We start from the raw sequence: 144,179 nt of genomic DNA on the forward strand, positions 1-144,179 counted from the left end.
GTAAGATTATTAGTCAACAAGAAGAGAGAGGCGTTTGGATGATTTTTGCAGGGAAATAGTGCAAATGACTGGTATCTGTATGAAAGAAAGAGAAAGGTGCAAGAGGTGAAAAAGAGGACAAATGAGAGTTGGGGTGAGAGAGTATCATTAAGTTTTAGGGGGAATAAAAAGATGTTCTGGAAGGAGGTAAATAAATTGCATAAGAGAAGAGGACAAATGGGAACATCGGTGAAGGGGGCTAATGGAAAGATAATAACAAGAAGTGGTGATTTGAGAAGGAGATGGAGTGAATATTTTGAAGGTTTGTTGAATGTGTTTGAGGATAGAGTGGCAGATATAGGGTGTTTTGGTCGAGGTGGTGTGCGAAGTGAGAGGGTCAGGGAGAATGGGTTGGTGAACAGAGAAGAGGTAGTGAAAGCTTTGCGGAAGATGAAAGCCGGCAAAGTGGTTTAGATGGTATGGTAGTGGAATTTATTAAAAAAGGGGGTGACTGGTTGACTAGTTGGTGAGGATATTCAGTGTATGTATGGCTCATGGTGAAGTACCTGAGGATTGGCGGAATGCATGTGTAGTGCCATTGTACAAAGGCAAAGGGGATAAAGGTGAGTTTTCAAATTACAGAAGCGTAAGTTTGTTGAGTATTCCTGGGAAATTACATGTGAGGGTATTGATTGAGAGGGTGAAGGCATTGTACAGAGCATTCGATTGGGGAAGAGCAGTGTGGTTTAAGAAGTGGTAGAGGATGTGTGGGTCAGGTGTTTGCTTTGAAGAATGTATGAGAAATACGTGGAAAAACAAATGGACTTATGTGTAGCATTTATGGAGAAGGCATATGATAGAGTTGATAGAGATGCTCTGTGGAAGGTATTAAGAGTATATGGTGTGGGAGGCAAGTTGCTAGAAGAAGTGAAAAGTTTTTATTGAGGATGTAAGGCATGTGTACAAATATGAAGAGAGGGAAATGATTGGTTCTCTGTGAATATCGGTTTGCGGCAGGGGTGCGTGATGTCTCTATGGTTATTTAATTTGTTTATGGATGGAGTTGTTGGGGAGGTGAATGCAAGAGTTTTTGAGAGAGTTGCAAGTATGCAGTCTGTTGTGGATGAGAGGGCTTTGGAAGTGAATTGCCTGTTGTTCGCTGATGATACAGAGCTGGTGGCTGATTCGGATGAGAAACTGCAGAAGCTGGTGAATGAGTTTGGTAAAGTGTGTGAAAGAAGAAAGTTAAGAGTAAATGTGACTAAGAGCAAGGTTATTAGGTACAGTAGGGTTGAGGGACAAGTCAGTTGGGAGGTAAGTTTGAATGGAGAAAAACTGGAGCAAGTGAAGTGTTTTAGATATCTGTGAGTGGATTTAGCAGCAGATGGAACCATGGAAGCAGAAGTGAGAAATGAGATGTTTGAGGATAACATGTGGTGTGTGGTTTGATCGAGTAAGTAATGAAAGGGTAAGAGAGATGTGTGGTAATATAGATAGTGTGATTGAGAGAGGAGAAGTGGGTGTATTGGAATGGTTTGGTGACATGGAGAGAATAAATGAGGAAAGGTTGACAGAGAAGATATATTTGTCAGAGAGGGAGGGAACAAGAAGTGCGAGACGAAATTGGAGGTGGAACGATGGAGTGAAAAAGGTTTTGAGCGATTGGAGCCTTAAGATACTGGAGGGTGAAAGGCATGCAAGGAAGGGTTAGAGTGAATTGGAACGATGTGGTATACCAGGGCCGACGTGCTGTCAGTGGATTGAACCAGGACATGTGAAATGTCTGTGGTAAACCATGGAAAGTTTTTGGGGCCTGGATATGGAAAGGAAGCTTTGGTTTCAGTTCATTACACATTATAGCTAGAGACTGAGTGTGAATGTGTGAATAAATATGGCCTTTGTTGTCTTTTCCTAGCAGTACTTCGTGAGCACGTGGGGGGAGGGGGATGCCATTTCATGTCTGGCGGGATGGCAGCGGGGATGGATAAAGGCAGCATGTATTTATTTATTCATTTTTTATACTTTGTCACTGTCTCCCACATTAGCGAGGTAGCAGCTGGAAACAGACGAAAGAATGGCCCAACCCACCCACATACACATGTATATACCTACACATCCACACATGCACATATGCATACCTATACATTTCAATGTATACATGTATATACATACACAGACATATACATATATACACATGAACAAAGTTAATACTTGCTGCCTTCATTCATTCCCATTGCCACCTCACCAGGCATGAAATGACAACCCCTTCCCCCCGCACATGCGAGGTACCGTTAGGAAAAGACAACAAAGGCCACATTTGTTTTTGCTCAGTCTCTAGCTGTCATGTACAATGCACTGAAACCACAGCTCCGTTTTCACATCCAGGCCCCACAAAACTTTCCATGGTTTAACCCAGACCTTTCACATTCCCTGGATCAATCCATTTGCAGGCCGTTGACCCCGATATACCACATCATTCCAATTCACTCTATTCCTTGCACGCCTTTCACCCTCCTGCATGTTCAGGTCCCAATCGCTCAAAATCTTTTTCACTCCATCCTTCCACCTCCAATTTGGTCTCCCACTTCTCCTCGTTCCCTCCACCTCCGACACATATATTTTCTATGTTAGTCTTTCCTCACTCATTCTCTGTACGTGACCAAACCATTTCAATACACCCTCTTTTGCTCTCTCAACCACACTCTTTTTATTACCATACATCTATCGTACACTTTCATTACTTACTCGATCAAACCACCTCACACCACATATTGTCCTCAAACATCTCATTTCCAACACATCAACCCTCCTCCGAAAAGCCCTATCTATAGCCGACGCCTCGCATCCAATATCATTGTTGGAACCACTATTCCTTTAAACATGCCCATTTTCGTTTTCTGAGATAATTTTTTTGCCTTCCACACATTTTTCAACACTCATAGAACTTTCGCCCCCTCCCCCAACCCGTGACTCATTTCCACTTCCATGGTTCCATCTGCTGCCAAATCCACTCCCAGATTTCTAAAACTCTTCACTTCCTCCAGTTTTTCTCCATTCAAACTTACCTCCCACTTGACTTTTCCCTCAACCCTACTGTACCTAATAACCTTGTTCTGATTCACATTTACTCTCAGCTTTCTTCTTTCACACACTTTACCAAACTCAGTCACCAGCTTCTGCAGTTTCTCACCCAAATCAGCCACCGATGCTGTATCATCAGCAAACAACAACTGACTCACTTCCCAAGCCCTCTTATCCACAACAGACTGCATACTTGCCCCTCTCTCCAAAACTCTTGCATTCACCTCCCTAACAACCCCATCCATAGACAAATGAAACAATCATGGAGACATTATGCATCCCTGCCCGAAACAGACATTCACTGGGAACCAATCACTTTCCTCTCTTCCTGCTCGCACACATGCCTTACATCCTCGATAAAAACTTTTCACTGCTTCTAGCAACTTGGCTCCCACACCATGTATTCTTAATACCTTCCACAGAGCATCTCTATCAACTCTCTTATCCCTTCTCCAGATCCCTAAATGTTACATGCAAATCCATTTGTTTTTCTAAGTATTTCTCACATACATTCCTCAAAGCAAACACCTGATCCACACGTCCTCTACCACTTCTGAAACCACACTGCTCTTCCCCAGTCTGATGCTCTGTCATGCCATCACCCTCTCAATCAATACTCTTTTATTTAATTTCTCAGGGATACTCAACAAATTAATACCTCTGTAATTTTAACACTGACCTTTATCCCCTTTGCCTTTGTACAGTCTCTGGGATGAAGAAAATGGAGAAATCAAAAACACAGAATACAGGACAGACACAGACATCATCATAAACCCATTGAATAATACAAAAGTTCTCACAGTAATAATATCAAAGAACCTAACCTTCAGCAAGTGCAGCAAAACAGGTCATGATTCTGTATTTCTGAATTGGCATGGAAAACTGCAGTAGTTGGTGACTGAGTGTGGATGAGTGTGTGCAAAGGGGAAGTTAAGAGTAAATATGAATGAAAGCAAAGTTGTTAGGTTTAACAGGGTAGAGGCACAAGTTCATTGGAGTTTGAGAATTTTTGGAAGAAACGAAGTGTTTTAGATACCTGGGAGTGGTTATGGCAGCAAATGGAACCATGGAAACAGAAGTGGGTCATTGGGTGGGTGATGGGCCAAAGATTCTGAGAACATTGAAAAACCTGTAGAGAGAGATGTTATTATTGGGAGGGCAAAGATGGGGATGTTTGAAGGTATAACAGTGCTAACAAAGATGTATGGATGCAGGGCATGGGCTATATATGAGGCTGTGCATAGGAAAATGGATATTTGAAATAGATGTTTGAGGACAATATGTGGTGTGAGGTGGTTTGATCAAGTAAGTAATAAAAGGGTAAGAAAGATGTGTGGTTATAATAAGAGAGGCTGAGAGCTGAAGAGGGTGCACTATATTGATTTGGACATATAGAGAGAATGGTGAGTGAGGAGAGGTTGAGAAAGAAAATATATGTGTCAAGTGTAGGGAACAAGGAGACCAAATTGGAGATGAAAGGATTGAATGAAAAAGATTTTGAATTGCCAGGGCCTGAACATGCAGGAGGGTGAAAGGTGTGCATGGGATAGAGTGAATAGGAACAGTGTTATATGCTGGGGCTGACATATTGTCAATGGCCACAACCACGGCTTGTGATGTCACTGGAGGAGACAATGGAAAAGTCTGTGGGGCCTGGCTGTGGTTTTGATGCATTGCATAGTGACAGCTATGGTGGGGAATTCACATATGAAAGATGTATATGAGGCTGTGCAAAGGAGGATGGATGTGTTCGAAATTAAATGTTTGAGGACAATATGTGGTGTGAAGTGGTTTGATCCAGTAAATAATAAAAGGGTAAGAGAGATGTTTGGTAATAAGAAGAGTGGTTGAGAGAGCTGAGAGCTGAAGAGGTTGCACTATATTGGTTTGGACATATAGAGAGAATGGTGAGCAAGGAGAGGTTGAGAAAGAGAATATATATGTGTCAAAAGTGTAGGGAACAAGAAGAGGGAGACAAAATTAGAGATGGAAGGATAGAGTGAAAAAGATTTTGAATTATCAGGGCCTGAATATGTAGGAGGGTGAAAGGTGATGTGGTATGTGGTATGCAGGGGTCGACATTTTGTCAGAGGTCTCAACCAGGCCATGTGATATCACTGGAGGAGACCATGGAAAGGTCTATGGGGCCTTGTTGATGTTTCAATGCATTGCACAATGATAACTATTGCAGGAAATTCAAGCATGAAAAGAATTCATACTTGTCTGCTGCTTCCTGTATTAGTGAGTTGGTGCCAGGAACAGATTAAAAGAAGGCTTCATTTGCTCACATCTATTCTCTAGCTGTCATGTAATGCACTGAAACTATAGCCCAGTTTTCACAACCAGCCCTCACAAACCCTTCCATGGTTTTCCTCAAAAGCTACACATGCCATGTTTCAGTCCATTAACTGCACTTTACCCCTGTTTACTACTTCTGCTGCTCACTCATTCCCTTAAATGTCTTTCATCTTCTTGCATATTTGTGCCCCAACTACTGAAAATAATTTTCACTTTAACTTTCCACCACCAGTTTGGTCTCCCCTTCTTGTCCCCTCCACTTCAGATATATTTTTTGCTGTCAACCTCTCCTCACTCATTCTTTCCATATGTACAAAATTTGATATAAGGCTCAATGTCTGTTTTTCAGCTACCACACTTTTCTTTTGTTTTGCTTGCTGTGGCATCATCTCACCCACAAGCCAGGATCCTCTGCCTTGGGGATTTCAGCATTCCCCATAAGGAACAGTAGAATCCTTCCATATGGATGGGGAGGCTTGAAGCTGTCACGTTCTCCATTTTTGATGAACTAGAGCAAGTTATTTCCCACCCCATCCATATGACTGACCACTGTGACAACTCTCCTAATATTCTGGATCTATTTTATATCTCATCCCTTGTGCTGCAACTACATAATCTTGCCCCTCCAGCTTTTTTTTTTTTTTTTTTTTTTTTTTTTTTTTTTCCAAACTTTCATAAATGTATCTATTTTAAAGGCACCTTCCACTCTAGCAGCCCCTTCTAACCATAAATATTGGTACTTCAACAAAGCTGACTGGAATAACTTATGAAATTCATTTCTTACTTTCCTTGGTTGAATTACTGTTTCTTATGTAGTGATGCCTCTGTCTCCATTAAACACATAGCAGAGGTTATTGTTGTGGGAGTAGGAGCATTTATCCATTGAAGTTCACTAGTTATGGAGACTGTACTGCCTAGGCCACCCCCTTGAGGGAGTTCTAGGTGGGTACAGGCATCAGAGATATAGATGGATAGAGCATTTATCCCCTCTTCCTCCGAGACATCCTCTTCTTCTAGTCTATGGTTCAATCGTTGTTGTTCTAAGGCCATTCAGGCAAGGGATCAGGTATATTAGGCATGGAAAAACTAAACTTCTTCAAACTTCCATTTAGCATTTATCACTGCCTGTAATCATTGCAAGTTTATTATCCATGAGGCAAAGCATTCCTTTATTCATTGGAAGTGCAATAACCTCTACTCATCAGCTACTGATAGGTCTTCCTGGTCTTTAGCTAAAGGCATCATTAACAACTTCTGTTGCTCTGCCTTTCCTTCACTTTTCTGTTCTGATGGTACCATAGCTGTCTATAGCTGTCTCTCCCTTAGACAAAGCAACTCTTTGGATACCATTTCTCCACTGACTCTCTCTTGGATGACTAACATTCCTTCACCCCTGATGCTCCTCTTACCAATCCTATGCCCATTCCCATAATCTGTTTTCGAACTGTCTGAAAAGTCCTACTTCTTTGGACACAGGCAAGCCTTATGGCCTTGATGTCTTCCATCCCTATGTGCTGAAAGAGTGTGCATCGGAACTTTCACCTGTGCTTGCTCATGTTCTGTTTGTTTAAAAACGAGGACTTTCCCTTCTTCTTGGAAGCATGCGTTAATGTATCCCATCCCTAACTATTGCCCTTATGCTTTGATATCTACTATTTCCAAAGTCTGAATCTCTCCTCAATTCCCATATCCTCAGACATCTTGAATCACAGTGTTCTCTCTTATCATCAACATGGCCTTTATAAGGTGAGATCCACTGGTGATATTCTCTCCTATCTTGCTAATGTTTGGTCATCATCCCTAAAAGATTTTGGGAGATCCTATGTGGCTGCATTTGATATACCCAGAACCTTTGACAGGTTGTGGCATTAGGGGGTCTCATCTCTAAGCTTCCCTCGTTTAGCTTTTGTCCCTCATATCTAACTTCCTCTGTGGCCAAGCTATCTCTGTGGTTGCTAATGTAACAATCTTTCCCCCTTTCTCCATCAGCAAAAGTGTCCCTTAAGATTCTGTCCTCTCTCCCACACTTTTTCTCCTTTTTATCAACGATATCTTCTCTTTCACAAATATCCAAATGCACTCATCTGCTGATGGCCTTTATAAGGTGAGATCCACTGGTGATATTCTCTCCCATCTTACTAATGTTTGGTCATCATCCCTAAAAGATTTTGGGAGATCCTATGTGGCTGCCTTTGATATACCCAGAACCTTTGACAGGTTGTGGCATTAGGGGGTCTCATCTCTAAGCTTCTCTCTTTTAGCTTTTGTCCCTCATATCTAACTTCCTCTGTGGCCAAGCTATCTCTGTGGTTGTTAATGTAACAATCTTTCCCCCTTTCTCCATCAGCAAAAGTGTCCCTTAAGATTCTGTCCTCTCTCCCACACTTTTTCTCCTTTTTATCAATGATATCCTTTCTTTCACAAATATCCAAATGCACTCATATGCTGATGACTCAACACTGCATTCCACTGCATTCTTCAATTTTGTTCCTTCTTCTCTCACCCAATCTGCATCATGTCTTGAAATAACTTCCTCAATAAACACAGACTTAGATAGGATATCTCAGTGGGGTAGACAAAATCTGGTCAAGTCTAATGCCTCCAAGACATAAATTGTGCTCATCTTTCTATCGAAAATTCCTAACAACTTTCCCATCTTCAACAGTTCTGTAATTTCACCTCTTGACTTGGTGAGCATACTTGATATTACTGTAACATTCACTCTGTGTTAGAAACCTCACTTTATGGAAATAGCTCTATATCACAAGCAAACAGCAAATGACTCGCCTCTCACATTTGCTTATTCCAAACAGGCTGCATACCTGTTCATGTCTCCAACACCTATGCATTCAACACCCACCAAGCATCTATATCAGCACTATCATATGTTTTCCTCAGATCCCTAAATTTCACATGCAAATCCTTGTTTCTCAAGTATTTTTCACACAATCTTCAAAGCAGATACCTGTCAGATGCATTATGCATTCAACCACCATCTCAATACAACTTATCAGTTACACTCAACAAACATGTTAACTGTAGTTTGAACAATCTCTTTTCTCCCCTGTTTTTATACAGTGGCACTATACAAGGATTCTGCCAATCCTCAGCACAGCACCATGATCCATACATACATTGAAAATCCTCTCTAACAAATCAACACTACTGTATTCCCCTCTATCAAAAAATTCAGTTACAATGCCATCTACTCTTGCCACATTGTATTTTATTCAAGTTCCCCCCCCCCCCTTTCTCTCTTCACCAGTGTACTCTTCATGAAGTTTATCACTTCACATACCTCCATGACCTACATCTGCCTCCATATCATCAAACACATTCAACAGTCTTTTTAATTGTACTCACTCTGTCTCCTTTTCTCCTCACCTCTGCCTGGTACAACTTCCCCATTTGCCAACTTCACTGATATTTCCATTTGTTCTTGTGTTTCCTACATCATTCACCATCTTCCAAAATGTTTTCTCCCTGAAATCTGTTGATACCTGCTTAACCCAGCTTTCATTTGCCCTCTTTTTCAGCTCCTGCACCTTGTTCCTTTTGATCTCCTGCTGCTTCCTCTTATACATCCAACTCTGTTACACTTATTCCCTGTAAGTAATGCCCATTCACCTCTTTACTCCTTTTCTAGTATCTAAACTTCATCATCCTGCCACTTACTACTTTTTCTCCCATGCCTACCTTCAGTCACACACACACATTTCTTGCATTGGCAGAACTGCTTCCCTAAACATCTCCCATTCATCACCTACACCCCTAGCTTCATTTAATCTCGCCTTTTGCCGTGTTATACTCAGTCTTTCATAGTAACTCTTCATGCAAGCCTCTCTCTTGAGCTGAGGTACTTTAACTACCCTCTTCTCAGCCATATAATTCCTCATTCTTAAAGCCTCTACAAATCTTCACCCCCAATTAAGCCAGATACCCAGTTTATCTAGAAATGCATAGGGTAGGGTGAACAGCGTGGGTTACTGTGGATCAGCTGACGTGATCAGGATTCAAACCTTTGTGGGCTCGACTCTAGGTGGCCCATGAATGCATTATAGCAGCAAGGCTAACTGCTGCATCACAGGTTTTAGAGTTGTGTAAATGCAGAACATTAAAAATATTACTGAAGGAAATATTGAGGCATTATTCACTTCAGAAGAGTTTTAGAATGGAATCATTATCAAGTGACTGGTGTTTAAGTAGGTATTGATTATGTGATTTAATAGTTTGAAAATGTAATTTGGAATTTATGATAATATTGCTGTGAAGCTAAGATTTTGCCATAATTTTTTTCCTCAGCCACAAGATCTCCATCCTGCAAAACCCCGAGTTTCTCAAAATCAAAGGCTGTACAACTTGAGGGGACGAAATCTAGAAAATCTCTGATTTCTCTGGCAGGTGCTCAAAAACTTACAAGCAAGTCCCCCCAAATAACAGAAACATCTCAGAGTACTAAAAAGGAAACTTCAAAATCAAGCAGTAAATTTTGTAATACACTCAAAAAGACTCCAAAAACTGCCAAGAAGTTTACAGATATTACCCTTAGATCATCCCAACCTACAGAGAAATCCCTAGAACAAAAATCTTTCAAGGAATCCATTAAAAAGATTGCGACATGCAATAGGAGATCCCCAAGGACATGTCTTACAATGGCTACAACCAAGTTGTCACCATCAGGTCACCCAAGCGCCTTGCCAAGACTTCTTAAGGAGAATGTGAAACCTGGTAAGAAAAAGTTAGTGTATAGAATTATATAAGAACTACAGATGTTTCTGGACTGCACTTGCTCAAGGTTACACCATGATTGAAAAATCATATTTTGCAAAGTTGTATCATTGTAAGTACAGTCTCATCAAAGAACTTCCAACTCCAAAGGAGGGTACAGTTTTCTATTATTGTATAATATAAGATATATATACTATATATATTTATTATTTTATTTGTTTTACTTAATCGCTGTTACCCACATCATTGAGGTAGTGCCAGGAAACAGACTAAGATTTGCCCATCCACTCATATACACACACACACACACACACACACACACACACACACAAAATAATAATAATAATAATAAAAATATTTATATATATGTATATGTGTGTGTGTGTGTATATGTGCGTGTGTAGGTGTATGTATATATATATATATATATGTATATATATATATATGTATATATATATATATATATATATATATATATATATATATATATATATATATATATATATATAAATATATGTATATATTTATATTTTTTATTATACTTTGTCGCTGTCTCCCGCGTTTGCGAGGTAGCGCAAGGAAGCAGACGAAGGAAATGGCCCCCCCCCCCCATACACATGTATATACATACGTCCACACACGCAAATATACATACCTACACAGCTTTCCATGGTTTACCCCAGACGCTTCACATGCCTTGCTTCAATCCACTGACAGCACGTCAACCCCGGTATACCACATCGCTCCAATTCACTCTATTCCTTGCCCTCCTTTCACCCTCCTGCATGTTCAGGCCCCTATCACACAAAATCTTTTTCACTCCATCTTTCCACCTCCAATTTGGTCTCCCTCTTCTCCTTGTTCCCTCCACCTCCGACACATATATCCTCTTGGTCAATCTTTCCTCACTCATCCTCTCCATGTGCCCAAACCACTTCAAAACACCCTCTTCTGCTCTCTCAACCACGCTCTTTTTATTTCCACACATCTCTCTTACCCTTACGTTACTCACTCGATCAAACCACCTCACACCACACATTGTCCTCAAACATCTCATTTCCAGCACATCCATCCTCCTGCGCACAACTCTATCCATAGCCCACACCTCGCAACCATACAACATTGTTGGAACCACTATTCCTTCAAACATACCCATTTTTGCTGTCCGAGATAATGTTCTCGACTTCCACACATTCTTCAAGGCCCCCAGGATTTTCGCCCCCTCCCCCACCCTATGATCCACTTCCGCTTCCATGGTTCCATCCGCTGCCAGATCCACTCCCAGATATCTAAAACACTTCACTTCCTCCAGTTTTTCTCCATTCAAACTCACCTCCCAATTGACTTGACCCTCAACCCTACTGTACCTAATAACCTTGCTCTTATTCACATTTACTCTTAACTTTCTTCTTCCACACACTTTTCCAAACTCAGTCACCAGCTTCTGCAGTTTCTCACATGAATCAGCCACCAGCGCTGTATCATCAGCGAACAACAACTGACTCACTTCCCAAGCTCTCTCATCCCCAACAGACTTCATACTTGCCCCTCTTTCCAAAACTCTTGCATTTACCTCCCTAACAACCCCATCCATAAACAAATTAAACAACCATGGAGACATCACACATCCCTGCCGCAAACCTACATTCACTGAGAACCAATCACTTTCCTCTCTTCCTACACGTACACATGCCTTACATCCTCGATAAAAACTTTTCACTGCTTCTAACAACTTTCCTCTCACACCATATATTCTTAATACCTTCCACAGAGCATCTCTATCAACTCTATCATATGCCTTCTCCAGATCCATAAATGCTACATACAAATCCATTTGCTTTTCTAAGTATTTCTCACATACATTCTTCAAAGCAAACACCTGATCCACACATCCTCTACCACTTCTGAAACCACACTGCTCTTCCCCAATCTGATGCTCTGTACATGCCTTCACCCTCTCAATCAATACCCTCCCATATAATTTACCAGGAATACTCAACAAACTTATATCTCTGTAATTTGAGCACTCACTCTTATCCCTTTTGCCTTTGTACAATGGCACTATGCACGCATTCCGCCAATCCTCAGGCACCTCACCATGAGTCATACATACATTAAATAACCTTACCAACCAGTCAACAATACAGTCACCCCCTTTTTTAATAAATTCCACTGCAATACCATCCAAACCTGCTGCCTTGCCGGCTTTCATCTTCCGCAAAGCTTTCACTACCTCTTCTCTGTTTACCAAATCATTTTCCCTAACCCTCTCACTTTGCACACCACCTCGACCAAAACACCCTATATCTGCCACTCTATCATCAAACACATTCAACAAACCTTCAAAATACTCACTCCATCTCCTTCTCACATCACCACTACTTGTTATCACCTCCCCACTTGCGCCCTTCACCGAAGTTCCCATTTGCTCCCTTGTCTTACGCACTTTATTTACCTCCTTCCAGAACATCTTTTTATTCTCCCTAAAATTTAATGATACTCTCTCACCCCAACTCTCATTTGCCCTTTTTTTCACCTCTTGCACCTTTCGCTTGACCTCCTGTCTCTTTCTTTTATACATCTCCCACTCAATTGCATTTTTTCCCTACAAAAATCGTCCAAATGCCTCTCTCTTCTCTTTCACTAATACTCTTACTTCTTCATCCCACCACTCACTACCCTTTCTAATCAACCCACCTCCCACTCTTCTCATGCCACAAGCATCTTTTGTGCAATCCATCACTGATTCCCTAAATACATCCCATTCCTCCCCCACTCCCCTTACTTCCATTGTTCTCACCTTTTTCCATTCTGTACTCAGTCTCTCCTGGTACTTCCTCACACAGGTCTCCTTCTCAAGCTCACTTACTCTCACCACCCTCTTCACCCCAACATTCACTCTTCTTTTCTGAAAACCCATACAAATCTTCACCTTAGCCTCCACAAGATAATGATCAGACATCCCTCCAGTTGCACCTCTCAGCACATTAACATCCAAAAGTCTCTCTTTCGCACGCCTGTCAATTAACACGTAATCCAATAACGCTCTCTGGCCATCTCTCCTACTTACATATGTATACTTATGTATATCTCGCTTTTTAAACCAGGTATTCCCAATCATCAGTCCTTTTTCAGCACATAAATCTACAAGCTCTTCACCATTTCCATTTACAACACTGAACACCCCATGTATACCAATTATTCCCTCAACTGCTACATTACTCACCTTTGCATTCAAATCACCCATCACTATGACCCGGTCTCGTGCATCAAAACCACTAACACACTCATTCAGCTGCTCCCAAAACACTTGCCTCTCTTGATCTTTCTTCTCATGCCCAGGTGCATATGCACCAATAATCACCCACCTCTCTCCATCAACTTTCAGTTTTACCCATATTAATCGAGAATTTACTTTCTTACACTCTATCACATACTCCCACAACTCCTGTTTCAGGAGTATTGCTACTCCCTCCCTTGCTCTTGTCCTCTCACTAACCCCTGACTTTACTTCCAAGACATTCCCAAACCACTCTTCCCCTTTACCCTTGAGCTTCGTTTCACTCAGAGCCAAAACATCCAGGTTCCTTTCCTCAAACATACTACCTATCTCTCCTTTTTTCACATCTTGGTTACATCCACACACATTTAGGCACCCCACTCTGAGCCTTCGAGGAGGATGAGCACTCCCCGCGTGACTCCTTCTTCTGTTTCCCATTTTAGAAAGTTAATACAAGGAGGGGAGGATTTCTGGCCCCCCGCTCCCGTCCCCACTATTATCCCTGGGGATAGGAGTGAAAGAATACTTCCCACGCATTCCTCGCGTGTTGTAGAAGGCGACTAGAGGGGACGGGAGAAATCCTCCCCTCCTTGTATTTTTAACTTTCTAAAATGGGAAACAGAAGAAGGAGTCACGCGGGGAGTGCTCATCCTCCTCGAAGGCTCAGAGTGGGGTGCCTAAATGTGTGTGGATGTAACCAAGATGTGAAAAAAGGAGAGATAGGTAGTATGTTTGAGGAAAGGAACCTGGATGTTTTGGCTCTGAGTGAAACGAAGCTCAAGGGTAAAGGGGAAGAGTGGTTTGGGAATGTCTTGGAAGTAAAGTCAGGGGTTAGTGAGAGGGCAAGAGCAAGGGAAGGAGTAGCAGTACTCCTGAAACAGCAGTTCTGGGAGTATGTGATAGAATGTAAGAAAGTAAATTCTCGATTGATATGGGTAAAACTGAAAGTTGATGGAGAGAGATGGGTGATTATTGGTGCATATGCACCTGGGCATGAGAAGAAAGATCATGAGAGGCAAGTGTTTTGGGAGCAGCTGAATGAGTGTGTTAGTGGTTTTGATGCACGAGACCGGGTTATAGTGATGGGTGATTTGAATGCAAAGGTGAGTAATGTGGCAGTTGAGGGAATAATTGGTATACATGGGGTGTTCAGTGTTGTAAATGGAAATGGTGAAGAGCTTGTAGATTTATGTGCTGAAAAAGGACTGGTGATTGGGAATACCTGGTTTAAAAAGCGAGATATACATAAGTATACGTATGTAAGTAGGAGAGATGGCCAGAGAGCGTTATTGGATTACGTGTTAACTGACAGGCGCGCGAAAGAGAGACTTTTGGATGTTAATGTGCTGAGAGGTGCAACTGGAGGGACGTCTGATCATTATCTTGTGGAGGCTAAGGTGAAGATTTGTATGGGTTTTCAGAAAAGAAGAGTGAATGTTGGGGTGAAGAGGGTGGTGAGAGTAAGTGAGCTTGGGAAGGAGACTTGTGTGAGGAAGTACCAGGAGAGATTGAGTACAGAATGGAAAAAGGTGAGAACAATGGAAGTAAGGGGAGTGGGGGAGGAATGGGATGTATTTAGGGAATCAGTGATGGATTGCACAAAAGATGCTTGTGGCATGAGAAGAGTGGGAGGTGGGTTGATTAGAAAGGGTAGTGAGTGGTGGGATGAAGAAGTAAGAGTATTAGTGAAAGAGAAGAGAGAGGCATTTGGACGATTTTTGCAGGGAAAAAATGCAATTGAGTGGGAGATGTATAAAAGAAAGAGACAGGAGGTCGAGAAAGGTGCAAGAGGTGAAAAAGAGGGCAAGTGAGAGTTGGGGTGAGAGAGTATCATTAAATTTTAGGGAGAATAAAAAGATGTTCTGGAAGGAGGTAAATAAAGTGCGTAAGACAAGGGAGCAAATGGGAACTTCAGTGAATGGCGCAAATGGGGAGGTGATAACAAGTAGTGGTGATGTGAGAAGGAGAAGGAGTGAGTATTTTGAAGGTCTGTTGAATGTGTTTGATGATAGAGTGGCAGATATAGGGTGTTTTGGTCGAGGTGGTGTGCAAAGTGAGAGGGTTAGGGAAAATGATTTGGTAAACAGAGAAGAGGTAGTGAAAGCTTTGCGGAAGATGAAAGCCGGCAAGGCAGCAGGTTTGGATGGTATTGCAGTGGAATTTATTAAAAACGGGGGTGACTGTATTATTGACTGGTTGGTAAGGTTATTTAATGTATGTATGACTCATGGTGAGGTGCCTGAAGATTGGCGGAATGCGTGCATAGTGCCTTTGTACAAAGGCAAAGGGGATAAGAGTGAGTGCTCAAATTACAGAGGTATAAGTTTGTTGAGTATTCCTGGTAAATTGTATGGGAGGGTATTGATTGAGAGGGTGAAGGCATGTACAGAGCATCAGATTGGGGAAGAGCAGTGTGGTTTCAGAAGTGGTAGAGGATGTGTGGATCAGGTGTTTGCTTTGAAGAATGTATGTGAGAAATACTTAGAAAAGCAAATGGATTTGTATGTAGCATTTATGGATCTGGAGAAGGCATATGATAGAGTTGATAGAGATGCTCTGTGGAAGGTATTAAGAATATATGGTGTGGGAGGAAAGTTGTTAGAAGCAGTGAAAAGTTTTTATCGAGGATGTAAGGCATGTGTACGTGTAGGAAGAGAGGAAAGTGATTGGTTCTCAGTGAATGTAGGTTTGCGGCAGGGGTGTGTGATGTCTCCATGGTTGTTTAATTTGTTTATGGATGGGGTTGTTAGGGAGGTGAATGCAAGAGTTTTGGAAAGAGGGGCAAGTATGAAGTCTGTTGGGGATGAGAGAGCTTGGGAAGTGAGTCAGTTGTTGTTCCCTGATGATGCAGCGCTGGTGGCTGATTCATGTGAGAAACTGCAGAAGCTGGTGACTGAGTTTGGTAAAGTGTGTTAAAGAAGAAAGTTAAGAGTAAATGTGAATAAGAGCAAGGTTATTAGGTACAGTAGGGTTGAGGGTCAAGTCAATTGGGAGGTGAGTTTGAATGGAGAAAAACTGGAGGAAGTGAAGTGTTTTAGATATCTGGGAGTGGATCTGGCAGCGGATGGAACCATGGAAGCGGAAGTGGATCATAGGGTGGGGGAGGGGGCGAAAATTCTGGGAGCCTTGAAGAATGTGTGGAAGTCGAGAACATTATCTCGGAAAGCAAAAATGGGTATGTTTGAAGGAATAGTGGTTCCAACAATGTTGTATGGTTGCGAGGCGTGGACTATGGATAGAGTTGTGCGCAGGAGGGTGGATGTGCTGGAAATGAGATGTTTGAGGACAATGTGTGGTGTGAGGTGGTTTGATCGAGTAAGTAACGTAAGGGTAAGAGAGATGTGTGGAAATAAAAAGAGCGTGGTTGAGAGAGCAGAAGAGGGTGTTTTGAAATGGTTTGGTCACATGGAGAGAATGAGTGAGGAAAGATTGACCAAGAGGATATACGTGTCGGAGGTGGAGGGAACGAGGAGAAGAGAGAGACCAAATTGGAGGTGGAAAGATGGAGTGAAAAAGATTTTGTGTGATCGGGGCCTGAACATGCAGGAGGGTGAAAGGAGGGCAAGGAATAGAGTGAATTGGAGCGATGTGGTATACCGGGGTTGACGTGCTGTCAGTGGATTGAATCAAGGCATGTGAAGCGTCTGGGGTAAACCATGGAAAGCTGTGTAGGTATGTATATTTGCGTGTGTGGACGTATGTATATACATGTGTATGGGGGGGGGGTTGGGCCATTTCTTTCGTCTGTTTCCTTGCGCTACCTCGCAAACGCGGGAGACAGCGACAAAGTATAAAAAAAAAGATATATATATATATATATATATATATATATATATATATATATATATATATATATATATATATAGGGGAGGAAGAATACTTCCCACGTATTCCCTGCGTATCGTAGAAGGCGACTAAAAGGGGAGGGAGCAGGGGGCTGGAAATCCTCCCCTCTTGTTTTTTTAATTATCCAAAAGAAGGAACAGAGAAGGGGGCCAGGTGAGGATATTCCCTCTAAGGCCCAGTCCTCTGTTCTTAATGCTACCTTGCTAACGCGGGAAATGGCGAATAGTATGAAAAATATATATCTTTTCTTCTTCTTTTAAACTATTTGCCATTTCCCGCGTTGGCGAGGTAGCGTTAAGAACAGAGGACTGGGCCTTTTTTGGAACATCCTCACCTGGCCCCCTCTGTTCCTCCTTTTGGGAAAAAAAAAAATATATATATATATATATATATATATATATATTATTTTATTTATATTTATTATACTTTGTCGCTGTCTCCCGCGTTTGCGAGGTAGCGCAAGGAAACAGACGAAAGAAATGGCCCAACCCCCCCCATACACATGTATATACATACATCCACACACGCAAATATACATACCTACACAGCTTTCCATGGTTAACCCCAGACGCTTCACATGCCTTGATTCAATCCACTGACAGCACGTCAACCCCGGTATACCACATCGCTCCAATTCACTCTATTCCTTGCCCTCCTTTCACCCTTCTGCATGTTCAGGCCCCGATCACACAAAATCTTTTTCACTCCATCTTTCCACCTCCAATTTGGTCTCCCTCTTCTCCTTGTTCCCTCCACCTCCGACACATATATCCTCTTGGTCAATCTTTCCTCACTCATCCTCTCCATGTGCCCAAACCACTTCAAAACACCCTCTTCTGCTCTCTCAACCACGCTCTTTTTATTTCCACACATCTCTCTTACCCTTACGTTACTCACTCGATCAAACCACCTCACACCACACATTGTCCTCAAACATCTCATTTCCAGCACATCCATCCTCCTGCGCACAACTCTATCCATAGCCCACGCCTCGCAACCATACAACATTGTTGGAACCACTATTCCTTCAAACATACCCATTTTTGCTTTCCGAGATAATGTTCTCGACCTCCACACATTCTTTAAGGCCCCCAGAATTTTCGCCCCCTCCCCCACCCTATGATCCACTTCCGCTTCCATGGTTCCATCCGCTGCCAGATCCACTCCCAGATATCTAAAACACTTCACTTCCTCCAGTTTTTCTCCATTCAAACTCACCTCCCAATTGACTTGACCCTCAACCCTACTGTACCTAATAACCTTGCTCTTATTCACATTTACTCTTAACTTTCTTCTTCCACACACTTTACCAAACTCAGTCACCAGCTTCTGCAGTTTCTCACATGAATCAGCCACCAGCGCTGTATCATCAGCGAACAACAACTGACTCACTTCCCAAGCTCTCTCATCCCCAACAGACTTCATACTTGCCCCTCTTTCCAAAACTCTTGCATTTACCTCCCTAACAACCCCATCCATAAACAAATTAAACAACCATGGAGACATCACACACCCCTGCCGCAAACCTACATTCACTGAGAACCAATCACTTTCCTCTCTTCCTACACGTACACATGCCTTACATCCTCGATAAAAACTTTTCACTGCTTGAGTCATAAGTACATAAGGATAACCTTACAACCAGTCAAAATACAGTCCACCCCCTTTTTTAATAAATTCCACTGCCAATCGCATCCAAACCTGCTGCCCCCATTGCGGCTTTCATCTTCCCGCAACAGCTTTCACTAACCTGCTTCTTCTGTTTACCAAATCATTTTCCCTAACTTTCACTTGTGCACACCACCTCGACCAAAAACACCCTAATGTCTGCCAGGGCTCTACTCATCAAACACATTCAACAAACTTCAAAAACTACTTTTCAACCCAGTCTCCTTCTCAGACATCACCACTACTTGTCTATCACCTTCCCCACTTGCGCCCTTCACCGAAGTTCCATTTTGGCTCCCTTGTTTGCGCACTTTATTTAACGCGTCCTTCCAGAAAATCTTTTTATTCTCCTAAATATGGTAATGATACTCTCTCACCCCAACTTCAATTTGCACTTTTTTTCACTCGTTGCACCTTTCGACTTGAACTCCATAGTCTCTTTTCTTTTATACATCTCCCCATCTCACATGCATTTTTTCCTACATAAATCGGTCCAAATGACTCTCTCCTTCTCTTTCACTAATACTTCTTACTTCTTCATCCCACCACTTGTCTCATACCCTTTACAGTGTCACCCCACCACTCCACTCTCTCTTGGCCACAGCCATCTTTTGTGCAATCCATCACTGATTCCCTAATACATTTTTTTTTTTCCCCATTCCTCCCCCATCCACCTTACTTCCATTGTTCTACCTTTTTCCATTCTGTACTCTGTCTCTCCTGGTAATTCCCTCACACAGGTTCCTTCTCAAGCTCACTTACTCTCACCACCCTCGTCTCAGCCCCAAAATTCATCTTCTTTTCTGAAACCAATACCAAATCTTCACCCCTTAGCTCCACAGATAATGATCAGACATCCTCCAGTTGGCACCTCTCAGCAATGTAAACTTCCAAAAGTCTCTCTTTTCGCTCGCCTTGTCAATTAACACGTAATCCAATAACGCTCTCTGGCCATTCTCCTATTACATTGTATACTTATGTTTTATCTCGCTTTTTAAAACCAGGTATTCCAATCATCAGTCCTTTTTCAGCCCCCCAAAAACATAAATCTACAAGCTCTTCACCTTTCCATTTACAACACTGAACAACCCATGTTATACCATTATTCCTCAACTGCTACATACTCACCTTTGCATTCACAATCACCATCACTATGACCGGTCTCGTGCATCAAAACCACTAACTCACTCATTCAGCTGCTCCCAAAACATTGCCCTCTCTTGATCTTTCTTCTCATGCCCAGGTGCATATGCACCAATAATCACCCACCTCCTTCCATCAACTTTCAGTTTTGACCCATATTAATCGTGAATTTACTTTTCTTACACTCTTATCCATACTCCCACAACTCCTGTTTGCAGGAGTATTGCTAACTCCCTCCCTTGCTCTTGTCCTCGCACTAACCCCTGACTGTACTTCCAGAAGACATTTCCTCAAACCAACTCTTCCTCCCTTTACCCTTGAGCTTCGGTTTCACTTCAGAGCAAAAATCCTCGGTTCCTTCCTCAAACATATACCTTCTCTCCTTTTTTCTACAATCTTGGTTCATCCACACACATTTAGGCACCCAACTCTGTGCCTTCGAGGGAGGATGTGCACTGCCCGCGTGCTCTTCTTCTGTTTCCCATTTTAGAAAGTTAATACGGGAGGGGGGGATTTCTGGGCCCCCCCGCTCCCGTCTCCCACTATTATCTCTGGGGATAGGAGTGAAGGAATAACTTTCCCACGGATTCCTCGCGGGTTGTAGAAGGCGGACTAGAGAGACGGGAGAAATCCTCCCCTCCTTGTATTTTTAACTTTCTAAAATGGGAAAACAGAAGAAGAGTCACGCTGGGACTGCTAATCCTCCTCGAAGGCTCAGACTGGGCGTTGTTCTAAGATGTGTGTGGATATAACCAAGATGAGAAAAAAGGAGAGATAGGTATGATGTTTGAGGAAAAGAGGGAGACCGGGATGTTTTGGCTGCGGAGTGAACGAAAAGCTCAAGGGTTAAAGGGCGAAGAGTGGTTTGGGAATGTCTTGGAAGTAAATGTCAGGGGTTAGTGAGAGGGCATGAGCAGGGGAAGGGAGTAGCAGTACTCCTGAAACAAGCTGTTTGGGAGTATGTGTCGAATGTAGAAAGTAAATTTCGGTATTGATATGGGTAAAACTGAAAGGTTGATGGAGAGGAGATGGGTGATTATTGGTGCATATGCACCTGGGGCATGAGGAAGAAAGATTCATGAGAGGAAGTGTTTTGGGAGCAGCTGAAAGAGTGTGTTAGGGTTTTGATGCACGAGACCGGGTTATAGTGATGGGTGATTTGAATGCAAAGGTGAGTAATGTGGCAGTTGAGGGATAATTGGTTAATGGGTGTTCAGTGTTGAAATGGAAAATGGTTGAAGAGCTTGTAGATTTATGGTGCTGAAAAGGACTGGTGATTGGGAATACCTGGTTTAAAAGTGGCATGAGAAGAGTGGGAGGTGGGTTGATTAGAAAGGGTAGTGAGTGGTGGGATGAAGAAGTAAGAGTATTAGTGAAAGAGAAGAGAGAGAGAGGCATTTGGACGATTTTTGCAGGGAAAAAATGCAATTGAGTGGGAGATGTATAAAAGAAAGAGACAGGAGGTCAAGAGAAAGGTGCAAGAGGTGAAAAAAAGGGCAAATGAGAGTTGGGGTGAGAGAGTATCATTAAATTTTAGGGAGAATAAAAAGATGTTCTGGAAGGAGGTAAATAAAGTGCGTAAGACAAGGGAGCAAATGGGAACTTCAGTGAAGGGCGCAAATGGGGAGGTGATAACAAGTAGTGGTGATGTGAGAAGGAGATGGAGTGAGTATTTTGAAGGTTTGTTGAATGTGTTTGATGATAGAGTGGCAGATATAGGGTGTTTTGGTCGAGGTGGTGTGCAAAATGAGAGGGTTAGGGAAAATGATTTGGTAAACAGAGAAGAGGTAGTGAAAGCTTTGCGGAAGATGAAAGCCGGCAAGGCAGCAGGTTTGGATGGTATTGCAGTGGAATTTATTAAAAAAGGGGGTGACTGTATTGTTGACTGGCTTGGTAAGGTTATTTAATGTATGTATGACTCATGGTGAGGTGCCTGAGGATTGGCGGAATGCGTGCATAGTGCCATTGTACAAAGGCAAAGGGGATAAGAGTGAGTGCTCAAATTACAGAGGTATATGTTTGTTGAGTATTCCTGGTAAATTATATGGGAGGGTATTGATTGAGAGGGTGAAGGCATGTACAGAGCATCAGATTGGGGAAGAGCAGTGTGGTTTCAGAAGTGGTAGAGGATGTGTGGATCAGGTGTTTGCTTTGAAGAATGTATGTGAGAAATACTTAGAAAAGCAAATGGATTTGTATGTAGCATTTATGGATCTGGAGAAGGCATATGATAGAGTTGATAGAGATGCTCTGTGGAAGGTATTAAGAATATATGGTGTGGGAGGCAAGTTGTTAGAAGCAGTGAAAATATATATATATATATATATATATATATATATATATATATATATATATATATATATATATATATATATATATATATATATATATATTTCTGTTCTTTCACACTACTCGCCATTTCCCGCATCAGCGAGGTAGCGCCAAGAACAGAGGACTGATCCTCTGAGGGAAATCCTCACCCGGCCCCCCTCTCTGTTCCCCCTCTGTATCCAATATTAAGCAAGGTAGTGCAAGGAAACAGACAAAAGAATGGTCCAACCCACCCACATACACATGTATATACATAAACGCCCACACACATGCACACACACATATACACACCTATACATTTCAATGTATACATACATATACATACACAGACCTATACATATATACACATTCCTATGAGTCCACGGGGAAAATATAACATGATAAGTTCCCAAGTGCACTTTCATGTGATAATCACATCGTCTTTTCCACATAATAAGTTTATGATATGCACGTTGTCTGTCTTGGACAATCATGTGTTTACCAAATGGCGTTCTAGCTACGTCTTCATTGTATATCAGCTGAGTTATATTTCCTTCTTGTATCTCCCCTGATGATCTGATTATTACACAAAAGTGCACATGGGAACTTATCGTGTTTCATTTCCCCCCTGGACTCATAGGAATATACTTGATCACGTGCAAATTGTGATCCTTTTCAGTATATGCACATGTACATATTCATACTTGCTCCCTTCATCCATTCCTTTTACCACCCCGCCACACATGAAATAGAGCACACCCTTGCCCCCGTGTGCGCATGAGGTACCATTTGGAAAAGACCACAAAGGCCACATTTGTTCACACCCAGTCTCTAGCTGTCATGTGTAATGCACAGAAACCACTGCTCCCTTTCCACATCCAGGCCCCACAAAACGTTCCAAGGTTTTACCCCAGATGCTTCACATGAACTGGTTCAATCCACTGACAGCACGTCTACCCCAGTATACCACATTGTTCCATTTCACTTTATTCCTTGCACGCCTTTCACCCTCCCGTATGTTCAGGCCCCAATCACTCAAAATCCTTTTCAGTCCATCCTTTCACCTCCAATTTGGTATCCCACTTCTTGTTCCCTCTCCCTCTGACAGATATATCCTCTTTCTCAATCTTTTCTCACTCATTCTCTCCATGTGACCAAACCATTTCAATACACCCTCTTCTGCTTTCTCAACCACTCTTTTTATTACCACACATCTCTTACCCTTTCATCACTTACTTGATCAAACCACCTCACATCACATATTGTCCTCAAACGTTTCATTTCCAACACATCCACCCTACTCTGCACAACCCTATCTCTAGCCCATGCCTTGCAACCATATAACGTTGTAGGAACCACAATTCCTTCAAACATACCCATTTTTGCTCTCCGAGATAACATTCTCGCCTTATACACATTCTTCAACGCTCCCAGAACCTTTGCCACCTCCCCCTCTCCCTCTCCCACCCTATGACTCACTTCCACTTCCATGGTTCCATCTGCTGCTAAATCCACTCCCAGCTATCTATAACACTTCACCTACTCCAGTTCTTCTCCATTCAAACTTACCTCCCAATTAACTTGTTCCTCATCCCCACTGAACGTACTAGCCTTGCTCTTATTCTCATTTACTCTCAGCTTTCTTCTTTCACACACTTTAACAAACTCAGTCACCACCTTCTACAGTTTCTCACTCGAATTAGCCACCTGTGCGGTATCATCACCGAACAACATCTGACTCACTTCCCAAGCCCTCTCTTCCACAACAGACTGCATATTTGCCCCTCTCTCAGAAACTTTTGCGTTCGCCTTCCTTACAACCCCATCCATAAACAAATTAAACTACCATGGAAACATCATGGACCCCTGCCGCTAACTGACATTCTCTTGGAACCAGTCACTTTCTTATCTTCCTACTCGTACACATGCCTTACATCCTTGATAAAAACTTTTCACAGCTTCTAGCAACTTACTTCCCACACCATATACTCTTAATACCTTACACAAAGCATCTCTATCAACCTTATCATATGCCTCCTCAAGATCCATAAATACTACTTACAAATCCATTTGTTTTTCTAAGTATTTCTCACATATATTTTTCGAAGTGAGCTTGGGAAGGAGACTTGTGTGAGGAAGTACCAGGAGAGATTGAGTACAGAATGGAAAAAAGGTGAGAACAAAGGATGTAAGGGGAGTGTGGGAGGAATGGGATGTATTTAGGGAAGCAGTGATGGCTTGCGCAAAAGATGCTTGTGGCATGAGAAGTGTGGGAGGTGGGCAGATTATAAAGGGTAGCGAGTGGTGGGATGAAGAAGTAAGATTATTAGTGAAAGAGAAGAGAGAGGCAATTGGATGATATTTGCAGGGAAATAATGCAAATGACTGGGAGATGTATAACAGAAAGAGGCAGGAGGTCAAGAGAAAGGTGCAAGAGATGAAAAAGAGGGCAAATGACAGTTGGGGTGAGAGAGTATCATTAAATTTTAGGGAGAATAAAAAGATGTTTTCGAAGGAGGTAAATAAAGTGCGTAAGACAAGGGAACAAATGGGAACTTCAGTTAAGGGGGCTAATGGGGAGGTGATAACAAGTAGTGGTGATGTGAGAAGGAGATGGAGTGAGTATTTTGAAGGTTTGTTCAATGTGTTTGATGATAGAGTAGCAGATATCGGGTGTTTTGGTCAAGGTGGTGTGCAAAGTGAGAGGGTTAGGGAGAATGATTTGGTAAACAGAGGAGAGGTAGTAAAAGCTTTGCGGAAGATGAAAGCTGGATAGGCAGCGGGTTTGGATGGTATTGTAGTGGAATTTACTAAAAAAGGGGGTGACTGTATTGTTGACTGGTTGGTAAGATTATTTAATGTATGTATAACTCATGGTGAGGTGCCTGAGGATTGGCGGAATGCTTGCATAGTGCCATTGTACAAAGGCAAAGGGGATAAAAGTGAATGCTCAAATTACAGAGGTATAGGTTTGTTGAGTATTCCTGGTAAATTATATGGGAGGGTATTGATTGAGAGGGTGAAGGCATGTACAGAGCATCAGATAGGGGAAGAGCAGTGTGGTTTCAGAAGTGGTAGAGGATGTGTGGATCAGGTGTTTGCTTTGAAGAATGTATGTGAGAAATATTTAGAAAAGCAAATGGATTTGTATGCAGCATTTATGGATCTGGAGAAGGCATATGATAGAGTTGTTTGAGATGCTCTGTGGAAGGTATTAAGAATATATGGTGTGGTAGGCAAGTTGTTAGAAGCAATGAAAAGTTTTTATCGAGGATGCAAGGCATGTGTATGTGTAGGAAGAGAGGAAAGTGATTGGTTCTCAGTGAATGTAGGTTTGCAGCAGGGGTGTGTGATGTCTCAATGGTTGTTTAATTTGTTTATGGATGGGGTTGTTAGGGAAGTGAATGCAAGAGTTTTGGAAAGAGGGGCAAGTATGCAGTCTGTTGTGGGTGAGAGAGCTTGGGAAGTGAGTCAGTTGTTTTTCGCTGATGATACAGCGCTGGTGGCTGATTCATGTGAGAAACTGCAGAAGCTCGTGACTGAGTTTGGTAAAGTGTGTGAAAGAAGAAAGCTGAGAGTAAATGTGAATAAGAGCAAGGTTATTAGGTACAGTAGGGTTGAGGGTCAAATCGATTGGGAGGTAAGTTTGAATGGAGAAAAACTGGAGGAAGTGAAGTGTTTTAGATATCAGGGAGTGGATTTTGCAGCTGATGGAAACATGGAAGCGGAAGTGAATCATAGGGTGGGGAAGGGGGCGAAAGTTCTGGAAGCGTTGGAGAATGTGTGGAAGTCGAGATCATTATCTCGGAAAGCAAAAATGGGTATGTTTGAAGGAATAGTGGTTACAACAATGTTATATGGTTGCAAGGCGTGGGCTATAGATAGAGTTGTGTGGAGGAGGGTGGATGTGCTGGAAATGAGATGTTTGAGGACAATATGTGGTGTGAGGTGGTTTGATTGAGTAAATAATGAAAGGGTAAGAGAGATGTGTGGTAATAAAAAGAGTGTGGTTGAGAGAGCAGAAGTGTGTTTTGAAATGGTTTGGTCACATGAAGAGAATGAGTGAGGAAAGATTGACCAAGAGGATATATGTCTCAGAGGTGGAGGGAGCAAGGAGAAGTGGAAGACCAAATTGGTGGTGGAAAGATGGAGTGAAAGAGATTTTGAGTGATTGGGGCCTGAATATGCAGGAGGGTGAAAGGTGTGCAAGGAATAGAGTGAATTGGAACGATGTAGTATACCGGGGTCGACGTGCTGTCAATGGATTGAACCAAGGCATGTGAAGCATCTGGGGTAAACCATGGAAAGCTCTTTAGGGCCTGGATGTGGAAAGGGAGCTGTGATTTAGGTGCATTATTACATGATAGCTAGAGACTGAGTGTGAACGACTGTGGCCTTTGTTGTCTTTTCCTAGCGCTACCTCGCGCACATGCTGGGGGAAGGGGTTGTTATTTCATATGTGGCGAGGTGGCGATGGGAATGAATAAAGGCAGACAATATGAATTATGTACATGTGTATATATGTATATGTCTGTGGGTGTATATATATGTATACGTTGAGATGTATAGGTATGTATATTTGCATGTGTGGACGTGTATGTATATACATGTGTATGTGGGTGTGTTGAGCCATTCTTTCGTCTGTTTCCTTGTGCTAACGCGGGAGACAGTGACAAAGCAAAATAGATATATAAAAATAAATTTTTCAAAGCAAGTACCTGATCCACGTGTCTACTACCACTTCTCAAACCACACTGCTCTTCCCCAATCTGATGCTTTATACATGCCTTGACCCTCTCAATCAGTACCTTCCCATGTAATTTCCCAGGAATACTCAACAAACTTTTTATTTATTTTATTATTTTTATTATACTTTGTCGCTGTCTCCCGCGTTTGCGAGGTAGCGCAAGGAAACAGACGAAAGAAATGGCCCGACCCCCCCCCCCATACACATGTATATACATACGTCCACACACGCAAATATACATACCTACACAGCTTTCCATGGTTTACCCCAGACGCTTCACATGCCTTGATTCAATCCACTGACAGCACGTCAACCCCGGTATACCACATCGCTCCAATTCACTCTATTCCTTGCCCTCCTTTCACCCTCCTGCATGTTCAGGCCCCGATCACACAAAATCTTTTTCACTCCATCTTTCCACCTCCAATTTGGTCTCCCTCTTCTCCTCGTTCCCTCCTCCTCCGACACATATATCCTCTTTGTCAATCTTTCCTCACTCATTCTCTCCATGTGCCCAAACCACTTCAAAACACCCTCTTCTGCTCTCTCAACCACGCTCTTTTTATTTCCACACATCTCTCTTACCCTTACGTTACTCACTCGATCAAACCACCTCACACCACACATTGTCCTCAAACATCTCATTTCCAGCACATCCATCCTCCTGCGCACAACTCTATCCATAGCCCACGCCTCGCAACATTGTTGGAACCACTATTCCTTCAAACATACCCATTTTTGCTTTCCGAGATAATGTTCTCGACTTCCACACATTCTTCAAGGCCCCCAGAATTTTCGCTCCCTCCCCCACCTTATGATCCACTTCCGCTTCCATGGTTCCATCCGCTGCCAGATCCACTCCCAGATATCTAAAACACTTCACTTCCTCCAGTTTTTCTTCATTCAAACTCACCTCCCAATTGACTTGACCCTCAACCCTACTGTACCTAATAACCTTGCTCTTATTCACATTTACTCTTAACTTTCTTCTTCCACACACTTTACCAAACTCAGTCACCAGCTTCTGCAGTTTCTCACATGAATCAGCCACCAGCGCTGTATCATCAGCGAACAACAACTGACTCACTTCCCAAGCTCTCTCATCCCCAACAGACTTCATACTTGCCCCTCTTTCCAAAACTCTTGCATTTACCTCCCTGACAACCCCATCCATAAACAAATTAAACAACCATGGAGACATCACACACCCCTGCCGCAAACCTACATTCACTGAGAACCAATCACTTTCCTCTCTTCGTACACGTACACATGCCTTACATCCTCGATAAAAACTTTTCACTGCTTCTAACAACTTTCCTCCCACACCATATATTTTTTATACCTTCCACAGAGCATCTCTATCAACTCTATCATATGCCTTCTCCAGATCCATAAATGCTACATACAAATCCATTTGCTTTTCTAAGTATTTCTCACATACATTCTTCAAAGCAAACACCTGATCCACACATCCTCTACCACTTCTGAAACCACACTGCTCTTCCCCAATCTGATGCTCTGTACATGCCTTCACCCTCTCAATCAATACCCTCCCATATGATTTATCAGGAATACTCAACAAACTTATACCTCTGTAATTTGAGCACTCACTCTTATCCCCTTTGCCTTTGTACAATGGCACTATGCACGCATTCCGCCAATCCTCAGGCACCTCACCATGAGTCATACATACATTAAATAACCTTACCAACCAGTCAACAATACAGTCACCCCCTTTTTTTTATAAATTCCACTGCAATACCATCCAAACCTGCTGCCTTGCCGGCTTTCATCTTCCGCAAAGCTTTCACTACCTCTTCTCTGTTTACCAAATCATTTTCCCTAACCCTCTCACTTTGCACACCACCTCGACCAAAACACCCTATATCTGCCACTCTATCATCAAACACATTCAACAAACCTTCAAAATACTCACTCCATCTCCTTCTCACATCACCACTACTTGTTATCACCTCCCCATTTGCGCCCTTCACTGAAGTTCCCATTTGCTCCCTTGTCTTACGCACTTTATTTACCTCCTTCCAGAACATCTTTTTATTCTCCCTAAAATTTAATGATACTCTCTCAACAAACTTATACCTCTGTAATTTGAACACTCACCTTTATCCCCTTTGGCTTTGTACACCGGCCTTTTTACATGCATTCCACATGCATAATGATAATATCTTTATTATTATAATTAATTGCCATCCTCCATGTTAGCGAGGTAGCGGAAGACAGACAAAAGAATGGCATAAACCACCCACATACACATGTATGTACATAGACGCCCACACATGCACATATATATACATAGATGCCCACACATGCACATATATATACCTATACATTTCAACATATACATACACAGACATATACATGTATACACATTTACATATTGATACTTGCTGCCTTCATCCATTCCAGTCACCACCCCGCCACACATGAAATGCATACATGCCTTCCACATGCATACTAATAGTATCTTTATTATTATACTTAATCACTGTCCCCCACATTAGCAAGGTAGCAGAGAAAACGGACAAAAGAATAGCCCAAACCACCCACATACACATGTATATACATACATTCCCACACATGCACATATACATACCTATACATTTGAACATATACATACATGTACATACACAGACATATACATGTATACACATGTACATATTCATACTTGCTGCCATCATCCATTCCCATCACCACCCCGCTTTACATGAAATAGGCCGGCCACATTTGTTCACACTCAGCCTCTAGCTGCCATGTGTAATGCACTGAAACCACAGCTTCCTTTTCACATCCAGGCCCAATAAAACTTTCCATGGCTTACCCCTGACACTTCACATACCCTGGTTTAATCCATTGACAATATGTCCACCCTGGTATACCACATCATTCCAATTCACTTTATTCCTTGTACCCTTTTCACCCTCCTGTATGTTCAGGCCCTGATCGCTCAAATTCCTTTTCACTCCATTCTTCCACCTCCACTTTGGTCTCCCAATTCTTGTTTCCTCGACCTCTGACACATATCCTCTTTGTCAATCTTTCCTGACTCATTCTCTCCATGTGACCAAACCATTTCAACACACCCTCTTCTGCTCTCTCAACCACACTCTTATTATTACCACACATCTCTTTTACCCTTTCATTACTTACTCAAACCATCTCACACCACATACTGTCCTCAAACATTTGATTTCCAACACATCCACCCTCCTCCTCACATCCCTTTCTATAGCCGATGCCTCGTAACCTTATAACATTGTTGGAACCACTATTCCTTCAAACATACCCCTTTTTGCTCTTCGAGATAACGTTCTTGCCTTCCACACTGTCTTCACTGCTCCCAGAACCTTCACCCCCTCCCCCACCCTGTGACTCACTTCCGCTTCCATGGTTCCATCCGCTGCTAAATCCACTCCCAGGCATCTTAAACACTTCACTTCCTCTATTTTTTCTTCATTCGAACTTACCTCCAATAAACTTGTACCTCAACCCTATTGAACCTAATAACTTTGCTGTTATTCACATTTACTCTCAGCTCTCTTCTTTCACACACTTTACCAAACTCATTCACCAACTTCCACTGATTCTCACCCGAATCAGCCACTAGCGCTGTATCATCAGCAAACAACAACTGACTCACTTCTCAAGCCCAAGCATTCACAACAGACTGTATATTTGCCCCTCTCTCCAAAAATCTTGCATTCACCTCCCTAACCACTCCACCTGTAAACAAACTAAACATCCATGGAGACCATGCACCCTTGCCGTAAACTGACATTCACTAGGAACCAGTCATTTCCTCTCTTCCTACTCGTAGACATACCTTACATCCTTACTGAAAACTTTTCACTGCTTCTAGCAACTTACTTCCCACACCATATACTCTTAATACCTTCCACAAAGCATCTCTATCAACCCTATCATATGCCTTGTCCAGATCCATAAATGCTACATACAAAACCTTCTGTTTTTTGTTAAGTATTTCTCACAGACATTATTCTAAAATGGGAAACAGAATAAGGAGTCATGCGAGGAGTGCTAATCCTCCTTGAAGGCTCAGATTAGGGTGTCAAAATGTGTGTGGATTTAACCAAGATGAGAAAAAAGGATAGCTAGTATATTTGAAGTGAGGAATCTGGATGTTTTGCCTCTGAGTGAAACGAAACTCAAGGGTAAAGGTGAAGAGTGGTTTGGGAATGTCCTGGGAGTAAAGGCAGGGGTTGGTGAGAAGACAAGAGCAAAGGAAGGAGTAGCACTACTTCTGAAGCAAGAGTTGTGGGAGTATGTGATAGAGTGTAAGAAAGTAAACTAGATTGATATGGGTAGAATTAAAAGTGGATGGAGAAAGATGGGTAATTATTGGTGCCTATGCACCTGGTCATGAAAGGAACGATCATGAGAGGCTGTGTGAGTATGTTAGCAGCTTTGATGCACAAGACCTGGTTATAGTAATGGGTGATTTGAATGCAAGGGTGAGGGTATAATTGGTGTACATGGGGTGTTCAGTGTTATAAATGGAAATAGTGAAGATCTTGAAGATTTCTGTGCTGAAAAAGGTCTGATGATTGGGAGTACCTGGTTTAAAAAGAGAGATATACATAAGTATATGTATGTGAGTAGGAGGGATGGCCAGAGAACATTATTGGATTACGTGTTAATTGATGGGCACGTGAAAGAGTGACTTTTGGATGTTAATGTGTTGAGAGGGGCACGTGGAGGGATGTCTGATCATTATCTTATGGAGATGGTAAAGATTTGTTGAGATTTTCAAAAAAGAAGAGAGAATGTTGGGGTGAAGAGAGTGGTGAGAGTAAGTGAGCTTGGAAAGGAGACTTGTGTAAGTAAGTGCAAGGAGAGATTAAGTGCAGAATGGAAAAAGGTGAGAGCAAAAGATGTAAGGGGAGTGGGAGAGGAATGGGATGTATTTAGAGAGGCAGTGATGGCTTCTGCAAAAGATGCCTGTGGCACGAGAAACGTGGGAGGTGGAAAGACTAGAAAGGGTAGTGAATGGTGGGTTGAAGAAGTAAGATTGTTAGTGAAAGAGAAGAGAGAGGGGCTTGGACGATTTTTGCAGAAAAACAATGTTCGATGATAGAGTATGTTTTGGGCGAGGTGGTATGTGAAGTGACAGGATTAGGTAAAATGGTTTGGTAAAGAGAGAAGAGGTAGTGAAATCTTTGCAGAAGATGAAAGCCGGCACAGCGGCGGGTTTGGATGATATTGCAGTGTAATTTATTAAAAAAGAGGGTGACTGTGTTGTTGACTGGTTGGTATGGATATTCAGTGTATGTATGGTTCATGGTGAAGTGTCTGAGGATTGTCGGAATGCATGCATAGTGTCATTGTATAAAGGCAAAGGGGATAAAGGTGAGTGTTCAAATTACAGAGGTATAAGTTTGTTGAGTATTCCTGGGAAATTATATGGGAGGGTATTGAATGAGAGGGTAAAGACATGTACAGAGCATCAGACTAGGAAAGAGCAGTGTGTTGTTTCAGAAGTGTTAGAGGGTGTGTGGATGAGGTGTTTCCTTTGAAGAATGTATGTGAGAAATACTTTGAAAAACAAATGGATTTGGTTATGGCATTTATGGATCTGGAGAAGGCATATGATAGAGTTGATAGAGATGCTCTGTGGAAGGTGTCAAGAATATATGGTGTGGGAGGTAAGTTGTTAGAAGCGGTGAAAAGTTTTTATTAAGGATGTAAGGCATGTGTGCGAGTAGGAAGAAAGGAAAGTGATTGGTACTCAGTGAATGTCGGTTTGTGGTAGGGGTGCTAGATGTCTCCATGGTTGTTTAATTTGTTTATAGATGGGGTCCTTAGGGAGGTGAATGCAAGAGTTTTGAAGAGAGGGGCAAGTATGCAGTCTGTTGTGGATGAGAGGGCTTGGGAAGTGAGTCATTGTTGATCGCTGATGGTACAGAGTTGGTGCCTCATTCGGGTGAGAAACTGTAGAAGTTGGTGATTGAGTTTGGTAAAGTCTGTGAGAGAAGAAAGTTGAGAGTAAATGTGAATAAGAGCAAGGTTATTAGGTTCAGTAGAGTTGAGGGACAAGTTAATTGGGAGGTAAATTTCAATGGAGAAAACCTGGAGGAAGTGAAGTGTTTTAGATATCTGGAAGTGGATTTGTCAGCGGATGGAACCATGGAAGTGGAAGTGAGTCACAGGGTGAGGGAGAGGGTGAAGGTTCTGGGAGCGTTAAAGAATGTGTGGAAGGAGAGAACTTTATCTTGGAGAGCAAAAATGGTTGTGTATGAAGGAATAGTGGTTCCAACAATGTTATGCGGTTGTGAGGCATTGGCTATAAATAGGATTGTACAGAGGTGGGTGGATTTGTTTGAAATGAAATGTTTGGGGACAATATGTGGTGTGAGGTGGTTTGATCGAGTGAGTAAAGAATGAGTGAGAGAGATGGTGGAGAGAGCAGAAGACAGTGTATTGAAATGATTTGGTTACTTGGTGAGAATGAGTGGGGAAAGATTGACAAAGAAGACATATGTGTCAGAGGTGGAGGGAACGAGGAGAAGTGGGAGACCAAATTGGAGGTGGAAATATGGAGTGAAAAAGATTTTGGGCGATTGGGGCTTGAAATACAGGTGGGTGAAAGGCATGCAAGAAATAGAGTAAATTGGAATGATGTGGTATACCGGGGTCGATGTGCTGTCAATGGATTGAGCCAGGGCATGTGAAACGTCTGGGGTAAACAAAGGAAAGTTTTGTGTGGCCTAGATGTGGAAAGGGATCTTTGGTTTTGGTGCATTACACATGACAGCTAGAGATTGAATGTGAACGAAAGTGGTCTTTTGTTGTCTTTTCCTAGCACTACTTCATTTGCATGGGGGGGGGGGGGGCAGCATATATGAATATGTATTTATTTTATTTATTTTGCTTTGTCGCTGTCTTCCGCGTTTGCGAGGTAGCGCAAGGAAACAGACAAAAGAAATGGCTAAACCCACCCCCATACACATGTATATACACACACGTCCACACACGCAAATATACATACCTATACATCTCAATGTACACATATATATACACACACAGATACATACATATATACCCATGCACACAATTCATACTGTCTGCCTTTATTCATTCCCATCGCCACCTCGCCACACATGGAATACCATCCCCCTCCCCCCTCTTGTGTGCGGGGTAGCACTAGGAAAAGACAACAAAGGCCTCATTCGTTCACACTCAGTCTCTAGCTGTCATGCAATAATGCCCGAAACCACAGCTCCCTTTCCACATCCAGGCCCCACACAGCTTTCCATGGTTTACCCCAGACGCTTCACATGCCCTGATTCAATCCACTGACAGCACGTCAACCCTGGTATACCACATCGATCCAATTCACTCTATTCCTAGCCCTCCTTTCACTCTCCTGCATGTTCAGGCCCCGATCACTCAAAATCTTTTTCGCTCCATCTTTCCACCTCCAATTTGGTCTCCCACTTCTCTTCGTTCCCTCCACCTCCGACACATATATCCTCTTGGTCAATCTTTCCTCACTCATTCTCTCCATGTGCCCAAACCATTTCAAAACACCCTCTTCTGCTCTCTCAACCACGCTCTTTTTATTTCCACACATCTCTCTTACCCTTACATTACTTACTCGATCAAACCACCTCACACCACACATTGTCCTCAAACATCTCATTTCCAGCACATCCACCCTCCTGCGCACAACTCTATCCATAGCCCATGCCTCGCAACCACACAACATTGTTGGAACCACCATTCCCTCAAACACACCCATTTTTGCTTTCTGAGATAATGCTCTCGACTTCCACACATTCTTCAAGGCTCCCAGGATTTTTGCCCCCTCCCCCACCCTATGATTCACTTCCGCTTCCATGGTTCCATCCGCTGCCAGATCCACTCCCAGATATCCAAAACACTTCACCTCCTCCAGTTTTTCTCCATTCAAACTTACCTCCCAATTGACTTGACCCTCAACCCTACTGTACCTAATAACCTTGCTCTTATTCACATTTACTCTTAACTTTCTTCTTTCACACACTTTACCAAACTCTGTCACCAGCTTCTGCAGTTTCTCACATGAATCAGCCACCAGCGCTGTATCATCAGCGAACAATAACTGACTCACTTCCCAAGCTCTCTCATCCACAACAAACTTCATTCTTGCCCCTCTTTCCAAAACTCTTGCATTCACCTCCCTAACAACCCCATCCATAAACAAATTAAACAACCATGGTGACATCACACACCCCTGCCGCAAACCTACACTCACCGAGAACTAATCACTTTCCTCTCCTCCTACACGCACACATGCCTTACATCCTCGATAAAAACTTTTCACTGCTTCTAACAACTTGCCACCCACACCATACATTCTTAATACCTTCCACAGAGCATCTCCATCAACTCCATCATATGCCCTCTCCAGAACCATAAATGCTACATACAAATCCATTTGCTTTTCTAAGTATTTCTCACATACATTCTTCAAAGCAAACACCTGATCCACACATCCTCTACCACTTCCGAAACCACACTGCTCTTCCCCAATCTGATGCTCTGTACATGCCTTCACCCTCTCAATCAATACCCTCCCATATAATTTACCAGGAATACTCAACAAACTTATACCTCTGTAATTTGAGCACTCACTCTTATCCCCTTTGCCTTTGTACAACGGCACTATGCACGCATTCCGCCAATCCTCAGGCACCTCACCATGAGTCACACATACATTAAATAACCTTACCAACCAGTCAACAATACAGTCACCCCCCTCTTTAATAAATTCCACTGCAACGCCATCCAAACCCGCCGCCCTGCCGGCTTTCATCTTCCGCAAAGCTTTTACTACCTCTTCTCTGTTTACCAAATCACTTTCCCCAACCCTCTCACTTTGCACACCACCTCGACCAAGACACCCTATATCTGCCACTCTATCATCAAACACATTCAACAAACCTTCAAAACATATATATGTATATGTAGATGTCTTTGTATGTATACGTTGAAATTTATAGGTATGTATATGTGCGTGTGTGGGCATTTATGTATATATTCAATTTATATATGGTTCGTGGCGAAATGCCTGAGGATTGGTGGAATGCATGCATAGTGCCACTATACAAAGGCAAAGGGGATAAAAATGAGTGTTCAAGTTACAGATGTATAAGTTTGTTGAGTATTCTTGGGAAATTATATGCGAGGGTATTGATTGAGAGGGTCAAGGCATGTACAGAGCGCCAGACTGGGGAGGAGCAGTGTGGTTTCAAAAGTGGTAGAGGATGTGTGGATCAGGTGTTTGCTTTGAAGAATGTATGTGAGAAATACTTAGAAAAGCAGATGGATTTATATGAAGCATTTATGGATCTGGAGATGGCATATGATAGAGTTGATAGTGATGCTCTATGGAAGGTATTAGGAGCGTATGGTGTGGGACTTAAGTTGCTAGAAGCAGTGAAAAGTTTTTATCAAGGCATGTGTACAATTTGGAAGAGAGGAAAGCCAGTGGTTCCCAGTGAATGTCGGTTTGTGGAAGGGTTGTGTGATGTCTCCATGGTTGTTTAATTTGTTTATGGATGGGGTTAGTAGGGAGGAGAATGCAAGAGTTTTGGAGAGAGGGGCAAGTATGCAGTCTGTTGTGGATGAGAGGGACTGGGAAGTGAGTCAGTTGTTGTATATATGTATATATATTCATTTACCATACTTTGTCGCTGTCTCCTGTGTTAGCAAGGTAGCACAAGGAAACAGACGAAAGAATGGCCCAACCCACCCACATACACATGTATATACATACATATCCACACACACACATATACATACCTATATATTTCAACGTATACATATGTATACATACATAGACATATACATAGATACACATGTACATAATTCAAACTTGCTGCCTTTATTCATTCCCATTGCCACCCCACCACACATGAAATGACAACCCCTTCCCCTAGCATGCGCGCAAGTTAGCGCTAGGAAAAGACAACAAAAGCCACCTTCGTTCACTCAGTCTCTCGCTGTTTTGTATAATGCACCGAAACCATAGCTCCCTTTGCACATCCAGGCCCCACAGAACTCTCCATGGTTTACCCCAGACGCTTCACATGCCCTAGTTCAATCCATTGACAGCATGTAGACCCGGTATACCACATCGTTCCAATTGACTCTCTTCCTTGCATGCCTTACACCCTCCTGTATGTTCAGGCCCTGATCGCTCAAAGTCTTTTTCACTCCATCTTTCCACCTCCAGTTTGGTTACCCACTTTTCCTTGTTCCCTCCACCTCTGACACATATATCCTCTTGGTCAATCTTTCCTCACTCATTCTTTCCATGTGACCAAACCATTTCAAAACACCCTCTTCTGCTATCTCAACCAAACTCTTTTTATTACCACATATCTCTCTTAAAGCACTGGTGGCTGATTCATGTGAGAAACTGCAGAAGCTGGTAAATGAGTTTGGTAAAATGTGTGAAAGAAGAAACCTGAGAGTAAATGTAAATAAGAGCAAGGCTATTAGGTACAGTAGCATTGAGGGACAAGTCAATTTGGAGGTGAGTTTGAATAGAGAAAAACTGAAGGAAGTGAAGTGTTTTAGATATCTGGGAGTGGATTTGGCAGCAGATGGAACCATGGAAGCGGAAGTGAATCATAGGGTGGGGGAGGGGGCTAAAGTTCTGGGAGCGTTGAAGAATATTTGGAAGTCAAGAACATTGTCTTGGAAGGCAAAAATGGGTATGTTTGAAGGAATAGTCGTTCCAACAATATTATTTGGTTGCAAGGCATGGGCTATGGATAGAGTTGTGCAGAGGAGGGTGGATGTGCTGGAAATGAGATGTTTGAGGAAAATATGTGATGTAAGGTGGTTTGATCGAGTAAGTAATAATAGGTTAAGAGAGATATGTGGTAATAAAAAGAGTGTGGTTGAGAGAGCAGAAGAGGGTGTTTTGAAATGGTTTGGTCACATGGAGAGAATGAGTGAGGAAAGATTGACTAAGAGGATATATGTGTCAGAGGTGGAGGGTACAAGGAGAAGTGGTAGACCAAATTGGAGGTGGAAAGATGGAGTGAAAAAGATTTTGAGTGATCGGGGCCTGAACTTGTAGGAGGGTGAAAGGCGTGCAAGGAATAGAGTGAATTGGAACGATGTAGTGTACTAGGGTCGATGTGCTGTCAGTGGATTGAACCAGGGCATGTGAAGTGTCTGGGGTAAACCATGGAAAGTTCTTTGGGGTCTGGCTCTGGAAAGGGTGCTGTGGTTTCGGTGCATTATACATGACGGCTAGAGACTGAGTGTGAACGAATGTGGCCTTTGTCGTCTTTTCCTAGTGCTACCTCATGCACATGCAGGGGGAGGGGGTTGTTATTTCATGTGTGGCGGGGTGGCGATGGGAATGAATAATGGCAGACAGTATGAATTATGTACATGTGTATATATGTATATGTCTGTGCGAGTATATATATGTATACGTTGAGATGTATAGGTATGTATATTTGCGTGTGTAGACGTGTATGTATATAAATGTGTATGTGGGTGGGTTGGGCCATTCTTTCATCTGTTTCCTTGCGCTACTACTTCGCTAATGCGGGAGACCGACAAAATAGATAAATACTCTCTTACCCTTTCATTACTTACTCGATCAAACCACCTCACACCATATATTGCCCGCAAACATCTCATTTCCAACACATCCACCCTCCTTCGCACAACTCTATCTATAACCCTTGACCTTGCAACCATATAACATTCTTGGAACCACTATTCCTTCAAACATACCCATTTTTGCTTTCCGAGATAATGTTCTTGCCTTCCACACATTTTCAACGCTCCCAGAACTTTCGCTTCCTCTCCTACCCTGTGACTCACTTCCGCTTCCGTAGTTCCATCTGGTACCAGATCCACTCCCAGATATCTAAAACTTCACTTCCTCCAGTTTTTCTCCATTCAAACTTACCTCCTAGTTGTCTTGTCCCTCAACCCTGTTGTGCCTAATAACCATGCTCTTATTTACATTTACTCTCAGCTTTCTTCTTTCACACGCTTTACCAAACTCAGTCACCAGCTTCTGCAGTTTTTCACGCAAATCAGCCACCAGCGCTGTATCATTAGCAAACAACAACTGACTCACTTCCCAAGCTCTCTCATCCACAACAGACTGCATACTTGCTCCTCTCTCCAAAACACTTGCATTCACCTCCCTAACAACCCCATCTATAAACAAATTAAACAATCATCGACACATCATGCACCCCTGCCGCGAATCGATATTCACTGAGAACCAATCACTTTCTTCACTTCCTCCTCGTACACATGCCTTACATCTTTGATAAAAGTTTTCACTGCTTCTAACAACTTGCTTCCCACACCATATATTGTTAATACCTTCCCCAGAGCATCTCTATCAACTCTATCATATGCCTTCTCCAGATCCACAGATGCTACATACAAATCCATTTGCTTTTCTAAATATTTCTCACATACATTCTTCAAAGCAAACACGTGATCCACACATCCTCTACCACTTCTGAAACCACACTGCTCTTCCCCTATCTGATGCTCTGTACATGCCTTCACCCTCTCAATCTATACCCTCCCATATAATTTCCCAGGAATACTCAACAAACTTATACCTCTGTAATTTGAGCACTCACCTTTATCCCCATTGCCTTTGTACAACGGCACTAAGCATGCATTCCGCCAATCCTCAGGCACCTCACCATGAGTCATACATGCATTAAATATCCTCTCCAACCAGTCAAGAACACAGTCATCCCCCCTTTTTTTTTATAAATTTCACTGCAATACCATCGAAACCTGCTACCTTGCCAGCTTTCATCTTCCGCAGACTTTTAATACCTTTTCTCTGTTTACCAAATCATTCTTCCTAACCCTCTCACTTCGCACACCACCTCCACCAAAACACCCTATATTTACCACTCTATCATGAAATGCATTCAACAAACCTTCAAAATACTCACTCCATCTCCTTCTCACATCACCACTACTCGTTATCACCTCCCCATTAGCCCCTTTCACCAAATCATTTTATTCTCCCTTAAGGTTAATGATACTCTCTCACCCCAACTCTCATTTGCCCTCTTTTTCACCTCTTGCACCTTTCTCTTGATCTCCTGCCTTTCTTTTATTCATCTGCCAGTCAATTGCACTATTTCCCTGCAAAACTCATCCAAATGCATCTCATTTCTCTTTCATTAATAATGTTACTTCTTCATCCCACCACTCACTACCCTTTCTAATCTGCCCACCTCCCATGCTTCTCATGGCACAAGCATCTTTTGCACGTCATCACTGCTTCCCCAAACACATCCCATTCCTCCCTCACTCCCCTTACGACTTTGCTCTCACCTTTTTCCATTTTGTACTCAGTCTCTCCTGGTACTTCCTCACACAAGTCACCTTCCCAAGCTCACTTACTCTCACCACTCTCTTCACCCCAACATTCTCACTTATTTTCTGAAAACCTCTACAAATCTTTACCTTCACGTCCACCAGATAATGATCAGACATTCCTCCAGTTGCACCTCTCAACACATTAACATCCATTAGTCTCTCTTTCACGCACCTATCAATTAACACGTAATCCAATAACACTCTTTGGCCATCTCTCCTACTTACATACATATACTTATGTATATCTCTCTTTTGAAACCAGGTATTCCCAATCACCAATCCTTTTTGAGCACACAAATCTACAAGCTGTTCGCCATTTCCATTTACAACACTGAACACTCCATGTACACCAATTATTCCCTCAACTGCCACATTACTCACCTTTACATTCAAATCACCCATCACTATAACCTGGTCTCATGCATCGAAACTACTAACACACTCACTCAGCTGCTCCCAAAACACTTGCCTCTCATGATCTTTCTTCTCATGCCCTGGTGCATATGCACCAATAATCACCCATCTCTCTCCATCCACTTTCAGTTTTACCCATATCAATCTAGAGTTTACTTTCTTACACTCAATCACATACTCCCACCACTCCTGTTTCAGGAGTAGTGATACTCCTTCCCTTGCTCTTGTCCTCTCACCAACCCCTGACTTTATTCCCAAGACATTCCCAAACCACTCTTCCCCTTTACCCTTGAGCATCTTTTCACTCAGAGCCAAAACATCCATGTTCCTTTCCTCAAACATTCTTCCTATCTGTCCTTTTTCTCATCTTGGTTACATCCACACACATTCAGACACCCCAATTTGAGCCTTCGAGGAGGATGAGCACTTCCCGTGTGACTCCTTCTTCTGTTTCCCTTTTAGAAAGTTGACATACAAGGATGGGAGGGTTTCTGGTCCCTCCCGTCCTCTTTAGTCACCTTCTATGACACAATAGGAATGCGTGGGAAGTATCCTTTCTCCCCTATCCCCAGGGATATCTGTATATGTATATATCTATGTATGAATATGTATGTATACGCTGAAATGTATAGGATATGTTTACGCGCGTTTGTGGGCGTCTATACATATACATTTGTATATGGGTTGGTTGGGCCATTCTTTCATCTTTTCCTTGCACTATCTCACTAACGCGGGAGACAGCATCAGAGTATAATGAATAAATAGATATTATGTATTTATTATACTTTGTTGCTGTCTCCCGTGTTAGCGTGGTAGCGCAAGGAAACAGACGAAAGAATGGCTGAACCCACCTACATACACGTGTATATACATAAACGCCCACATACCCACATATACTATTCTATTCTGTTATTATTTGTCACTGTCCCCCGCGTTAGCAAGGTAGTGCAAGGAAATAGAGGAAAGAATGGCCCAACCCACCCACATACACATGTATATACATACACGTCCACACACGCATATATACATACCTATACATTTCAACGTAATCATATGTATACATACACAGACATATACATATTTTTTTTTTTTTTTTTTTTTTTTATACTTTGTCGCTGTCTCCCGCGTTTGCGAGGTAGCGCAAGGAAACAGACGAAAGAAATGGCCCAACCCCCCCCATACACATGTACATACACACGTCCACACACACAAATATACATACCTACACAGCTTTCCATGGTTTACCCCGGACGCTTCACATGCCTTGATTCAATCCACTGACAGCACGTCAACCCCTGTATACCACATCGCTCCAATTCACTCTATTCCTTGCCCTCCTTTCACCCTCCTGCATGTTCAGGCCCCGATCACACAAAATCTTTTTCACTCCATCTTTCCACCTCCAATTTGGTCTCCCTCTTCTCCTCGTTCCCTCCACCTCCGACACATATATCCTCTTGGTCAATCTTTCCTCACTCATTCTCTCCATGTGCCCAAACCATTTTAAAACACCCTCTTCTGCTCTCTCAACCACGCTCTTTTTATTTCCACACATCTCTCTTACCCTTACGTTACTTACTCGATCAAACCACCTCACACCACACATTGTCCTCAAACATCTCATTTCCAGCACATCCATCCTCCTGCGCACCACTCTATCCATAGCCCACGCCTCGCAACCATACAACATTGTTGGAACTACTATTCCTTCAAACATACCCATTTTTGCTTTCCGGGATAATGTTCTCGACTTCCACACATTTTTCAAGGCTCCCAAAATTTTCGCCCCCTCCCCCACCCTATGATCCACTTCCGCTTCCATGGTTCCATCCGCTGACAGATCCACTCCCAGATATCTAAAACACTTCACTTCCTCCAGTTTTTCACCATTCAAACATATATACACACATATATAATTCATATTTACTGCCTTTATTCATTCCCATCACCACCCCAGCACACATGAAATGACAACCCCTCCACCGATGGGTGTGCGAGAGATAGCGCTAAGAAAAGATAACAAAGGTCATATTCGCTCACACTCAGTCTTTAGTTGTCATATGTAATGCACTGAAACCAAAGCTCCCTTTCCACATCCAGGCCCCACAGAACGTTTCATGGTTTACCCTAGACACTTCACATGCACTGGTTCAATCAATTTACAGCGTGTTGACCCCGGTATACCACATTGTTCCAATTTACTCTTTGTTGCACGCCTTTCACCCTCCTGCATGTTGAGGCCTTGATCGCTGAAAATCTTTTTCACTCCATCTTTCCACCTCTACTTTGGTCTCCCACTTCTCCTTGTTCCCTCCACCTCTGACACATATATCCTCTTTGTCAATCTTTCCTCTCTCATTCTCTCCATATGACCAAACCATTTCAATACACCCTCTTCTGCTCTCTCAACCAAACCCTTTTTATTACCACACATTTCTCTTTCCCTTTCATTACTTACTCGATCAAACCACATCACACCACATATTTTCCTCAGACGTCTCATTTCATATACATCCACCCTCCTCCTCACAACCTTATCTATAGCCCATGCCTCGCACCCATGTAACATTATTGGAACCACTTCAAACGTACTCATTTTTTCTTTCTGAGATAATGTCCTCACCTTCCAGGACTTTCTTCCCCTCCCACACCCAGTGACTCACTTCACATTCCATGGTTCCATCTGCTGCCAAATCCACTCCCAGATATCTAAAACACTTCACTTCCTCCAGTTTTCTCCATTCAAACTTATCTCCCAATTGACTTATCTCTCAACCCTACTATACCTAATAACCTTGCTCTTATTCACATTTACTCTCAGCTTTTTTTCACACACTTTACCAAAGTCAGTCACCAGCTTCTGTAGTTTTTCACCCGAATCAGCCACCAGCGCTTTATCATCAGCGAACAAGTGACTCGCTTCCCAAGCCCTCTAATCCAGAACAGACTGCATACTTGCCCCTCTCTGCAAAACTCTTGCATTCACCTCCCTAACAACCCCATCCATAAAGAAATTAAATAACTATAATGACATTACGCACCCTTGCCGCAAACCGACATTTACTGCGAACCCGTCACTTTCCTCTTTTCCTACTTGTACTAACATACCTTACATCCTTGATAAAAACTTTTCACTGCTTCTAGCAACTTGCCTCCCACACCATATACTTTTAATACCTTGCACAGAGCATCTCTATCAACTCTATCATATGCCTTCTCCAGATCCATAAATGCTACATGCAAATCCATTTTTTTTCTAAGTATTTCTCACATACATTCTTCAAAGCAAACACCTGACCCACACATTCTGAAATCACACTGCTCTTCCCCAATCTGATGCTCTGTACATGCCTTGACCCTCTAAATCAATACCCTCCCACATAATTTCCTAGGAATACTCAACAAACTTATACCTCTGTTATTTGAACACTCACCTTTATTCCCTTTGCCTTTGTACAGTGGCACTATTCATGCATTCTGCCAATCCTCAGGCACTTCACCATGTACCATATATACATTGAATATCCTCACTAACAACTGAACAACAGTCTTCCCTTTTTTTTGATAAATTCCACTGCAATACCATCCAAAACCGCCGGCTTTCATCTTCCACGAAGATTTCACTACCTCTTCTCTGTTTACCAAATTATTCTCCCTGACCCTCTTACTTTCACACACTACCTCGACCAAAACACCGTATATCTATCACTCTATCATCTAACACCTTCAAGAAACCTTCAAAATATTCACTTCATCTTCTCACATCACCACTACTTGTTATTACCTTCCCATTAGCCCCCTTCACCGATATTCCCATTTGTTCTCTTGTCTTACACACTTTATTTACCTCATTCCAAAACATCTTTTTATTTTTTTCTTTATTATTTTGTTATATTATACTTTGTTGCTGTCTCCCACGTTAGCGAGGTATCACAAGGAAACAGATGAAAGAATGGCCCAACGCACCCACATACACATCCACACACAGACATATACATGTATACACATGTACATAATTCATACTGTCTGCCCTTGTTCATTTCCATTGCCACCCTGCCACACATGAAATGACAACCTCCTCCCCCAGCATGTGTGTGAGGTAGCGCTATGAAAAGACAACAAAGGCCACATTCGTTCACACTCAGTCTCTAGCTGTCATGTATAATGCACCAAAACCACAGCTCCCTTTCCACATCCAGGCCGCACAAAACTTTCCATGGTTTACCCCAGATGCTTCACATGCCATGGATCAGTCCATTGACAGCAGATCGACCCCGGTATACCACATCATTCCAGTTCACTCTATTCCTTGCATGCCTTTCACCCTCCTGCATGTTCAGGCCCTGATCAATCAAAATCTTTTTCACTCCATCTTTCCCCCTCCAATTTGGTCTCCCACTTCTCCTCGTTCCCTCCACCACTGACACATATATCCTCTTTGTCAATCATCCTCTTCCTGTGACCAAACCATTTCAGCACACCCTCGTCTGCTCTCTCAACCACACTCTTTTTATTACCACACATATCTCTTACCCTTTCATTACTTACTTGATCAAACCACCTCACACCACACCTTGTCCTCAAACATCTCATTTCCATCTCATCCACTCTCCTCTGCACAACTCTATCTATAGCCCACGCCTCGCAACCATATAACATTGTTGGAACCACTATTCCTTCAAACATACCCATTTTTGCTTTCCAAGCTAATGTTCTCGACTTCCACACATTTTTCAACGCTCCCAGAACTTTCGTCCCCTCCCCCACCCTATGATTCAGTTCTGCTCCCATGGTTCAGTCTGCTGCCAAATCCACTCCCAGATGTCTAAATCACTTCCCTATCCTCCAGTTTTTCTCCATTCAAACTTACCTCCCAATTGACTTGTCCCTCAACCCTACTGTACCTAATAACCTTGCTCTTATTCACATTTACTCTCAGCTTTCTTCTTTCACACACTTTACCAAACTCAGTCACCAGCTTCTGCAGTTTCTCACCTGAATCAGCCACCAGCGCTGTATCATTAGTGAACAACAACTGACTCACTTCCTAAGCTCTCTCATCCACAACAGACTGCATACTTGCCCCTCTTTCCAAAACTTGCATTCACCTCCCTAACAACCCCATCCATAAACAAATTAAACAACCATGGAGACATCATGCACCCCTGCCACAAACCAACATTCACTGAGAACCAATCACTTTCCTCTCTTCCTACATGTACATATGCCTTACATCCTTGATAAAAACTTTTCACTGCTTCTATCAACTTACCTCCCACACCATATATTCATAGTACCTTCCACAGAGCATCTCTATCAACTCTATCATATGCCTTCCCTAGATTCATAGATGCTACATACAAATCCATTTGCTTTTCTAAGTATTTCTCACATACATTATTCAAAGCAAACACCTGATCCACACATCCTCTACCACTTCTGAAACCACACTGCTCTTCCCCAATCTGATGCTCTGTACATGCCTTCACCCTCTCAATCAATACCTTCTCATATAATTTACCAGGAATACTCAACAAACTTATACCTCTGTAATTTGAGCACTCACTCTTATCCCCTTTGCCTTTGTACAATGGCACTATGCAAGCATTCCCTCAGTCCTTAGGCACCTCACCATGAGTCATGCATACATTAAGTAACCTTACCAACCAGTTAACAATACAGTCATCCCATTTTTTAATAGATTCCTCTGCAATACCATCCAAACCCGCTGCCTTGCCGGCTTTCATCTTCCGCAAAGCTTTTACTACCTCTTCTCTGTTTACCAAATCATTCTCCCTATCCCTCTCACTTTGCACACCATTTCGACCAAAACACCCTATATCTTCCACTCTATCATTAAACACATTCAACAAAACTTCAAAATACTCACTCCATATCCTCACATCACCACTACCTGTTATCACCTCCTCATTAGCCCCCTTCACTGATGTTCCCATTTGTTCCCTCGTCTTACGCACTTTATTTATGTCCTTCCAAAACATCTTTTTATTCTCCCTAAAATTTACTGATTCTCTCTCACACCAACTCTCATTTGCCCTCTTTTTCACCTCTTGCATCTTTCTCTTGACCTCATGCCTCTTGTATACCTCTCCCAGTCATTTGCATTATTTCCATGCAAAAATCATCCAAATGCCTCTCTCTTCTCTTTCACTAATAATCTTACTTTTTCATCCCACCGCTCACTACCCTTTCTAATCTGCCTACCTTCCACGCTTCTCATGCCACAAGCATCTTTTGCACAAGCTATCACTGCTTCCCTAAATACATCCCATTCCTCTCCCACTCCCCTTACGTCCATTGTTCTCACCTTTTTCCATTCTGTACTCAGTCTTTCCTGGTACTTCCTTACACAAGTCTGCTTCCCAAGCTCACTTACTCTCAGCACTCTCTTAACCCTAACATTCTCTCTTCTTTTCTGAAAACTTCTACAAAACTTCACCTTCGCCTCCACAAGATAATGATCAGACATCCCTCCAGTTTCACCTCTCAGCACATTAACATCCAAAAGTCTCTCTTTCGCAAGCCTATCAATTAACACGTAATCCAATAATGCTCTCTGGCCATCTCTCCTACTTATATACATATACTTATGTATATCTCTCTTTCTAAACCACGTATTCCCAATCACCGGTCCTTTTTCGGCTAATAAATCTACAAGCTCTTCACCATTTCCATTTACAACACTGAACACCCCATGTAAATCAGTTATTCCCTCAACTGCCACATTACTCACCTTTGCATTCAAATCACCTATCACTGTAACCTGGTCTTGTGCATCAAAACTGCTAACACAGTCACTCAGCTGCTCCAAAAACACTTGCTTCTAATGATCTTTCTTCTCATGCCCAGGTGCATATGCACCAATAATCACCCATCTCTCTCCATCCACTTTCAGTTTTACCCATATCAATGTAGAGTTTACTTTCATGAGTAGTGCTACTCCCTCCCTTTCTCTTGTCCTCTCACTAACCCCTGGCTTTACTCCCAAGACATTCCCAAACCACTCTTCCCCTTTACCCATGAGCTTCGTTTCACTTACAGCCAAAAAATCCAGGTTCCTTTCCTCAAACATACTACCTATCTCTCCTTTTTTATCATCTTGGTTACATCCACACACATTCAGACACCCCAATCTGAGCCTTCGAGGAGGATGAGCTCTCTCCGTGTGACTCCTTCCTCTGTTTCCCCTTTTAGAAAGTTAAGATAGGAGGAGGGGAGGGTTTCTAGCCCCCGCTCCCGTCCCCTTTAACCGCCTTCTATGACACGTGAGGAATACGTGGGAAGTATTCTTTCTCCCCTATCCCCAGGGATTTTTATTCTCCCAAAATATTAATGATACTCTCTCACTCCAACTTTCATTTGCCCTCTTTTTCACCTCTTGCACTTTTCTTTTGACCTCCTGCCTCTTACTGCTTCTTTCTTTTATACATCTCCCAGTCATTTGCACTATTTTCCTGCAAAAATCATCTAAATGCCTCTCTCTTCTCTTTCACTAATCTTATTTCTTCATCCCCCCACTCACAAAACTTTCTAATCTTCCCACCTCCCACGCTTCTTATGTCACAAGCATGTTTTGCGCATGCCATCACTGCTTCCCTAAATACTTCCCATTCCTACCCCACTCCCCTTACGTCCTTTGCTCTCTCTCCTTTTTCCATTCTGCGCTCAGTCTCTCCTGGTACTTCCTCACAGAAGTCTCTTTCCCAAGTTCACTTACTCTCACCATTCTAATCACCCCAACATTCTCTCTTCTTTTTTGAAAACCTCTACAACTCTTCAACTTCGCCTCCATAAGATAATGATCAGACATCCCTCCAGTTGCACCTCTAAGCACATGAACATCCAAAAGTCTCTCATGCTCCTATCAGTTAACACGTAATCCAATAACGCACTCTGGCCATCTCTCCTACTTACATATTTATACTTTTTTTTTTTTTTGCTTTGTCGCTGTCTCCTGCGTTTGCGAGGTAGCGCAAATGCGGGAGACAGTGGCACAAAAAAAAGGAAACAGACGAAAGAAATGGCCCAACCCACCCCCATACACATGTATATACACACACGTCCACACACGCAAATATACATGCCTATACATCTCAATGTACACATATATATTACACACACAGACACATACATATATACCCATGCACACAATTCACACTGTCTGCCTTTATTCATTCCCATCGCCACCTCGCCACACATGGAATACCATCCCCCTCCCCCATCATGTGTGCGGGGTAGCGCTGGGAAAAGACAACAAAGGCCTCATTCGTTCACACTCAGTCCCTAGCTCTCATGCAATAATGCCCGAAACCATAGCTCCCTTTCCACATCCAGGCCCCACGCAGCTATCCATGGTTTACCCCAGATGCTTCACATGCCCTGATTCAATCCACTGACAGCCCGTCAACCCTGGTATACCACACCGATCCAATTCACTCTATTCCTTGCCCGCCTTCCACCCTCCTGCATGTTCAGGCCCCGATCACTCTAAATCTTTTTCACTCCATCTTTCCACCTCCAATTTGGTCTCCCACTTCTCCTCGTTCCCTCCACCTCCGACACATATATCCTCTTGGTCAATCTTTCCTCACTCATTCTCTCCATGCGCCCAAACCATTTCAAAACACCCTCTTCTGCTCTCTCAACCACGCTCTTTTTATTTCCACACATTTCTCTTACCCTTACATTACTTACTCGATCAAACCACCTCACACCACACATTGTCCTCAAACATCTCATTTCCAGCACATCCACCCTCCTGCGCACAACTCTATCCATAGCCCACGCCTCGCAACCATACAACATTGTTAGAACCACTATTCCTTCAAACATACCCATTTTTGCTTTCCGAGATAATGTTCTCGACTTCCACACATTCTTCAAGGCTCCCAGGATTTTCGCCCCCTCCCCCACCCTATGATTCACTCCCCTGGGGATAGGGGAGAAAGACTACTTCCCACGTATTCCCTGCGTGTCGTAGAAGGCGACTAAAAGGGGAGGGAGCGGGGGGCTGGAAATCCTCCCCTCTCGTTTTTTTTTTTTTAATTTTCCAAAAGAAGGAACAGAGAATTGGGCCAGGTGAGGGTATTCCCTCAAAGGCCCAGTCCTCTGTTCTTAATGCTACCTCGCTAATGCGGGAAATGGCGAATAGTTTGAAAGAAAGAAAAGATATATATATATATATATATATATATATATATATATATATAGTGTGAGGTGGTTTGATCGAGTAAGTAACGTAAGGGTAAGAGAGATGTGTGGAAATAAAAAGAGCGTGGTTGAGAGAGCAGAAGAGGGTGTTTTGAAATGGTTTGGGCACATGGAGAGAATGAGTGAGGAAAGATTGACCAAGAGTATATATGTGTCGAGGTGGAGGGAACGAGGAGAAGTGGGAGACCAAATTGGAGGTGGAAAGATGGAGTGAAAAAGATTTTGTGTGATCGGGGCCTGAACTTGCAGGAGGGTGAAAGGAGGGCAAGGAATAGAGTGAATTGGATCGACGTGGTATACCGGGGTTGACGTGCTGTCAGTGGATTGAATCAGAGCATGTGAAGCGTCTGGGGTAAACCATGGAAAGCTGTGTAGGTATGTATATTTGCGTGTGTGGACGTGCATGTATATACATGTGTATGGGGGGGTTGGGCCATTTCTTTCGTCTGTTTCCTTGCGCTACCTCGCAAACGCTTGAGACAGCGACAAAGCAAAAAAAGAAGAATATATATATATATATATATATATATATATATATATATATATATATATATATATATATATATATATATACATCTCTTTTTATACCACGTATTCCCAATCACCAGTCCCTTTTCAGCACAAATCTTCAAGCTCTTCACCATTTCCATTTATAACACTGAACACCCCATGTACACCAATTATTTCCTCAACTGCCACATTACTCACCTTTGCATTTAAATCACCTATCACTATAACCTGGTCTCATGCATCAAAACTACTAACACACTCAGCTGCTCCCAAAACATTTGCCTCTCATGATCTTTCTTCTCATGACCAGGTGCATATGCACCAAATATCACCCATCTCTCTCCATCCACTTTCAGTTTTACAAATCAGTCTAGAGTTTTCTTTCTTATACTCTATCGCACTCCAACAACTCCTGTTTCAGGAGTAGTGCTACTCCTTCCTTTGCTCTTGTCCTCTCACCATCCCTTGACTTTACTCCCAAGACATTCCCAAACCACTTCCCCTCTACCCTTGAGCTTTCTTTCACTCAGAGCCAAAACATCCAGGGTCCTTTCCTCAAACATACTACCTATCTCTCCTTTTATTCTCATCTTGGTTACATCCACTCACATTTAGACACCCCAGTCTGAGCCTTTGAGGAGGATGAGTATTCCCCACGTGACTCCTTCTGTTTCCCATTTTAGAAAGTTAGGATACAAGGAGGGGAGGGTTTCTAGCCCCTCGCTCCTGTCTCCTTTAGTCATACATGCTGTCTTCATGAATTCCTGCAACCACCCTGCCCCACAAAATGGCACCTCCTCCCTCTGTGTGTGCGGTAGGTAGTGTCAGGAAATGACGACAAAAGGCCCCTTTTGCCCTCACTCTGTCTCTAGCTGTCATGTGTAATGGACTGATACCACAGCTCCCTTTCCACATCCAGGCTCCACAAAACTTTTCTCATAGTTTACCCCAGACGCTTCACATGCCTGGGTTCAATCCATTGACAGCATGTCGACCCTAGTATACCACATCATTCCAATTCACTCTGTTCCTTTCATGCCTTTTACCCTCCGGTATGTTCAGCCCCGATCGCTCAAAATCTTTTTCACTCCATCCTTCCACCTCCAATTTGGTTTTCCACTTGTCCTCATTCCTGCCCCCTCTGACACATATATCCTTTTTGTCAATCTTTCCCCACTTATTCTCTCTATATGACCAAACCATTTCAATACACCTTCTGCTTTCTCAACCACACACTTTTTATTACTATACATCTCTCTTACCCTTTCATTACTTACTTGATCAAACCACCTCACCACATATTGTCCTTCAAACATCTCATTTCCAGCGCATACACCCTCCTCCGCACAACCCTATCTATAGCCCATGCCTTACAACCATATAACATTGTTAGAACCACTATTCCTCTAAACATTCCCATTTTTGCTCTGAGATAATGTTTTCGCCTTCCACACATTCTTCAATGCTCCCAGAACCTTTGCCCCCTCCCCACCCTGTGACTCACTTCCGCTTTCATGGTTCCATTAGCTGCCAAATCCACTCCCAGATATGTAAAACACTTCACTTCCTCCAGTTTTTCTTCATTCAAACTTACCTCCTAATTTACCTGTCCCTCCACCATACTGAATCTAATAACCTTGCTCTTATTCACATTTACTCATAGCTTTCTTGTTTCACACACTTTACCAGACTCAGTCACAAACTTTTGCAGTTTCTCACCAGAATCAGCCACCAGCGCTGCATCATCAGTGAACAACTGACTCAATTCCCAAGCCCTCTCATCCAGAAAAGACTGTATTCTTGCCCCTCTCTCCAAAACCCTTGCATTCACCTCCCTAACAAACCCATCCATAAACAAATTAAACAGCCATGGAGACATCACGCACCCCTGCCACAAACCGACATTCACTGGGAATCAATCACTTTCCTCTCTTCCTACTCGTACTCATGCCTTACATTCTTAATAAATACTTTTCACTGCTTCTAGCAACTAAGCTCCCACACCATATACTTTTTATTACCTTCCATTGAGCATCTCTGTCAATTCTATCATATGCCTTCTCCAGACCTGTAAATGCTACATACAAATCCAATTTTTTTTCTAAGTATCTCTCACATACATTTTTCAAAGCAAACACCTGAAACACACATCCTCAACCACTTCTGAAGCCACACTGCTCTTCCCCAGTCTGATGCTCTGTACATGCCTTGACCCTCTTGATCAATACCCTCCCTTGTAATTTCCAAGGAATACTCAACAAACCTATATCTCTGTAATTTGAACACTCGCTTTTATCCCCTTTGCCTTTGTGCAATGGCACTATGCATGCATTCCAACAATCCACAGGCACTTCACCATGATCCATACATACATTGAATATCCTTACCAACCAGTCAACACCACAGTCACCTCATTTTATAATAAATTCCACTGTGGTACCATGTAAATCTGCCGTCTTACTGGCTTTCATCTTCCGCAAAGCTTTCACTACCACTTCTCTGTTTACCAAACCATTCTCCCTGACCCTCTCACTTCATACTCCACCTTGACCAAAACAACCTATATCTGCCACTCTATCATCAAACACATTCAACAAATCTTCAAAATACTCACTCCATCTCCGTCTCACATCACTAGTTCTTGTTATTACCTCCCCATTAGCCCCCTTCACCGATGTTCGCGTGTGTTCTCTTGTGTTATGCACTTTATTTACCTCCTTCAAAAACATCTTTTTAGTCTCCCTAAAATTTGATGATTCACACCCCAACTCTTACTTGCCCTCTTTTTCACCTCTTGTACCTTTCTCTTGACCTCCTGCCTCTTTCTTTCATACATCTCCCAGTCATTCGCACTACCTCCCTGCAAAAATTTGTCCAAACGCTTGTCTTCTCTTCTACTAAGAATCTTACTTCTTCATCCCTCCCACCCCCCCACCCCACTCATTACCCTTTTTAATCTGTTTGCCTCACACATTTCTCGTGCCACAAGCATCTTTTTCACAAGGCATCACTGCTTCCCTGGATACATTCCACTCCCCTTACGTCATTTGCTCTCATCTTTTTCCATTCTGCTCTTTACCTCTCCTGGTACTTCCTCACACAAGTCTCATAACCAAGATCACTTACTCTCATCACTTTTCACACATTTACATAAATGTTCATATCAGCATACACATATGCAGACATATACATATTTACACATGTACATATTCATACTTGCTTTCCTTCATCCATTCTTGGTGCCACCCCACCGTACTGGATATAGCACCACTACCTCTGTATTCCCTGCATGTAATGAAAGGTAACTAAAAGTGGTGGGATTGGGAGGGCTGGAACCTCCTTCACTTTCTTGTATTTTCATTCCTAAAAGAAAGAACAGATGAAAGAGCCAAATGAGAAGTGTTCATCCTCCCAGAACAGATGGAAGCCAAATGAGAAGTGTTCATCCTCCTCAAAGGCTCAGGCTGGAGTGTCTAAATGTGGGTGGATGTAACCAGGGCGAGAAGAAAGGAGTGGTAGGTAGAATGTTTAAGGAAAGGAACCTGGATGCAGTGGCTCAGACTGAAATAAAGCTCAGTGGTAGACAGGAAGAATAGCTTGAGAGTGTCATAGGGGTAAAGTTAGGTGTTGGTGTAAGGGCAAGAGATAAGGAAAGGGTGATAGGTGAAGTAGGGAATTGACTTCCAGACTGATGTTGGTAAAAATGAAAGTGCATTGCAAGTGATGGGTGACTGTTAGTGCTTATGCACCTGGCCATGAGGAGGAGGATGGTGAGAGGCAAATGTTTTAGGAGCAGCTGAGTGTGATGGATTTAAAGATGTGAGTGGGTAACATGGCAATTAAAGGTATATTGTAGGGGCATGGGATATTCAGTGAAGTGAATAGGAATAGTAAACCGCTTCTGAAGTAGCATATTGAAAAAGGATTGGTGATTGGGTATATTTGGTTTAAAAAGAGGGACACGCACAAGTATGCATGAGTGAGTAGGAAAGATGGTGAGAAGGCGTTATTGAATTATACATTGATTGATATTGGTGCAAAAGACTCATGGATGTGAATATTTAGGCAGAGGCAGCTGGTGGGATGTTTGACCAATTCCTAGTGGAGGCAAGGGTGAAGATTTGTAGGCATTTTTGGACAAGAGGAAACAATATGAGTGAGAAGAGGATGGTGAATATAAGTGAATGTAGAAAAGAAGTGCATATGAAAAAATGCAAGGAGAGATTTGGTGTAGATTGGCAAAAGTTGAGAGTAAAAGAAGCAAGGGGAGTGGATGCTGACGTGTGTGGGAAGTGTGTAAGTGAGAGTGTAGAGAGTGATGGGATGATGAATTATAGTTGCTAGTAAAAGAGAAAAGAGAGGTGAATGTGGCATATTTACATTGAAGGAGTGCAAATATTAGGAAATGTATAAGAGAAAGCAGGTCTAAATGAAGGTGCAAGGGTTGAAAGAGGGAAAATGAGAGTTGGGGTGAATGAGTATCAGTAAACTTTAGGGAGAATAAGATGTTTTGAAGGAGGTTAATAATGTGAGAAAATCAAGAGGACAAATGGGAACATCTGTGGAGGAACATTTGAAGGATTGTTGAATGTGTTTGAAGTATAGATTGGCAGATGTAGGGTGTTTGGATTGGGGAGATATACAGTGTGAGAGAGTCATGGTTAGTGATTTGGTGAAGAGAGATGAGGAGATGAAAGCCTTGCATACGATGACATGAGGCAAGGCAGCAAGAGTGGATCATATTGCAGTTGAATTTCTTAAGAAAGTGGGTGACTTCGTTGATTACTTGGATAGAATTCATTGTATGTATGAATCATGGTAAGTTGCCTAAGGATAGTTGGAATGCCATTGTATAAAGGCAAGTGGGACAAAGATGAGCAATGGAGGTATAAGTGTTGTGTACCAAGTAGGTTGTATGGGAGAGTGGTGATTGAGTGTGAGGTTATTTATAAAGCATCAGATTGTGAAGGAATAGTGTTTTCAGGGGTGGCATAGAATGTTTGGATCAGGTGTCATAAGCGGAGATGAAAAGTAGTAGAGGGAGAATAAATTGGAGAAGGAAAGATTGGGTGAATGATGTTTTACATGTTTGGGGCCTGAACATGTAGGAGAGTGAAAGGTGTGCACAGGATAGAATGAGTTTAAGTGATACAAGGGAAGTATGGTGTCAGTTGGACTGAATCAAGGTATATGAAATGGCTGAGGAAAACCATAGAGAGCTCTAGAGAGAGAGAGAGACCATAACATCTAAAAGTCTGCATTGAGGCCAGGCCTTAATTGAAATATAGGGAGCATTATGAAAGGGAAAAAGAGACAAGGAAAAATATTTATACATTTTGGAGGAAGTGAAAAACCTGTCTTTTGAAATTTCCCAAGTCTTAATTACTGGGAAAGACATGAGAAGGTAGAGAACTGCAAAGCTTCAAGGTGTAGGGAAAGAAACAATTTTTGAAATGGCCCACCCTTTAGTTGCCAGTTGTCACACAGTAAAGTGACACAGCAGATTGTTGAGTACTGCATGGTCTAGCTAGCCATGGGGGCACACAAGCAGCCAACTCTTGGAAGTAAAAACCAAAGTAATACATATAGAAGTGGAAAAGTGAACCAACATTGTGGCATAGAGCAAGTGGGCCAAGTTTTGAATTTAGTCTCAGAGAGTTTGTAAGCCAGACCACTTTCAACTCAACTCTGTCAAGTAGGGATTCAGAGCTAGAACCACCCCTGATGTGAGAGCAATACTCAATACAAGGACGAACCATAGCTTTGTTTAAATGGAGTAACTTCGCAAGAAAAGTTATTTCAATATCTAAACAAGACTTCCAGTTTCTTAAGAGGTAGACTAAGCTGTTTCCATAATATGGGGTTTCCAAGAAAGAGTGTATTTTACAGTAATACCAAGTATGTTCATTAAGACAAGAGGTGGAATTACAGAACCATCAAAGGAGAGATGAGAGTTGTAAGGAGTTTTCAATAGAGATATGGGTAAAAGCTAGGTCTTGGAGGCATTAAACTTAACCAGGTTTCATTTACCCCACTGAGGTATCCTGTTTAAGTCTGAGTTTATATAGAAAATTGTGTTGAGACAAACTGCAGATCATGTGAGACAAGAAGAAGCAGAAGTGGAGGAATGCAGGGTTGAGTCATCATCGTATGAGTGCATTTGGTTATTTGTGGAAAAGAGGAAATTGTTGATAAATAGGAGAAAAGTGTTAGGGACAGGACAGAACCTTGATTGACAGTGCTGTTGATGGAGAATGGGGGAAGCTGATCCATCTACAACCATGAAAATAGATTGGCCAGAGAGGAAGCTAGATATGAAGAAGCAGAATGAGAGGAAAGCCAGAAAAGAGGAGCTTAGAGATGAGACCCCCAGTCCCACACCCTGTCAAAAGCTTTGGATATGTCAAGGGAAACTACATAGGACTCCCCCAAATCTTTCAATGATGACGAGACATTACTTAGATAAGAAGAGTGTCATCAATGGATCTCACCTTATGTATGCTATATTGGTAATAAGCAAGAAGACTGTGAGATTCAATATGTCTATTGATATGGGAGTTGAGGAGGGATTCAAAGTCTTTGGAAATGGTAGGTGTCATAGCAACAGGACCATAGTTTGAGGGGTTAGAACGGTTACCCTTCTTAGGAGTAGAATGTACCAATGCATGCTTCCAAGAAGGAAAAATTCTGTTTTTTAAACAGAAATGAAACAGACTGGCAAGCACAAGTTCAATTTCAGAGGTACACTCTTTGAATATACAGGGATGGATGCATGCCATCAGGGCCATGAGCCTTGCTTGTTCCCAGAGAGAGAGAAGTGCTTTTCAAATAGTCCGACAAGAGATTATAGAGAAGGGCTTAGGACTAGTAAGAGGAGCATGAGTGGCTTTATGAATATTAGGCATCCAAGGTGGAGTTAGAAGAGAAACAAGAACCAGAGAGAGTTGCTTTGTTTACGGGAAAAACAGCTTTAGTTTTGTCAAAATGGAAAAGTGAAGGAAAAGTAGAGCGACAAAGTTTATAGCAATGTCTTTAGCTGAAGACCATAAAGACTTATCAGTGGATGGAGAGGAGAGGTTATCAAACTTCTTTTGAAGAAAGGAACACTTTTCCTCCCGAATAACGTACTTGCATTGGTTATGGGCATTCAGAACAGTAATGGTTGAACAATGGATTCGAAGATGTCGTCTTGGAAGAAGAGGCAGTGAATGTTTCCATTCCTGCAAGAATAACCTCTGCTGTGCATTTGGCAGAGAAAGGAGCTTCATAACATAAGAGACAGTAAGTTACCCGAGGAGAGTCTGAAAAGAATTTTAGTTAGTTATTCCACTCAGCTTTGTGAAGGTGTCAATATTTATTCTTTGAATGGGTTGCTGGAGGGGGAGGTGCTGTTAAAATAGATACATTTATGAGACTGTGATCAGATGAACCAATTGAGGGTGAGATTGTGTAGTTACAGTTGGGTGGATTAGAGGCAAAAAACAGATCCAAGATATTAGGAAAGTGGTCAGGAATATGGATAGAGTGGGAGATAATTTGCTCTAAATCATTGAGAATGGAAAACACGAGGATTTCCATCCCCTCACCATTCATATGGGAGGGATTCAGCCATTCCTTTTGGTGAATGTTGAGATCCTCAAAGTAGAGGATCTCAGCTTGTGAGTGAGAAAATGTCACAGTCTCTTGGCAGGAATTTAGACAGTCAGAGAAAGATATAAAATTTCTAGAATTTGGAGAGCAAAAGGCAAGTAGAGGAAAAGTATGATAGTTGGGAGATAGACCTTGAATCGCATAACTTCTAATCTTGGGGACTCAAGTCCTAGAGGCATGCAACAGATGTGTTGTTGCAAAAAACACAAACCTAACCTTTGTATGGAATTGTGAGTGGAGATTATAGTTGGATATGATAAAAGGGCTTGTGAGAACATCATTAGACAACTGGGTCTCAGAGAGAAGGAAGATGTTAGGAAGGGTACTCAACAGATGTCTTCTAGAGGTTACAAGAGACTGCTAATGTTGGTATAATGAATAGAAAAAGAGGAAGGCCTATGAGCGAGGGAAAGGTTGTGGGAGGGGCTGGTACTACTACTGTCTGAACCCTCCCTCTCATGATTACATTTAAAACAAATGATTAGACAGGAGGTGGCAAAAATTTATGAGCGAAGAAAAATAAGTGAGGTTTAAGTAGGTGCTTCTAAGGAGATGGTAGGACTATCCTGATAGTCCCATCTTGATACAGTAAGTAAGACCAGCAATCCTAATATGGAGAGTGTAAGATAGTTCTGGACACCACTTTTAACCCTCCTCAGTCAGGATATTAGTACCACCCTGTGTGACTGCTGTCAAGGGCCTATTACCTATGGTTGTGGATAGGAAGATGTGGATTTTGTGCATTACACATGACAGTTAGACAGTGGATGTAAGTGAATGAGGCCATTTCTTCATCTGTTCTGGGTTCTGGGCTTTACTTCACTAATGTGGGAAACAGTGAACAATTATTAAATGAAATGGTCTAAACACAGAGGGTCAGTTTTATGGGCATTGGGCTTATCTGTTGTGAGATAATGTACCATAAGGTAAGTTTTAGTTATGTTTGTCTTCATGTTTTTCTTGAAAAAGATGTTTTTTTTCTAACCATCTTAGTTTTTCATAGCTTATTGGGTGGACCACCCCTGGAGAGAAAAATATGTTGGAGAATGGAAAACTGTTTCTCTTGGGACTTTATCCTGTAAGCAAATTATGTGCTCTTTGTTTCCTGTCTTACCTTTTCCTCTTATTCAAAAAACATTTTTATTGATTGATAGTAGTCACTCCAGGGATGATATCCCAGTTCCAAAGAATTATGAAGGGGCAAGTAGAACATCTGATAGGATTGTTAGGTGGTGACTGCTGGTTAGAGGAGAGTTCTGAGTTGAGCTGTTGCTGCTGCTGCTGTTTGGATGGTTTGCAAATGGTGAGAAGTTTAAATCTTACTGGAAAGAGGGAAGCCAGAGGCCCCTAACTCTTAGAGATCCATGGTGGTTATTTTATATTTTGTTTGACACCACCATAGAAAGTTTTTCTTTTTTCAAAATTCACTTTTTTGAAATGTTAATTGCTTTAATGAAATGTTTAACTCTAGTAATTTTGCAACATAGTTATAATGAGTTGCATAATAAGTCTGATGTTGTCACATGTGGAAGGAAATATGTGATACTACAGGATGATAATTGTTTCCACTGCTAACTCTCCTGAGGACAGCATACATGTTACCAAGTTAAAATGTAAACCTTATTATATTTAGTTTTTCATCTGCAATTCATAACATCCTCAGTTAACCAATCTACTTCCTGTTGGGTATTTCTTCATTTTCATCTTGATAATTGTATAAAATTGTATTCCTGCCATCATTTTGCACATTACTTATAGCACATCCTATTTCTACAGACTCCACCAATTTTGGTAACTACCATATATTGTATCGTTTTGATCTGCACTTTGCATGCCACTATTCCATATGAAATGCCTATCCTGCACTTGAACTTTAAGTTCAAGGGTCTGGGTGCATGATCTGCTTATAGTAGTGTGAATAGAAGACAGTTGTAAGGTTCATAGGATGAAAATAAATAACATTGCTTATGAGTTGTGATTTACCAATTGCTTTATAACTCTTTCCAGTGAATCTATCTCTCATCAGCCCAGCACCTAGTAAGCAAGATGCTTCTCAGAAACAAGAAATCTCTGATTCTGTACCAAAAAGGCTTGAGTATGATCCAAAAACTGACAGTAACATAACCTCAAGTTTTGTACAACACAAGGGTGTTGTGAAACCACTTACAAAGCGAAATACTTTGAAGAACATGGCACAACGGAAACCTAGAATTAAATCCAGGTGAGAAATTGTGTTAAGAATTGTATTACAGGTTGTGCCGGTCTAATCTGGCACTCTGTGGTCCAGCAACTCCCATTGTCCAGCATATTTTGAATCTGCTGCCATTAGTTATTAGTTTGTGGTTCTGCCACCAGGGTGGTGCTGTTAGCAATGCTAAGGTGCCAAAATCTGTTTACTTTGCAGTCAAGGTACTTAACAGCCATGTTAATTTCTTGTATTCAGCTGTATTTTAGCCCTTCAGGATGTCATCCAAGAGACCAAGAGGTGCATAAATCATTATCTATGCTTGAAAAAGTGGAGTTACTGAAAAACTTAGATAAAGGAAGTTCTGTAAAGACTTTGTGTGAGTACTATGAGATTGGATTATCAGCTTTGTATGACTTAGGGGTCAATTTCTGTTTTCCAGCATTTTCTATGGTCTGGCAATGGCCAGGTCCCAGGGCTGCCAGATTAAAGAGGTACAACCTGTACCCTTTCTCGAAAATTATGAGAAAGTTACAATGGGAGGCTAATGTGAGTAAATTTTAGGTGTTAATATTAGTGCAGCGATAGATATCATGAAGTGTAGGAATAAAGAACAGGGAATAGCACATTGGACAAGTAATTTGATGTACTCTTCAGCAGTATCTTTGTGAAGAAGAAAATAAGAAAGTGCAAAACTAAGCCTTTCCCTCGAAGGCTCAGTTCCTAATGCTATTTTGTGGAGGCAGGAAAGGTGAGCAAATGGTCAGAAAATGAATTTATGCTAAGGTGTTATAAGTAGGCAGCCAAATTACTGTCAGCATGCACTGGATATATTTGAAAATTAATTAGTGTGCATAGGTTTTGAAGGTAAGTATGGGTTTGAAATTTGATTTTTGTATGTGTTGATGTATGAATTTTTAAATTTTTATAAACTGTTGTAGATATTATTTATTTATTTTGCTTTGTCGCTGTCTCCCGCGTTTGCGAGGTAGCGCAAGGAAACACACGAAAGAAATGGCCCAACCCACCCCCATACACATGTATATACATACACGTCCACACACGCAAATATACATACCTATACATCTCAGTGTACACATATATATACACACACAGACACATACATATATACCCATGCACACAATTCACACTGTCTGCCTTTATTCATTCCCATCGCCACCTCGCCGCACATGGAATACCATCCCCCTCCCCCCTCATGTGTGCGAGGTAGTGCTAGGAAAAGACAAACGAAGGCCCCATTCGTTCACACTCAGTCTCTAACTGTCATGCAATAATGCCCGAAACCACAGCTCCCTTTCCACATCCAGGCCCCACACAACTTTCCATGGTTTATATATTTATTTATTATTTATTTTGCTTTGTCGCTGTCTCCCGCGTTTGCGAGGTAGCGCAAGGAAACACACGAAAGAAATGGCCCAACCCACCCCCATACACATGTATATACACACACGTCCACACACGCAAATATACATACCTATACATCTCAATGTACACATATATATATATATATACACACACAGACACATACATATATACCCATGCACACAATTCACACTGTCTGCCTTTATTCATTCCCATCGCCACCTCGCCACACATGGAATACCGTCCCCCTCCCCCGTCATGTGTGCGGGGTAGCGCTAGGAAAAGTCAACAAAGGCCTCATTCGTTCACACTCAGTCTCTAGCTGTCATGCAATAATGCCCGAAACCACAGCTCCCTTTCCACATCCAGGCCCCACAGCTTTCCATGGTTTACCCCAGACGCTTCACATGCCCTGATTCAATCCACTGACAGCACGTCAACCCCGGTATACCACATCGATCCAATTCACTCTATTCCTTGCCCGCCTTTCACCCTCCTGCTGTTGTAGAATGTTTGGTAAAACATAATGCACAGAATACTTTAGGACTTGCATGTATTAATGACTCATTATCTATCATTCATTAAATGCTAATCTACTGCTGTGTTAGATTTCCCATACAGATATCCTTAGTAGCTAACAATTCAGAATTTTGTGATTCATGTGATATTGAGGTTTTAGAATTATCCAGTTTTTAAGCTAACCCCTTTCAATGCTTTGTGTATCATGTAATGTGTTATGTAGCTTCTACAGTATGCATCATATAAAGTTTTTTTGGCTCCTAATATCCTTTAAGTTCCTGGATGATATTTGCTTTTACCAGGTAGCCATATATATCACAAGCAGCCTAACGTAACAGCTGGGAAAAATAATTATGCATCTTAGTCACTCACAGATCACCATACAGAGTGCACATGGGTCATATTGGTCCATCTATCTGTCTATCTTTCTATATCTCTGATGCTTGTTCCAACAGTCTCCATAACTAAAAACCTCCAGTGCCTCTTCTTAGCCTTTAGTGCCATATCCTTAACAGGCCACTGGCAGAGGTCAAGTCTAGCACAGTGTTTGCAGAGGCTCCTACCTAATGTTTGTACCTAATGCTCCTACCTGAATGTTCCTACCTACTAATGCTATCTACTGCTACTACAATTTTGCTAAAAGGCAGGGCATATTGGTATGGATGCAGTTGTATGTACCCACTATTGTATGTATTTATTGAATAATACAGGAAACTGTTCCAAGTGAAAATAAGGTTGTCTGTACTGACTAACAGAAAATGACACTTGGAGCCTTATTTGCAGTCTCCTATTTCATCATCATCATTATCATCATTTGCTGTCCAGGGCTGAAAGCAGACAGGACCAACAGGATCATGGACTTTGGGGAGTCCATTCAGCCTCAGTCACTGCTCTTGTGTGTTTCATGATTCTGACCAACAACCAGCTGACCTTCCTGATGGACAACAGATAGCCAGTCAGACTGATGAGCTTGGAGAATTTTCTTTTCATATCTCTGAGGAAGAGAAGTGGTGCAAACACCAATGTCAAAAGTGGGAATATGAATGCTAGAAATAGCATCATGAAGAGAGGATGTTTTCCTGGAACAAATGGAAGGGGAGAAAGCTTACATATGCATTTTATAATTGGTTGCAGCCTATCTGTCTATATCTCTGATGTCCTTTCTCTGTAGGAACCCTCATCATGGAGGTGGCTATGGCAAAAGAGTCTCCATTTATCCTTGTACTTACATGCCTCCCTCACATACACAATTCCACACATTCTGCCGCCATTTCTCTCCCTCCACTATTCTTCCATTCTATTTGCCCATGTCACAGGTGGTCTCCCTCTCACACCAACCCCTCTAATTGTACTATCATACACTCTCCTTGTAAACTCCCAGTCTTGCATTCTTTTCACATGCCCAAACCACTCAGTATTATGTTTCACCCAGTTTGCCACTCCACAATTCATTCCCTTTGCATTCCCAGCCATACCACATCTCTCATATACCCCTTCATTTCCTTCTTCATTCCATCTAGTCACACCACATGCACCTCTTAAATAGCTTATTTTCTTAGCCTGATTCTTGACCTCTGTGACTCATTCCACATCCATGTTTCAGCTGCATAGGTCAGGGTTGGGAGGACTATTCTGTCCCAAAATTCTCTCTTCACTGCCATGCTTACACCTCTACCCTTCATTATTCTATTAAGGGACCCTGTACTGATCGCTCCCTTATCTCGCCTTCCGCATAACCAAACTTATCCAAGACATGCCCTAAATACTTGAATTTTCTCACATCTGCCAGTCTTTGTCCCCCATGTCCAAAACACAGTTTAGTACACTTTCTTACAAAATCTGTTTTCATTTTGTTTCCTTTAAACACCATTACTTTACTTACAACCTTCAGCAACTCCTCTTTACTCTCAGCTAACAACTTAGTATCATCCACTGACAGGCTTGCCACTAGCCACCATATCTCACTGCCACACTCCATCTCTGTATCCCTTTTCCCCATTTTGCTTTCTTTCTTCTTCATCTCTCTTATTGCTCCATCCATGTATATATTAAAAAGCCACAGTGACATCACACAGGCCTTCCTCACACCTATATATATCCCAAAACTTTTGCTCCTCTCTCCATCCACTCGTACACTTGCATTTGCTCCTCAATAGAAGGCTTTCACATCATCAGTTAGTTGCATCCCTCAATGCATTCTACTCTGCTGTGTCATATGCATTTTCCATATCCATAGAATCAGCATGCAACTTCATACCTTTTACTTGATACTTTTCCTTTGTGATCTTTACTCTAAAAATCTGATCCACACTTCCCCAACCTTTCCTAAAACCCCCTTGCTCCTCACTTGTTCTGCATTCAGTCACTTCCATTAGTTTGTCGATTAACATGCTTGCATACATTTTTTCTGGTATATTTAACAGACTTAGTCCCCCATAATTCCTACATTAATCCTTGGCATCTTTTCCTTTGAGTAAAGGAACAATAATAGCTTTTACCCAATCCTCAGGCACAACCTTCTGTTTCCATGCTAAATTACATGTCAGATGCAACCACTGTAATATCACACTTTCTCCTCTTTACTATAGCATTTCAGTTGTAATCCCATGCACTTCCGGTGCCTTTCCTCCCTTCACCCTTATTATTACCCTTCTTACCTCCCTTTTTGCTATAAGCCCATGCACTTGTATCTTCTTCCTTCCCTCCTCCATACCCATGCATGTAACATCTGCTGCCTCCCCTTCTATGTTCATCTTTTCTTCAAAATACCATCTTCCTTTCACTTCCTCCATTTGATTCAGCAGCTCCCCTTCCTTACTTCTTACATTATTTCCACTCTCATATCCACCAGTTTCCTTGTTCACCTCCTTTCAGTTCAATTTTTTTTCCCAAGACTCTTCACTCAACTTTCTTCCAAAATCCTCTTTGACTCTTTCTTTGCTTTCCTATCAGCTTCTTAACATTCTGCCACACATTTTTTACTCTTCCCTCCTTTGCTGAACTTCCACTGGTACATTCCTATCAAGCAATTTACCATATGCTATTTTCTTCTCTTTCACAGCATTTCTAAGTATTCCATCCATCATGCATTTCTTTTTCTATTTCTGTATCTCACAACCTTGTATCTAGGTACAAATTTTACAGCCTTTGATGGTATTTTTCTAAACATTTTAAGCACCTTATTCACACATGACTGCATCCCTATATTCACTGCATTTCCATCTAAACTTTCAGTTAACTTCCTTTCATATTCCTCCACTTATTTTTTCTGATTCGTCTTCACATTTGCCAACACTTTTACCTCTGCATTCTTCCCAACACCAAACCTCCACTTCTCCCTGATCCTCATCCTCACGACAACTGTAAAATGGTCATAGTCTCCAAAGAATCCTCTCACAACTCTAGCATCTAGCACAGCCTTTCTGAGTCTTTCATTTCATTACCACGTAGTCATTCAAAGCCTTTTGGTCTTCTCTTCCATCATTCCTCATCCGCATATACCTGTGGATCGTCTTGTGCAGAAAAAAGATGCTTGCAATTTAGCATACCCCTCTTAGCACAGACATTCACAAGATAACTTCTATTCTCATTTACTCCAGGCACTCCCCATTTCCCAGGTATCTTGCCAATTTCATCCCATCCCACTTTCGCATTCATATCACCCATTATGACCGTTTCTCTCTTTCTCAAAATCATTTATGCAGTTGTTCACATTTCTCCAGAAATGCTGTATTTCACCCTAACTTTGTACAGGCTTCATATTCACAAGCACATATGCCAGTGCATGCTCTGCAATTCTAGTCTTTTGTTTCACCCACCCTATTCTTCATCCATTCCATTCATGCCTTGTAATACCCTTTTACACTCCCGGTGATAGCTGAATTGCACAGACTTCTTTCCCTCTTCCCTGATAATTTTCATTCATTACCTCTATACCACTTGCATTCATCATTTCTGTTTTCACTCCATACACCTTGTCCATGGATATGGGTTTCCCCTATCCTCAGTACATCCAAGCTATAACTTAAACTTCCCTACATGCTCCCTCCTTTTACTCTCACCATTAGTGCCGTCACTTTCAATCACTCCTCTCTTTTACTCCACAGCATAACTGGTAGACTCCAGTACTGCTTCATAGCCTTTTGTGCCTCACCTTTGACAGACCACTGGCAGAGGGCAGCTCCAGCGCAGTGTTTCCAGAGGCAGCAAGGCTCCAAAATTATCCCAGAAACAAATTTGCAATACAACACAAATGTTTCTATATTGAAAAGATTCCCCCGATGGAGCTGGGCAACTCCTCCCCCTTTAGTTCCACTCCTTAGGACAAGGTCACTGTGAGGAGGCAGGGTGAGATGTGGATACTCAAAAAAACTAGATTATGCCCCTGAGAGACTGAAATTTGAAAACTTTTCTCAATTCTGTGCCCATCACTGTAGCAGCACCTCCTAAACTCATTGGTTACGATACTGCCACTGCACTAAGCAGTGATTTGTTGCAGCCCGGCCTGAGGAAATCTCTTCCACTATTTTCACTATTACATCTGTACCCAAGTTCCCAGCTATGACCATACCAGGAGTGAGACTTTTTTAGATAGGTTTCAAGATCTGGCTGGGGTTGTAGACTCTCATAGCGGCTAAAATTGCTGCATTACCTTTTTGAAGGTAAAGTGAGTCAGATGTCCCTTTTTTCAGGTTCAGAAAGCCAGCACTAATTACAAGGCATACAACTATGATGTACGCAGCCAAACTAAATATCAGAAGTTGACTAGCCCACCAAAAAGTAACCAAAATGAGCAGTAGAGTCATCATTCTAATCAGATTGTTCATCCTTGCTGGGAAAATATGCACTGAGGCATGGTGCAATTTTCTCCTTACCACCTCCCACAGATATGAACAGTGTCTTATTCTAAAGTTGGCTACCAGGAACATTGATGCATGTATATTTCGTAGTGATGGTTAAGATTGGGTTGGTAGGCCATTGTTTAGTATTAGTTGGGTCATTTTGGTTATATTGGTTGTATGTTCTGTCAGTATTGTGCTTGTCGGGAAAAGGGGATGATAACAAAGTGTATGTTGTTGATTTGTGAAGTAGGAATAAACTTAAGGGGCTGGTGGCTGGTAGTGTGTGTTTTGAGAACAGTGAGGTAAGATATTATCAAAGGTTTTTTTGGTGAATTCTTGATTAAGATATTCTTTGTAGTATTATTGTTGCTGAAGGCAACATTTACATTAAAGGATTTAAGCAACATGGGAAGTAAAGTGAAATTATTATTAAAAGGGAGAACTAAAAGATTCTTGGCATCAATGGGAGGTTTGGGCTGAACTCTATAAAATGATTTCTTTGCTAACTGTAGGGATTTATCAATGAAAGATTTAGGGTACTTTAACTTAGATCCAATAGAATATATCTTCTCAAAGTCATCATCAATAAACTCTGGACTGCAAATACATATTTGCAGTCCAGAATGTTAATGTGCTGAGAGGTACAACTGGAGGGATGTCTGATCAAGTGAAGATTTGTAGAGGTTTTCAGAAAGGAAGAGAGAATGTTGGGGTGAAGAGAGTGGTGAGAGTAAGTGAGCTTGGAAAGGAGACTTGTGTGAGGAAGTACAAGGAGAGACTGAGTACAGAGTGGAAAAAGGTGAGAACAAAGGACGTGAGGGGAGTGGGGGAGGAATGGGATGTATTTAGGGAAGCAGTGATGGCTTGCGCAAAAGATGTTTGTGGCATGAGAAGCATGGGAGGTGGGCAGATTAGAAAGGGTAGTGAGTGGTGGGATGAAGAAGTAAGATTATTAGTGAAAGAGAAGAGAGAGGCATTTGGACGATTTTTGCAGGGAAATGATGCAAATGACTGGGCGATGTATAAAAGAAAGAGGCAGGAGGTCAAAGGAAAAGTGCAAGAGGTGAAAAAGAGGGCAAATGAGAGTTGGGGTGAGAGAGTATCATTAGATTTTAGGGAAATTAAAAAGATATTTTGGAAGGAGGTAAACAAAGTGCGTAAGACAAGGAACAAATAGTAACATCAGTGAAGGGGGCTAATGGGGAGGTGATAACAAGTAGTGGTGATGTGAGAAGGAGATGGAGTGAGTATTTTGAAGGTTTGTTGAATGTGTTTGATGATAGAGTGGCAGATATAGGGTGTCTTGGTCGAGGTGGTGTACAAAGTGAGAGGGTTAGGGAAAATGATTTGGTAAACAGAGAAGAGGTAGTAAAAGCATTGCGAAAGATGAAAGCCGGCAAAGCAGCAGGTTTGGATGGTATTGCAGTGGAGTTTATTAAAAAAGGGGGTGACTGTATTGTTGACTGGTTGGTAAGGTTATTTAATGTATGTATGACTCATGGTGAGGTGCCTGAGGACTGGCGGAATGCTTGCATAGTGCCATTGTACAAAGGGAAAGGGGATAAGAGTGAGTGCTCAAATTACAGAGGTATAAGTTTGTTGAGTATTCCAGGGAAATTATATGGGAGGGTATTAATTGAGAGGGTGAAGGCATGTACAGAGCATCAGATTGGGGAAGAGCAGTGTGGTTTCAGAAGTGGTAGAGGATGTGTGGATCAGGTGTTTGCTTTGAAAAGTGTATGTGAGAAATACTTAGAAAAGGAAATGGATTTGTATGTAGCATTTATGGATCTGGAGAAGGCATATGATAGAGTTGATAGAGATGCTCTGTGGAAGGTATTAGGAATGTATGGTGTGGGAGGTAAGTTGTTAAAAGCAGTGAAAAGTTTTTATCGAGGATGTAAGGCATGTGTGCGTGTAGGAAGAGAGGAAAGTGATTGGCTCTCAGTAAATGTTGGTTTGCGGCAGGGGTGTGTGATGTCTCCATGGTTGTTTAATTTGTTTATGGATGGGGTTGTTAGGGAGGTGAATGCAAGAGTTTTGGAGAGAGGGGCAAGTATGCAATCTGTTGTGGGTGAGAGAGCTTGGGAAGTGAGTCAGTTGTTGTTCGCTGATGATCCATCGCTGGTGGCTGATTCATGTGAGAAACTGCAGAAGCTGGTGACTGAGTTTGGTAAAGTGTGTGAAAGAAGAAAGCTGAGAGTAAATGTGAACAAGAGTAAGGTTATTAGATCCAGTAGGGTTGAGGGACAAGTCAGTTGGGAGGTAAGTTTGAATGGAGAAAAACTGGAGGAAGTGAAGTGTTTTTAGATATCTGGAAGTGGATTTGGCAGCGGATGGAACCATGGAAGTGGAAGTGAATCATAGGGTGGGGGAGGGGTTGAAAGTTCTGGAGGCGTTGAAAAATGTGTGGAAGTCGAGAACGTTATCTTGGAAAGCAAAAATGGGAATGTTTGAAGGACTAGTGGTTCCAACAATATTATATGGTTGGGAGGCGTGGGCTATAGATAGAGTTGTGCGCAGGAGGGTGGATGTGCTGGAAATGAGATGTTTGAGGACAATATGTGGTGTGAGATGGTTTGATCGAGTAAGTAATAAGAGGGTAAGAGAGATGTGTGGTAATAAAAAGAGTGTGGTTGAGAGAGCAGAAGAGGGTGTTTTGAAATGGTTTGGGCACATGGAGAGAATGAGTGAGGAAAGATTGACAAAGAGAATTTATATGTCAGAGGTGGAGGGAACGAGGAGAAGTGGGAGACCAAATTGGAGGTGGAAAGATGGAGTGAAAAAGATTTTGAGTGATTGGGGTCTAAACATGCAGTAGGGTGAAAGGTGTGCAAGAAATAGAGTGAATTGGAACTATGTGGTATACCGGGGTCAACTTGCTGCCAGTAGATTGAAGCAGGGCATGTGCAGCGTCTGGGGTAAACCATGGAAAGTTTTGTGGGGCCTGGATGTGGAAAGGGAGCTGTGGTTTCGGTGCATTATACATGACAGCTAGAGACTGAGTGTGAACGAATGTGGACTTTGTTGTCTTTTCCTAGCGCTACCTCGCACACATGCGGGGGAGGGGGTTTTCATTTCATGTGTGGCGGGGTGGCGACGGGAATGAATAAGGGCAGACAGTATGAATTATGCACATGTGTATATATGTATATGTCTGTGTGTATATATATGTATACGTTCAGATTTATAGGTAGGTATATGTGTGGACGTGTATGTATATACATGTGTATGTGGGTGGGTTGTGCCATTCTTTCGTTTGTTTCCTTGTGCTACCTCGCTAACGCGGGAGACAGCGACAAAGTATGATAAATATATATATATTTTTTGTTTTTGTGCACCTCTTGAATGTTTGTGGTGGCTAGGCATGTGTTGATTGTTCTGAGTACTCTGTTTTGCATTGTTTTCAGCTTTGTTGTTTACTCTCTAGACAAGATGGATATCTAAGTGAATGAGGTTTAGTCCAGGATGAAGTAGATTAGTTGTTTGTAGAGTATATCAATGAATTCTTTTTCTTTTCCACATCTGGTACTTTTTTATGTGTGTCATATGTGTTGCCCAATGTTGTAGCAGTGTTGTTGAATTGGAGAGATTGACCATTCAGGATGATGGGAGGGTGTGGGTTGAAATCATATCTTGTAGGGGTTAAGGTAGATTTCTTTGGTGATGCAGACATTCTTTTTTAAGAGAGTTAATATTGTGTGTGAAGTTAGTGTTGATTGGGTAGTGTCAGGATTCTGTGATCTAATGAAGTCATCTGTATCTGAGAGAACTCTGGTGTGTGATGCAATTGTGAGGTCATTTGTATCTGAGGGAACTCTGGTGCTGTGATGTAATTGTGAGGTCATCTGTATCTGAGAAAACTCTGGTGCTGTGATGTAATTGAGGTAATCCGCATCTGAGAGAACTCTGATACTGTGATGTAATTGCGAAGTCATCTTTATCTGAAAGATCTATGATGCTGTGATGTAATTATGAGGTTTTCTGTATCTGAGAGGACTCTTGTATGTGATGTAATTGAGGTCATCTGTATCTGAGAGAACTCCAGTCTGTGATGTAACTGCGATGCCATCTGTATCTGAGAGAACTCTGGACTGTGATGTAATCGTGAGGTCATCTGTATCTGAGAGAACTCCAGTCTGTGTTGTAATTGTGATGTCATCTGCATCTGAGAGAACTCTGGTCTGTGATGTAATTGTGAGGTCATCTGTATCTGAGAAAACTCTGCTCTGTGATGTAATCGTGAGGTCATCTGTATCTGAGAAAACTCTCATCCTACGGTCTGCAGCAGGTGATGGGGGGTCATTTAGGAAGACTGAAAATGGCTAGAGAAAAACTGCTCTTTGGGAGCATCATTGTAGAGCTTAAGGATTTTGAAGGTGAAGCCTTTTGAATTAAGTGGTTACTTTTTCATTTAGAGATTACAGAGAGCCATTTACAATAGAGAGATGATGTGATTGTGTTTTTCAGACAAGAAATACGTGAAGGGCAAAAGAAGATCTTGAAGGGTGTTCGATTTAACAGAAGATTTGAACTTCAGATGGCCAACAGAGGAATTACTATATAGGAGTTAGCAAGATGATTCTCTTTATCTGGTACAGTATCATTTGTTTGTAGAGACAAAGCACGTCCATTTTAATTTGTTTGATTTAATCTTATGGATCTGGAGAAGGCATATGATAGAGTTGATAGAGATGCTCTGTGGAAGGTATTAAGAATATATGGGGTGGGAGGAAAGTTGTTAGAAGCAGTGAAAAGTTTTTATCGAGGATGTAAGGCATGTGTACGTGTAGGAAGAGAGGAAAGTGATTGGTTCTCAGTGAATGTAGGTTTGCGGCAGGGGTGTGTGATGTCTCCATGGTTGTTTAATTTGTTTATGGATGGGGTTGTTAGGGAGGTAAATGCAAGAGTTTTGGAAAGAGGGGCAAGTATGAAGTCTGTTGGGGATGAGAGAGCTTGGGAAGTGAGTCAGTTGTTGTTCGCTGATGATACAGCGCTGGTGGCTGATTCATGTGAGAAACTGCAGAAGCTGGTGACTGAGTTTGGTAAAGTGTGTGGAAGAAGAAAGTTAAGAGTAAATGTGAATAAGAGCAAGGTTATTAGGTACAGTAGGGTTGAGGGTCAAGTCAATTGGGAGGTGAGTTTGAATGGAGAAAAAGTGGAGGAAGTGAAGTGTTTTAGATATCTGGGAGTGGATCTGGCAGCGGATGGAACCATGGAAGCGGAAGTGGATCATAGGGTGGGGGAGGGGGCGAAAATTCTGGGGGCCTTGAAGAATGTGTGGAAGTCGAGAACATTATCTCGGAAAGCAAAAATGGGTATGTTTGAAGGAATAGTGGTTCCAACAATGTTGTATGGTTGCGAGGCGTGGGCTATGGATAGAGTTGTGCGCAGGAGGATGGATGTGCTGGAAATGAGATGTTTGAGGACAATGTGTGGTGTGAGGTGGTTTGATCGAGTGAGTAACGTAAGGGTAAGAGAGATGTGTGGAAATAAAAAGAGCGTGGTTGAGAGAGCAGAAGAGGGTGTTTTGAAGTGGTTTGGGCACATGGAGAGAATGAGTGAGGAAAGATTGACCAAGAGGATATATGTGTCGGAGGTGGAGGGAACGAGGAGAAGAGGGAGACCAAATTGGAGGTGGAAAGATGGAGTGAAAAAGATTTTGTGTGATCGGGGCCTGAACATGCAGGAGGGTGAAAGGAGGGCAAGGAATAGAGTGAATTGGAGCGATGTGGTATACTGGGGTTGACGTGCTGTCAGTGGATTGAATCAAGGCATGTTAAGCGTCTGGGGTAAACCATGGAAAGCTGTGTAGGTATGTATATTTGCGTGTGTGGACGTATGTATATACATGTGTATGGGGGGGGGGTTGGGCCATTTCTTTTGTCTGTTTCCTTGCACTACCTCGCAAACGCGGGAGACAGCGACAAAGTATAATAAAAAAAAATATTAATCTTTTTTATCTCATCAGAAAACTTTTACCTGTATTATGGGTAAGACTGTAAGCATGAAAATGTAAGTGAATCATTGTTTTGATATCATGATTATCTTCAGTAAACTCTTTGATCTTTACGATAGGTGTAGTGTTTTATGTTATATCAATAATAGGTCTAACTATGATGTAAGTTAATTATCTTACTTAGGAAGTAAATGTAAGAGTTTTGGAGAGAGGGCCGAGTATGCAGTCTGTTGGGAATGAGAGGGCCGGGGAAGTGAGTCCATGTTCATTTGTCAGTGTTGCAGCACTGGTGGCTGCTTCGATTCAGAAACTGCAGAGGTTGGTGACTGAGTTTTGAAGTGTGTAAAAGGAGAAAGATGAGTGTAAATGTGAATAAGACCAAGGTTATTATATTCAGCAGGGTTGAGGAACAAGTAATTTGGGATGTAAGTTTGAGTGGAGAAAAATTGGAGGAAGTGAAGCGTTTTCAATATTTGAGAGTGGACTTTGCAGCGAATGGTATCATGGAAGCAGAGGTGAGTGATAGGGTGGGGGAGGGGTTGAAGGTTTTGGGAGCAATTAAGAATGTCTAGAAAAAGAGTGTTATCTCATAGAGCAAAAATGGGTATGTTTCAAGGAATCGTAGTTCCAACAATATTATATGGTTGTGAAGCATTTGCTTATAGACAGAGTTGTGTGGAGGAGGGTGGATGTGTTGGAAATTAAATGTTTCATGAAAATATGTGGTTTGATCGAGTAAGTAATAAAAAGGGTAGAGAGACTGTGGTTGAGAGAGCAGAAGAGGATGTGTTGAAATGGTTGAGACAAATGGAGAGAATGAGTGAGGAAAGGTTGACAAAGAAGATGTATGTGTCAGAGGTGGAGGGAACAAAGAGGAGCAGAGGTGGAGAGATGGAATGAAAAGGATTTAGTGCAATTAGGGCTTGAGCATGCAGGAGGGTGAAAATGTGCAAGAAATAGAGTGAATTGGAATGATGTGATATACTGGGGTCAACGTGCTGTCAATGGACTGAACCAGGGCATGTGAAATGTGCTGGGTTAACCATGGAAAGTGGGGCTTGGATGTAGATGGAAAATGTAGTTTCAGTGCATTACACATGACAGCTAGAAAAGGACAGGGAAAAGATCTGGCAATTTTTTGTCTTTCCTGGCACTACTTCATTGATGTAGGGGGTGGCAATGGTATTTTGTGTGGGGTGGGGTGGCTCCTGGAATGGACAATGGTGAGCAAGTATGAGTATATATATGTGTAGTGCAAATGACTAGGAGATGTATAAAAGAAAGTGGCAGGAGCTCAAGAGAAAGGTGCAAGAGGTGAAGAAGAGGGCAAATGAGAGTTGGAAAGAGAGAGTATCATTAAGTTTTAGAGATAATAAAAAGATGTTTTGGAAGGGGGTTAATAATGTGCATAAGACAAGAGAACAAATGGGAACATTGGTGAAGGGGGCAAGTAGGGAGGTAATAACAAGTGGTGACGAAGTGAGAAGGAGATTGAGTGAGTATTTTGAAGGTTTGTTGAATGTGTTTGATGATAGGGTGGCAGATATAGGGTGTTTTGGTCAGGGTGGTGTCCGAAGTCAGAGGGGTCAGGGAGAATGGTTTGGTAAACAGAGAAGAGGTAGTGAAAGCTTTGCAAAAGATGAAAGCTGGCAAGGTGGCAGGTTTGGAGGGTATTGCAATATTCACTGTATATATGGATCATGGTGAAGTGCCTGAGGATTGGCACTTCATAGTGCCATTCTAGAAAGGCAAAGGGGATGAAGGTGAGTGTTCAAATTAAAGAGGCATAAGTTTGTTTAATATTCCCGGGAAATTATATGGGAGGGTATTAATTGAGAGGGTAAAGGCATGTAACAGTGCATCAGATTGGGGAAGAGCATTGTGGTTTCAGAAGTGGTAGAGGATATGTGGATCAGGTGTGTGCTTTCAAGGATGTGTGAGAAATACTTAGAAAAAAAGATGGATTTGTATGTAGCATTTATGGATCTGGAGAAGGCATGTGATAGGTTTCATTGAGATGCTTTGTAGAAGGTTTTAAGAGTATATAGTGTGGGAAGTAAGTTGCTTGAAGTAGTGAAAAGTTTCTACCAAGGATGTAATGCATGTGTACAAGTAGGAAGAGAGGAGAGTGATTGGTTCTCAGTGAATGTTGGCTTTCATTAGGGGGCATGATGTCCCCATGGTAGTTTAATTTGTTTATGGATTGCGTGGTTAGGGAGGTGAATGGAAGAGTTTTGGAGAGGGGCAAGTATGCAGTGTGTTTTGGATGAGAGGGCCTGGGAAGTGAGTTAGTTGTTGTTCATTGATGTTACAGCTCTGGTGCCTGATTCAGTTAAGAAACTGAAGAGGTTGGTGACTGAATTTGGTAATTTGTGTGAAAGGAGAAACTTGAGAGTAAATGTGAATAAGAGCAAGGTTATTAGGTTCAGTAGCTTTCAGGGACGAGTTAATTATAAGGTAAGTTTGAATGGAGAAAAACTGGAGGAAGTGAAGTGTTGTAGGTATCTAGGAGTGGATTTAGAAGTGGATGGAAGCAGAAATGAGTCACAGGGTGGGGAAGGGACGAAGGTTCTGGAAGTGATGAAAAATATGTGGAAGGAGTGAACGTTATCTTGGAGAGCAAAAATGGGTATGTTTAAAGGAATAGTGGTTCCAACAATGTTATATGGTTGCAAGGCATTGGCTGTAGATGGGGTTGTATGGAGGAGGGTGGATGTATTTGAAATGAAATGTTTGAGGACATGTGGTGTGAGGTAGTTTGATAGAGTAAGTAATGAAAAGGTAAGAGAGAAGTGTGGTAATAAAAAGAGTGTGATTGAGAGAGCAGAAGAGGGTGTTTTGAAATTGTTTGGTCACATGGAGAGAATGAGTGAGGAAAGATTGACCAAGAGGATATATGTGTCAGAGCAAGGATATATGTGTCAGAACAAGAAGTGGGAGACCAAATTGGAGGAGGAAAGATGGAGTGAAAAAGATTTTGAGCGATTGGGGCCTGAACATACAGGAGGTTGAAAGGCATTCAAGGGATGGAGTGAAGTGGAACGATGTGGTATACCGGGGTCGACATGATGTCAATGGATTGAAACAGGGCATGTGAAGTGTCTAGGGGAAACCATGGAAAGTTTTGTGGGGCCTGGATGTGGAAAGGTAGCTGTGGTTTCAGTGCATTATACATGACAGCTAGAGGGTGAGTGTGAACGAATGTGGCCTTCGTTGTCTTTTCCAAGCACTACCTTGTGCATATGTGGGGGAAGGGGGTTGTCATTTCATGTGTGGAGGGGTGGCGACGGGGATGAATAAAGGCAGCAAGTATTAATTATGTAAATGTGTATATATGTATGTGTCTGTGTATGTATATATATGTATATGTTGAATGTATACGTATGTATATGTGCGTCTGTGGATTTGTATGAATATACATGTGTATGTGGGTGGCTTGGGCCATTCTTTCGTCAGTTTCCTCGTGCTACCTAGCTAACGCGGGAGACAGTGACAAAGTATAATTATTTATTATTTATTTTGCTTTGTCGCTGTCTCCTGCGTTAGCGAGGTAGCACAAGGAAACAGACGAAAGAATGGCCCAACCCACCCACATACACATGTATATACATACACGTCCACACACGCAAATATACATACCTAAACATCTCAATATATACATGTATATACACACACAGACATATACATATATACACATGTACATGATTCATACTGTCTGCCTTTATTCATTCCCATCGCCACCTCACCACACATGTAATAACAACCTCCTCCCCCCTCATGTGTGCGAGGTAGTGCTAGGAAAAGACAACAAAGGCCCCATTCGTTCACACTCAGTCTCTAGCTGTCAGGTAATAATGCACTGAAACCACAGCTCCCTCTCCACATCCAGGCCCCACAGAGCTTTCCATGGTTTACCCCAGACGCTTCACATGCCCTGGTTCAATCCATTGACAGCACATCAGCCCCGGTATACCACATCGTTCCAATTCACTCTATTCCTTGCATGCCTTTCACCCTCCTGCATGTTCAGGCCCCAATCACTCAAAATCTTTTTCACTCCATCTTTCCACCTCCAATTTGGTCTCCCACTTCTCGCTCCCTCCACCTCTGACACATATATCCTCTTGGTCAATCTTTCCTCACTCATTCTCTCCATGTGACCAAACCATTTCAAAACACCCTCTTCTGCTCTCTCAACCACACTCTTTTTATTACCACACATCTCTCTTATCCTGTTATTACTTACCCGATCAAACCACCTCACACGTCAACTCTGCACAACTCTATCCAAAGCCCATGCCTCGCAACCATATAACATTGTTGGAACCGCTATTCCTTCAAACATACCCATTTTTGCTTTCAGAGATAATGTTCTCGACTTCCACACATTCTTCAATGCTCCCAGAACTTTCACCCCCTCCCCCACCCTATGATTCACTTCCGCTTCCATGGTTCCATCCGCTGCCAAATCCACTCCCAGATATCTAAATCACTTTCCTTTCTCCAGTTTTTCTCCATTCAAACCTACCTCCCAATTTACTTGTCGCTCAATCCTACTGTACCTTGCTCTTATTCACATTTACTCTCAGCTTTCTTCTTTCACACACTTTACCTAACTCAGTCACCAGCTTCTGCAGTTTCTCACACGAATCAGCCACCAGCACTATATCATCAGCGAACAACAACTGACTCACTTCCCAAGCTCTATCATCCACAACAGACTGCATACTTGCCCCTCTTTCCAAATCTCTTTCATTCACCTCCCTACCAACCCCATCCATAAACCAATTAAACAACCATGGAGACATCACACACCCCTGCTGCAAACCTACATTCACTGAAAACCAATCACTCTCCTCTTTTCCTACACATACACATGCCTTACATCCTCGATAAAAACTTTTCACTGCTTCTAACAACTTTCCCACACCATATATTTTTGATACCTTCCACAGACCATCTCTATCAACTCTATCATATGCCTCTGTACAGTGGCACTATGCAAGCATTCCGCCAGTCCTCGGGCACCTCACCATGAGTCATACATACATTAAATAAACTTACCAACCAGTCAACAATACAGTTGCCCTCTTTTTTAATAAATTCCTCTGCTATAACATTGTATATGTTTGTGTGTGTGTATGATATATATATATACGCTGAAATGTATAGGTATGTATATGTGAGTGTGTGGATGTGTATGTATATACATGTGTATGTGGGTGGATTGGGCCATTCTTTCGTCTATTTCCTTGTGCTACCTCACTAACGTGAGAAACATTAACAAAGTATAATAAATATTATATATATATATTTTTATTTATTTTGCTTTGTCGCTGTCTCCCGCATTAGCGAGGTAGCACAAGGAAACTGACGAAAGAATGGCCCAACCCACCCACATACACATGTATATACATACATGTCCACACATGCAAATATACATACCTATACATCTCAACGTACACATATATATACACACACAGACATATACATATATACACATGTACAGAATTCATACTGTCTGCCTTTATTTATTACCATCTCCACCCCGCCACACGTGAAATAACAACCCCCTCCCCTCTCAAGTGTGCGAGGTAGCGCTAGGAAAAGACAGCAAAGGCCCCATTCGTTCACACTCAGTCTCTAACTGTCATGTAATAATGCACCGAAACCACAGCTCCCTTTCCACATCCAGGCCCCACACAACTTTGCATGGTTTACCCTACACGCTTCACATGCCCTGCTTCAATCTATTGACAGCATGTCAACCCCAGTATACCACATTGTTCCAATTCACTCTATTACTTGCACACCTTTCACCCTCCTGCATGTTCAGGCCCTGATCACTCAAAATCTTTTTCACTCCATCTTTCCACCTCCAATTTGGTCTCCCACTTCTCGTTCCCTCCACCTCTGACACATATATCCTCTTGGTCAATCTTTCCTCACTCATTCTCTCCATGCGACCAAACCATTTCAAAACACCCTCTTCTGCTCTCTCAACCACACTCTTTTTATTTCCACACATCTCTCTTACCCTTACATTACTTACTCAATCAAACCACCTCACACCACATATTGTCCTCAAACATCTCATTTCCAGCACATCCACCCTCCTGCGCACAACTCTATCCATAGCCCACGCCTCGCAAACATACAACATTGTTGGAACCACTATTCCTTCATACATACCCATTTTTCCTTTCTGAGATAATGTTCTCGACTTACAAACATTCTTCGAGGCTTGCAGAATTTTTGCCGCCTCCCCCACCCTATGATTCACTTCCACTTCCATGGCTCCATCCGCTGGCAGATCCACTCCCAGATATCTAAAACACTTTACTTCCTCCAGTTTTTCTCCATTCAAACTTACCTCCCAATTGACTTGACCCTCAACCCTACTGTACCTAATAACCTTGCTCTTATCCACATTTACTCTTAACTTTCTTCTTTCACACACTTTACCAAACTCAGTCACCAGCTTCTGCAGTTTCTGACATGAATCAGCCACCAGCGCTGTATCATCAGCGAACAGCAACTGACTCACTTCCCACTGTCTCATCCTCAACAGACTGCATACTTGCCCCTCTTTCCAAAACTCTTGCATTCACCTCCCTAACAACCCCATCCATAAACAAATTAAACAACCATGGAGACATCACACACCCCTGCCGCAAACCTACTTTCACTGAGAACCAATCACTTTCCTCTCTTCCTACACGTACACATGCCTTACATCCTCGATAAAAACTTTTCACTGCTTCTAACAACTTTCCTCCCACACCAAATATTCTTAATACCTTCCACAGAGCATCTCTATCAACTCTATCATATGCCTTCTCCAGATCGGTAAATGCTACATACAAATCTATTTGCTTTTCTAAGTATTTCTCACATACATTCTTCAAAGCAAACACCTGATCCACACATCCTCTACCACTTCTGAAACCACACTGCTCTTCCCAAATCTGATGCTCTATACATGCTTTCACCCTCTCAATCAATACCCTCCCATGTAATTTACCAGGAATGCTTATAAACTTATACCTCTGTACTTTGAGCACTCACTCTTATCCCCTTTGCCTTTGTACAATGGCACAATGCAAGCATTCCGCCAATCCTCAGGCACCTCACCATGAATCATACATACATTAAATAAACTTACCAACTAGTCAACAATACAGTCACCCCCTGTTTTTATAAATTCCACTGCAATACCATCCAAACCTGCTGCCTTGCCGGCTTTCATCTTTCGCAAAGCTTTTACTACCTCTTCTCTGTTTACCAAATCATTTTTTTTACATACATTCCTCAAAGCAAACACCTGATCCACACATCCTCTACCACTTCTGAAACTACACTGCTCTTCCCCTATCTGAAGCTCTGTACATGCCTTCACCCTCTCAGTCAATACGCTCCGATATAATTTACCTGGAATACTCAACAAACTTATACCTCTGTAATTTGAGCACTCACTCTTATCCCCTTTGCCTTTGTACAATGGCACTATGCACGCATTCCGCCAATCCCCAGGCACCTCACCATGAGTCATACATACATTAGATAACCTCACAAACCAGTCAACAATACAGTCACCCTCTTTTTTAATAGATTCCACTGCAATACCATCCAAACCTGCTGCCCTGCCGGCTTTCATCTTCCGCAAAGCTTTTACTACCTCTTCTCTGTTTACCAAATCATTTTCCCTAACTCTCTCCCTTTGCACACCACCTCGACCAAAACACCCTATATCTGCCACTCTATCATCAAACACATTCAAACCTTCAAAATACTCACTCCATCTCCTTCTCACATCACCACTACTTGTTATCACCTCCCCATTAGTGCCCTTCACTGAAGTTCCCATTTGCTCCCTTGTCTTACGCACTTTATTTACCTCCTTCCAGAACATCTTTTTATTCTCCCCAAAATTTAATGATACTCTCTCACCCCAACTCTCATTTGCCCTCTTTTTCACCTCTTGCACCTTTCTCTTGACCTGCTATCTCTTTCTTTTATACATCTTCCACTCAATTGCATTTTTTCCCTGCAAAAATCGTCCAAATGCCTTTCTCTTCTCTTTCACTAATAATCTTACTTCTTCATCCCACCACTCACTACCCTTTCTAATCACCCCACCTCCCACGCTTCTCATGCCACAAGCATCTTATGCGCACTCCATCACTGATTCCCTAAATACATCCCATTCCTCCCCCATTCCCATTACTTCCTTTGTTCTCACCTTTTTCCATTCTGTACTCAGTCTCTCCTGGTACTTCCTCACATAAGTCTCCTTCCCAAGCTCACTTACTCTCACCACCCTCTTCACCCCAACATTCACTCTTCTTTTCTGAAAACCCATACAAATCTTCACCTTAGCCACCACAAGATAATGATCAGACATCCCTCCAGTTGCACCTCTCAGCACATTAACATCCAAAAGTCTCTCTTCCGCGCACCTGTCAATTAACACGTAATCCAATAACGCTCTCTGGTCATCTCTCCTACTTACATACATATACTTATGTACGTCTCGCTTTATAAACCAGGTATTCCCAATCACCAGTCCTTTTTCAGCACATAAATCTACAAGCTCTTCACCATTACCACTGAACACCCCATGTATACCAATTATTCCCTCAACTGCCACATTACTCACCTTTGCATTCAAATCACCCATCACTATAACTCGGTCTTGTGCATCAAAACCACTAACACACTCATTCAGCTGCTCCCAAAACACTTGCCTCTCATGATCTTTCTTCTCATGCCCAGGTGCATATGCACCAATAATCACCCATCTCTCTCCATCAACTTTCAGTTTTACCCATCTCAATCTAGAATTTACTTTCTTACATTCTATCACATACTCCCACAACTCCTGTTTCAGGAGTACTGCTACTCCTTCCCTTGCTCTTGTCCTCTCACTAACCCCTGACTTTACTCCCAAGACATTCCCAAACCACTATTCCCCTTTACCCTTGAGCTTCGTTTCACTCAGAGCCAAAACATCCAGGTTCCTTTCCTGAAACATACTACCTATCTCTCCTTTTTTCACATCTTGGTTACATCCACACACATTTAGACACCCCAATCTGAGTTTACGAGGAGGATGAGCACTCCCCGCGTGACTCCTTCTGTTTCCCATTTTTAGAAAGTTGAAATACAAGGAGGGGAGTATTTCTGGCCCCCCGCTCTTGACCCCTCTAGTCGCCTTCTACGACACGTGACGAATGCGTGGGAAGTATTCTTTCACCCCTATCCCCATGGTGAAAGTGATTGGTTCTCAGTGAATGTAGGTTTGCGGCAGGGTTGTGTGATGTCTCCATGGTTATTTAATATGTTTATGGATGGGGTTGTTAGGGAGTTGAATGCAAGAGTTATGGAAAGAGGGGCAAGTATGAAGTCTTGTGGATGAGAGAGCTTGGGAAGTGAGTCAGTTGTTGTTTGCTGATGATACAGCGCTGGTGGCTGATTCATGTGAGAAACTGCAGAAGCTGGTGACTGAGTTTGGTAAAGTGTGAGAAAGACGAAAGTTAAGAGTAAATGTGAATAAGAGCAAGGTTATTAGGTATAGTAGGGTTGAGGGTCAAGTCAATTGGGAGGTAAGTTTCAATGGAGAAAAACTGGAGGAAGTAAAGTGTTTTAGATATCTGGGAGTGGATCTGGCAGCGGATGGAACCATGGAAGCCGAAGTGAATCATAGGTTGGGGAGGGGGCGAAAATCCTGGGAGCCTTGAAGAATGTGTGGAAGTCGAGAACATTATCTCAGAAAGCAAAAATGGGTATGTTTGAAGGAATAGTGGTTCCAACAATGTTGTATGGTTGCGAGGCGTGGGCTATGGATAGAGTTGTGCGCAGGAGGTGGATGTGCTGGAAATGAGATGTTTGAGGACAAGATGTGGTGTGAGGTGGTTTGATCGAGTAAGTAATGTAAGGGTGAGAGAGATGTGTGGAAATAAAAAGAGTGTGGTTGAGAGAGCAGAAGAGAGTGTTTTGAAATGGTTTGGGCACATGGAGAGAATGAGTGAGGAAAGATTGACCAAGAGGATATATGTGTCGGAGGTGGAGGGAACGAGGAGAAGTGGGAGACCAAATTGGAGGTGGAAAGATGGAGTGAAAAAGATTTTGAGTGATCGGGGCCTGAACATGCAGGAGGGTGAAAGGCGGGCAAGGAATAGAGTGAAGTGGATCGATGTGGTATACCGGGGTTGATGTGCTGTCAGTGGATTGAATCAGGGCATGTGAAGCGTCTGGGGTAAACCATGGAAAGTTGTGTGGGGCCTGGATGTGGAAAGGGAGCTGTGGTTTCGGGCATTATTGCATGACAGCTAGAGACTGAGTGTGAATGAATGAGGCCTTTGTTGTCTTTTCCTAGCGCTACCTCGCACACATGAGGAGGTAGGGGGATGGTATTCCATGTGTGGCGAGGTGGCGATGGGAATGAATAAAGGCAGACAATGTGAATTGTGTGCATGGGTATATATGTATGTGTCTGTGTGTGTATATATATGTGTACATTGAGATGTATAGGTATGTATATTTGCATGTGTGGACATGTATGTATATACATGTGTATAGGGGTGGGTTTGGCCATTTCTTTCGTCTGTTTCCTTTCGCTACCTCGCAATCGCAGGAGACAGCGACAAAGCAAAATGAAAAATAATATATTTTATTTTATTTTATTTGCTTTGTCGCTGTCTACCGCGTTAGCGAGGTAGCGCAAGTAAACAGACGAAAGAATGGCCCAACCCGCCCACATACACATGTATATACATACATGTCCACACACGCACAATATACATACCTATACATCTCAATGTACACATATATATACACACACAAACATATACATATATACACATGTACATAATTCATACTGTCTGCCTTTAGTTGTTCCCATCGCCACCTCGCCACACATGGAATAACAACCCCCCCCCCCCTCATGTGTGCGAGGTAGCGCTAGGAAAAACACCAATGGCCCCATTCGTTCACACTCAGTCTCTAGCTGTCATGTAATAATGCACCGAAACCACAGCTCCCTTTGCACATCCAGGCCCCATACACTTTGCATGGTTTACCCCAGACGCTTCACATGCCCTGGTTCAATCCATTGACAGCACATCAACCCCGGTATACCACATCGTTCCAATTCACTCTATTCCTTGCACGCCTTTCACCCTCCTGCATGTTCAGGCCCCGATCACACAAAATCTTTTTCACTCCATCTTTCCACCTCCAATTTGGTCTCCCACTTCTCCTCGTTCCCTCCACCTCTGACATATTATATCCTCTTGGTCAATCTTTCCTCACTCATTCTCTCCATTTGATCAAACCATTTCAAAACACCTTCTTCTGCTCTCTCAACCACACTCTTTTTATTACCACACATCTCTCTCACCCTTACATTACTTACTCGATCAAACCACCTCACACCACATATTGTCCTCAAACATCTCATTTCCAGCACATCCACCCTCCTGTGCACAACTCTATCCATAGCCCACGCCTCGCAACCATACAACATTGTTGGAACCACTATTCCTTCAAACATACCCATTTTTGCTTTCCGAGATAATGTTCTCGACTTCCAAACATTCTTCAAGGCTCCTAGAATTTTCGCCCCCTCCCCCAACCTATGATTCACTTCCGCTTCCATGGTTCCATCCGCTGCCAGATCCACTCCCAGATATCTAAAACACTTCACTTCCTCCAGTTTTTCTCCATTCAAACTTACCTCCCAATTGACTTGACCCTTAACCCTACTGTACCTAATAACCTTGCTCTTATTCACATTAACTCTTAACTTTCTTCTTCCACACACTTTACCAAACTCAGTCACCAGCTTCTGCAGTTTCTTACATGAATCAGCCACCAGCGCTGTATCATCGGCGAACAACAACTGACTCACTTCCCAAGCCCTCTCATCCACAACAGACTGCATACTTGCCCCTCTTTCCAAAACTCTTGCATTCACCTCCCTAACAACCCCTTCCATAAACAAATTAAAAAACCATGGAGACATCACACACCCCTGCCGCAAACCTACATTCACTGAGAACCAATCACTTTCCTCTCTTCCAACACGTACACATGCCTTACATCCTCGATAAAAACTTTTTACTTTTTCTAACAACTTGCCTCCCACACCATATATTCTTAATACCTTCCACAGAGCATCTCTATCAACTCTATCATATGCCTTCTCCAGATCGGTAAATGCTACATACAAATCTATTTGTTTTTCTAAGTATTTCTCGCATACATTCTTCAAAGCAAACACCTGATCCACACACCCTCTACCACTTCTGAAACCACACTGCTCTTCCCCAATCTGATGCTCTGTACATGCCTTCACCCTTTCAATCAATACCCTCCCATATAATTTACCAGGAATACTCAACAAACTTATACCTCTGTAATTTGAGCACTCACTCTTATCCCCTTTGTCTTTGTTCAATGGCACTATGCAAGCATTCCGCCAATCCTCAGGCACCTCACCATGAATCATACATACATTAAATAACCTTACCAACCAGTCAACAATACAGTCACCCCCTTTTTTAATAAATTCCACTGCAATGCCATCCAAACCCGCTGCTTTGCCGGCTTTCATCTTCCGTAAAGCTTTTAATACCTCTTCTCTAATATATATATATTTCTTTCTTTCATACTATTCGCCATTTCCCACATTAGCGAGGTAGCGTTAAGAACAGAGGACTGGGCCTTTGAGGGAATATCCTAACCTGGCCCCCTTCTCTGTTCCTTCTTTTGGGGAAAAAAAAAACATATATGTATGTTTGGAAGTCGAGAACATTATCTTGGAAAGCAAAAATGGGTATGTTTCAAGGAATAGTGGTTCCAAAAATGTTATATGGTTGCGAGGCGTGGGCTATGGATAGAGTTGTGCGCCGGAGGGTGGATGTGCTGGAAATGAGATGTTTGAGGACAATATGTGGTGTGAGGTGGTTTGCTCGAGTAAGTAATGTAAGGGTAAGAGAGATGTATGGAAATAAGATGTGTGGTGCCTGGATGTGGAAAGGGAGCTGTGGTTTTGGGCATTATCCCATGACAGCTAGAGACTGAGTGTGAACGAATGGGGCCTTTATTTTCTTTTCCTAGCGCTACCTCACACACATGAGGGGGGAGGGGGATGTTATTCCATGTGTGGCCTGGTGGCGATGGGAATAAATAAAGGCAGACAGTATGAATTATTTACATGTGTATATATGTATATGTCTGTGTGTGTATATATATGTGTACATTGAGATGTATAGGTTTGTATATTTGCGTGTGTCAATGTGTATGTATATACATGTGTATTGGGGTGCGTTGGGCCATTTCTTTCGTCTGTTTCCTTGCGCTACCTCGCAAACGCAGGAGACAGCGACAAAGCAAAATAGAATAAAAATATGTATATATATATATATATATATATATATATATACATATATATATGCTCTGTGGAAGGTATTAAGAATATATGGTGTGGGAGGCAAGTTGTTAGAAGCAGTGAAAAGTTTTTATCGAGGATGTAAGGCATGTGTACGTATAGGAAGTGAGGAAAGTCATTGGTTTTCAGTGAATGTAGGTTTGCGGCAGGGGTGAGTGATGTCTCCATGGTTGTTTAATTTGTTTATGGATGGGGTTGTTAGGGAGGTGAATGCAAGAGTTTTGGAAAGAGGGGCAAGTATGAAGTCTGTTGGGGATGAGAGAGCTTGGGAAGTGAGTCAGTTGTTGTTCGCTGATGATACAGCGCTGGTGGCTGATTCATGTGAGAAACTGCAGAAGCTGGTGACTGAGTTTGGTAAAGTGTGTGAAAGAAGAAAGTTAAGATTAAATGTGAATAAGAGCAAGGTAATTAGGTACAGTAGGGTTGAGGGTCAAGTCAATTGGGAGGTAAGTTTGAATGGAGAAAAACTGGAGGAAGTAAAGTGTTTTAGATATCTGGGAGTGGATCTGGCAGCCGATGGAACCATGGAAGCGAAAGTGGAACATAGGGTGGGGGAGGGGGCGAAAATCCTGGGAGCCTTGAAGAATGTGTGGAAGTCGAGAACATTATCTCGGAAAGCAAAAATGGGTATGTTTGAAGGAATAGTGGTTCCAACAATGTTGTATGGTTGCGAGGCGTGGGCTATGGATAGAGTTGTGCGCAGGAGGATGGATGTGCTGGAAATGAGATGTTTGAGGACAATGTGTGGTGTGAGGTGGTTTGATCGAGTAAGTAACGTAAGGGTAAGAGAGATGTGTGGAAATAAAAAGAGCGTGGTTGAGAGAGCAGAAGAGGGTGTTTTGAAATGGTTTGGGCACATGGAGAGAATGAGTAAGGAAAGATTGACCAAGAGGATATATGTGTCGGAGGTGGAGGGAACGAGAAGTGGGAGACCAAATTGGAGGTGGAAAGATGGAGTGAAAAAGATTTTGTGTGATCGGGGCCTGAACATGCAGGAGGGTGAAAGGAGGGCAAGGAATAGAGTGAATTGGATCGATGTGGTATACCGGGGTTGACGTGCTGTCAGTGGATTGATTCAGGGCATGTGAAGCGTCTGGGGTAAACCATGGAAAGCTGTGTAGGTATGTATATTTGCGTATATATATATATATATATATATATATATATATATATATATATATATATATATATATATATATATACCTCTGTGGAAGGTATTAAGAATATATGGTGTGGGAGGAAAGTTGTTAGAAGCAGTGAAAAGTTTTTATCGAGGATGTAAGGCATGTGTACGTGTAGGAAGAGAGGAAAGTGATTGGTTCTCAGTGAATGTAGGTTTGCGGCAGGGGTGTGTGATGTCTCCATGGTTGTTTAATTTGTTTATGGATGGGGTTGTTAGGGAGGTAAATGCAAGAGTTTTGGAAAGAGGGGCAAGTATGAAGTCTGTTGGGGATGAAGAGCTTGGGAAGTGAGTCAGTTGTTGTTCGCTGATGATACAGCGCTGGTGGCTGATTCATGTGAGAAACTGCAGAAGCTGGTGACTGAGTTTGGTAAAGTGTGTGGAAGAAGAAAGTTAAGAGTAAATGTGAATAAGAGCAAGGTTATTAGGTACAGTAGGGTTGAGGGTCAAGTCAATTGGGAGGTGAGTTTGAATGGAGAAAAACTGGAGGAAGTGAAGTGTTTTAGATATCTGGGAGTGGATCTGGCAGCGGATGGAACCATGGAAGCGGAAGTGGATCATAGGGTGGGGGAGGGGGCGAAAATTCTGGGAGCCTTGAAGAATGTGTGGAAGTCGAGAACATTATCTCGGAAAGCAAAAATGGGTATGTTTGAAGGAATAGTGGTTCCAACAATGTTGTATGGTTGCGAGGCGTGGGCTATGGATAGAGTTGTGCGCAGGAGGATGGATGTGCTGGAAATGAGATGTTTCAGGACAATGTGTGGTGTGAGGTGGTTTGATCGAGTGAGTAACGTAAGGGTGAGAGAGATGTGTGGAAATAAAAAGAGCGTGGTTGAGAGAGCAGAAGAGGGTGTTTTGAAGTGGTTTGGGCACATGGAGAGAATGAGTGAGGAAAGATTGACCAAGAGGATATATGTGTCGGAGGTGGAGGGAACGAGGAGAAGAGGGAGACCAAATTGGAGGTGGAAAGATGGAGTGTAAAAGATTTTGTGTGATCGGGGCCTGAACATGCAGGAGGGTGAAAGGAGGGTAAGGAATAGAGTGAATTGGAGCGATGTGGTATACCGGGGTTGACGTGCTGTCAGTGGATTGAATCAAGGCATGTGAAGCGTCTGGGGTAAACCATGGAAAGCTGTGTAGGTTTGTATATTTGCGTGTGTGGACGTATGTATATGCATGTGTATGGGGGGGGTTGGGCCATTTCTTTCGTCTGTTTCCTTGCGCTACCTCGCAAATGCGGGAGACAGCGACAAAGTATAATAAGAAAAAAATAATATATATATATATATATATATATATATATATATATATATATATCCCTGGGGATAGGGGAGAAAGAATACTTCCCACGCATTCCTCACGTGTCATAGAAGGCGACTAAAGGGGACGGGAGCGGGGAGCCAGAAACCCTCCCCTCCTTGTATTCTAACTTTCTAAATGGGGAAACAGAAGAAGGAGTCATGCGGGGAGTGCTCATCCTCCTCGAAGGCTCAGACTCAACTTTCCATGGTTTACCCGAGACGCTTCACATGCCCTGGTTCAATCCATTGACAGCACATCGACCCCAGTATACCACATCATTCCAATTCACTCTATTCCCTCCACGCCTTTCACCCTCCTGCATGTTCAGGCCCCGATCACACAAAATCTTTTTCACTCCATCTTTCCACCTCCAATTTGGTCTCCCACTTCTCCTCGTTCCCTCCACCTCCGACACATATATCCTCTTGGTCAATCTTTCCTTACTCATTCTCTCCATGTGCCCAAACCATTTCAAAACACCCTCTTCTGTTCTCTCAACCACACTCTTTTTATTTCCACATATCTCTCTTACCCTTACGTTACTTACTCGATCAAACCACCTCACACCACACATTGTCCTTAAACATCTCATTTCCAGCACATCCATCCTCCTGCGCACAACTCTATCCATAGCCCACGCCTCGCAACCATAAAACATTGTTGGAACCACTATTCCTTCAAACATACCCATTTTTGCTTTCCGAGATAATGTTCTCGACTTCCAGACATTCTTCAAGACTCCCAGAATTTTCGCCCCCTCCCCCACCCTATGATCCACTTCCGCTTCCATGGTTCCATCAGCTGCCAGATCCACTCCCAGATATCTAAAACACTTTACTTCCTCCAGTTTTTCTCCCTTCAAACTTACCTCCCAATTGACTTGACCCTCAACCCTACTGTACCTAATAACCTTGCTCTTATTCACATTTACTCTTAACTTTCTTCTTTCACACACTTTACCAAACTCAGTCACCAGCTTCTGCAGTTTCTCACATGAATCAGCTACCAGCGCTGTATCATCAGCGAACAACAACTGACTCACTTCCCAAGCTCTCTCATCCCCAACAGACTTCATACTTGCCCCTCTTTCCAAAACTCTTGCATTCACCTCCCTAACAACCCCATCCATAAACAAATTAAACAACCATGGAGACATCACACACCCCTGCCTCAAACCTACATTCACTGAGAACCAATCACTTTCCTCTCTTCTTACACGTACACATGCCTTACATCCTCGATAAAAACTTTTCACTGCTTCTAACAACTTGCCTCCCACACCGTATATTCTTAAAACCTTCCACAGAGCGTCTCTATCAACACTAGCATATGCCTTCTCCAGATCCATAAATGCTACATACAAATCCATTTCCTTTTCTAAGTATTTCTCACATACATTCTTCAAAGCAAACACCTGATCCACACATCCTCTACCACTTCTGAAACCACACTACTCTTCCCCAATCTGATGCTCTGTACATGACTTCACCCTCTCAATCAATACCCTCCTATATAATTTACCAGGAATACTCAACAAACTTATACCTCTGTAATTTGAGCACTCACTCTTATCCCCTTTGCCTTTGTACAATGGCACTATGCACGCATTCCGCCAATCCTCAGGCACCTCACCATGAGTCATACATACATTAAATAACCTTACCAACCAGTCAATAATACAGTCACCCCCTTTTTTAATAAATTCCACTGCAATACCATCCAAACCTGCTGCCTTGCCGGCTTTCATCATCCGCAAAGCTTTTACTACCTCTTCTCTGTTTACCAAATCATTTTCCCTAACCCTCTCACTTTGCACACCACCTCGACCAAAACACCCTATATCTGCCACTCTATCATCAAACACATTCAACAAACCTTCAAAATACTCACTCCATCTCCTTCTCACATCGCCACTACTTGTTATCACCTCCCCATTTGCGCCCTTCACTGAAGTTCCCATTTGCTCCCTTGTCTTACGCACTTTATTTACCTCCTTCCAGAACATCTTTTTATTCTCCCTAAAATTTAATGATACCCTCTCACCCCAACTCTCATTTGCCCTCTTTTTCACCTCTTGCACCTTTCTCTTGACCTCCTGTCTCTTTCTTTTATACATCTCCCACTCAATTGCATTTTTTCTCTGAAAAAATCATCCAAATGCCACTCTCTTCTCTTTCACTAATAATCTTACTTCTTCATCCCACCACTCACTACCCTTTCTAATCAACCCACCTCCCACTCTTCTCATGCCACAAGCATCTTTTGCGCAATCCATCACTGATTCCCTAAATACATCCTATTCCTCCCCCACTCCCCTTACTTCCATTGTTCTCACCTTTTTCCATTCTGTACTCAGTCTCTCCTGGTACTTCCTCACACAAGTCTCCTTCCCAAGCTCACTTACTCTCACCACCCTCTTCACCCCAACATTCACTCTTCTGTTCTGAAAACCCATACAAATCTTCACCTTAGCCTCCACAAGATAATGATCAGACATCCCTCCAGTTGCACCTCTCAGCACATTAACATCCAAAAGTCTCTGTTTCGCGCGCCTGTCAATTAACATGTAATCCAATAACGCTCTCTGGCCATCTCTCCTGCTTACATACGTATACTTATGTATATCTCGCTTTTTAAACCAGGTATTCCCAATCACCAGTCCTTTTTCAGCGCATAAATCTACAAGCTCTTCACCATTTCCATTTACAACACTGAACACCCCATGTATACCATTTATTCCCTCAACTGCCACATTACTCACCTTTGCATTCAAATCACCCATCTCTATATCACGGTCTCGTGCATCAAAACCACTAACACACTCATTCAGCTGCTCCCAAAACACTTGCCTCTCATGATCTTTCTTCTCATGCCAAGGTGCATATGCACCAATAAATACCCATCTCTCTCCATCCACTTTCAGTTTTACCCATATTAATCGAGAATATACTTTCTTACATTCTATGACATACTCCCAGAACTCCTGTTTCAGGAGTACTGCTACTCCTTCCCTTGCTCTTGTCCTCTCACTAACCCCTGACTTTACTCCCAAGACATTCCCAAACCACTCTTCCTCTTTACCCTTGAGCTTCGTTTCACTCAGAGCCAAAACATCCAGGTTCCTTTCCTCAAACATACTACCTATCTCTCCTTTTTTCACATCTTGGTTACATCCACACACATTTAGACACCCCAGTCTGAGCCTTCGAGGAGGATGAGCACTCCCCGCGTGACTCCTTCTTCTGTTTCCCATTTTAGAAAGTTAAAAAAATACAAGGAGGGGAGGATTTCTGGCCCCCCGCTCCCGTCCCCTCTGGTTGCCTTCTACGACACGCGAGGAATGTGTGGGAAGTATTTTTTCACCCCTTTCCCCATGGATAATATATATATATATATATATATACATATACATATACATACACATACATACGCACATATACACACACACACACGTATACATATATAAACATATGTATATATATATATAAGAGTGAGTGCTCAAATTACAGAGGTATAAGTTTGTTGAGTATTCCTGGTAAATTATATGGGAGGGTATTGATTGAGAGGGTGAAGGCATGTACAGAGCATCAGATTGGGGAAGAGCAGTGCGGTTTCAGAAGTGGTAGAGGATGTGTGGATCAGGTGTTTGCTTTGAAGAATGTATGTGAGAAATACTTAGAAAAGCAAATGGATTTGTATGTAGCATTTATGGATCTGGAGAAGGCATATGATAGAGTTGATAGAGATGCTCTGTGGAAGGTATTAAGAATATATGGTGTGGGAGGAAAGTTGTTAGAAGCAGTGAAAAGTTTTTATCGAGGATGTAAGGCATGTGTACGTGTAGGAAGAGAGGAAAGTGATTGGTTCTCAGTGAATGTAGGTTTGCGGCAGGGGTGTGTGATGTCTCCATGGTTGTTTAATTTGTTTATGGATGGGGTTGTTAGGGAGGTAAATGCAAGAGTCCTGGAAAGAGGGGCAAGTATGAAGTCTGTTAGGGATGAGAGAGCTTGGGAAGTGAGTCAGTTGTTGTTCGCTGATGATACAGCGCTGGTGGCTGATTCATGTGAGAAACTGCAGAAGCTGGTGACTGAGTTTGGTAAAGTGTGTGGAAGAAGAAAGTTAAGAGTAAATGTGAATAAGAGCAAGGTTATTAGGTACAGTAGGGTTGAGGGTCAAGTCAATTGGGAGGTGAGTTTGAATGGAGAAAAACTGGAGGAAGTGAAGTGTTTTAGATATCTGGGAGTGGATCTGTCAGCGGATGGAACCATGGAAGCGGAAGTGGATCATAGGGTGGGGGAGGGGGCGAAAATTTTGGGAGCCTTGAAAAATGTGTGGAAGTCAAGAACATTATCTCGGAAAGCAAAAATGGGTATGTTTGAAGGAATAGTGGTTCCAACAATGTTGTATGGTTGCGAGGCGTGGGCTATGGATAGAGTTGTGCGCAGGAGGATGGACGTGCTGGAAATGAGATGTTTGAGGAAAATGTGTGGTGGGAGGTGGTTTGATCGAGTAAGTAACGTAAGGGTAAGAGAGATGTGTGGAAATAAAAAGAGCGTGGTTGAGAGAGCAGAAGAGGGTGTTTTGAAATGGTTTGGGCACATGGAGAGAATGAGTGAGGAAAGATTGACCAAGAGGATATATGTGTCGTAGGTGGAGGGAACGAGGAGAAGAGGGAGACCAAATTGGAGGTGGAAAGATGGAGTGAAAAAGATTTTGTGTGATCGGGGCCTGAACATGCAGGAGGGTGAAAGGAGGGCAAGGAATAGAGTGAATTGGAGCGATGTGGTATACAGGGGTTGACGTGCTGTCAGTGGATTGAATCAAGGCATGTGAAGCGTCTGGGGTAAACCATGGAAAGCTGTGTAGGTATGTATATTTGCGTGTGTGGACGTGTGTATGTACATGTGTATGGGGGGGGGGTTGGGCCATTTCTTTCGTCTGTTTCCTTGCGCTACCTCACAAGCGCGGGAGACAGCGACAAAGTATAAAAAAAAAATATATATATATATATATATGTGTGTATATATATATATATATATATATATATAGGGTGGGGGAGGGGGCGAAAATTTTGGGAGCCTTGAAAAATGTGTGGAAGTCGAGAACATTATCTCGGAAAGCAAAAATGGGTATGTTTGAGGGAATAGTGGTTCCAACAATGTTGTATGGTTGCGAGGCGTGGGCTATGGATAGAGATGTGCGCAGGAGGATGGATGTGCTGGAAATGAGATGTTTGAGGACAATGTGTGGTGTGAGGTGGTTTGATCGAGTAAGTAACGTAAGGGTAAGAGAGATGTGTGGAAATAAAAAGAGCGTGGTTGAGAGAGCAGAAGAGGGTGTTTTGAAATGGTTTGGGCACATGGAGAGAATGAGTGAGGAGAGATTGACCAAGAGGATATATGTGTCGGAGGTGGAGGGAACGAGGAGAAGAGGGAGACCAAATTGGAGGTGGAAAGATGGAGTGAAAAGGATTTTGTGTGATCGGGGCCTGAACATGCAGGAGGGTGAAAGGAGGGCAAGAAATAGAGTGAATTGGAGTCATGTGGTATACAGGGGTTGACGTGCTGTCAGTGGATTGAAGCAAGGCATGTGAAGCGTCTGGGGTAAACCATGGTAGGCTGTGTAGGTATGTATATTTGCGTGTGTGGACGTGTGTATGTACATGTGTATGGGGGGGGGTTGGGACATTTCTTTCGTCTGTTTCCTTGCGCTACCTCGCAAACGCGGGAGACAGCGACAAAGTATAAAAAAAAAAAAAAAAAAAATATATATATATATATATATATATATATATATATATATATATAGTTGATAGAGATGCTCTGTGGAAGGTATTAAGGATATATGGTGTGGGAGGAAAGTTGTTAGAAGCAGTGAAAAGTTTTTATCGAGGATGTAAGGCATGTGTACTTGTAGGAAGAGAGGAAAGTGATTGGTTCTCAGTGAATGTAGGTTTGCGGCAGGGGTGTGTGATGTCTCCATGGTTGTTTAATTTGTTTATGGATGGGGTTGTTAGGGAGGTAAATGCAAGAGTTTTGGAAAGAGGGGCAAGTATGAAGTCTGTTGGGGATGAGAGAGCTTGGGAAGTGAGTCAGTTGTTGTTCGCTGATGATACAGCGCTGGTGGCTGATTCATGTAAGAAACTGCAGAAGCTGGTGACTGAGTTTGGTAAAGTGTGTGGAAGAAGAAAGTTAAGAGTAAATGTGAATAAGAGCAAGGTTATTAGGTACAGTAGGGTTGAGGGTCAAGTCAATTGGGAGGTGAGTTTGAATGGAGAAAAACTGGAGGAAGTGAAGTGTTTTAGATATCTGGGAGTGGATCTGGCAGCGGATGGAACCATGGAAGCGGAAGTGGATCATAGGGTGGGGGAGGGGGCGAAAATTCTGGGAGCCTTGAAGAATGTGTGGAAGTCGAGAACATTATCTCGGAAAGCAAAAATGGGTATGTTTGAAGGAATAGTGGTTCCAACAATGTTGTATGGTTGCGAGGCGTGGGCTATGGATAGAGTTGTGCGCAGGAGGATGGGTGTGCTGGAAATGAGATGTTTGAGGACAATGTGTGGTGTGAGGTGGTTTGATCGAGTGAGTAACGTAAACGTAAGAGAGATGTGTGGAAATAAAAAGAGCGTGGTTGAGAGAGCAGAAGAGGGTGTTTTGAAGTGGTTTGGGCACATGGAGAGAATGAGTGAGGAAAGATTGACCAAGAGGATATATATGTGTCGGAGGTGGAGGGAACGAGGAGAAGAGGGAGACCAAATTGGAGGTGGAAAGATGGAGTGAAAAAGATTTTGTGTGATCGGGGCCTGAACATGCAGGAGGGTGAAAGGAGGGCAAGGAATAGAGTGAATTGGAGCGATGTGGTATACCGGGGTTGACGTGCTGTCAGTGGATTGAATCAAGGCATGTGAAGCGTCTGGGGTAAACCATGGAAAGCTGTGTAGGTATGTATATTTTGCGTGTGTGGACGTATGTATATACATGTGTATGGGGGGGGTTGGGCCATTTCTTTCGTCTGTTTCCTTGCGCTACCTCGCAAACGCGGGAGACAGCGACAAAGTATAATAAATAATAAATAATATATATATATATATATATATATATATATATATATATATATATATATATATATATATAGGTACAGTAGGGTTGAGGGTCAAGTCAATTGGGAGGTAAGTTTGAATGGAGAAAAACTGGAGAAAGTAAAGTGTTTTAGATATCTGGGAGTGGATCTGGCAGTGGATGGAACCATGGAAGCGGAAGTGGATCATAGGGTGGGGGACAGGGGCGAAAAATTCTGGGAGCCTTGAAGAATGTCTGGAAGTCGAGAACATTATCTCAGGAAAGCAAAATGGCTTTGTTTGAGGGAATAGTGGTTCCAACAATGTTGTATGGTTGCGAGGCGTGGGCTATGGATAGAGATGTGCGCAGGAGGATGGATGTGCTGGAAATGAGATGTTTGAGGACAATGTGTGGTGTGAGGTGGTTTGATCGAGTAAGTAACGTAAGGGTAAGAGAGATGTGTGGAAATAAAAAGAGCGTGGTTGAGAGAGCAGAAGAGGGTGTTTTGAAATGGTTTGGGCACATGGAGAGAATGAGTGAGGAGAGATTGACCAAGAGGATATATGTGTCGGAGGTGGAGGGAACGAGGAGAAGAGGGAGACCAAATTGGAGGTGGAAAGATGGAGTGAAAAAGATTTTGTGTGATCGGGGCCTGAACATGCAGGAGGGTGAAAGGAGGGCAAGAAATAGAGTGAATTGGAGTCGATATGGTATACAGGGGTTGACGTGCTGTCAGTGGATTGAAGCAAGGCATGTGCAGCGTCTGGGGTAAACCATGGAAAGCTGTGTAGGTATGTATATTTGCGTGTGTGGACGTGTGTATGTACATGTGTATGGGGGGGGGGTTGGGCCATTTCTTTCGTCTGTTTCCTTGCGCTACCTCGCAAACGCGGGAGACAGCGACAAAGTATAAAAAAAAAAAAAAAAAAAATATATATATATATATTCATTTATTTATTTATTTATTTTGCTTTGTCGCTGTCTCCCGCATTAGTGAGGTAGCGCAAGGAAACAGACGAAAGAATGGCCCAACCCGCCCACATACACATGTATATACATACATGTCCACACACGTACAATATACATACCTATACATCTCAATGTACACATATATATACACACACAGACATATACATATATACACATGTACATAATTCATACTGTCTGCCTCTATTCGTTCCCATCGCCACCTTGCCATACATGGAATAACAACCCCCTCCCCCCTCATGTGTGCGAGGTAGCGCTAGGAAAGACACCAAAGGCCCCATTCGTTCACACTCAGTCTCTAGCTGTCATGTAATAATGCACCGAAACCACAGCTCCCTTTCCACATCCAGGCCCCACACACTTTTCATGGTTTACCCCAGACGCTTCACATGCCCTGGTTCAATCCACTGACAGCACGTCGACCCCAGTATACCACATCGTTCCAATTCACTCTATTCCTTGCACACCTTTCACCCTCCTGCATGATCAGGCCCTGATCACTCAAAATCTTTTTCACTCCATCTTTCCACCTCCAATTTGGTCTCCCACTTCTCCTTGTTCCCTCCACCTCTGACACATATATCCTCTTGGTCAATCTTTCCCCACTCATTCTCTCCATGTGACCAAACCATTTCAAAACACCCTCTTCTGCTCTCTCAACCACACTCTTTTTATTTCCACACATCTCTCTCACCCTTACATTACTTACTCGATCAAACCACCTCACACCACATATTGTCCTCAAACATCTCATTTCCAGCACATCCACCCTCCTGCGCACAACTCTATCCATAGCCCACGCCTCGCAACCATACAACATTGTTGGAACCACTATTCCTTCAAACATACCCATTTTTGCTTTCCAAGATAATGTTCTCGACTTCTGCACATTCTTCAAGGCTCCCAGAATTTTCGCCCCCTCCCCCACCCTATGATTCACTTCCGCTACCATGGTTCCATCCACTGCCAAATCCACTCCCAGATATCTAAAACACTTTACTTCCTCCAGTTTTTCTCCATTCAAACTTACCTCCCAATTGACTTGACCCTCAACCCTACTGTACCTACTAACCTTGCTCTTATTCACATTTACTCTTAACTTTCTTCTTTCACACACTTTACCAAACTCAGTCACCAGCTTCTACGGTTTCTTACATGAATTAGCCACCAGCGCTGTATCATCAGCGAACAACAACTGACTCACTTCCCAAGCTCTCTCATCCAGAACAGACTGCATACTTGCCCCTCTTTCCAAAACACTTGCATTCACCTCCCTCACAACCCCATCCATAAACAAATTAAACAACCATGGAGACATCACACACCCCTGCCGCAATCCTACATTCACTGAGAACCAATCACTTTCCTCTCTTCCTACACGTACACATGCCTTACATCCTCGATAAAGACTTTTCACTGCTTCTAACAACTTGCCTCCCACACCATATATTCTTAAAACCTTCCACAGAGCATCTCTATCAACTCTATCATATGGCTTTTCCAGATCCATAAATGCTACATACAAATCCATTTCCTTTTCTAAGTATTTCTCACATACATTCTTCAAAGCAAACACCTGATCCACACATCCTCTACCACTTCTGAAACCACACTGCTCTTCCCCAATTTGATGCTCTGTACATGCCTTCACCCTCTCAATCAATACCCTCCCATATAATTTGCCAGGAATGCTCAACAAACTTATACCTCTGTAATTTGAGCACTCACTCTTATCCCCTTTGCCTTTGTACAATGGCACTATGCAAGCATTCTGCCAATCCTCAGGCACCTCACCATGAATCATTTTTTTTTTTTTTTTTTTTTTTTTTTTGCTTTGTCGCTGTCTCCCGCGTTTGTGAGGTAGCGCAAGGAAACAGACGAAAGAAATGGCCCAACCCACCCCCATACACATGTATATACATACGTCCACACACGCAAATACACATACCTACACAGCTTTCCATGGTTTACCCCAGACGCTTCACATGCCTTGATTCAATCCACTGACAGCACGTCAACCCCGGTATACCACATCGCTCCAATTCACTCTATTCCTTGCCCTCCTTTCACCCTCCTGCATGTTCAGGCCCCGATCACACAAAATCTTTTTCACTCCATCTTTCCATATGTAAGTAGGAGAGATAGCCAGAGAGCGTTATTGGATTACGTGTTAATTGACAGGCGCACGAAAGAGAGACTTTTGAATGTTAATGTGCTGAGAGGTGCAACTGGAGGGATGTCTGATCATTATCTTGTGGAGGCTAAGGTGAAGATTTGTATGGGTTTTCAGAAGAGAAGAGTGAATGTTGAGGTGAAGAGGGTGGTGAGAGTAAGTGAGTTTGGGAAGGAGACTTGTGTGAGGAAGTACCAGGAGAGACTGAGTACAGAATGGAAAAAGGTGAGAACAATGTAAGTAAGGTGAGTGTTGGAGGAATGGGATGTATTTAGGGAATCACTGATGGATTGCGCAAAAGATGCTTGTGGCATGAGAAGAGTGGGAGGTGGGTTGATTAGAAAGGGTAGTGAGTGGTGGGATGAAGAAGTAAGATTATTAGTGAAAGAGAAGAGAGAGGCATTTGGACGATTTTTGCAGGGAAAAAATGCAATTGAGTGGGAGATGTATAAAAGAAAGAGACAGGAGGTCAAGAGAAAGGTGCAAGAGGTGAAAAAGAGGGCAAATGAGAGTTGGGGTGAGAGAGTATCATTAGATTTTAGGGAGAATAAAAAGATGTTCTGGAAGGATGTAAATAAAGTGCGTAAGACAAGGGAGCAAATGGGAACTTCAGTGAAGGGCACAAATGGGGAGGTGATAACAAGTAGTTGTGATGTGAGAAAGAGATGGAGTGAGTATTTTGAAGGTTTGTTGAATGTGTTTGATGATAGAGTGGCAGATATAGGGTGTTTTGGTCGAGGTGGTGTGCAAAGTGAGAGGGTTAGGGAAAATGATTTGGTAAACAGAGAAGAGGTAGTAAAAGCTTTGTGGAAGATGAAAGCCGGCAAGGCAGCAGGTTTGGATGGTATTGCAGTGGAATTTATTAAAAAAGGGGGTGACTATTGTTGACTGGTTGGTGAGGTTATTTAATGTATGTATGACTCATGGTTAGGTGCCTGAGGATTGGCAGAATGCATGCATAGTGCCATTGTACAAAGGCAAAGGGGATAAGAGTGAGTGCTCAAATTTCAGAGGTATAAGTTTGTTGAGTATTCCTGGGAAATTATATGGGAGGGTATTGATTGAGAGGGTGAAGGCATGTACAGAGCATCAGATTGGGAAGAGCAGTGTGGTTTCAGAAGTGGTAGAGGATGTGTGGATCAGGTGTTTGCTTTGAAGAATGTATGTGAGAAATACTTAGAAAAGGAAATGGATTTGTATGTAGCATTTATGGATCTGGAGAAGGCATATGATAGAGTTGATAGAGATGCTCTGTGGAAGGTATTAAGAGTATATGGTGTGGGAGGCAAGTTGTTAGAAGCAGTGAAAAGTCTTTATCGAGGATGTAAGGCATGTGTACGTGTTGGAAGAGAGGAAAGTGATTGGTTCTCAGTGAATGTAGGTTTGTGGCAGGGGTGTGTGATGTCTCCATGGTTGTTTGATTTGTTTATGGATGGGGTTGTTAGGGAGGTGAATGCAAGAGTTTTGGAAAGAGGGGCAAGTATGAAGTCTGTTGTGGATGAGAGAGCTTGGGAAGTGAGTCAGTTGTTGTTCGCTGATGATACAGCGCTGGTGGCTGATTCATGTGAGAAACTGCAGAAGCTGGTGACTGAGTTTGGTAAAGTGTGTGAAAGAAGAAAGTTAAGAGTAAATGTGAATAAGAGCAAGGTTATTAGGTACAGTAGGGTTGAGGGTCAAGTCAATTGGGAGGTAAGTTTGAATGGAGAAAAACTGGAGGAAGTAAAGTGTTTTAGATATCTGGGAGTGGATCTGGCAGCGGATGGAACCATGGAAGCGGAAGTGAATCATAGGGTTGGGGAGGGGGCGAAAATCCTGGGAGCCTTGAAGAATGTGTGGAAGTCGAGAACATTATCTCGGAAAGCAAAAATGGGTATGTTTGAAGGAATAGTGGTTCCAACAATGTTGTATGGTTGCGAGGCATGGGCTATGGATGGAGTTGTGTGCAGGAGGATGGAATTTGCTGGAAATGAGATGTTTAAGGACAATGTGTGGTGTCAGGTGGTTTGATGGAGTAAGTAACGTAAGGGTAAGAGAGATGTGTGGAAATAAAAAGAGCATGGTTGAGAGAGCAGAAGAGGGTGTTTTGAAATGGTTTGGGCACATGGAGAGAATGAGTGAGGAAAGATTGACCAAGAGGATATATGTGTCGGAGGTGGAGGGAACGAGGAGAAGTGGGAGACCAAATTGGAGGTGGAAAGATGGAGTGAAAAAGATTTTGTGTGATCAGGGCCTGAACATGCAGGAGGGTGAAAGGAGGGCAAGGAATAGAGTGAATTGGATTGATGTGGTATACCGTTGTTGACGTGCTGTCAGTGGATTGAATCAGGGTATGTGAAGCGTCTGGGGTAAACCATGGAAAGCTGTGTAGGTATGTATATTTGCGTGTGTGGACGTGTATGTATATACATGTGTATGGGGGTGGGTTGGGCCATTTCTTTCGTCTGTTTCCTTGCGCTACCTCGCAAACGCAGGAGACAGCGAAAAAAAAAAATATATATATATATATATATATATATATATATATATATATATATATATATATATATATATATATATATATATATATCTTTCTTTCTTTCAAACTATTCGCCATTTCCCGCATTAGCGAGGTAGCGTTAAGAACAGAGGCCTGGGCCTTTGAGGGAATGCCCTCACCTGGCCCAATTCTCTGTTCCCTGTTTTGGAAAATTAAAAAAAATGAGAGGGGAGGATTTCCAGACCCCCGCTCCCTCCCCTTTTAGTCGCCTTCTACGACACGCAGGGAATACGTGGGAAGTATTCTTCTTTTTTTTTTTTTTTTTTTTTTTTTTTTTTTTTTTTTTCCAAAAGAAGGAACAGAGAAGAGGGCCAGGTGAGGATATTCCCTCAAAGGCCCAGTCCTCTGTTCTTAACGCTACCTCGCTATCGCGGGAAATAGCGAATAGTATGAAAAAAAAAAAATATAATATATATATATATATATATATATATATATATATATATATATATCCCTGGGGAAAGGAGCGAAAGAGTACTTCCCACTTTATCCCTACATGTCGTAGTAGGCGACTAAAGGGGGTGGATGAATGGGGCTGGACCCCCCACCCACCTTGTATTTAAATTTTTAAAAGGGGAAACGTAAGAAGGAGTCAAGCGGGAGGGTTTTCATCCTCCTCGAAGGCTCAGATTGTGATGTCTGAATATTTGTGGATGTATCTACGATGAGAAGAAAGGAAAGATAGGTAGTATATTTCTGGAAAGGAACCTAGATATTTTGGCTCTGACTGAAATGAAGCTCAAGGGAAAAGGGCAAGAATGGTCTAGGAATGTCTTAGGAGTAAAGTCAGGGGTTGTGAGAGGGCAAGAGGAAAGGAAGGAGTAGCGCTTCTCTTGAAGCGGGAGTTCTGGGAGTATGTGATAGTGTGTAAGAAAGTAAATTCTAGATTGATGTGGGCAAAACTGAAAGTTCTGAGAGGGGCAGCTGTGGGGATGTCCGATGACTATCTAGTGGAGGCGAAGGTGAAGATTTGTAGAGGTTTTCAGAAAAGAAGAGAGGATGTTGGGAGAAGAGAGTGGTGAGAGTAAGTGGGCTTGGAAAGGAGACTTATTTGAGGAAGTACTTGGAGAGATTGTGTAGAATGGCAAAAGGTGAGAACAAATGACGTAAGGGGAGTAGAGGAGGAATGGGATGCATTTAGGGAAGCAGTGATAGCTTGTGCAAATGGTGCATATGCCATGAGAAAAGTGGGAGTTGGGCACCTTGGAAAGGGTAGTGAGTGGTGGGATGAAGAAGTAAGGTTGTTAGTGAAAGACAAGAGAGAGGGATTTAGACGATTTTTGCTGGGAAGTAGTGCCAATGAGTGGGAGATGCATAAAAGAAAGCAGAGGGAGGTGAAGAGAAAGGTGCAAGAGGTGAAAAAGAGGGCAAATGAGAGTTAGGGTGAGAGAGCATCATTAAATTTTAGGGAGGATAATAAAAAGATTGTTTGGAAGGAGGTAAATAATGTGCATAAAATAAGAGAACAAATGGGAACATTGGTGAAGGGGCAAATGGAGGAGTAATAACAAGTAGTGATGAAGTGAGGAGATGGAGTGAGTATTTGAAGGTTTGTTAAATGTGTTTGATGATAAAGTTGCAGATATAGGGTGTTTTGGTTGGGGTGGTGTGTTAAATGAGAGGGTCATGGAAAATGGTTAGGTAAATAGAGAAGAGGTAGTGGAAGATGAAAGGCGGCAAGGCAGCGGGTTCTGATGGTATTGCAGTGGAAGTTATTAAAAATGGGGGTGACTGTGCTAATGATTGGTTGGTAAGGATATTCAGTGCATATATGGATCATGATGAAGTGTCTGAGGATTGGCAGAATCCATGCATAGTGCCATTGTACAAAGGCAAAGGGGATAAACATGAGTGTTCAATTTAAAGAAGCACAAGTTTTTTGAGAGTTCCCGTTGAATTACATGGGAGGGTATTGATTGAGAGGGTAAAGGCATGTACAGAGCATTAGATTTGGGGGAGAGCAGTGTGGTTTCAGAAGTGGTAGAGGATGCATGGATCAGGTGTTTGCTTTGAAGAATGTGAGAAATACTTAGAAAAACAGATGGATTTGTATGTAGCATTTATGGATGTGAAAAAGACATATGATAGCGTTGATAGAGATGCTTTGTGGATGGTTTTAAAAGTATAAGGTGTATGAGGTAAGTTGCTAGAACCCGTGAAAAGTTTTTACCAAGGATGTAAGGCATGTGTACGAGTTGGAAGAAAGTGATTGGGTCCCAGTGAATGTCGGATTGCAGTAGGGTTGCATGATGTCTCCGTGGTTGTTTAACTTGTTTATGGGTGGGGTGGTTAGGGAGATGAATGCAAGAGTTTTGGAGAGAGGGGCAAGTATTCCGTCTGTTTTGGATGAGAGGGCTTGGGAAGTGAGTCAGTTGTTCACTGATGATGTCGCACTTGTGGCTGATTCTATTGAGAAACTGCACCGGTTTGTGACTGAATTTGGTAAAGTGTGTGAAAGAAGAAAGCTGAGAGTAAATGTGAATAAGAGCAAGGTTATTAGGTTCTGTAGGTTTGACGAGCAACTTAATTGGGATGAAGTATGAATGAAGAAAAGCTAGAGGAAGTGAAGTTTTTTAGATATCTGGGAGTGGACTTAGCAGCAGATGAAGTCATGGAAGCAGAAATGAGTCACAGGGTGGGAGGGGGATGAAGGTTCTGGGAATGCTAAAGAATGTATTGAAGGCAAGAATGTTATCTCGGAGAGCAAAAATGGGTATGTTTGAAGGAATAGTGGTTCCAACAATGTGATATGGTTGCAAGGCATGGGCTGCAGGTAGGGTTGTGCAAAGGAGGGTGGATGTGTTGGAAATGAAATGTTTGAGGACAATATGTGGTGTGAGGTGGTTTGATCGAGAAAGTAATGAAGGGGTAAGAGAGATGTGTGGTAATAAAAAGAGTGTGGTTGAGAGGACTGAAGAGGGTGTGTTGAAATGGTTTGGTCAAATGGAGAGAATGAGTGAGGAAAGATTGACAAAGAGGATATATGTGTCAGAGGTAGAGGGACAAGAAGAAGCAGGAGACCAAATTGGAGGTGGAAGGATGGTGGGAAGAAGATTTTGAGCGATCGGGGCCTGAACATACAGGAGGGTGAAAGGCGTGCAAGGAATAGAGTGAATTGGAATGATGTATTATGTATTATACTGGGGTCGACATGTTATCAATGGATTGAACCAGGGCATGTGAAGCGTCTAGTGTAAACCATGGGAAGTTTTGTGGGGCCTGGATGTGGAAAGGGGGCTATGGTTTTGGTCCATTATATATGACAGCTAGAGACTGAGTGTGAACAACTGTGGCCTTTTTTGTCTTTTCATGGCTCTCGCCTTGGGGGGGGGGGATATTGGCAGTGGGAATGGATGACGGCAGCAGGTATGAATATCTATATATGTAGATATGTATATATCTGTGTATATATACGTTGAAATGTGTAGGTATGTATATGGGCGTGTGTGGACGTGTATGTATATACATGTGTATATGGGTGGGTTCTGCTATTCTTTCGTCTGTGTCCTTGTGCTACCTCGCTAACGTGGGATATGTTGATTAAGTATAATAAGTATATAATTATTCATATATTTGTTTATTTACTTATTTATTATTTTAGTATACTTTGTTGCTGTCTCCCGCATTAGCAAGGTAGTGCAAGGAAACAGACGAAAGCATGCCCCAACCCACCCACATACACATGTATATACATACATACCTATACATTTCAACGTAGACATATATATATACATACACAGCCATATACATATATACGCAAGTACATAATTCATAGTTGCTGCCTTTATTCATTCCCGTCGCCACCTGGCCACACATGAAATGACACCCCACATGCGTGCGAGGAAGCGCTAGGAAAAGGCAACAAAGGCTATATTCATTCACACTCAATCTCTAGTTGTCATGTATAATGCACCGAAACCACAGCTCCCTTACCCCATCCAGGCCCCGCAAAACTTTCCATGGTTTACCCCATACATTTCACATGCCCTAGTTCAATCCATTGACAGCATGTCGACCCCAGTATACCACATCGTTCCAATTCACTCTACTCCTTGCATGCCTTTCACCCTCCTGTACGTTCAGGCCCCGATCGCTCAAAATCTTTTTCACTCCATCTTTCCACCTCCAATTTGGTCTCCCACTTCTCCTCATACCTTCCACCTCTGACACATATATCCTCTTTGTCAATCTTTCCTCACTCATTCTCTCCATATTTATTTATCTATTTTATTATACTTAATTGCTGCCTCCCATGTCTGCGAGATCGCACAAGGAAACAGACATACAATGGCACAACCCACCCATATACACACATAAACATTATTATTATTTTTATTATACTTTGTCACTGTCTCCCGCATTAGCAAGGTAGCACAAGGAGACAGAGGAAAAAATGGCCCACCCTATCCTCATACACATGTATATACATAAACGTCCATACACACACATATATATTCCTATACATTTCAACATATACATACATATACATCCATAGACATACATATATACATATGTATATATTCATACTTGCTGCCTTCATCCATTCCTTTTCCACCCAACTACACATGAAATGGCATCCCCTTCTCCCCACACATGCAAGGGAATGATAGGAAAGGACAGCAAGGGCCAAATTCGTTCACACTCAGTCTTTAACTGTCATGAGTAATGCACTGAAACCACAGCTCCCTTTCCACATCCAATCTCCACAAAACTTTCTATGGTTTACCCCAGACACTTCACATGCCATGATTCAATCCATTGACTATACATCGACCCTGGTATACCACATTCTTCCAATTTACTCTATTCCTCGCACATCTTTCACCCTCCTGTATGTTCAGGCCCTGGTCACTCAAATTCTTTTTCACTCCATCCTTCCACCTCCAATTTGGTCTCCCACTTCTTATTCCCTCCACTTCTGACACATATGTCTTTGTTAATCTTTTTTCACTCATTCTCTCTATGTAACCATACCATGTCAATACACCCTCTTCTCTTCTCTCAACCACACTCTTTTTATTACCACACATCTCTCTTACCCTCTCATTACTTAGTTAAACCACCTCACACCACATATTGTCCTCAGACATTTCATTTCCACCTTCCTCTGCCCAACTTTATCTATAGCCCATGCCTTGCAACCATATAACATTGTCGGAACCACTATTCATTCAAACATACCCATTTTTGCTCTATGAGATAACGTTTTCAACTTCCACACACACTTCAACGCTCCCTGAACCTTCGCCCCCTCCCTCACCCTGGACTCACTTCTGCTTCCATGGTTCCTTCTGCTGCTGAATCCACTCCCAGATATCTAAAACACTTCACTTCCTCCAGTTTTTTCCATTCAGACTTACCTCTTATTCACATTTACTCTCAACTTTCTTCTTTCACACACTTTACCAAACTCAGTCACCACCTTCTCCAGTTTCTCACCCAGATCAGCAAACAACAACTGACTGACTTCTCAAGCCCTCTCATTCAGAACAGACTGCATACTTGCCCCTCTCTCCAAAACTCTTGTATTCGCTTCCCTAACAACCCCATCCATAAATAAATTAAACAACTATGGAGACCACACACTGCTGCCACAATCCGACTCACTAGGAACCAATCACTTTCCTATCTTCCTACTCGTACACCTGCCTTACATCCTTGATAAAAACTTCTCACTGCTTCAAGCAGCTTACCTCCCACACCATATACTCCTAATACCTTCCATAGAGCATCTCTATCACCTCTGTCATATGCCTTCTCTAGATCCATAAATGCTACATACAAATCCATCTGTTTTTGTAATTATTTCTCTCATACATTCTTCAAAGCAAACACCTGATCCACACATCCTCTACCACTTCTGAAACCACACTGCTCTTTCCCAGTCTGATGCTCTGTACATGCCTTTACCCTCTCAATCAATACCCTCCCATATAATTTCCCAGGAATACTCAAGAAACATACCTCTGTAATTTGAACACTCACCTTTATCCCCTTTGACTTTGTACAGTGGCAATATGCATGCATTCAGCAATCCTCAGGCACTTCACCATGAACCATGCATACATTGAATATCCTTACCAACCACTCAACAACACAGTCACCCCCTTTTTTAATAAATTCCATTGCAATACCATCCAAACCTGCCACCTTGCTGGCTTTCATCTTCCATAAAGCTTTCACTACCTCTTCTTTGTTTACCAGACCATTCTCCCTGACCCTCTCTCTTCGCACACTACCTCGACCAAAACACTGTGTCTGCCACTCAATCATCAAACACATTTAATAAACTTTCAAAATACTCACTCCATCTTCTCTCTTCACTACGACTTGTTATAACCTCCCCATTAGTTCCCTTCACTGATGTTCCCATTTGTTCTCTCGTCTCATGCACTTTATTTACCTCCTTCTAACACATCTTTTTGTTCTCCCTAAAATTTTATGATATTCTCACCCCACCTATCATTTGCCCTGTTTTTCACCTCTTGCACCCAATAGTTTTTATGCACGAGACTGGGTTATAATGATGGGTGATTTGAATGCAAAGGTGAGTAATGTGGCAGTTGAGGGAATAAATGTTGTACATGGGGTGTTCAGTGTTATAAATGGAAATGGTGAAGAGCTTGTAGATTTATGTGCTGAAAAAGGACTGATGATTGGGAATATCTGGTTTAAAAAGAGAGATATACATAAGTATACATATGTAAATAGGAGAGATGGACAGAGAGCGTTATTGGATTGCGTGCTAATTGATAGGCACGTGAAAGAGAGACTTTTGAATGTTAATGTGCTGAGAGATGCAACTGGAGGGATGTCTGATCATTTTCTTGTGGAGGCGAATGTGAAGATTTGTAGAGGTTTTCAGAAAAGAAGAATGTTGGGGTGAAAAGAGTAGTGAGAGTAAGTGAGCTTGGGTAGGAGACTTGTGTGAGGAAGTACAAGGAGAGACTGAGTACAGAATGGAAAAAGGTGAGAACTAAGGAGGTAAGGGGAGTGGGGGAGGAATGGGATGTATTTAGGGAAGCAGTGATGGCTTGCGCAAAAGATGCTTGTGGCATGAGAAGCGTGGGAGGTGGGCAGATTAGAAAGGGTAGTGAGTGGTGGGATGAAGAAGTAAGATTATTAGTGAAAGAGAAGAGAGAGGCATTTGGACGATTTTTGCAGGGAAATAATGCAAATGAGTGGGAGATGTGTAAAAGAAAGAGGCAGGAGGTCAAGAGAAAGGTGCAAGAGGTGAAAAAGAGGGCAAATGAGAGTTGGGGTGAGAGAGTATCATTAAATTTTAGGGAAAATAAAAAGATGTTTTTGAAGGAGGTAAATAAAGTGCTTAAGACAAGGGAACAAATGGGAACTCCAGTGAAGGGGGCTAATGGGGAAGTGATAACAAGTAGTGGTGATGTGAAGAGATGGAGTGAGTATTTTGAAGGTTTGTTGAATGTGTTTGATGATAGAGTGGCAGATATAGGGTGTTTTAGTCAAGGTGGTGTGCAAAGTGAGAGGGTTAGGGAAAATGATTTGGTAAACAGAGAAAAGGTAGTAAAAGCTTTGCGGATGCTAAAAGCCGGCAAGGCAGCGGGTTTGGATGGTATTGTAGTGGAATTTATTAAAAATGGGGGTGGCTGTATTGTTGACTGGTTGGTAAGGTTATTTAATGTATGTATGACTCATGGTGAGGTGCCTGAGGATTGGCAGAATGCTTGCATAGTGCCATTGTACAGAGGCAAAGGGGATAAAAAAGAGTGCTCAAATTACAGAGGTATAAGTTTGTCGAGTATTCCTGGGAAATTATATGGGAGGGTATTGATTGAGAGGGTGAAGGCATACTTAGAAAAGCAAATGGATTTGTATGTAGCATTTATGGATCTGGAGAAGGCATATGATAGAATTGATAGAGATGCTATGTGGAAGGTATTAAGAATATATTGTGTGGGAGGCAAGGTGTTAGAAGCAGTGAAAAGTTTTTATCGAGGATGTAAGGCATGTGTACGTGTAGGGAGAGAGGAATGTGATTGGTTCTCAGTGAATGTAAGTTTGCGGAAGGGGTGTGTGATGTCTCCATGGTTGTTTAATTTGTTTATGGATGGGGTTGTTAGGGAGGTGAATGCAAGGGTTTTGGAAAGAGGGGCAAGTATGCAGTCTGTTGTGGATGAGATAGCTTGGGAAGTGAGTCAGTTGTTGTTCAGTGATGATAAAGCGCTGGTGGCTGATTCGTGTGAGAAACTGCAGCAGCTGGTGACTGAGTTAGGTAAAGTGTGTGAAAGAAGAAAGCTGAGAGTAAATGTGAATAAGGGCAAGGTTATTAGGTACAATAAGGTTGAGGGACAAGTCAATTGGGAGGTAAGTTTGAATGGAGAAAAACTGGAGGAAGTGAAGTGTTTTAGATATCTGGGAGTGGATTTGGCAGCGAATGGAACCATGGAAGCAGAAGTGAAAAATGTGTGGAAGTCGAGAACATTATCTTCTAAAGCAAAAATGGGTATGTTTGAAGGAATAGTGGTTCCAACAATGTTATATGATTGCGAGGCATGGGCTATAAATAGAATTGTGCAGAGGAGGGTGGATGTGCTGGAAATAAGATGTTTGAGGACAACATGTGTTGTGAGGTGGTTCAATCGAGTAAGTAATAATAGGGTAAGAGAGATGTGTGGTAACAAAAAGAATGTGGCTGAGAGAGTAGGACAGGGTGTTTTGAAATGGTTTGGTCACATGGAGAGAATGAGGGAGGAAAGATTGACCAAGAGGATACATATGACAGAGGTGGAGGGAACAAGAAGTGGGAGACCAAATTGGAGGTGGAAAGACTGAGTGAAAAAGATTTTGAGTGATCAGGGCCTAAAGATGCAGGAGGGTGAAAGGCGTGCAAGGAATAGAGTGAATTAAAATGATGTGGTATAACGGGGTCGACGTGCTGTCAATGGGTTGAACCAGGGTATGTGAAGCATCTGGGGTAAACCATGGAAAGTTGTGTGGGGCCTGGATGTGGAAAGGGAGCTGTGGTTTCGGTGCATTATTACATGACAGCTAGAAACTGAGTTGTTTTTTCCTAGCGCTACCTCGCACACATGAGGGGGGAGGGGGATGTTATTTCATGTATGGCGGGGTGGCGATGGGAATGAATAAAGGCAGACAGTATGAATTTTGTACATGTGTATATATGTATATGTGTGTGTGTGATGTATATACATGTGTATGTGGGTGGGTTGGGCCATTCTTTCGTCTGTTTCTTTGCGCTTCCTCGCTAATGCGGGAGACAGCGACAAAGCAAAATAAATGAATAATATATATATATATACTTTGTCGCTGTCTCCCGCATTAGCGAGGTAGCGCAATAAAACAGACGAAAGAATGGCCCAACCCACCCACCTACACATGTATTTACATTCACACGCACATATGCATACATATACACTTGAATATATACATACATATACATACACAAACAAATACATATATATACATGTACATATTCATTTTTCATACTTGCTGCCCTCAGCCATTCCCATTACCATCCCACCCTTTTTTGATAAATTCCACTGCAATACCATCCAAACCCGCCACCTTGCTGGCTTTCATCTTCCACAAAACTTTCACTACTTCTTCTTTGTTTACCAGACCATTCTCCCTGACCCTCTCACTTCGCACACTACCCCAACCAAAACACCCCAAGTCTGCCACTCTATCATCAAAAACATTCAATAAACCTTCAAAATACTCACTCCATCTCCTGCTCTCTTTACCATTACTTATTATAACCTCCCCAGTAGCACCCTTCACCGATGTTCCCATTTCTTCTCTTGTCACGCACTTTATTTACATCCTTCTTACACATCTTTTTATTCTCCCTAAAATTTAATGATACTATCACCCCACCTCTCGTTGGCCCTCTTTTTCACCTCTTGTACCTTTCTCTTGATCTCCTGTCTCTTATATATATTTTTTTTTATTTCATTTGCTTTGTCGCTGTCTCCCACGTTAGCGAGGTAGCGCAAGGACACAGACGAAAGAATGGCCCAACCCACCCTCATACACATGTATATACATACACGTACACACACGCAAATATACATACCTATACATCTCAATGTACACATATATATACACACACAGACATATACATATATACACATGTACAAAATTCATACTGTCTGCCTTTATTTATTCCCATCGCCACCCCGCCACACATGGAATAACCACCCCCTCCCCCCTCATGTGTGCAAGGTAGCGCTAGGAAAAGACAACAAAGGCCCCATTCATTCACACTCAATCTCTAGCTGTCATGTAATGATGCACCGAAACCACATCTCCCTTTCCACATCCAAGCCCCACAGAACTTTCCATGGTTTATCATAGACGCTTCACATGCCTTGGTTCAATCCATTGACAGCACGTCGACCCCGGTATACCACATGGTTCCAATTAACTCTATTCCTTCCACGCCTTTCACCCTCCTGCATGTTCAGGCCCCGATCACTCAAAATCTTTTTCACTCCATCTTTCCACCTCCAATTTGGTCTCCCACTTCTCCTCGTTCCCTCCACCTCTGACACATATATTCTCTTGGTCAATCTTTCCTCACTCATTCTCTCCATGTGACCAAACCATTTCAAAACACCCTCTTCTGCTCTCTCAACCACACTCTTTTTATTTCCACACATCTCTCTTACCCTATTATTACTTACTCGATCAAACCACCTCACACCACATATTGTCCTCAAACATCTCATTTCCAGCACATCCACCCTCCTGCGCACAACTCTATTCATAGCCCACGCCTCGCAGCCATACAACATTGTTGGAACCACTATTCCTTTAAACATACCCATTTTTGCTTTCCGAGATAATGTTCTCGACTTGCAAACATTCTTCAAGGCTCCCAGAATTTTCACCAACTCCCCCACCCTATGATTCACTTACGCTTCCATGGTTCCATCCGCTGCCAGATCCACTCCCAGATATCTAAAGCACTTTACTTCCTCCAGTTTTTCTCCATTCAAACTTACCTCCCAATTGACTTGACCCTCAACCCTACTGTACCTAATAACCTTGCTCTTATTCACATTTACTCTTAACTTTCTTCTTTCACACACTTTACCAAACTCAGTCACCAGCTTCTGCAGTTTCTCACATGAATCAGCCACCAGCGCTGTATCATCAGCGAACAGCACCTGACTCACTTCCCAAGCTCTCTCATCCAGAACAGACTGCATACTTGCCCCTCTTTCCAAAACTCTTGCATTCATCTCCCTAACAACCCCATCCATAAACAAATTAAACAACCATGGAGACATCACACACCCCTGCCGCAAACCTACATTCACTGAGAACCAATCACTTTCCTCTCTTCCTACACGTACACATGCCTTACATCCTCCATAAAAACTTTTCACTGCTTCTAACAACTTGCCTCCCACACCATATATTCTTAATACCTTCCACAGAGCATCTCTATCAACTCTATCATATGCCTTCTCCAGATCCATAAATGCTACATACAAATCCACTTGCTTTTCTAAGTATTTCTCACATACATTCTTCAAAGCAAACACCTGATCCACACATCCTCTACCACTTCTGAAACCACACTGCTCTTCCCCAGTCTGATGCTCTGTACATGCCTTCACCCTCTCAATCAGTACCCTCCCATATAATTTACCAGGAATACTCTACACACTTATACCTCTGTAATTTGAGCACTCACTCTTATCCCCTTTGCCTTTTTACAATGGCACTATGCAAGCATTCCGCCAATCCTCAGGCACCTCACCATGAGTCATACATACATTGAATAACCTTACCAACCAGTCAACAATACAGTCACCCCCTTTTTTAATAAATTCCACTGCAATACCATCCAAACCTGCTGCCTAGCCAGCTTTCATCTTCCGCAAAGCTTTTAGTACCTCTTCTCTGTTTACCAAATCATTTTCCCTAACCCTCTCACTTTGCACACCACCTCGACCAAAACACCCTATATCTGCCACTCTATCATCAAACACATTCAACAAACCTTCAAAATACTCACTCCATCTCCTCACATCACCACTACTTGTTATCACCGCCCCATTATTCTTTTCTTTCATACTATTTGCCATTTCCCGTGTTAGCAAGGTAGCGTTAAGAACAGAGGACTGGGGCCTTTAGGGAATATCCTCACCTGGCCTCCTTCTCTGTTCCTTCTCATGTATTTACTACACATGTATTTACATACACACTCACATATGCATACATATACATTTGAATGTATTTTTTTTTTTTTTTTTTTTTTTTTTGCTTTGTTGCCGTCTCCTGTGTTAGCAAGGTAGTGCAAGGAAACAGACGAAAGAAATGGCCCAACCCACCCACATACACATGTATATAAATACGCGTCCATACACAAATATACCTACCTAGACATCTCAACGTACACACACATATATATATATATTTTTTTTTCCCCGCGTTTGCGAGGTAGCGCAAGGAAACAGACGAAAGAAATGGCCCAACCCACCCCCATACACAATGTATACACACACACGTCCACACACGCAAATATACATACCTACACAGCTTTCCATATATATATATATATATATATATATACACACACAGACATATACATATATACACATGTCCATAATTCATACTGTCTGCCTTTATTCATTCCCATCGCCATCCCGCCACACATGAAATGTGGTGTGATGTCACCATGGCTGTTTAATTTGTTTATGGGTGGACTGGAAAGGGAGGTAAATGCAAGAGATTTGTAGAGAGGGGTGAAGATGTCTAAGGGATCTTGGGAAGTGTCAGTTGTTGTTTGCTGATGATACAGCACTTGTGGCAGGTTTGAGTGAGAAACTTCAGAAGTTGGTGACTGGGTTTGGAAGTGTGCAAAAGAAAGGTAATAGTGTATGTGAATAAAAGTAAAATCATTAGGTTTAGCAGGGCTGTGGGACAAGTTAGTTGGGGTGTGAGTTTGATTGGAGAAAATTTGGAGGAAGCGAAGTGTAGTGGACTTGGTGGCAAATAGAACCATGGAAGTGGAAGTGGGTTATAGGGCAGGCAAGGGGACAAAGGTTCTAGGAGCATTGAAGAATGTCTGGAAAGAGAGGTTGTTATCTGCCTTGCATCCATATAACAATGTTATATGGATGCGAAGCATGGGCTGTAGATGAGGATGTGTTGAAGGGAGTTGATGTGTTGGAAGTGTTTGATGACATGTGGTGTGAGGTGGTTTGATCAAATAAATGATAAAAGTGTTAGAGATATGTGTGGTAATAGAGTGTGGTTGAGAGAGTTGAAGAAGTCCTGAAATGGTTTGGACATATGGAGGGAATAAATGAGGAGAGATTAACAAAGAGAACATATGTGTCAGAAGCTAAGGGAAGAAGGGATAGACCAAATTGGAGATGGAAGGATGGAATGAAAAAGATTTAGAGTGATTGAAGGCTCAAGATGCAGGAGGGTGAAAGGCATGCACAGGGTAGAGCAAACTGGAACTGTGTGGAATGAAAGGGTCAAAGTGGTGTCAGTGGACTGAACCAGAGCATGTGAAGCAAATAGGGTAAACCATGGAAAGATCTGTGGAGCTTTGGTTTCGGTGCATTACACATGACAGCTTGAGATGTTTGGGCATTACAAGATTATTTGCCAAAGTTGAGTTTAAAGCATTGAAACTTTACAGATCTTCTAGTTGCCTTATACCTTGATACATTTGCTGTGTGACACAATATTTGTTCCCTTTTCCACATCATAGATATTACTTTGGTTCTTGCTCACAAGAACTGGCTGCTTATGTGCCCCTGCCATTACTTAGACCATGGTAGACCAAGGGTGTCACATGATTACCATGCAGCAATCAGCAACTCACTTGTGGACCAGTGTGATGTCTGTTTCTTCCTCTTCATCACTAAGAATTGTGGCTTTTTACCTTATATATTTTCTGTTAGCTATGGCCAGTTCATTTTTGACACAGATTCTCTTTTTTCTTTAACAGCTCTTACATTATTGTTATTATCATCATTATTATTATTATTATTATTATTATTATTATTATTATTATTATTATTATCACTTTCACACATCTATTTCTTATGTGTTGACAGTTTTTAAGCCCCTTTTTATGGTTCACTTAAGGTTTGGCCTTAATGAGAACTGTTGTCCATGGTGGGAGACTTTAGCTTACGCAAAGAGTTATCTGTCATTGAAAGGTAGATTTGTAAAAGGAAAAGAAGTGTAAGTGATTTGGTTTCTTTTTGCTATTTTCAGGTAATTTAAGGAACTAATTTCTGGATTCATGGACCCAGAAAAGTTTTGACCACTTGATGTCCATTTTAACAAGAGACATTTAGCAAATTCAGCCTTGCATCTGGAAATGAAATCAGGTTTCTTTATTTGTAAATATAAAATGTATCTACTCAGACATGATAGATTAAATGTTAGCTTTATTTCCTTTGTTCTTCACTGCCAAGAGTAGAATAACAATTATATTTCTCTGTACATAGTATTATTTATAGTCTTTTATCATTGTATAATATGTCTTTATTTTCCAGTCATAATTATGACTGCTGATACAGCAGTAAAACAGTCACAGGTGCAGAATGTTTCATCGTGTCAAATATATCTGTTAATACAGTCAAAATTATTGTACTTTTCTTAGTAGTAGGCATTATGTCATGCATAGAAAATGTGAATTCACTGAAGAGATTTATTTTCCACAAGAGTTTATAACTATATATTCAGTGAAGGAAATACTAGGACATTACATAATCTTGTAATATCTTGATATTTTTTATACACATCCAGAAATATGATTGTGCTTCTCTTTCATTCATTTTGGTGGTGATATTGTTTCATAATAATGATCATATGCAGATCTGAGTATAATCAGTGGTATGTGATAAGCCAGAATATGAGTTTTAAGTTAGTGTATTTGTATGTGAGTGATTAACTAAGTATTTGTACATGAGGATGACATTTTACAGTCATAAGGCCCTCTCTTTTGAACTTCCTGTTCCTTCTGTCACAACACAAAATTTGTAAATGCTGCTAACATTCACAGTATCATACAAAGGAATTCAAATGCCACTGGGTTATTTCAAGCCTGTGACAGCATAAGAGATCAGAAACATAGATGTATGAGGCAGTGTTATTGGAGTTAGGAGTTTGTTTGTTAATGATTATATTCATTTAAACAGTTGGTAATGTAAGGCTGAGTAGAGATTTTGATAAAGATATAGAAAGGGTATTATGCTTGGAACATATTGATTACTGACATTGGAAATCACGATAATCACTTCTCATTGCGGTTGAAAGTGACTGTAAGTAGCAATGTCACGCAAAATCCTGTGACCAAGTGCTCTAGTCTCACAGGCTTACATGCCAAACTGGGCTAAACATATATTATGCCAGTGCCAGAAGAAATTACCTGAAACAGGATGAATTGACATCATATGATCTATCAGAAAAGCCTGATGTCATAGCATTATCAGAGACTTGGATAAATTACACACAAAAAATTGCTTCCTATCATAGTTAGCAATCACTGGGTATGATATTTTTGTAAGAGATAGGCTCCAGAAATCAGAGGGTGGCATTCTAATTTACTTACATGACAGTCTACATGCAAATATGGATAGAAAATTAGATGTTGATGCAAGTGGTTCCCTGTAAGTTGAACTGATAAATAAGATGTCCAAAATTATTTTTAGGATAGTGTATACACCCCCAAACTGTGTGAAGAAAATAATAAAGCTTTGTGATATTGTATTGAAATCCTTAGTAAATGACAAGAAAGCAGTAATTGTAGATTTTGATTATCCAAACATAAACTGGGAGCTTATGACAAGTAACCATGAGGGGAAACCGGTTACTTGATATAATAGAAGATGGCTTTCTTAGTCAATGGACCGTAACTCAACAAGGGTAGGTAATCCAACAAATACGATGATGTCCACAATTAAGGATGTATTCAGTACCTGTGTGATAGTGAATATCTAGGAAATAGCCTTCACAATATTGTCAGATTTACAGAAAACTGCCAAAGAGATTTTAAAGAAAATGACTTGTTGATACCAATTATTACATTTCCTGACATTAATGGACTATGTGCATCATGACTCAAGTGTAGTAGAAACTGGATCAGAGGACTAGATGTGGATACAGTTGAAAAGATATGCAGTTAACTTCAGATACATTGCTGTACTTTCCCTAGAGAAAATCAGCATACCTAGAAAGGCTAAAAGGAGCTGTGAAAGGGAAGAGCTAGGTTGGATGAATGAAGAACGTCATGGCATAATTAAACAGAAAAGAAGGGCATACAGGGAAGATTAGGACCATGAAATGTACATACATAAGATTGCGAAGAGAATGTAGGAGAAAAATTAGTTCCACATATGGATTCATGGTATTCTGTCCACAAACACAATCCCCTCCTGTTACTCATAACCCTTGACAACACTTGTCACACAATTCATTCTTTGTGACTAGATTTTCCTGCAGTGAGCACTATGTGTTAACCCAGCACTTTGGCAAAATGGTAGGAGAAATAGGTAGAATTAGTTGGTAGGAACATTGGCTGGGAGTGTAGGTCAAAGTAGTAGGTAAGAAACATTAAGTAGACACACTAAGTAGAAGTACCTGGTAGAAACATTAGGTAGGAGCCCCTGAACTCATTGTGCTAGAGTTGACCTCTGTCAGTGGCCTGTTAATGTTGAGACACTTAAGGCTAAGAAACAGCACTGGAGTTCACCACTTATGGAGACACTTGTTGGAAGCCACTCCCTCGAGCAAGTTACCAAAAGGAATGGACATCAGAGATACAGATGAATGATAAGAAAAACTGCAAAAAAAGAAATCGCATGAAACTGAACCCGAAATAATTCTTCATCTATGGTAGAACAAGAAAAACGTTAGGGATACTTTTCTCATTATCAGATGATTATGGCACATTACAAGTGATGCAAGACACAACACCCCTATACTCCCAAGTTGATAATGTTGTGGTTGACCAAGATGAAAGTCTGTATGAAGTCCACGAAGGTGAGTGCCACTGAGTTTTTGCCCTTCCTCAAGTTGCAGTAAAGGAATTCTATGGAGCTGACAGTGCAGTTAGTGGTGAGGGAAGACTTCATGTTCCAAACTGCTGAGGATCTACTGAGTCAGTAATGTTAGCATAGGCCCAGTCAAATACAAAACTTTGACAATATATACTGGAGATTGGAGGGATGGCAATAGGGTGTAAGCCATTAGGAGACTCTGGGGTAGTGGAGTGACATATGCTGTCTTCCAAGCTGCAAGGCATTTAGACCATTTGAGTGAAACATTAGTTATGGTGGTTAGTGGTGTAGCTAATTCATGGGAGAATTCCTTGTGGAGTTTCACTGGAAGATCTGTGAGTTTGGTTAAGCATTTGGCTCGAAAGCGCTGAAGGTGCGTGGCTACCTGATATACTTGTGCTGTGTTGTGGGGAAATGGGGTTAGTGGGCATCCTAGGAGGCAGCTGATGTTGAGTTGTGGTAATCATTTGAAAAGTGGTTGTTAATTTGGTGTGCAGCCTCATTGTTAAGTTGATCTACTCAAGGGAAGGGGTAGAGCCTTTGCTTGTCACAGCCAGTTAATTCTCTTACTCTATCATACCACAGACTAATGGTGACCTGCTTCAGGTGCTGTACTTTGTTTGGGAAGAAGGTCATCTCTGCAACTTGTCCTTCACATTGCATTTTGTTGCAAAGTTGCTTTTAGATGTCATTGTTGTAATGATGAATGCATGATTTCTCTGTTGCATAAGTGACTTAAGTCATGAGCATTGGCCTGATATAGTGTTTCCATCTGGGGAAAGGAGAGCTGGAAGGCTTGGCTGCAAGTTTTTTGAGACTTCCCCTTTGTGCTTTCAACATCGTCATTGGTCATCTCATTCCAGTGATGATGAGGTTCCCATGAGATCACTTTTTGCCGAGTGAGTAAGTGCCTGATAAATGTTTGTGTCTGCCAGTTTGTGTTGGGAGGTAGTGGGCTGGGGGACAACAACACTGATAACTGGGGACTGTTTCTGAGGGGGTAAAGGCTTGACTGTTTTGACCATGTGCAGGTAAGTGGATGAGTTCACAGGCACTAAAGGCTTGATGGTGTCAGTCTCATTACAGTCTTCACATATCACAAGCTTTGAACAAAGGTTCCTTGTACTGTGTGTAAGGTTAGGTTTGTAACAGAACCTCTCAGGTGGGGATGCACAACATGTGGTAGACCACATGATAAATTATGGAAGCAGTTTGCAACTCTCTTGAGACAAAAGAGTGCCATGAATCCCCCATTCTTATTGATGTACAAAGGTGGTAGAAGAGAAGGTAGTCATTCATGCTACATATTTCAGAAATGATCTGGCAGGCCTCTGTTTCTGTTATTGCTATGATCTGGCTGTGAACTAACATGGTGGTGATGGCTGCTTCCAATTTGTTGGGCAGGGAGGTGACATTTGGTATTAGTAGCATCATCACTTCGTTGGAAGTATGAAATATTTTAAAGGTTTAATGTCGCAGTAGCTGTTTTATACTGCCTTTTCTTGGTAATTAATGTTTCAAGTGATTTTCCATAATTGTTCCTGCACATACCCAGGCATGAAATATACTTAGCAATTTTAACTTTTCACAGAACATTGGTGTCGGCCTAACCCTGCAACCATAGACACCATTGGAGACACTGTCAATGGGTCACTGTTCACTGCTAAATTTATGACATTGTCAATGGGTCACTGTTCACTGCTAAATTTATGAATGTATCACTATGTTATTCATAGAAATTTGACAATTTTGTGAAGATGGATGTCCAGTCAATCATTATCCAAATATCCATGTGGGTGGGAACGGCAATTCAGGTTGACAGTTGACTTTTAGTAGTTCAAGAGCACCATAAACACAAAGCTGCACCTGTTGAGGTGGGATGTGAGTTTTCTTTGCAAATTTACATAATGTACTCATTGTTAGTTATTGTTCTCTCTGTTTATCATTTGTTACTTTTTTAAACAACAGGCACTGCCTTATACATTCCACCATCTTAGCTTCATTTTGGAAAAAGGCTGTACTATGCATTGATACATTTGTTCCCTGTACTGCTTTTCAAAGTTTTACTGAAGCTTTTCCCAGCCATTTCCATGTCATTTTAATCAGTGAATCTCCCCAGATTTGCATGTAAATACTGGTGCAAATTTGCAAGTATAAAATCATATTTTTCTTAACTTTTATATTGAGCATTACAAGCAGTATTGCAAGTTACCTTAAAAGTTATTTGTTGGTAACTATTTGAACCAATCTTTTCTTCAGCTTCAATATTATAAATGAGATCTTCATTTGCGAGTAAGTTTTAACTAATTATTTCGGGGAACTATCAAGCAAATTTAAGTAGAGCCAGGGGATGGAACTACCGTAAGGTGATTCTGTCCTGTAAGGTACCAGTATGTTAAAATCATATTCAGTGCAAATTTCTAGTACCCTCATAGTCAAGTCTTTTGTCTTCCTGTGGTGTCTGTGCAGGGAGCCTATAAATTAATGATACCATTATTTCATTTTTTTTTATCATTATTATACATTGTCGCTGTCTCCCGCATTAGCGAGATAGCACAAGGAAACAGACGAAAGAATGACCCAACCCACCAACATACAAATGTATATACATACACACCCACATATGCACATATACATGCCTATAAATTTCAGTGTATACATACATATACATAGACAAATACATATATACACATGTACATATTCATACTTCCTGCCCTCAGCCATTCCTGTCGCCACCCTGCTACACATGAAATAGCACCCCCCCTTCCCCTGCATGCGTGCGAGGTAGCGCTAGGAGAAGACAACGAAGGCCACATTTGTTCACACTCATTCTCTAGCTATCATGTGTAATGCACCAAAACCACAGCTCCCTTTCCACATCTAGGCCTCACAAAATTTTCCATGGTTTACCCCAGACCCTTCACATGCCCTGGTTCAATCCATTGACAGCATGTCGACCCCAGTATACCACATCGTTCCAATTCACTGTATTCCTTGCACACATTTCACCCTCCTGCATGTTTAGGCCCCAATCGTTCAAAAAATTTTTCAGTCCATCCTTCCACCTCCAATTTGGTCTCCCACTTCTCGTTCCCTCCACCTCTGGCACATATATCCTCTTTGTCAATCTTTCCTCACTCATTCTATCCAAGTGATTAAACCATTTCAATACACCGTCTTCTGCTTTCTCAACTACACTCTTTTTATTACCACACATCTCACTTACCCTTTCATTACTTACTCAATCAAACCACCTCACACCACATATTGTCTTCAAACATCTCATTTCCTCCACATCCACCTTCCTCCCACAACCCTATTTATAGCCCACACCTCGCATCCATATAACATTGTTGGAACCTCTATTCCTTCAAACATACCCATTTTTGCTTTCTGAGATAATGTTCTCGCCTTCCACACATTCTTTAACACTCCCAGAACCTTCGCCCCCTCCCACACCCTGTGACTCACTTCCACTTCCATAGTTTCATCCACTCTGAAATCCACTCCCAGATATCTGAAACACTTCATTTCCTCCAGTTTTTCTCCATTCAAACTTACCTCCCAATTGGCTTGTCCCTCAACCCTACTGTACCTAATAACCTTGCTCTTATTCACATTTACTCTCAGATTTCTTCTTTCTCACACTTTACCAAACTCAGTCACCAACTTCTGCATTTCTCACCCAAATCATCCACCAGCACTGTATCATCAGCGAACAACAACTGACTCACTTCCCAAGCCCTCTCATCCACGATAGACTGCATACTTGCCCCTCTTTCCAAAATTCTTGCATTCACCTCCCTAATAACCCCATCCATAAACAAATTAAACAACCGTGATGACATCTTGCACCCCTGCCGCAAAACGACATTCACTGGGAACTACTCGCTGTCCTCTCTTCCTACTTATACACATGCCTTACATCCTCGATAAAAACTTTTCACTGCTTCCAGCAACTTGCCTCCCACACCATATACTCTTAATACCTTCTACAGAGCATCTCTATCAACACTATCATATGCCTACTCCAGATCCATAAATGCTATGTACAAATCCACTTGTTTTTCTAAATATTTCTCACGTACATTCTTCAAAGCAAACATCTAATCCACACATCCTTTACCACTTCTGAGACCACACTGCCCTTCCCCAATCTGATGCTTTGTATATGTCTTAACCCTCTCAATCAATTATATTTATTTATTATTATTTTATTTTGCTTTGTCGCTGTCTCCCGCGTTTGTGAGGTAGCGCAAGGAAACAGACGAAAGAAATGGCCCAACCCACCCCCATACACATGTATATACACACACGTCCACACACGCAAATATACATACCTATACATCTCAATGTACATATATATATATACACACACAGACACATACATATATACCCATGCACACAATTCACACTGTCTGCCTTTATTCATTCCCATCGCCACCTCACCACACATGGAATACCATCCCCCTCCCCCCTCATGTGAGCGGGGTAGCGCTAGGAAATGAAAACAAAGGCCTCATTCGTTCACACTCAGTCTCTAGCTGTCATGCAATAATGCCCAAAACCACAGCTCCCTTTCCACATCCAGGCCCCACACAGCTTTCCATGGTTTACCCCAGACGCTTCACGTGCCCTGATTCAATCCACTGACAGCACGTCAACCCCGGTATACCACATCGATCCAATTCACTCTATTCCTTGCCCGCCTTTCACCCTCCTGCATGTTCAGGCCCCGATCACTCAAAATCTTTTTCACTCCATCTTTCCACCTCCAATTTGGTCTCCCACTTCTCGTTCCCTCCACCTCCGACACATATATCCTCTTGGTCAATCTTTCCCCACTCATTCTCTCCATGTGACCAAACCATTTCAAAACGCCCTCTTCTCTCTCAACCACGCTCTTTTTATTTCCACACATCTCTCTTACCCTTACATTACTTACTCGATCAAACCACCTCACATCACACATTGTCCTCAGACATCTCATTTCCAGCACATCCACCATCCTGCGCACAACTCTATCCATAGCCCACGCCTCGCAACCATACAACATTGTTGGAACCACTATTCCTTCAAACATACCCATTTTTGCTTTCCGAGATAATGTTCTCGACTTCCACACATTCTTCAAGGCTCCCAGGATTTTCGCCCCCTCCCCCACCCTATGATTCACTTCCGCTTCCATGGTTCCATCCGCTGCCAGATCCACTCCCAGATATCTAAAACACTTTACTTCCTCCAGTTTTTCTCCATTCAAACTTACCTCCCAATTGACTTGACCCTCAACCCTACTGTACCTAATAACCTTGCTCTTATTCACATTTACTCTTAACTTTCTTCTTTCACACACTTTACCAAACTCAGTCACCAGCTTCTGCAGTTTCTCACATGAATCAGCCACCAGCGCTGTATCATCAGCGAACAACAACTGACTCACTTCCCAAGCTCTCTCATCCACAACAGACTTCATTCTTGCCCCTCTTTCCAAAACTCTTGCATTCACCTCCCTAACAACCCCATCCATAAACAAATTAAACAACCATGGAGACATCACACACTCCTGCCGCAAACCTACATTCACTGAGAACCAATCACTTTCCTCTCTTCCTACATGTACACATGCCTTACATCCTCCATAAAAATTTTTCACTGCTTTTAACAATTTGCCACCCACACCATATATTCTTAATACCTTCCACAGAGCATCTCTATCAACTCTATCATATGCCTTCTCCAGATCCATAAATGCTACATACAAATCCATTTGCTTTTCTAAGTATTTCTCACATACATTCTTCAAAGCAAACACCTGATCCACACATCCTCTACCACTTCTGAAACCACACTGCTCTTCCGCAATTTGATGCTCAGTACATGCCTTCACCCTCTCAATCAATACCCTCCCATATAATTTACCAGGAATACTCAACAAACTTATACTTCTGTAATTTGAGCACTCACTCTTATCCCCTTTGCCTTTGTACAATGGCACTATGCAAGCATTCCGCCAATCCTCAGGTACCTCACCATGAATCATACATACATTAAATAACCTTACCAACCAGTCAACAATACAGTCACCCCCTTTTTTAATAAATTCCACTGCAATACCATCCAAACCTGCTGCCTTGCCGGCTTTCATCTTCCGCAAAGCTTTTACTACCTCTTCTCTGTTTACCAAATCATTTTCCCCAACCCTCTCACTTTGCACACCACCTCGACCAAGACACCCTATATCTGCCACTCTATCATCAAACACATTCAACAAACCTTCAAAATACTCACTCCATCTCCTCACATCACCACTACTTGTTATCACCTCCCCATTAGCGCCCTTCACTAAAGTTCCCATTTGCTCCCTTGTTTTACGCACTTTATTTACCTCCTTCCAGAACACCTTTTTATTCTCCCTAAAATTTAATGATACTCTCTCACCCCAACTCTCATTTGCCCTCTTTTTCACCTCTTGCACCTTTCTCTTGACCTCCTGTCTCTTTCTTTTATACATCTCCCACTCAATTGCATTTTTTTCCCTGCAAAAATCGTCCAAATGCTTCTCTCTTCTCTTTCACTTATAATCTTGCTTCTTCATCCCACCACTCACTACCCTTTCTAATCAACCCACCTCCCACGCTTCTCATGCCACAAGCATCTTTTGCACAATCCATCACTGATTCCCTAAATACATCCCATTCCTCCCCCACACCCCTTATTTCCATTGTTCTCACCTTTTTCCATTCTTTACTTAGTCTCTCCTGGTACTTCCTCACACAAGTCTCCTTCCCAAGCTCACTTACTCTCACCACCCTCTTCACCCCAACATTCACTCTTCTTTTCTGAAAACCCATACAATACCCTCCCATATAATTTCTCAGGCATACTCAACAAACTTATACCTCTGTAATTTGAGCACTCACTCTTATCCCCTTTGCCTTTGTACATTGGCACTATGCATGCATTCTGCCAATCTTCAGGTACTTCACCATGAGCCACACATACATTGAATATCCTAACGAGACAGTCACCTTTTTTAATAAATTCCACTGTAATGCCATCCAAGCCCGCTGCTTTGCCAGCTTTCACCTTCCACAAAGTTTTCACTCCCTGTTCTCTGTTTACCAAATCATTCTCCCTGACCCTCTCACTTCGCACACCAACTCGACCAAAACACCCTATATCTGCCACTCTATCATCTAACACGTTCAACAAACCCTCAAAATGCTCACTCCATCTCCTTTTTACATCACCGATGTTCCCATTTATTCTCTTGTCTTACACACTTCATTTACCTCCATCCAAAACATCTTTTTATTCACCCTAAAAGTTAATGATACTCTCTCACCACAACTCTCATTTGCCCTCTTTTTCACCTCTTGCACCTTTCTCTTGAACTCTTGCCTCTTTCTTTTGTATATCTCCCAGTCGTCTGCAATATTTCCCTGCAAAAATCGTGCAAATGCCTCTCTTTTCTCTTTCACTAATAATCTTTCTTCTTCGTCCCACCACTCACTACCCTTTCTAATCTGCCCACCTCCCATGTTTCTCATGCCACAAGCATTTTTTGCGCAAGCCATCACTGCTTCCCTAAATACATCCCATTCCTCCCCACTCCCCTTACTTCCTTTGCTCTCACTTTTTTCCATTCTGCACTCAGTCTCTCCTTGTAGTTCCTCACACAAAACTCAGTCTCTCCTGGTACTTCCTCGAACAAGTCTCATTCCCAAGCTCACTTACTCTAACCACTCTCTTCACCCCAACATTCTCTCTTCTTTTCTGAAAGCCTATACAAATCTTCACCTTCGCCTCCACAAGATAATGATCAGACATCCCTCCAGTTGCACCTCTCAGCACATTAACATCTAAAAGTGTCTCTTTCACATGCCTATCAATTAAAACGTAATCCAATAACACTCTCTGGCCATCCCTCTTACTTACATACGTATACTTGTATATATCTCTCTTTTTAAACAGGTATTCCCAATCACCAGTCCTTTTTCAGCACACAAATCTACAAGCTCCACCATATCCATTTACAACACTAAACACCCCATGTACACAAATTATTTTCTCAACTGCCACATTACTCACCTTTGCATTGAAAACACCCATCACTATAATCCGGTCTCGTGCATCAAAACTGCTAACACACTCAGTCAGTTGCTCCCAAAATACTTGCCTCTCATGATCTTTCTTATACCCAGGTGCATAGGCACCAATGATCACCCATCTCTCTCCATCCACTTTCAGTTTTACCCATATCAATCTTGAGTTTACTTTTTTACACTCTTATCACATACTCCCACAACTCCTGTTTCAGGATTAGTGCTATTCCTTCCTTTCCTCTTGTCCTCTCACCAACCCATGACTTTTACTCCCAAAACATCCCCAAACCACTCTTCTTCTTTACCCTTGAACTTCGTTTCACTCAGAGCCAAAACATCCAGGCTCTTTTCGTCAAACATACTACCTATCTCTCCTTTTTTTCTCATCTTGGTTACATCCACACACATTTAGACACCCCAATCTGAGCCTCTGAGGAGGATGAGCACTTCTCGTATGACTCCTACTTCTGTTACCCCTTTTAGAAAGTTAAAATACAAGGAGGGGAGGATTTCTAGCCCCCGCTTCTGTCCCCTTAAGTTGCCTTCTACAAACCGTGGGGAATGCATGGCAAGTATTCTTTCTCCCCTATCCCCAGGGATATATATTTTATATAAATATATTCATTTATTTATTTATTTTGCTTTGCCGCTGTCTCCCGCATTGGTGAGGTAGCGCAAGGAAACAGACGAAAGAATGACCCAACCTACCCACATAAACATCCACACACGCAAATATACATGCCTATACATCTCAACGTATACATATATATACACAGACATATACATATATACACATGTACATAATTCATACTGTCTACCAATAATCATTCCCATCGCCACCCCGCCACACATGAAATAACAATGCCCTCCCCCCTCATGTGTGTGAGGTAGCGCTAGGAAAAGACAACAAAGGCCCCATTCGCTCACACTCAGTCTCTAGCTGTCATGTAATAATGCACCGAAACCACAGCTCCCTTTCCACATCCAGGCCCCACAGAACTTTCCATGGTTTACCCCAGACACTTCACATGCCCTGCTTCAATCCATTGACAGCACATCAACCCCAGTATACCACATCGTTCCAATTCACTCTATTCCTTGCACGTCTTTCACCCTCCTGCATGTTCAGGCCCCGATCACTCAAAATCTTTTTCACTCCATCTTTCCACCTCCAATTTGGTCTCCCACTTCTCCTCGTTCCCTCCACCGCTGACACATATATCCTCTTGGTCAATCTTTCCTCACTCATTCTCTCCATGTGACCAAACCATTTCAAAATACCCTCTTCTGCTCTCTCGACCACACTCTTTTTATTACCACACATCTCTCTTACCCTAATATTACTTACTCGATCAAACCACCTCACACCACATATTGTCCTCAAACATCTCATTTTCAGCACATCCACCCTCCTGTGCACAACTCTACCCATAGCCCACACCTCACAACCATTTAACATTGTTGGAACCACTATTCCTTCAAACATACCCATTTTTGCTTTCAGAGATAGTGTTCTCAACTTCCACACATTTTTCAACGCTCCCAGAATTTTCACCCCTCCCCCATCCTATGATTCACTTCCGCTTCCATGGTTCCATCTGCTGCCAAATTCACTCCCAGATATCTGAAACACTTCACTTCCTCCAGTTTTTCTCCATTCAAACTTACCTCCCAGTTGACTCTACCCTCAACCCTACTGTACCTAATAACCTTGCTCTTATTCACATTCACTCTCAGCTTTCTTCTTTCACACACTTTACCAAACTCAGTCACCAGCTTCTGCAGTTTCTCACATGAATCAGCCACCAGCGCTGTATCATCAGCAAACAACAACTGACTCACTTCCCAAGCTCTCTCACCCACAACAGACTGCATACTTGCCCCTCTTTCCAAAACTCTTGCATTCACCTTCCTAACAACCCCATCCATAAACAAATTAAATAACCATGGAGACATCACACAACCCCTGCCACAAACCTACATTCACTGAAAACCAATCACTTTCCTGTCTTCCTACACGTACACATGCCTTACATCCTCAATAAAAACTTTTCACTGCTTCTAACATCTTGCCTCCCACGCCATATATTCTTAATACTTTCCACAGACCATCTCTATCAACTCCATCATATGCCTTCTCCAGACCAATAAATGCTACATACAAATCCATTTGCTTTTCTAAGTATTTCTCACATACATTCTTCAAAGCAAACACCTGATCCACACATCCTCTAGCACTTCTGAAACCACACTGCTCTTCCCCAATCTGATGCTCTGTACATGCCTTCACCCTCTCAATCAATACCCTCCCATATAATTTCCCAGGAATACTCAACAAACCTATACCTCTGTAATTTGAGCATTCAATTTTATTCCCTTTGCCTTCGTACAATGGCACTATGCAAGCATTCTGCCAATCCTCAGGCACCTCACCATGAGTCATACATACATTAAATAACCTTACCAACCAGTCAACAATACAGTAACCCCCTTTTTTAATAAATTCCACTGCAATACCATCCTAACCCGCTGCCTTGCCGGCTTTCATCTTACGCAAAGCTTTTACTACCTCTTCTCTGTTTACCAAATTATTTTTCCTAACCCTCTCACTTTGCACACCACCTCAACCAAAACATCCTATATCTGCCACTCTATCATCAAACACATCCAACAAACCTTCAAAATACTCACTCCATCTCCTTCTTACATCACCACTACTTGTTATCACCTTCCCATTAGCCCCCTTCACTGTAGTTCCCATTTGTTCCCTCGTCTTACGCATTCTATTTACCTCCTTCCCAAACATCTTTTTACTCTCCCTAAGATTTAATGATACTCTCTCACCCCAACTTTCATTTGCCTTCTTTTTCACCTCTTGCACCTTTCTCTTGACCTTCTGCATCTTTCTTTTATCGATGCCCCAGTCATTTGCATTATTTCCCTGAAAAAATCGTCCAAATGCCTCTGTCTTCTCTTTCACTAATAATCTTACATCTTCATCCCACCATTCACTACCCTTTCTAATCAACCCACCTCCCACGCTTCTCATGCCACAAGCATCTTTTGCGCAATCCATCACTGCTTCCCTAAACACATCCCATTCCTCCTCCACTCCCCTTACATCCTTTGTTCTCACCTTTTTCCATTCTGTACTCAGTCTCTCCTGGTACTTCCTCACACGTCTCCTTCCCAAGCTCACTTACTCTCACCACTCTTTTCACCCCAACAGTCTCTCTTCTTTTCTGAAAACCTCTACAAATCTTCACCTTCACCTCCACAAGATAATGATCAGACATCCCTCCAGTTGCACCTCTCAGCACATTAACATCCAAAGGTCTCTCTTTCGCGCGCCTATCAATTAACACGTAATCCAATAACGCTTTCTGGCCATCTCTCCTACTTACATATGTATACTTATGTATATCTCTCTTTTTGAACCAGGTATTCCCAATCACCAGTCCTTTTTCAGCACATAAATCTACAACCTCTTAACCATTTCCATTTACAACACTGAACACCCCATGTACACCAATTATTCCCTCAACTGCTACATTACTCACACACATTTAGACACCCCAATCTGAGCGTTCAAGGAGGATGAGCACTCCCCGCGTGACTCCTTCTTTCTTTTAGAAAGTTAGAATACAATTTATATATTATACTTAACCAGTTTCCCGCGTCAGCGAGGTAGTGCATGGAAACAGATGAAGAATGGCCTGACCACCCACATACACATTTATATACATAGATGCCCAACAACATATACATACATACAAACAAAGTGCATAGGAAATGTGCACCTTCATAGAACGTACAAACCTCCAACAGCCGGATTGAACCTAGGACCCCTGTGCCACAGGCGGGAATGCCACCGCTAGGCTATGGGCCTGGCTAATAGGAAATAACTATTCGAATACTTTGTACTTGAATACCCTTCGTCCCACTTTGGTGAGCAACGGGGTCTCCCGGTCATTTCCCAACAGGCACGCATAGCCAGCAGATAGTTTTTTACCGAACCTAACCGTACAACGTAGAGGTATATGAATCTGAACAAAGTGCATAGGAACGTGCACCTTCATAGAACATACAGGGGTTCTGGGTTCGATCCTGGCTGTTGGAGGTTTGTATGTTCTATGAAGGTGCACTTTCCTATGCACTTTGTTCATATTGATATACCTCCGCGTTGTACAGTTAGGTTCAGTAAAATGCTGTCTGCTGGCTGTGTGAGCCTGTTGGGAAATGACCGTTGTAGATCCCGTTGCTCACCAATGTGAAAGGAAGGGTATTCGAGTACATAGTAGTTGAAGTTATTTCCTATTCGCCGGACCCATAGCCTAGCGGTAGCATTCCCACCTATGGCACAGGGGTTCCGGGTTCGATCCTGGCTGTTGGAGGTTTGTATGCTATATATATACATATACATGGATAGAGTTGTGCGCAGGAGGGTGGATGTGCTGGAAATGAGATGTTTGAGGACAATATGTGGTATGAGGTGGTTTGATCGAGTAAGTAATAATAGGGTAAGAGAGATGTGTGGTAATAAAAAGAGTGTGGTTGAGAGAGCAGAAGAGGGTGTTTTGAAATGGTTTGGTCACATGGAGAGAATGAGTGGGGAAAGATTGACCAAGAGGATATATGTGTCAGAGGCGGAGGGAACGAGGAGAAGTGGGAGACCAAATTGGAGGTGGAAAGATGGAGTGAAAAAGATTTTGAGTGATCGGGGCCTGAACACGCAGGAGGGTGAAAGGCATGCAAGGAATAGAGTGAATTGGAACGATGTGGTATACCGGGGTCGACGTGCTGTCAATGGATTGAACCAGGGCATGTGAAGCGTCTGGGGTAAACCATGGAAAGTTCTGTGGGGCATGGATGTGAAAAGGGAGCTGTGGTTTCGGTGCATTATTACATGACAGCTAGAGACTGAGTGTGAGCGAATGTCGCCTTTGTTGTCTTTTCCTAGCGCTACCTCGCACACACAAGGGGGGGAGGGGGATGTTATTCCATGTGTGGCAAGGTGGCGATGAGAATGAATAAAGGCAGACAGTATGAATTATGTACATGTGTATATATGTATATGTCTGTGCGTGTATATATATATGTATACATTGAGATGTATAGGTATGTATATTTACGTGTGTGGACGTGTATGTATATACATGTGTATGTGGGTGGGTTGGGCCATTCTTTTGTCTGTTTCCTTGCGCTACCTCGCTAATGCGGGAGACAGAGACAAAGCAAAATAAATAAATATAAAATAATAGACATTTCAACGTATACATACATATGCATATACAGACATATACATATATATACATGTACATATTCATACTTGCTGCCTTCATCCATTCCTGTCGCCACCCTGCCACACATGAAATAGCATCCCCCCTCCTCCTCCAGCGAGGTAGTGTCAGGAAAAGATAAAAAGGCTACATTCATTCACACTCAGTCTCTAGCCATCATGTGTAATGCACCAAAACCACAGCTCTCTTTCCACATCCAGGCCCCACAGACCTTTCCATGGTTTAACCCAGACGCTTCACATGCCCTGGTTCAATCCATTGACAGCATGTCATTTATTTTATTAAGCTTCTTTTTAATTTGTAGACAAATTGATATCTTCAATGCCCACAACATTTTTCATTACAAGATTAAGATGAACTTTTATGAGAACATGACATCACCATCTTCATTTCCCCTATCACTGTTGTGTGTACCCAGGAACTATGTATTCAGCAAGATTTTTATTTTTTATATAAAACAGAGTCAGAAATACCAGTTGTAAATTTCTTCTATTGCAGTTGTCTACAACTCAGAAAAAATGTTATGTATTGTGCATATGTTACTATAAAATATCTGATTCAGGTGCACTAAGTACTTATGGAGAAGGATGGGCCTGCTCTATGTTTTTTCTCCAGACTGGGAGAAGGATTACATTGAGGTACCTTAGCTCCCTGACATCACAAGCTCACTCCCTGCATGACATATACCCTGTGGGTTAGAGCATTTGTCTTATACGTAGCTTCTGTTCCAGTGGCCCTTAGCATATTCCAGTCATCCACCACCCTGATACTAAAGAATTGATTTTTCACATGACTTTTTAACAAGCTCCTTTTATTCATGCAAGAATGGAGTACTGTTCACACATCCGAGGTGGCTCATCCTTCACCTCTCTAGTAACTTGAGTGGAATCAAAGCTTTCCATCAAATTAATTCTCCTGACATTGCCTCTCTTCATCCTTTCCTTTCCATAGACCATAATGTTGCCACTCTCTCTATTTTGTAGGTGCTATTTTGGCCAATGTTCTGTGATGTGGTATACAGGGGGTGACATGCTGTCATTTGACTGAACCAGGGCATATGAAGCAGCTGAGAAAAACCACGGAAATGTCCTTGAGGCCTGGTTGTGGATAGCATATTAACACATGACAGCTAGAGAATGAATGGGAACAAATGAGTCCTTTTCTTCATCTGGTCCTGGCACTACCTTGTTAACACAGAAAATGGTAAACAAGTATGGAAAAAAGAAAAGAGTGCTTGTTGAGACTGGGGGAATGGATAAATGGGAGAGGAAGACATTGTAAAGAACAAAGTAAGAAAAATGATAATTATTGAAAAATGGAAAAGCTAGAAACATAGATGAAGTGACAAGTGAGATGGTGATGAGTGAAGGTCAAGTTGCTGTGGTTATGTCCATGATTATGTAGGTGCCTGACGACAGGATGAAGGTAGAATTACAGAGGAACAAGTCTTCTTACCATAGTTGGCATACTGTGTGGTAGGATAGTGATTGTCTGTTAAATCTCTCAGTAGAGAAAGGAGGGTAAATCCCTCTTCCCACATATTGTACAGGGGAGATAAAAGTAACATTTCTCAGTTATATTGTGGCAGAGTAAAGTACTCTTCTATGATACAGAATTGTGGTATTCACTTAAATGCCCTTGATTACACCATTCCCATAAGCATTGCAGAGTCCATAACGCCAGTGCTACCAATACAGTAATGCATCTTTTTCCTTCTGTCACATCATATTTTTCACATGATCAACTGACCCACAACTGAGATGAATTGGGCAGCTGCTGGTGATGTTCACTCCAGTAAATGTTTACAAACTCTTCAAATTTGTGATGTTATTTTCAGTCATAAATCATATCATTTAACTATGTATAATTATTTGTAAGATTATTCAATAAGATTTCATACTTTTTTCTTTAAAGGCTATGACATTGTATTTGTTGTGGTTGGCAAAGTACATGTAATATAGCATTATAAGTCTTGACTGGCCTTCAAAGCCACCACAGAAGCACACATACACACATTATCTTATAGGGAGTAGAAAACATGACATACATCATTTTAACTGTCATAAAAAGCAATTTGATTTTTTTTTCAAGGTTTGACAATGTATTTATAATTGGTTCATGTACATACATTTTTTGAATGCCAAGATCACTGTCACTGGCTCATTGGTACCAAGTTAATAGAATTTTAAACATAGGATGAGGATCACAGGTTTGGTATCTTTCTGACTGCATGTCAGTGAAATTGGCACCGTTTTAATGATGTCAAGTTTAAAAGATTAATAGTGGGCCTAAAGTGGATGTGTCTCATGACTTGAAGATCAAGGTGTGTTTAGAAAAGCAAGAATGTTTGTAAACTAGATTTTAAGAAAGGCTTAGAGAAAAATTAAGAAAGTGTTTTTACAGTATTTATGGATTTAGAAATGTGACACTGTGAATTTTGAAGTTTTGTAGGAAGTTCCAACTCTATATGGTTTGTATGAAAGGCTTTTGAATGCTAAAGACCTTTGGTAAAGGACGTTATGCATGTAAAAATATTGTTAACACAAACATGTATCTCTGTAGTTTGTTGTCTAGCACAGAAAATTTGTTTTGCAATAGCATTCTTTTTCTGTACCTGAGCAGAGATGCATGAATAATCAACCCACCCATCTGTGTTACAAATCTATTTTATAGATAAACCCAACAGAAGATCTAGCTGGTTTACTATCTACAGCTGTGCTTGGGACTGTTGCTTAAGAATGAAATTAGCTGAAGATTATCTATGTCAGTCAGCCAGGATCAGTGGATTCAAGTCATCTCAGCATATGAATGGCGAGATGTTTGTACCCAGTTGTTTGACATTCCTTTAAGGCGCTTGCCCTACTTTTAGCTTAATGACTTAATGGATGTGTATCCAGAGTGAATGTAATGCTCATGTATACAAAGAAGTCTAATGATTTGAAACATTTCAGTTTTCTGCATGTAGTTTAGAGCCTGGTTAGAGGCTATTAATCTTTTTTAATCTATATTGCCACAAGCAAAATTTTTTTGTAAGTGTGATACTACATTGCTGTTCTTGAAAATGTAGCTTTTCATGTAGAAAGTATACTGTAACAGAGGGATAATCTAATAAATAATGTTATCACCTTTTTTTTTCAATAGAATGAAGTTGGATTCATAAAATGACTTTGATGTTCTGTCAGTGAACTGAACCAGGGCATGTGAAACATCCGGGGTAAACCATGGAAAGGTCTGTGGTTTCTAGATGTGGATGAGGAGATGTTGCCGTTCTTTGCCTGTTCCAGATGCTACCTAGCTAATGCAGGAAACTGCAGTCAAACATGAAAACACATATCAATTTTCTTATTTTTTTTTATTCTTAAAAAGATTTACCATTTATTTCAGATAATTAAGCGTAAAGAAATATATTTTATTACAACCTGTTCTTGTTGTGATCATTCATGCACTGGATGAAGAAAAATTGCTATATGAAAGAAGACGAAGACCAATATTGATGATTATGCTTTTATTTTCATTACAGCTATAGAAGTACCTGAACCATTCATTAATGATAAAAAATCAGTGAATTAGTAGTCTAGATTTACTAGGACTTAATTTTATGTGTTCATAGCTGTCTGAATGTTTTTATTTACATGGATCAAGCACACACAGCCTCTCAAATTCACTCACCCAATTATCGTTAACCCACGACCAGATTGCCAAAGTGGAAAATGGCCACCATGCACATAAAAGAGCTTTAATTTCCACATTTCACCTGAAGCTCATCTATCAAAAACTATCATCTTTATCCATACTTCTATCCTCACTCATGAAGTTTCTAAAGCAGAGTAAGAATTCATTCCCCTGGCATCCTCACATGAAAACCCTCCAACTTTGAATATTTCATTCTGCATTTGAAAACAGTGCTAGCCATTTTGAAATCTATGAACGACACCAGTTCAGTAATTCTAAGTTGTATTTGATTGATCCACTTACTGTAAATGGAAATGAAGTTAGAGACTAAATAGATATACATAGATAAGTAGTGATAATTTTTTAGTCTATTTAGGAACATATTGTAATATAAATTACATAATTACACAGAAGAAAATACATACTTTTTTCTTTTTTCCAATGCTATGTAAGTTAGAATGAATATGATGAAAGATTAACACTTCTCTTTGTCCATCATCACATATAACCTTTGTATTTCCTTCGACATATACAATAAATCCAAATACAATTACATGTATATTTTATTTTCCTTATCCAGTGTCCTGCCTTCTACACCATACTATTGATTTCTGACATGATTTCACAAATTTTGAAATCTTTAATTGTATCTAGTACGTATTTCTCAATCTATACATAATATGTAATTACCATCTCACTGACGGGTAATTTCTATTACCATCACATTGAAGACAAGGAATTTATCCCAATGTTTCTGTTACTAACTCATTGCACTCATTTCTAAAAGAGTAGCTACAATGCTTAGAAAATATTTGCTGAAGTATTGTGCTTATAAGTATGTTTAACTCACCACATGATTGTACTTGGAAACAAGGCTGAAAAAAAAGAGGGTTGGATGCTGACAATCACCAGAGGTCATTGCTGTGAATATTTTTGTACAATGGTTCTCTCTGTATAAAACCGCCTCCTCATTCATCATTTGACTGTTTCCTCTGAATCCATCAAGACCAGGGACTGGGTGTATTAAGCATGGAAACACTTTCCTTTATCAGATTATACATGGATTTTATTTCTGCTGGGAATAATTTCAAGTGAACCCTCTGTAAGTTCAAACAACACTCATTTATGAAGAGACGGTGTACCATATAACTGTTTTTCCCACTTTTTTCAGGTCTTTAGTGCAAGAACTGATGTGATAATGGTCTGGTGATGAGAGAGGAAGAATGCATGCAGGAATGAATCATGGTTAAAAATGTATCTTCAAAACATACTTTCTGTCCAAATTTATAGGCTTTGAAACAACTTGATGGACTGAGGGCACACTTGTCTCCACAGATTGTGGAATTCCATACTCTCAATTAACCCCCAAACTCTGGACTTAGGTTTCCTTTCTAACCCTATGATTTCAAGTTTCTCATATTGTTTAAAAAGGTAACATTGCAATTTCAAATATATTAATTTTTTTCCTAATCTGATGGTCATTTCCCATGTTGCAAGACAAAGAAAGGCTGCAATTGCTCGCAACCATTCCTTATGTCATGTGAAATGCATTGAAACCACAGACCCTCATCCACAACCAGGCCTTACAGATATTGATGCAACAAAACAGAACAAAAAACCATAAGTATATATCATTCACTACTTTCACTCATAGTGTGTGGAAGGTTTGAACATGTTTCAGCACAGTGCTAAAATGTGTGGGATTAAAGTCTGAATGCCAATTGAGCTGCCATCAGGCATTTTTTATCATTTCTTTTACCTACACTGAAACTCTGATCACCAATTATATTTTTATTTATATTTTATTTATTGTACTTTGTCGCTGTCTCCCACGTTAACGAGGTAGTGCAAGGAAACAGACGAGAGAATGGCCCAACCCACCCACATACACATGTATATACATACATGTCCACACATGCACATATACATACCTATACATCTCAACGTATACATATATATATACACACACAGACATATACATATATACACATGTACATAATTCATACTGTCTGCCCTTATTCATTCCCATCGCCACCCCACCACACATGAAATAACAACCCCCTCCCCCTGCATGTGCGTGAGATAGCGCTAGGAAAAGACAACAAAGGCCACAGTCATTCACACTCAGTCTCTAGCTGTCATGTATAATGCACCAAAACAACAGCTCCCTTTCCACATCCAGGCCCCACAAAACTTTCCATGGTTTACCCCAGACGCTTCACACACCCTGGTTCAACCCATTGACAGCACATCAACCCTGGTATACCACATTGTTCCAATTCACTCTATTCCTTGCACGCCTTTCACCTTCCTGCATGTTCAGGCCCCAATAACTCAAAATCATTTTCACTCCATCTTTCCATCTCCAATTTGGTCTCCCACTTCTCGTTCCCTCCACCTCTGACACATATCCTCTTTGTCAATCTTTCCTCACTCATTCTCTCCATGTGACCAAACCACTTCAAAACACCCTCTTCTGCTCTCTCAACCACACTCTTTTTATTACCACACATCTCTCTTACCCTTTCATTACTTACTCGATCAAACCACCTCACACCACATATTGTCCTCAAACATGTCATTTCTAGCACATCCACCCTCCTCCACACAACTCTATCTATAGCCCATGCCTCGCAACCATATAACATTGTTGGAACCACTATTCCTTCAAACACCCATTTTTGCTTTCCAAGATAATGTTCTTGACTTCCACACATTTTTGAACGCTCCCAGAACTTTCGCCCCCTCCCCCAACCTATGATTTACTTTCGCTTCCATGGTTCCATCCGCTGCCAAATCCACTCCCGGATATCTAAAACACTTCACTTCCTCCAGTTTTTCTCCATTCAAACTTACCTCCCACTTGACTTGTCCCTTAACCCTACTTTTTCACTCCATCTTTCCACCTCCAATTTGGTCTCCCACTTCTCGTTCCCTTCAACTCTGACACATATATCCTCTTTGTCAATTCATTCTCTCCATGTGACCAAACCATTTCAAAACACCCTCTTCTGCTCTCTCAACCACACTCTTTTTACTAACGCACATCTCTCTTACCCTTTCATTACTTATTCAATCAAACCACCTCACACCACATATTGTCCTCAAACATCTCATTTCTAGCACGTCCACCCTCCTCCACACAACTCTATCTATGGCCCACACCTCACAACCACATAATATTGTTGGAAACACTACTCCTTCAAAAATACCCATTTTTGCTTTCCAAGAAAACTTTCTCGACTTCCACACATTTTTCAACGCTCCAAAAACTTTCACTCCCTCCCACACCCTATGATTCACTTCCGCTTTCATGGTTCCATCCGCTGCCAAATCCACTCCCAGATATCTAAAACACTTCACCTTTTCCAGTTTTCTCCATTCAAACCTACCTCCCAATTGACTTGTCCCTCAACCCTACTGTACCTAATAACCTTGCTCTTATTCACATTTACTCTCAGCTTTCTTCTTTCACACACTTTACCAAAATCAGTCACCAGCTTCTGCAGTTTCTCACCCTGAATCAACCACCAGCACTGTATCATCAGCAAACAACTGACTCACTTCCCAAGGTCCCTCATCCACAACAGGACTGCATACTTGCCCCTCTCAAAAACTCTTGCATTCATCTCCCTAACAACTCCATCCATAAACAAATCAAACAACCATGGAGACGTCACGCACCCCTGCCGCAGACCAACATTCACTGAGAACCAATCACTTTCCTCTCTTCCTACTCAAACATATGCCTTACATCCTCAATAAAAAACTTTTCACTGCATCTAACAACTTGCCTCCCACACCGTATGTTCTTAATACCTTCAACAAAGCATCTCTATCAACTCTATCACATGCCTTCTCCAGATCCATAAATGCTACATACAAACCCATTTGCTTTTCTCAGTATTTTTCACATACATTCTTCAAAGCAAACACCTGATCCACACATCCTCTACCACTTCTGAAACCACACTGCTCTTCCCCAATCTGATGCTCTGTACATGCCTTCACCCTCTCAATCAATATCCTCCCATATAATTTCCCAGCAATACTCAACAAACTTATACCTCTGTAACTTGAGCACTTACCTTTATCCCCTTTGCCTTTGTACAATGGCACTACGCAAGCATTCTGCCAATTCTCAGGCACCTCACCATGAATCATACATACATTAAATAACCTTAAAAACCAGTCAACAATACAGTCACCCCCTATTTTGATAAATCCCACTGCAATACCATTCAAACCCGCTGCCTTGCCAGCTTTCATCTTACGCAAAGCTTTTACTACCTCTTTTCTATTTACCAAATCATTCTCCCTAACCCTCTCACTTTGCACACCACCTCAACCAAAACACCCTATATCTTCCACTCTGTCAACTAACACATTCAACAAACCTTTAAAATACTCACTCCATCTCCTAACATCACCACTACTTGTTATCACCTCCCCATTAGCCCCCTTCGCTGATGTTCCCATTTGCTCCCTTGTCTTACACACTTTATTTACCTCCTTCCAAAAGGTCTTTTTATTCTCCCTAAAATCTAATGATACTCTCTCACCCCAACTCTCATTTGCCCTCTTTTTCACCTCTTGCACCTTTCTCTTGACCTTCTACCTCTTTCTTTTATACATCTCCCAGTCATTTGCATTATTTTCCTACAAAAATTGTCCAAATGTCTCTCTCTTCTCTTTCACTAATAATCTTACTTCTTCATTCCACCACTCACTACCCTTTCTAATCTGCCCACCTCCCATGCTTCTCCTGCCACAAGCATCTTTTGCGCAAGCCATCACTGCTTCCTTAAATACATCCCATTCCTTCCCCACTCCCCTTACGTCCTTTGTTCCCACATTTTTCCATTCTGTACTCAGTCTCTCCTGGCACTTCCTCACACAAGTCTCCTTCCCAAGCTCACTTACTCTCACCACTCTCTTCACCTCAACATTCTTCTTTTCTGAAAACCTCTACAAATCTTCACCTTTGCCTCCACAAGATAATGATCAGACATCCCTTCAGTTCCTCTCTCAGCACATTAACATCCAAAAGTCTCTCTTTCGCTTGCCTATCAATTAACACGTAATCCAACAACGCTCTCTGGCCATCTCTCCTACTTATATATGTATACTTATGTATATCTCTCTTTTTAAATCAGGTATTCCCAATCATCAGTTGTTTTTCAGCACATAAATCTACAAGCTCCTCACCATTTCCATTTACAACACTGAACACCCCATGTACGCATATCATTCCCTCAACAGCCACATTACTCCCCTTTGCATTCAAATCACCCATCACTATAACCCGGCCTCGTGCATCAAAACTACTAACACACTCACTCAGATGCTCCCAAAACACTTGCCTCTCATGATCTTTCTTCTCATGCCCAGGTACATATCCACCAATAATCACCCATCTCTCTCCATCAACTTTTAGTTTTACCCATGTCAATCTAGAGTTTACTTTCTTACACTCTATCACATACTCCCACAACTCCTGTTTCAGGAGTAGTGCTACTCCTTCCTTTGCTCTTGTCCTCTCACTAGCCCCTGGCATTCCCAAACCACTCTTCCCCTTTACCCTTGAGCTTCGTTTCACTCAGAGCCAAAACATCCAGGTTTTTTGCTCAAACATACTCCCTATCTATCCTTTTTTCCACATTTAGACACCCCAATCTGAGCCTTTGAGGAGGATGAGCACTCCCCGCATGACTCCTTCTTCTGTTCCCCTTTTAGAAAGTTGAAATACAAGGAGAGGAGGGTTTCTAGCGCCCCGATCCCGTCCCCTTTAGTCGCCTTCTACGACAAAAGAGGAATGCATGGGAAGCATTCTTTCTCCCCTATCCCAGGGATATATATGTATATATATATATTTATTTATTTATTATACTTTGTCGATGTCTCCTGCATTAGCAAGGTAGCGCAAGGGAACAGACGAAAAAATGGCCCAACCCACCCACATACACATATATATTCATACACGTCCACACACGCACATGTATATACATACACAGACATATACATATATGCACATGTACACAATTCATACTTGCTGCCTTTATTCAATACCGTCGCCACCCACCCACACATGAAATGACAACCCCCTCTCCTGCATGCGCGCGAGGTAGTGCTAAGAAAAGACAAAAAACACCACATTCGTTCACACTCAGTCTCTAGCTGTCATGTATAATGCACCGAAACCACAGCTCCCTTTCCACATCGAGGGCCCACAAAACTTTCTATGATTTATCCCAGACGCTTCACATGTCCTGGTTCAATCCATTGACAGCACATCGACCATGGTATACCACATCATAACAATTCACCCTATTCCTTGCACGCCTTTCACCCTCTTGCATGTTCAGGCCTCGATCGCTCAAAATATTTTTCACTCCATCTTTCCACCTCCAACCTCTGACACATATATCCTCTTTGTCAATGTTTCCTCACTCATACTCTCCATATGACCAAACCATTTCAGTACACCCTCTTCTGCTTTCAATAATACCCTTTTTATTACCACACCTCTCATTATTTACTCGATCAAACCACCTCATATTGTCCTCCAACATCTCATTTTCAACGCATCCTCCCTCCTCTGCACAACACTATCTATAACCCATGCCTCGCAACCATATAGCATTGTTGGGAACACTATTCCTTGAAACATACCCATTTCTGCTTTCTGCAGTAATGTTCTCGCCTTCCACACATTCTTCAACGCGCCCAAAACTTTTGCCTCCTCCCCCACCCTATGACTCACTTACACTTCCATGGTTCTATCCGCTGCCAAATCCACTCCCAGATATCTAAAACACTTCACTTCCTCCAGTTTTTCTCCATTCAAACTCACCTCCCAACTGACTTGTCCCTCAACCCTACCTTGCTCTTATTCACATTTACTCCGAACATTCTTCTTTCACACACTCAACCAAACTCAGTCACCAACTTCTGCAGTTTCTCACCTGAATCTGACACCAGCGCTGTGTCATTAGCGAACAACAACTGACTCACTTCCCAAGCTCCCTCATCCACAACAGACTTCATGCTTGCTCCTATTTCCAAAACTCTTCCACACACCTCCCTAACAACTCCATCCATAACAAAGTAAACAGCCATGGAGACATCACGCACCACTGCTGCAAACCGATATTCACTGGAAACCAATCACCTTCCTCTCTTCCTACACGTACACATGCCTTACGTTCTCGATAAAAACTTTTCACTGCTTCTAACAACTTGCCTCACATACCATATATTCTTAATACCTTCCAGAGAGCATCTCTATCAACTGTATCATATGCCTTCTCCAGATCCATAAATGCTACATACAAATCCATTTGCTTTTCTAAGTATTTCTCACATACATTCTTTAAAGCAAACACCTGATCCACACATCCTCTACAACTTCTGAAACCAAACTGCTCTTTCCCAATCTGATGCTCTGTACATGCCTTCACCCTCTCAATCAATACCCTCCCATATAACTTCCCAGGAATACTCAATAAACTTATACCTCTGTAATTCGAGCACTCACTTTTATCCCCTTTGCCTTTGTACAATGACACTATGCAAGCATTCCACCAATCCTTAGGCACCTCACCATGAGTCATACATACATTAGACAACCTTATCAACCAGTCAACAATACAGTCACCCCCTTTTTTAATAAATCCCTCTGCAATACCATCCAAACCCACTGCCTTGCCGGTTTTCATCTTCCGCAAAGCTTTTACTACCTCTTCTCTGTTTACCAAATCATTCTCCCAAACCCTCTCACTTTGCACACCACCTCGACCAAAACACCCTATATCTGCCTGCCACTCTATCATCAAACACATTCATCAAACCTTCAAAATACTCACTCCATCTCCTCACATCACCACTACTTGTTATCACCTTCCCATTAGCCACCTTCACTGATGTTCCCATTTGCTCCCTTGTCTTACGCACTTATTTACCTCCTTCCAAAACATCTTTTTATTTTCCCTAAAATTTAATGATAATCTCTCAACCCAACTCTCATTTGCCCTCTTTTTCACCTCTTGCACCTTTCTCTTCACCTGCCTCTTTTTTTTTATACATCTCCCAGTCATTTGCATTATTTCCCTACAAAAATCGTCCAAATGCCTCTCTCTTCTCTTTCACTAATAATCTTACTTCTTCATCCCACCACTCACTCCCCCTTCTAA

The 144,179-nt window shown here is 42.0% G+C and overlaps 1 protein-coding gene across 1 annotated transcript; it reads left to right on the plus strand.

Annotated features, from left to right (window-relative positions):
* The first annotated feature begins 4,224 nt into the window (after positions 1 to 4,224).
* LOC139752248 (uncharacterized) lies at positions 4,225 to 117,655 on the plus strand. Its single transcript, XM_071668282.1, has 5 exons — positions 4,225 to 4,240; positions 9,661 to 10,086; positions 60,309 to 60,522; positions 71,700 to 71,824; positions 116,122 to 117,655. Exons 1-4 carry the CDS (start codon positions 4,225 to 4,227, stop codon positions 71,794 to 71,796), a joined length of 753 nt encoding a protein of 250 aa, XP_071524383.1. The 3' UTR covers positions 71,797 to 71,824; positions 116,122 to 117,655.
* The last annotated feature ends 26,524 nt before the right edge of the window (positions 117,656 to 144,179 follow it).

The sequence above is a fragment of the Panulirus ornatus genome, chromosome 12 (assembly GCF_036320965.1).
Source record: "Panulirus ornatus isolate Po-2019 chromosome 12, ASM3632096v1, whole genome shotgun sequence".
NCBI classification, from domain to species: Eukaryota; Metazoa; Arthropoda; class Malacostraca; order Decapoda; family Palinuridae; genus Panulirus; species Panulirus ornatus.

Excerpts from the sequence above, each read along its gene's own strand:
- LOC139752248 (XM_071668282.1), top strand. Across the intron at positions 10,087-60,308 it reads TAAGGAGAATGTGAAACCTG|TGAATCTATCTCTCATCAGC; the intron begins GTAAGAAAAAGT and ends AACTCTTTCCAG. Across the intron at positions 60,523-71,699 it reads AAACCTAGAATTAAATCCAG|ACAAGAAATACGTGAAGGGC; the intron begins GTGAGAAATTGT and ends TGTGTTTTTCAG.